This window comes from Notothenia rossii (genome assembly GCF_949606895.1).
Source record: "Notothenia rossii genome assembly, chromosome: 3".
Classification (NCBI taxonomy): Eukaryota; Metazoa; Chordata; class Actinopteri; order Perciformes; family Nototheniidae; genus Notothenia; species Notothenia rossii.
In genome coordinates this window covers 69,547,669-69,683,411 of record NC_136901.1, presented here as the reverse complement: position 1 = coordinate 69,683,411, position 135,743 = coordinate 69,547,669, and the positions used below count along the sequence as shown (strand labels likewise).

Here is a 135,743-nt window from a genome sequence, read left to right as displayed (position 1 = left end):
AATGCAACACACCATGAATTTAAAATGTCAATGAAAATATTTATTTAATTATAAAAGTGCATCGCAGCAATTAGGTTTCTCACCATAACAACCTTCCCTTTGAGCTTGCCCAGAAGAAATAAGGATCAAAGCAGAAAGACGAAACATGGGACGTGCAGTCAAGTATATACAGTACAAATCAAAATTATACAATTATCAAAAGTGCAATATTAAGTTTGTCGCTAGCTCAAAAACTATGTACACACCATTTTCAACTATTTTAAATAAACAAAGAACAAACATGTTGTAAACAGAAAGGGACAAAACACTAACTGAAGTGCAGTCAAGTGTATACAGTACATCACAGGTGAAACCACATTTAAATTATAAGAAGTGCAACATTACGTTTGTCACTAGATCAAAAACTATGTACACACATTTTTTAAACACTTTTAAATGAAGAGAGCTGTTTTAAAACACTCTGAGAGACGAAGAAACTCCAACACTTGGCAACTGATTCACTTTTTTTGTGGAGGCTGACTTGATATGATGCCCTCATGTAAATAAAATGCCCTCTGAAAATAAAAGAGAAGATATTATCATTAACATTGCTGGGTTATTGGGAGATTTTTAATACCAGCCGGCGTACGCTGTATACCCAATGTGGACCTGGCAACCGCATTTATAGCGCATTACATTACATGTTACTTGTTAGACGCTTTTATCCAAAGCGACATACATACTCAATACCGTGGGGAATCCCCACAGAGGGATTTTGACAGGGTTGTTGCACAAAAGATCCAAGCGCGCACAGAATAAATCTGAGAGCAAACATTTCACGAGCGCACAGAAACAGCCTGAGTGCAAGGAGAAGGTTTTAAACTGGAACATAGGAAACAAGCGCAGCAATATATCTGAGTGCAAGCGTACAGTTTGAGCAGAAGCAGAGCAAATCTAAGCACAAGCAGGCACTATTTGAGTGTGAGGACAGGGTTTGAGGGAAAGAAATACATATTCTGAACGTGAAATCAATAAAGTATGCTCTCAAATTTAAAGACCACGCTCTTGAATAAAGATAGGGAATAACCCCCATATGTATTCCTATGTGCATCACACTGCAGCAGTCACGTCCGTGCGGCTGTTACTTTCTCTCGCTTTCCTTCTCATACTGCCTGTCACTTTCCCTCTAATCTTCCTGTGGTTATTGTTTCTGTTTTTCTCCCGGCCGTTTTAAAAACATTTTAGGCTAGTGAAAGTTGAAACACCGCTCTATTCCGCTGCAGAATGAAGTGGACTCGCGAGAGCGCGCAGTTGGCGGTCCGCTCCGGGGCTCAGTCTGCATTTCATCCAACTCTGCATTAACGAAACAATTTCACAACAGACCCTGAAAAACTCACAAACACACAAAACAAATGATTAAAATGATTGACTTAAAAACAAAACACTGCTTCTTGAAAGACTCTTCTTTGCAGATGAAAAAATCCTTCGATTTGTCCCGACGCAGAGGATGTTTTGTTTGGAGATGCCGGTCCAATTTATTCATTCTCAAGCTTTCGTTACTGAGCACCTCTCCACATAAAACACACTGAGGCCGCTCCTCTCCATTTCTAACAGCTTTTGTGAAGCCAACGTTTAAAAACTCCTCTTTGCATCGTCTTTTTGCCATCATGTACGATTGGGATTAATCAACAGACAATAAACAGACAGCGCGAAAACTTTCGCGGGGGACGCGTCAGAGCTGATACAAATACAATCTTTTATTTTTAGTTTATTTGTATTTAGAAAATTAAATCATTCAATATACAATGCTATATTGCATAATTTCATTTTCAAAATAAAAAATTTAAATACAAAGATTATAAAAAAATTGTATTTGCAACGCAGCCATCAGCTCTGACGCTGTGTGTGTGTAGCAATGCATTTAACTGGCGACCCAATCAAAACGGGTCCGCGACCCATTTTGGGTCGCGACCCTGAGTTTGGGAAAGGCTGGTTTAGGGTATAGGAAACACTCAAATTGAAAACATATAATTAATAAATGGGTGAAAATTGCTTGTGCATAATGGGCAGCATTAATAAATACCCACATGACAGCTAAGGCCAGAAGAGCTTTATTTGACAGAGCATGTTTGTGACCCCTCCTGTTGTTAATTGATTACATTACATTAATTGATAAGCCTGAAACATGCACTTGTCAAGGTTCAGGGGCACATTTTGCAAATATGGCAGTAGCCATCGATCATCTTAAGATAAGATATACTTTATTGATCCCAAGTTGGAAACATTTGCGTTACATCAGCATGTGTAACAGTTGTATGCAGTGGTGTTTATTTGTAAATCATTTAGTATAATCACACAAATTCTGTGTTTTATATTTAATAATTCTGTGTTCTTTATTTATTGATTGTTCAATACCTGACAAGGCCGGACATTAAAAACTTGGGTCGCAGGTTCCTCAACAGTGCATCACAAGACATCTATCAATATTTGTGTATACCTCCACCATTAAACTGTCATATTCTGCACATTTCTTATACTATCTACATCTATCTACTCTTATATAAGAGTATAATACATATGTATAATATCAGTTAAAATAAGTGCTTCAACATAGTTAACATTGCAGGAGGTATACACAAAGTTTTTCATTCATTGCATAACTACACCGTTTGTGTATATATGTCAATACACCTTAGAAGATCTTGAAATCTTGAAAGGGATGTGCAAAATAGTCATTATATACAGTCTTTAATTAACTATTAGTAGAGAATAACGAGTAATGAATATACTTTATAGCAGTGGTCACCAACCTTTTTAAGCCCAAGATCACCGACCTCGGCCTAGGTGAAAGGCGAGATCTACCTATTGCAGAATTGAGTGAAAAAGACGGCCCAGACAGTGCTTCCAATTTGAGGCCTTTTATAGAGGCTAATTGCATCTGAATTACTGTTACAATGAAGGCTCCATAATCAGCTCACAGCATATAGGCAGGGGTAAAGTGCTATGACCGAGTGGGGGGCGGACCTCACCTCCCCTAGGTCCTCACCTCCTCCAGGGGGGCCTGGGGGGATGCTCCCCCGGGAAGATTTGTTTTTGAAGATGAAAGCATCAATCTGGTGCACTTTGAGAGCAACATGAAGAGATCTATGGATTCATCTCTCAGCACCCATATGAGACAGAACTGTAAACAGATTTTCTTTTTCTTTATGGATATTTTACAAATCATTCCCTTTTTAAACTGTATTCTTGTTTTACTATAGTATTTCATACCTGTTTTTCATTTATTCTCTTATTGTTTGTATAACTATAATGATCATATGAAGGTGTACCACGGAAATAATCTTTTGAATAATTTGTGACAAAACCGTTCTAATCTAAACACTCAGAGTCCTTTAGCTCACCTGAGCCCCTCAGTCTGACAGGGGAAAACTCCTCCAGCTTGTTGTGGAAACAGCTCCTTATGTCCGTTAGTGCAGCTAGCTAACCAGATGCTAACATCACGGTCCCCGCTAGCACCGGTCCCTCTCTCTCCCTCTCGCCCTCTCTCTCTATCACACTAAATGCGCTATTGCCACACACACACACACACACACACACACACACACACACACCCCCCCTACACACACACACACACACACATGCACACACACACACACACACCCACACACACACACACACACACACACACACACACACACACACACACACACACACACACACACACACGCACACACACACAGAGAGAGCCGAGCTTGAATGACACAAGCACACATGTATTTCCATGCAACTCTCTGATTGGTCTGGTGACTTGCCTCTGTTGCATTCACTGAACACGGGAAATTGCAGTCCTGCCGTTCTCTCTTGTGTCATGATGAGGTTCACATAAAGCACGGTTAATGTATTATATTATTGAGGTGTCTCAAATATACGTCAATCAAGTGGCACCTGCTAACGGGGTGGTGGATGATATGTTTACATCTAAAAACATATTTTCCAAACATTATTACTTTTATTTTATTTTTCTTTCTTTTGTTACTTTTTTTGTTAACGGTCCGCGATCTACCCGCACCACACTCGCGATCGACCGGTCGATCGCGATCGACTGGTTGGTGACCACTGCTTTATAGGGATCCTATTAATATCTAATAATAAAAATAATGAAATTCAATAACATGCTTTAACCACTAGGTGTCCCTTTATATCAGGAGTGCACGTTTATGGTGTAAATACAGCCTATCTACCAATTGGATCAAATATAAAAGTCAGCCGAATTAGTGTTGATACTGTAAGGAGATGTATTGTGTGAAAATAAGTGTAAGATGTTGTTTAATTGCTGATATATTTATGATCCACGTCACGTTTTCAGTTTTGGTGGCAGTTCCTCATGTTTGTCTTGAAGTCTTCTCATCAGGGCTCTATAAATAGAGAATTACAGCAGATATGTAACATTTAATGCAGCCGAACCGTGTATTACAATGCCGTTATGTGATGACCTCCAAAGAGAAAAGCAAGCACACCATGAAGCACACTCGGAATAAAGTGTTTTCGGTCTGTTTCCGGTATTTGTTTATGACGATGTGATGTGACATGTGAGACTGGAATTGCACAGGGGAAAATAACGTATCTATGGCACCATTTTAGATGCGGATTTTGTTAAACTAATACGTTTGCGCTGTGGAACAACACTATACATTGACGGGGAAGGGGGTAATAATAAAGATAACACCATTAAACAGTTACACAACATAACAGAAATAATATCGATAGCAGCGTCCCTAGCAACCACCTTGGTAACAATGAAAACGTTGTATAGACATAATTTCCTGAAGTAATCTTCGTAATAACTAGCTAACTAAAGATCATGTACATCCACTGCACACATAGTCTGAAATAACAACTCATATTTCTCGCATCAAATGACATCAAAACGCATTTTAAGGGCCAAACTAACTTTAAAATAGGCATTTTCCACCAAGAATAAAACGAAGTTCGGCCATGTTTTTTTTTTCTGCAGGGAGAAATGTGAAGATCACGTGACATAGACGCCAGCCATTGGAATGAATGGTGAAAAAAAACGTAGGGATCTTACCATTTGAGAGGCGTTTTTGTAGAAATACTACGTCCTACGTTGTGGACCAACGTAGTTATTACACGTTTTTTTATGAGGCTGGGTTGGATTGGCTCAACTTGACCCGACGACAGAAAGCTAAATAAACGACAACTTGACTCACATTATCAATTTTAAATGATTTTATTGACTTAAAGATGAGCGTATTGCTTCCTGTAAGAAACAAATATCTGTTCCACTGAGTACCAACGTTTTTAAATATGAATAAGATGCATGAAGAAATATGATTCAAATTAGGCTATAAATTATATGAACATAACCTTTAGAATAAAGATGTAAAATATACCGAGATGAATAGATTATAATTATTTATTGATTTTAATTGATTGAATCAGCTACAATATTTTTGTATTGAATGAATGTGCATACTGTTAATGCTTAATAAAGTATTCTTAACAATACCATTATCATTAATATTCTTCTTCTTTAAATGTTCCTAATTTTCATGATTTTGTCCTCGAGACATTTGTCTCTGATTGCTTTTATTGTTCATTTTAAGAAATGTACGATTTTTTTTTATTGTAATCAATGTGGGGAAATTGGAGCAACCCCGCCTCTATTTTGAACGGAAAAATACCCCAGGACATTTGTTCCTTCAAAATGGCTGTCCACTCTTAGAGTTTTTTTTACTTGATTTCAGGAATCAGTTGGGAAAACCGAAGCACATTTTTCACTCGGAGGAAACCCGTGTGGATTTAGAAGGACAAAGACCCATGGAGATCTACCCTTAATATCCCCCTAAATATTGCACGCTACAGGTTTTTCATTTGCAGTTAAATGCGGGAAAACGTGGAGGAACCCTGCGGCACAGTTCACTTACTGAACGCTCCTCCATATGTTGGAGAAGGCTTTTCCAACAGACAGGGCCGGCTCTAGACAATTTGCAGCCCTAGGCGAGATTTGAGTTGGCGCCACAGCTAGAGAATCTTACAATAGAAAAGATAAAGATCAATAGAGTATCCAAGGAATACACAATAGAATGGGGGGTGGACGTCAAATGCTCTAGGGGGGTCCGGAGGTATCCACCCCCGGGGAGATTTTTTTAACATTTTAAATGTCACATGTCATGCTTTTCCGGTTATTACCCGTCCCCTTGTGTGTTATGAAGGTTTTTCTGCATGTAAACGGTGTGCAGAGTCAAAACCCTCAAAGTACACCCTGTAGCGAGTAAAACTCTAAAACAGAAAATACCTCCCCAAAACGCCTCGTTGGTGAAACGTCATCATGACGTCATCATCCATTTGATTCTTCCGGGTACGTGCTTACGAAAGCACGTACCCGGAACTAAATGGGCCAATCCGTGGATTAAAAGGGTGTTACATTTACTTAATTATGAATGTTGTTACATCAAGGCCGAAAATTAGGATGAGCACCAACGGTCAAAAATGTTTTTCTACCAGCGCAGCGCCTCCCCAGATCTGGCGCCCTAGGCGAACATCTATAGTGGCAGTGCTACGGGCCGGCCCTGCCAACAGACCTAAAGAATGTGCAGATGGTTCTATTTTTCTGAGGTGGGTTGAGCAGGCGATCATCGACGGACCAGACTAGACAAGCTCCAAGTCCTGGGTCCTTTAAAATCAAACGGGCCAGGACCATATCTCGAGAGATCTTGCACAAGCAATAAATGGTACTGGAAGGCAGGGCTGGTTCTACCCCCCTCCCTAACTTACTGACATAGATATACATCAAAAAGGCTTCAAATGTATTCAGTATTAACATGCTTGAATTGTGGGATGGACATCACATCCTTTAGGGCAGGGGTGTCAAACTCAAATACACAGTGGGCCAAAATAAAAAAGTCGGTACTAGTCGAGGGCCGGACTGGTTCAATGGCAGTGACGTGCGGTGAGGTTCATGGCTGGTGAGGCACTGACTCTTTCAGAGTCAGATTTACAAATATTATATTTTGACCTTAATCGAAATATTCGGCTATTTTCAAAAGCTTTTTTAGTCTGATGCTTCAATTCATTTTAAACAGACCGTTGTGGTGACCACCTATTTATACACTGGGTTCATAATTCCAACTGGGAAATACAGTTGTGGCTATTGTTCCCGCACGGACATTTTATTTGTTGCCTATATATGGTGTGTTCCCTCTTGGCTCTTTCTCTTGTCGACCCGGGCTGCGACCAGACAACATGTCCTATTCTGTTCTCTATTAAAGTACCCTTTCACATCTCCATTGCACCGCCTCCGACTCCATGTCCTCGGCACTACACTGGTGACCCCGATGCGTCTTGGGAAGTTTCCTGGACGGAGCCGAACACGGCAAAAGGAACTTGAGTTCCTTTCTCGAAATGCCGGGGTTTGATTGGAGACGTCCGTGGCTGCCACCGGCCCGCGGACTGAGGCTCGGTGCGTGCTCCGCGGAAGGCTGGAGACGTTGCTCGCCGTTCCCGCATCGGCTTTCTATCCAACGGGGGGACGATGCACAACCTGCTGGGTCGACCAGCAACCCCATTGCTACCTCGTGGGTTTGTTCTTCGGGGCGTGCGGCTGTACATCCCAGCTGCTAACCACGTGGGGCTAACGACGGCTAGCAGCCACCCATGGCTGCCAGCTAGCGGCTAACCACGTGGGGCTAACGACGGCTAGCAGCTACCCATGGCTGCTAGCTAGCGGCTGATGGCTAGTGCTAACGGCTAATGCTAACAGCTATTGTTAACGGCTAGTGCTAACGGCTAATGCTAACGGCTAATGCTAACGGCTATTGCTAACGGCTAGTGCTAACGGCTATCGGCCCTTTTGAGTTTTCTGGTGCCGGAGAGGAGGTTCGACCAGCCGGTTGACCTCATGTGGACACTCTCACCTTTTTCACCACATCGACGGCGGTTCCAGACGCCACTCACGTTTTCATCGAGGCCTGGGTGGTGCACTCCTGGACCCCGTCTCGCCTCGACAGTTCCAGACGTCGCCCATGCTCCATCGGCCCATGGGTGGCACGCTCCGGGACCCTGTCTGGCCTCTCCTGCTTCCCGGGGATTTCATGCCCGCCGCCCCGGCACGTCTGCCTGCGGCCGGGTTGCTCTCCTGCTTCCCGGGGACGCGTCATCGCCTGCTGAGGACTTCATGCCCGCCGCCGCGGCACGTCTGCCTGCAGCCGGGTTGCTCTCCTGCTTCGCGGGTACGCCTCAGCGCCTGCTGAGGACTTCATCCCCGCCGCCGCGGCAATTCTGCCTGCGGCCGGGTTGCTCTCCTGCTTCCCGGGGACGCCTCAGTGCCTGCTGAGGACTTCATGCCCGCCGCCGCGGCACGTCTGCCTGCGGCCGGGTTGCTCTCCTGCTTGCCGGGGACGCCTCAGCACCTGCTGAGGACTTTGTGCCCGCCGCCGCGGCACGTCTGCTTGCGGTCGGGTTGTTCTCCTGCTTTCTGGGGATACCTCAACGCCTGTTGAGGACTTCGTGCCCGCCGTCGTTGTGCGTCTGCCTGCAGCCGGGTTGCGCTTTTTCCTGTTGGGTTCTCCGCGACACTTACTGCGGCCCCCTTACGACGGCCCGTTCCGGCCCGCCCCCGGTGGGGGTGCCCTCGCCCTCGTTAGGGCCCCTACCCGCTCCTGCGGCCCCCTTTCGTGGCCCGTTCCATGGCCCGGTCCTCACCTGCGACCACACCCTCGTCGGCCCCTGTGGTGCTTCCTCCACGGGCGCAAGGATTTATTTTGCCCTGTTTGAATTCTGGGGGGGCTTGTGTGGTGACCACCTATTTATACACTGGGTTCATAATTCCAACTGGGAACTACAGTTGCGGCTATTGTTCCCTCACGGACATTTTATGTGTTGCCTATATGGTGTGTGCCCTCTTGGCTCTTTCTCTTGTCGACCCGGGCTGCGACCCGACAACATGTCCTATTCTGTTCTCTATTAAAGTACCCTTTCACATCTCCATTGCACCGCCTCCGACTCCATGTCCTCGACACTACACCGTTCAACAAAAGGATACCCAACATCTAAATATTGGATTTTTCTTTCTTAGTAAGATCCCATTTTCATTACAATTGTGGTCTTACCTTGACTTGAAGATGAAGTCCATGCTATCCTTCTGGACAACAATCTCTATTACTTTTTTGTAAAAGTCCTCCTTATCTTCCTGTAATTTGAAAAGTCTAGCTTGTTGTTTGTGTCTACCGTCTCTGCGTAGAATAACAGTAGCAACAAGAACCTGTAGGCGCATGTGCGCCCCCTTCAGTGCGGCAGAGGTTATGGCTGCCTCCCCTGGTGCTTTTTTCATTGCCGTTGTATGATGAGACCAGCGAGCCTAAATATCATATATACGTGAAATAAGTTATTTAGAGACTATGGATGGCGAGGACAAATGTAATAAAGGGATCTACAAACATTACATTGGTGACATACAGTGAGATGGTAACAGGCATGCGCTTAGTGCCCGTGCTCCAGCCAGTTTCTGTGGGGTGACGCATTCTGAAGTGAGGCAGAGCTCATCTGTGTCTCACCTCACCCCACAGTAACTGGCTTGAGCACGCTCACAAAATAAGTGCCCGCGTTAAATTAGTGGCCGCGCTCCAGCAAATTACTATGGGCTTACGAGAGGCAGAGCTCGTCCTTGCCTCACTTCTCATCGCTACCCGTAGTTGTAGCGGAGCTCGGCGAATTTGCTGATTTTGACTTTAAAAAGCGATTGGAATCATACATAAAGCACATTTACAACACAGATCAGTGGAGACATTTTATTATTATTATTAATATTTAGTTTTTCTTTAGTTGTTTTTCCGTTACATTGGAGTATGACAGGTGAGGCTCTGCCTCCCCTGCCTCCCCTGACCGCACGTCGCTGTTCAATGTTTTTTGCAAAACATATTGAAATGAACTTATTGCACATATTAAACCTGGAACTAACAAAGCTTAAATTATTTCCTATAAAAATCAACATTAAACCTTAAACAATCAGTTGCCTTCATTTCTTAGGGCTCTCTCTCATTTCTTATGATTACATTTTTCCACAGGCCAACAACAGCTTCAAAAAAACTATTTCCCTCAACAACAAAAAACAATATGCCCTGTTGTCGCAAGAAAAAAAGTGCAGAAGGAAATTTAATCTCAGTTTGCTGCTCGGTGATCTAGTTCAAGCCAGATACTTGGCATCTCATCTTGGGTGCAAGTTCATCAATGTATGGGCTCAGGCTCTGAGCTGAGGAAATCCTCAGGATTGAGTGAAGGTGTGTGTGCAATATACCTGCGGGTCAGATCTAATAGTAATTAAAAATTATCCTGCGGGCCGAAATTAAATCCACCAAGGGCCTGATTTGGCCCCCGGGCCTTGAGTTTGACACATGTGCTCTAGGGGGTCTGGGGTACGCTCCCCCGGGAAGAAATGTTTGAACATTTTAGAGTAAAATGCTTCAATCTTGCACTTTGAGCACACAATTACTAGAGACTAGATCTAGGGGGTACAACTCTAAAAACCCCATGAAAAAGATCGGTTTACATTTTAATAATCAAATAAGTATGTGAACATAACCAATAACCTACCATAGCCAATAACAAATAAATGTAACTTATTTTATTTTTGTTGTTCATTCATATCTTATTTTACCATAGTTAACATTTATTTATTTATGCATATTTGTTTATCTCTCCAGTTTTAAATGATATTTTTGGTTTACTGTCCTATAGTATACATTGAAATGATTTCAAACCTGTTTATCCCAATAATTATAAAGGAGTGCCTTGGAAATATTTATTTACATAAATTGTGATCAAAATGTTTGAGACCCAGTGAGATAACTAATGTTAACTATCTGAACACTCAGAGTCCTTTACCTCACTGAGCCTCTCAGTCTGACAGGAAAGAGCTCTCCTCCACCCTTGTTATAGAAACATCTTCTTCTTATATCCGTTAGCGCAGCTAGCACCAGATGCTAATAACAACAGCGCCCGGTACCGGTGCGCCCTCTCTCTCTCCCTCGCTCGCTCCCACTCTCAATCGCTCTTTGGATGTGAGCTGTGGGCGCCTGATAAGCCAACATCCCCCACTTTCATCACTTACAGCGCCCATCGTACAGGGCAAATGAAAAGTGTAACCGGGATGAAAAGGGTGTTACATTTACTTAATTATGAATGTTGTGAAGGCCAAAAAATTAGGATGAGCACCAACGGTCAAACATTTTTTTTTCCCTCCCAGGTTTACCAGCGCAGCACCCCCCCGGAGCTGGCGCCCTAGGCGACCGCCTATGTCGCCTGTGCCAAAAACCGGCCCTGCTGAAAGGAATAAACCAGATGAATATACGTAATATATATACAGTATACATATATATATATATATATACCTATAGCACTATGATGAATGTTGAGCTGCATGGTGCGAGCAACCAAGTTAAATACTGGATACGGGAAAGCTAGCCTGGCCCTGTCAGAAGGTAACACAATCCACTCATTCACAAACGACTTATGGTTTGTTAAAGTAGGCTTACAATAATACAAGTGAAGTCTGCCAAGAAACAGTATAGGTCAAATAACTCATTGAATTGACATGTTTTACTGTTATGCAGATTATTTGGTAACTTAATACCAATTTTTAATTGGTATTAATTAAAAATATAATTGTAAAATGTAAGTCTCCCGCTCTTGTCACCGTTTAGGCTTTGCGTTTGAACTCCTATGGTCGCGGACTTGAAGGGAACGACTTCCTGGCCTTCCTGACATCCAGGAAAAAGGTGAGATTCTAAACCATTTCAAGGCCAAAAGCAAGTTATTGTTTGTCCTCCTGTGTTGTCTTATTTCCTTATCTTTCTTTCAGGTGTAACATCTACCAATCTACCAACCAGCCAACCATTCCAGACTAATATCTACTGGCTGGTCAGGCTGGTAAATGTAGCTTGTCAGGCTGGTTGACCATTTTTCATAGTCTTATAATGTCAACAGTTTTACAACAAACTGTGACTTTTTTTTACATGGAAATGTTTTTTTAAGATTGACAAACATCATATGTGTAATTCATGGCACAATTCAAACGGGATCGAAAGATACGTTTTCTCTCGCCATTGACTTCGATGCATAATTTTTCCGAAATAAGGTCCTATGAGTTCCACCGGAAAGGGAGGGACTTCGCCTCTCCATAGAGAGGCGAAGTCCCTCCCTTTCCGGGGGAGCTCATGGGACCCCGGAAGCGGAAAATTATACATTGAATTCAATGGAGAGAGAACACGTATCTTTTGATCCCGTTTGAATTGTGCCACGAATGACACATATGATGTTTGTCAATTTAAAAGAAAATTTTGCAAGTCAAAAAAATTAAAATGTGTCGTAAAACTGTGAAGTAACACATTTTTTTGTGTTAAGCCGCTCAGTGAACTACATGTCTCTGGTCCCGCACAATACGCGTCACCAACACAAAGATGACCGTCACATTGGCACATTTCACCTCATTCTTTCAGAATGAGAATAAAAGTATAAAACGAGGTGAAAATTACTACAAGTCTGGGCACGTTGAGAGCTGTACATACACGAAAGGGGAGTTAGTCGGTTCTGTAAGAGCCAGCATGCAGGACCGGCTTTACAAGGTTTCGGTGAGTAATATGAGTGCAATGTTTAACGTTAATGTCAGTCAATAAGGAGGAGAATGAAAAAGAAGATGATGAACCACAGACCCGGCATATAATGACTGCAGTGTGCAGGGCTGTGTTAATTTATGTTACTGTTATCAATAGCATTAGTTGACTGAGAAAACCGTCAAGAAAAAAAGTTTAGCGATGTTACGAGTCGACTAGCATAATATGAACCACGGCTGTGATTGACAACCTGGACAGCCAGTCAGAAGCTAGAATGCCAACATAGAGAGCCAATCAGAACCTAGAACGGGTGTACTGTATACGGGTGTGTATGCTGTGGATAACATTAGTGTTCACAAGAACAAGGTACACTCCCGTGTTTTGTTTTAGTTGCTCTTCAGATTGAAGCGGCCAGTTTTATATCGACTATATGTGTGATCTCCTTTCTACATCTCGTTGTGTCATTTGAGTTTATTTGCTGTGTGTAGATTCAAGGATTTTGGTTATCTTGTCAATTTGTTTGGTTATCTAGGCACAGCTGTTTGTGACTCCCTCTGGTACACTGGTATGTGTTTTCCTAATGTAGAGAGCATTGATTAATTCATAAACTACACACTGAGTCTAGGTCCTGACCAAATCCTTTTTTGTTGATCAAATGTTTTTCAAAAATGTAATACACATTTAAAAAAATACAATGTACAATCACAACCAATAAAACACAAATTACAAAAAATTCAGAAAAAACAAACAACAACAATCAGACAAGAGGACAAAACTATGGAAAAATAAACCCTCCCACCCCCAGATCTGGACCATCCTTGTATTGCTCATTCAATCTATTATAGCATGTTAACAAACATGGTACTTACTTTATTTGTACAGATCTACATGGGAGAGGATGGCGCGATGCAGAGCGCTGTCTGTGGTTGTGCACGGGGGATGTACAAATGCAGCCACGCTGCAGCATTGGCAATATTTGCCATGTGGCAGATCAGCTCCACAGAAGTTGAGTGCCAGTGGAGGAAGCCTGGCACTTCAAAAGTAGTCCAGCCGGTGTCTCAACTCTACCAACAGCAAGAGGAGACATACAACCCACTGGCCAGAGACATCGCCACTGAGGAAGTAGACTGGTTCAGGTCTGCACTGAGGGGCGCAGCGTGGCATGGCATGGCTTTTGTCACCTGAGCCAGAGCTGCAGCCTCAACATCAGGCCATTTTCAACGTGCCGGAGCTGGTGAAGGAGCATGGGGGTCATGGGCTTGAGGCAATTCTTGCCTCAATGCGACTGAGCAGAGACCAGCAAGCTGCCATCCAGACAGCCACCGTAGGACAGCAGACAAATCCTCAGTGGCAGTTACACAGGCAGGGCAGGTTGACAGCCAGCAATTTTGGTGCTGTGCTGAGGTCGGGACTTTCATCCACTCCATGCGCGTCCCTCATGAAGAGGGTGCTTGGAGGGTACAATTTAGACGGGAGTCATGGCTGTCAACTGGGGAGTTGTAAACGAGGTGTGTTTGGCCAGTGTGTTTGGCCTTTTAAGTGTGACACAAATGTAGTGATAAATGCTTCACCTGACCACTGTTCCTAAATAAAAAAAGTTTTCTGCATCGTCAGTCATTTTTTCCAAATAATTACCAATATTTCACAAATTCTTCATGTCAACTTAAGAGCACAGCTTTGTGTCAGCTTTGCTTGGTTCATCTTACTGGGGGGCAGCTACATGGATGTCGGTGCAGTCCACAATCATTTTGCAGTTGAAGGCAGAATTAATTTATTATTGACTCAGAATGAAGCACAACTTCATGTCATACAATACATTGACTTTATTTGTAATTGTGTAAAAAGATATGAGCATTTATTAGCAAGCAGGACCTGCAGGAACAGAGAACGGTGATGGATGGAGCTGGGAAGAGAGAAGAATAAAGAAAACAGATCAACTTTATTATCGGATATTAAAAATTCAATTTCAAAACAAGTTGCCGCTCCTACAGTTTTATAGTATGTAAAGATGATTTCACATGACCTATGCAAAATATCACTCAATACATGTGTCTCTCTGGGGGGTGCATTGTGCCTTTGATGTATATAAATAATATACCATAACCAAATACTATTACGTACAGTGGAAATCAGGTTGCCAGAGCAGGTCAGTCCAGTGTGCATGTTCCTCAGGGTCTCAGCAGTTACAGGTGAGGTAAAGAAAATAAGAGAAAAAGGTCAGTAACAACACTTTAAAGTAACAACACTGAATAATTATCTCTTTTAATAATTTTCTCTCAGTAATCACTCAACTACTGTCTTTCCAACAAACAGATTGACTCACCCTCACTGTCATCACAATGACACATGTCCAGAAGAATGTCATGCAAAGCTCCCTGCCTGCCTGCCTTCCTTCGACTCTCCCTGAACTGCTTCCTTAGCACCCGGTGGAGGGCGCAGTAGGCTACTCTTCAAATGTTTCACGAAATACTTACCATGATGACTACTCTTACTGTTTAACATTTTGGTGTACTTCATGTAATAAAATAATAACTTCATGGTAAGGCTACTAAAAATGACAAGGCTAAGTAATGTAATGCTAACTAACATGCTCGCTACTCGTCGCTACTAGCTAGGTAGCTAACTTGACTATGTTCCATGCACAACATGTATGATATTACCTGATATGTCTGATCCAGCGACTCCTGGTCCTTTCATCAGACGGGAAGCGATAGAACGAGCAAGTGGTATGATCACTTTTGTGATTACAACATGGTACAAAGCACACGGGCATCTTGTAAAAGTGAATGTATTGGAGCAATCTCTTATATTTATTGGAGGGAATAAATCAGTTATGAAATCTTCTTCTTCGCTTTAATTACGAGTCGCAACCACTTGGAGCATTATCGCCTGTGACATCACATGCGCGACCCAGAATGGGATTTGGGATTTGTAGTCTTTGTAGTCGCGTATTTTTCATAGTCTTATATTTCAACAGTTTTATGACAAAATGTGACTTTTTTGACATGGAAATGATTGTTTAAGATTGACAAACATCATATGTGTAGTTCGTGGCACAATTCAAACGGGATCAAAAGATACGTTTTCTCTCTCCATTAAATTCAATGTATAATTTTTCGCTTCCGGGGTCCCATGGACCGGAAGTAGATGGGCGTGACTTCGCCTCTCTATTGAAGCTCCCTGCAGCAGCTGACGCTAGGCACTAGGACCCAGCAGAGCAGCGAGCTGTAGTGTATCTCCTGTATCTGTCAGCGTAGCCTCTGCACGCCTTCACTCACTCATGGGCCTGAATTATATTTCAACAACTCTCTCATGGACAGCATCAGCAGCGGAATGGAAACAAACGGCACCAAATGTAAGTTTAATTTTCAACCTGAAACTCTGTTGCAAGACTTACTGTTAGTGGGAGTTGTGCCGCTGTTTCTGCAGTCTGCAAAGGTAGATGTATATGTGCATGTTTGTTTTATGTGTTAATTGATCATTTGTGGCTGTCAACACTGTGAGATAATCGTATCTCAAAACCACTGCTTGTGTTTCCTTCCTCCCACACCTCCTACTGCACCACCCTCACTGAGGCTTCCACTTAACTGGTTTACTGGGGACATATGGGAGAAAACATACTTAAACACAGTTATATATCTCTAAGGTTGTGCTGTCATTTAATTTAATTTGCTATCATTATATATTACAGATTATATTCACTTTGTGTAGAACCAGGAACCAATGGTCTAAGACACTTCCTTTTCCCTGTAATTCCCCCTCCTGTTGTTCATCTAAAACACAATGGTAGTGCACATTGAACATATAAATAATGTTGCTTTGGTCTCTCCTCCAGCTGCTTGGAGAGGCAGAGAACCAAGCACTCATCTAAAGTTTGATTGTTGTTATAGAAAGTGGACCTCACTCATCCTGAGTCAAGTCAAATATCTGGATGTGGTGAGATATTTTGAGATTAAGCAGTAATCATTGTTTGATATCGGACACCACCAGCAGATAATTCTTCATACATGTCTCTGGAGAACTTGTGTTTTCTGTTGAAGTGGCAAGAAATACAAAAACATTTTTCCTCACCATGTGTTTTTCTCTAGGAGGGGTGCAGTTGCCCCCCTGCACAGTATAACATTGTTCCACATTGTAACTGAAAACAAATACAATTGGACAAGGCTAGAAGTAACAAAATAAACACATAGGCCTACCCTATGTGTGACCCAACCCAGCATTTCAGACATTTCAAGTGATTTTAAGTTTGATGTGTTTTTACAATTCAACTGATGTTGCGGTATCATGTTACTGCTTTGAAAGCTGCAGAAACTTGAGTGCTTTACATAGACTTGTTGCCAGCTGCCAGGTAAACATGTGAGAGTGATTATAACATCCAACTTAATGGACATTTTTTAACCTAGCTGACTAGAGGTGAAAGGAAATGGGAAAGTACTTTAATTTTTTTTCCAGCAGCTTTTAACAACTTTTTTTCAATTCAATACAATTATCCATGATATACTCATTTGCCATCATTTATCACCTTGTCACTATATGTGGATGTTAGCAGTCTATTTGGTGTGTTTGCAAAGTCTAAAGAAGGAAGTCTTGTTGGGAGAAATCCTCTCCTGTCACTCCCATCTCTCTCAACACACACATTCTGTATAAACACAGGAATTTAGCTTGACTGACTTTCAATCAGAGCTTTGTGTTTGTGTAAACACGGCAGGAGAAAACATAGGGTGTCGGCTGGTGATCCCAGGGGAGCACCTTACAATTTACACAGTCTGTAATTCCCTGACAGGCTGCTGCTAAATCACTTTCTCCTTGATTTTGTTGTTGTATGTTTTTTATCCATTAATTAATTTAGTCTACAAATGTCAGAAAATCACGACAAATGCTATTCACAACCAGACAGATCTCAAAATGAGACCTTTCAAAAATCATATTCTTTCGGAAGAACTACTTTTTCAAACCATCTGCAGACATGCAACATCATAGGCCTTTTGTTCGAGTGTCCACTTTTTGACTGTAAGTCTTTAGCAGATAAATATTCCACTATGTTCAACATCTAAATGCTACCTTTATACGTTAACTGGGTTTTCAGAGATTTTATTTCTGCTCCTTGAAGTCAAATTAAGTTAACCAAAGAGCAAAGTTGATGGCCATAATATCAAAACAATTTGCTAACATTTGTTAAAAACATAGCTCCCAAGTGTTTAAGGAAGTCGGATAATAACTTCATGATTTATTCATTTAGAGTCACTGCTAAAACATTCACGTTTATAAGTAATTTGATCCATTGTTAACATTAAACAATGATTCGAGTGGAGGTTGACATTTCTTAGCTAATCGTCTCAAAAGTTATCCGTGTTTATTTTCTGTCCATCACAGCTTGCTTTGTAGAGTTAAACAAGTTCAGCTATCAATGTTGCGCAGGTTGATGAGAGGCAGGTATGAGCCTGTTAGCAGCTTCTTGATATGCACTATCCAGTCCAGCTGGAGCGACAGTGTAATACAAGTTTTGTTTCCACGATGGGAAGCAGAGCACCAGGTGGGTGTGAGAGGGGAGAGGCTGCCCCATAGAGATGCATTGCAGTGGTGGGATTGTCTGTGTTGAGCTCAGCAGATATGATGAATCAATTGTGGCTATTGTCAGGATGTTTTGGAGCATATGAAAGAACTTGTGGACAAAACAGTGATCGGCTATATAGGCTCCACAATCATGCATACATGTAACATTCTGCTCATGTAAGCACAAGTCTGTAGCATGTGCATTAAACCCCGGCTCGATGCTCGTCTTTCCTTTAATGAGAGGCTCGACATTCCACTGGAATATCTATGAAAAGAGAACCTGTTTGTACGCCTATGGGATTTCCCCCCCTTATATGTTATTCATCTACAAATCAACCATGGGTCTGAGAAACAATACATTTGTCAGGCTTGTGGGGAAAGTGTGAGAATAAACAAGGATTCAAGTTGTCAACAGTTGAGTGTAATTGTGGTTTAAATGGGTATGTGTTCATGGGGCAAAAGAGCAACATTAAAATGCAGTCTGCTGTCGTCATCTCGCCAGTTGTCTCTGACCTCACTGATTGTGCATTTATGCCACGCACCACTTTTCATTTCATATTCAGTTATCTGAATTTACACATAGCTAAACAGAGGTGACAGAGAAACACAGAGCTCTATGTATACAATTTTGACGAAATGCTCCATTATTTCACAATCAAGGACTTAACTGTTGTAGCTTTAGCTCATTTAACTAAAATATAACGCTGTCAAATCCTCAATTGAAAGCTGCTTTTGAATGTAGTCCAATGGGGCCACGGATACTCACAGTTTGTCTTTTGGTTCAGTTTAGTGTCACTGCTACTTTTAGTCCTATATATATTGTTTGGGAAATCACTTCTTTAGATGCAACTGTTAAATAATCTGTTGTAAAGTTTCCAATGAAGACATCCTGTCTATTCTCTCAGCCGTGCTTGGTACCAAATACCTTATTATTCTAACTAAATGACCAGCTAGAATAATAAGGAGATATAAGGAAAGAAAATCCCCATCCTATATTTTAATTGTATATGAAAGGTTCACAAGTTCCTTTGTTTTGTTTGCTCTACCAGACTTTATCAAGAGTTTTGGAGACATCGTATCAATGTGCAGACTTGCTGACGCTCATATATACATTATATTACATATATATGCCCCATCATGCATGAGCTGTAAATCATGGATGATTTTGGACCAGCCCTATAAGAAGTGGAATTCCCCTTTTTAACCCTCGTGAGATGAGAAGATGACTATGATTCATGTCTGAGATACATGTTAAGGTTATTGTGTGTAAGTGAACACATATTGTGCATGTGCCAATAGGCAAGAGTCATTCATTGCACAGCTGTTTATATTGGGGGGGTTTCCATGGCAATTCATGGCACAACATTACAGCCGTTGCATGACACTTTGCAGAGGTTGAAAAGTGACTCTGCCTGGGCTTTGCATGCATAAAGGTACAAGCCCTATACTCCCAGGGCAATTTCAGATTTATTTGACTGACTTGGCAGAATATAAAAGAGTCTTGGATAGAAGACTTGCCATACCTGTCCTCACTAAGGTTTACTATCTGTAGTTTGTCATCAGCCATAATATAGCACTAAAATATGATTGATGTTAATATGCAAGTATAGAATTGTAATATTTAGCATGAGGTACACATGCAGTTAAACAGAGCAGGGTAGAGAAAGTGCAGACAAAATATGGTTCTGACGTTCTCTCAGAAAACATGCTGGAAAAGCATTTACAGTGTGCTATTTGTTGTTGTATCATTTAGTACAATGTTAAAATGAAAAAAAGGCCTAGTTCATGCTACATTTAACCTTTAGCAACTACATTAGCAGTGGCCATTCATTAGTGATTTAGTAATGATACAAAAAGTGTTGCAAAACTGTAACTAATGTCCTGCAGGTCACCCTTGAAAAAGAGATCTTTTGATCTCAAGGGGCTTTCACCTGGTTAAATAAAGGCTACAAACAAACAAACAAACAAACAAATGTCATGTCTATAAAGTAGAATGATATACTAATAAAAACAAACTAAACTTTAATTTGGCATAATACAAGGAGACGGCAGTTCAGATCATCCACATAGGAAGTAATGCTCTCCATGATGGCTAGGTCCAGACAACAGCAAGAAGTCACTGAGAGTGTGTCCTTGTCCTCTGGTGAACAACTGAACTGGTTGTGTACAGGCGTGCATGTATATTCAGTGTATATTACCCTTGTCTGTGCACCATCAGAAAGGCAGAGCTTCCACTTGCAGAATAGCATCTTTCTCAGTGTGAGTCCTTTTCTGTGAGAGAGACATAGCATGGTGATGATCTCATGGACCCGGGGAAGATAGGGCTCTGAATAATACCCAGTGCACTGTAGGGCCTTTGTCTGGCAGCAGCAGGCTGAGTCAACCTCTGTGCCATCTCAGAACTGAATAAATCAGAGAGCAGCGTGAAAAATGAGGTTTAGCACACAGACATCCTCTACATCATGGTCAGTTGGTGACCTTTGATCTTTGACCTGCGACCATATTGAGAAATTCCCAGATGCACTGTTGCAACCTGGCCATGGCTACTATTATATGACATGTACCCATCTGTCCACTGTTTAAACATTCTTCTTTCTAGAGTTACTGGGGAGATCAGCCTTTCCAATAATGCATTGGAAAAACAATACATTAAAAGGAAGGACTAAATGAAGGATTATTTTATTTTGTCTTGTTTTTAGTTTCCTTTTTCACTGGAGCATTGGCAATGACCTGCTGCTTATTTTGCAGAACCATCTGCCTTTTATTGCATAACGGTAGTAGATGGAAACAACCATTAATTTGCAGTTCTTTTGCTGACTTTTTGCTGAAATGTTGTCAAGATTTGCCATAGATCTACATGAAACCATGGCACTGTGGAATATTTATATTTGTTGTTTTCCTCCATTTCACCTTATACACAATGGAAGTATTTCTGTGGCACAGTACTTATTTGTTTGTGATGCCTAACATCTGTCAGATTTGGCTACAGAAAACATGTAATTTGATCCCTGATTTATTCTCACTAAGACAAGGCATGAACATTGTGTGTGTGTGTGTGTGTGTGTGTGTGTGTGTGTGTGTGTGTGTGTGTGTGTGTGTGTGTGTGTGTGTGTGTGTGTGTGTGTGTGTGTGTGTGTGTGTGTGTGTGTGTGTGTGTGTGTGTGTGTGTGTGTGTGTGTGTGTGTGTGTGTGTGTGTGTGTGTGTGTGTGTGTGTGTGTGTGTGTGTGTGTGTGTGTGTGTGTGTGTGTGTGTGTGTGTGTGTGTGTGTGTGAAAACATCAAAGGCTTCTGTGCTGCATTGCTGGCCTTCAACAGCTGGTTAATGTTTAAACAGGTGAGTGGGAGCTCACAAACTCACAATTCTCCCACTCCATCACCATGGAGACGTCCCAGTGGCTTAAGAGGCCTAATGACTTTGAGAAGATTTCTGTCGCTGCAACAAACTAATTATTGCGACCTAATTAGAAGGAGTGAAACACAGCTAGAAAAAGACCCCAGTTAAATTATATCTACGAGTATTTGCAAGTCGGGGGATTTAACCTAAACTGCTTTACTCTAGGCAGATGTAATCTAAGGTGCAAGGCTGGGAAGTAATTGTGCTGTGGAATGTGTGCTGCCAACTCTTAAGGCTTTGCCTAATTTAAGATTATAAAACTGTGTTTTCAAGTAAGCAATCACAATGTTGTTCAATGTACCAGGGAATTATTCCTGAAGTAAAAAAAACTAGGGTAGAATCTTCCCATATGTAACACATGGATTTAAAGCGTGTATTTTCCTGGACTGTTTCCATCGACAGTGTATTTATTGTATTTGTGTGTTCACTTGTGGAGTGAAGGATGTGATTCTTTCTGTATTTAATGATAACCTGAAGCACCTCCTCGGCCGTGTACAATAAAAACAGTGGGGAAAACATGTTTTTTCCCCTTTCCCCTTAATTTGTATAACTTTACGGCTCCTCAAACAAATAAGCTTTTCCACATGCTCCCCTCACCTGCTGCTAAACCTCAGATTGTTTTGCATTGTGCATTCAGTTTGTATGTTTACCATTGTATGTGTGTCGAAAATGTCCGTCCACATAATAAATGACCATATCAACGCCATGAGAAAGCACTTCACGCTCTAATTGAGACTACCTGCAGCAGCTAAATAAAGGTTTTTAAATATAGCACATTCAAAAGCTCCATTATATTGTCATCTCCTGAAATATGGTTGTAGAAGCAGGCATGTTCTAACTATATCTAGCCAAAGATCTAGACACTGCATTGAGAAAGGGGTCACTAGAGACTGTACAGTAAAATTGGGAGTGCGTCAGCTGACAGGAAGAGGAAACAGAAGGCCGGAGGTGATAGGTGATGTCATCAGTAGAGGCAGGAAGCCCATCTCTATAGGGGGCATTTGGGGCATCCCCATAAAGATGGTCAGCCCATTTACTAATGTGGGACAGGAAAAGTGCTTTGTTGGTAGAAGGCAGAGTAAAATCAAATCCATCTCCAAGGTTCCTCAGTAGTTGGCTAAGAGAGTTAGTAAGCATGATCTTTAAAAGCTGCTTTTATGATTTACATTTTAATATGATGCTTTAGTCTGATAATCTGAAGTAATGCGTCGCCAGCAACGAACGCTTTTTGACGCATACAATTGATGTTTGTTCAAGGAAATGTTTTGACTTGTGAATTAATCAAACACAAAAGAATGAATCACACGCAAGAAATCTGAGTCAAAATTGCATTTGAATCCTGCTGTGTTTATCCACCTCAAATCCTTAAATGATGACTATACTGGCCAAACATTAGTAAGAAGACAGTTAGGTCACAGTTGCATTCATCTTACTCATCTGCCCATCATCCAATACAGTCTTTGTTTACCTATCGTGGTCTCCGGGGATATCAGTTTGTGAATGTCCAGGCATGTTTAGCGCTTTGGCAGAGCAGAAGCATCAGACCTGGAAAATGTGTGGAATCTGAGGAGTAGAGTGGGAGGAGATCTCATCATGATAGGGCACAGGCTGGTGAGAGATGGCATTGTTGGCACCGCTCTTACTGTAATTAAAGACCTCCAGCACATCTGGTTATCTGGTTTACCTCACCTGTGTTGGTATGTGTTGGCTACACACAGCCTGCTGATGTACACAGGGCAAAGAGGGGTGATAAAGTGGATGTTTTTTAGATCTTCATACTGTATGTGGCATACATTTTTTCATCTGTCTTCTAAATGTTATGATTCAGCCTTTTTCTTTGACCCAGCTTTGATGACCGAGTTGGATGGTGGTATTTAGATAAACTTCACACGGCATGAAGATAACATTTACCCAGCTGACTCCTTACTGAAAACCCTCTCTTGTGACTCACTTAACATGAGATAAGATTGTGCTTTTCCACATACAAAGACAATGTTTTTCATTTCCTTTCAAAAGTCACTGGGGCATATTGTTCAGCCGGCCTCATTGATGACACAACGTGAGACAACCACACTTTGTGTGTGTGGACACCTCAAAGCCTTCAACCTGCAGCGCTCTTTCATGTCCGATCAGGTTGGGAAACTGCTGTATATTCAACATGTCCAAAGACAATAAGGAAGGGGGACTTCCAAGAAAAGCACAGCAGTTTTCATTAGATACTGATCTCTTGTGGAGTTGCAGATGGTCGTTTGAGATTATCTCAGCCACTTTTAGTTATAACTATGTTTTTTATTGTGGACATAATAAACCTAACTCTAACCTTAAAGGTCACCTATTATGCAAAATCCACTTTTTCACGTCTTCTATACATAGACATGTGTCCCCTCTGTGTAAAGAGATTCTTAAAGTGTCATGGAAAAAGATTAGCTGACTTTTTGTCCTGATCCATTTATGAAAATGATCTGAAAATGAGCTGATCAGATTTTGGCCAATTTATGATGTCATAACGATGTTTTGTCTTGTGTAACCATTAGCCAATCACCAACCAAGGTGATCGGCTAATGACCCCCCCCCCCCCACCTTATCACCTGAATCTCCTCCTAGAGCACCATTGTGTTCTTTCTAACCAAATATCTCTCAGAGGGGCTCCTTATTTTCATCTAAAGTAAAAGACAGAGAATCAGCACTTTGTAAACAGGGCTGAAGCAGAGGGAATTACGAGATGCTGCAATGATCTGTTTGGTATTTCAGCCAAACACTTCAGAGACATGTTTTGCATATATCTGAGACCTATAATATGTTGATGAAAAACAGGTTAATAGGGGACCTTTTAATCAATTTTTTAACAGTCTGTTAGTCTGTAATCGCCAGTCCTGAACACGTTAGTTTTACTTAAACATCTGGGGGTAATTGTACCCAATGTGAAGAAAAGTGATGTATTTTTACAACATGGCGTGCTTCCCATCCCTACTCTGGCATCCATGGTCCTGTGTGAGTTCACATCTTTACTGGGAAGGTCAGAGGTCACATTTAGTCATAGTGAGGAGTGGTTTGTCAGGCCACAACCAAGTCTAGCAGGGTGTGTCTGTGGCATTTGTCACAGTTAGAGAGGATATCGGAAAAGTTGGGAAAGACTAGAAATGCCTCAGGGTATCTGGCCTGTGTGTGTGTGTGTGTGTGTGTGTGTGTGTGTGTGTGTGTGTGTGTGTGTGTGTGTGTGTGTGTGTGTGTGTGTGTGTGTGTGTGTGTGTGTGTGTGTGTGTGTGTGTGTGTGTGTGTGTGTGTGTGTGTGTGTGTGTGTGTGTGTGTGTGTGTGTGTGTGTGTGTGTGTGTGTGTGTGTGTGTGTGTGTGTGTGTGTGTGTGTGTGTGTGTGTGTGTGTGTGTGTGTGTGTGTGTGTGTGTGTGTGTGTGTGTGTGTGTGTGTGTGTGTGTGTGTGTGTGTGTAATTAGATGGAAGGAGAACTTCCTGCCTACATTATCAAGCAATTAATCATACATTTTTCTACACCGACATCCTTGGAATTTTTTATTTTGAATCCTTTTTATATGCGCAAGTCTGACTTGTTTGTCTACTATTTAATTGCTAGTGGTATTTCGGCATTGTTTTTCACCAAGATCAACTTAAACTGTCTTCTCTTGACATTTTTGAAGGTTTAGTTGGGCCCCTTGGGCGTCTATCCTCAATTATTTTTGCCGCTGACAAAAATGTATATGATGCCCTAATTATCATTATTTTGAAGTACCAAATGTTAAAAATGAATGCCTTTTTTAAAAAGCATTTTTAAAATCCGATTTGAATCATAAGTTTGCAAGTTATACTATTTGAAGTGTTTTGCTTACGTGCTAACAACATTTAGCATTTGAGAATGTTAGCCTTTCTTGTCAAATAAATAAAACAAGTTTAGTAGCAAAACCTTTTTTTATATACAGTAGTTTTACATTTATAAATTGATCAAAAAAGGTATTGTTTGGTATTACTAAGGGTAATTACTAATCGTTTTTGTACAGTAAGACTGATGCTGCTGTTTGTGTTTGCTTAAGCAGCAGTGACCGTTATTTGAACATTAAAGATCACCTATCATGCTATTTTTAGGCAATAGCATACTGTAGGTCTCAGATATATAAAAATATATAAAAAACATGTCTATGAAGTGTTTTGCTGAAAATACCGAACAGATCACCCATTCTAGCCATGTCTCATATCCCTCTATTTCACTTCCTGTTTCAAAAGTGCTGATTTGGGGTATAAAGCTTGAAAAAAAAAGAAAGAATTGATTGAAAAAAAAGGAGGGGGCTGAGCTCATGCGGGACCCGGCAGCTACTGTCTAAACTAAATACTGCCATGATGAAACGCCATATCTTGGATTATCAAGGATTATTTCTGAAACAGTATGGAGCTCAAAGGCTTTCTCTCTTGCCGGTTATACCACAAGGTGAGTTCCTTTTTATTTCCTGCTTCTTCACACACATGCTCTCCAGTACAGGTTGGCTCTGAGTGTTAGCGATGCTAATGTATACACAGCCATTTTATGCCCAAAACAGTAGGGCATTGTTTCTAATAGCAACGTTCTGATAGTGCCGTGGGTCCACATTTCCGATATTACGTCATATCGGACGGAAATCTGGATCAGCTCCGTTGTACCGCCGTTTTTAGAGATTTGGGTACGGAGGATAAGAGAGAGGGTTTTATTTTCTGACGCTGCGTGAGTTTTTATATATATTTATGCATAAAAGACATTAAAAAAGTGTATTTTGCATGATAGGTCCCCTTTAAGACTAGCATCAAAACACATTGTATCGCTTTCTTTCATTAGTTTTTTATTGGAGAGAAAAAAAGGCCTCTGTTTTTCCACTTTTGATTAAATAAAAATATCACCGTGGATTTTGTTACCATCTTCTTCTTTCTACCAACATCTTCCTATTTTCCATACAGATATGAAATCTTAAATTTAATTTTTGTAGCTCTCTGCAGGAAAATGTTCTAATTTCACAATGTATTACTAACTAAAGTGCATTCAATAGTTCATATCAAAAAGGGTTAAATGGTCACTCCAGGACACAAACAGGACATCTTATATTTTGCATTTCTCATATAGCTTTGTAGTGGCATCCAAGGTTTCCTTTTGCCACTATAGAGCGGGGTTGACGACACGCAATCCAAAGCAACATTTTTTTATTTATTAACAAAGAATTATTGGCTTAAATTGTCTCAAAATAATATCTAAATCAATATTTCGGCGATATACTTTCTTATATCAATTATACTTTGCAGTCGAATTTGCAACACTAATTACTGTTTAGAATTTGCGGTCGAAAAACTGTTCCGCCCCCCGTCTCATCAGGTCTCATACAAAGCGGCTGTCCTAAATTGCCTCACTTAAATAAACACCGGAAGGTATAAGAAAACAGATCATATTTGCGATTTCAAATAAACAACCATTTTATCAAAAGATATTCACCATGGCAATATAAATCATTTTCCATCATTGATTCATTTGTCAAATTATGAATCTAAATAAAAACGTTGAGTTCATTGTGGCTCTAACACACCAGGACACAAACAGGTGATCTTATATTTTGCATTTCTCATATAGCTCACAGTTATTATTGTGTAGTATTGTGCAGCCACCTGACACTGATTTCATCCTGCAACTGATACACTAAAAGCCTACACTTATGAGAAACAGTGCTGTGTTGTGTCAGTGTTTGTGTGTGTTAGTTGATTTATTGCTGAGCTTGTGTACTGTCAGTGAGTGCCTGTGGGTTTGTTTGTGCAGCGTTGTACCCTTGTGATTGAAAGGTAGCATGTCACATCGTGTTGGGCCTCATGAGTCTGCCTCAAGGCAACAAGTCATCCACGTGTAACTCTGAAAGGTCTCAACATGCCTCTACCTCCACTCCAAAGCCTTTACCCCAAACCCTTTATATTCTCAAAACACCCTCACTGGGAAAATGTTACTGGTATCAGAAAGTAGTTATGTGGTACTACAATGCCTTACTGTATGTGGTGTGTCAGTGGGTTAGCTGGCATCCTCTTTTATGTGTCACTAGTTAAAGGTTAGACTCTGAAAGAATAAAGAATGTGAGTTAGCTATTAGTCGACATGTGTGTGTTTACACAGCTATAGCCTTTCCCAGGTGCTATACGATCCCTAGGATTACAGCAGAGGGGCTTACACACACACACACACACACACACACACACACACACACACACACACACACACACACACACACACACACACACACACACACACACACACACACACACACACACACACACACACACACACAGAGAGAGAGCACCTCCACAACCACAAACCCTACCCCCCAAAAAGGAAGAGAGGAGGGGAGACAGAGTGGGAGGGGAAGTATAGGGAGATAACAGAGGAAGGGAGGGAGAGGTGAGTGTGAATTCAGCAGCAGGCAGACTGCAGCTCACCTCCGCTGCAAGGACTTCACAGGACGCAGCACACAGGGAGGCTTTGATTTTGGAATATCTCCTAAAGTATCCGCTTGGGTCTGAATGAACTGCTTTCTCCTAACTAACCTTGGAAAATGGTGGGACTCTCATCCACTGCTTCTGTTGAGGGTAAGTGTGGAAGCCTTTGCAGATTGTCAAGATATTAACGCAGCAGGTATCTGAAGCTTAAGAAGGATTTGTTAATACATTCAGAACAATGGAAAGACACACAGGCTGGGGAGGTGTTGTAAACAGGAATCGGGTGATGGTTACTTTTTTGCAAGCTTGCTGAAACGATAACAAAGATGTAATTGTTGAGAAAGCAGCAACTTGAGTCAAATATTGAAACACTGTAATTTTTAAAGTCACCAGAGAGTCTCTGTGGGATGCAAATCCGTATTTGATTAGCTTGGAATGTCTGCCTGCAACAGTATTGTGAAATTGTGTCACTTTCCTCATACTGGGGAGCTGTTCCTCTGTGTGTGATGTGTGGCAACACAAGTAAACCCACCATGAAGAAAACTTTTAGAATGAAAAGGAGGAGGCGGAAAAACCCTGCACACCCGATTCAGGTCACATTAATCTTCATATCAAGGTTTGTTGGACATGTTGGCACAGGTGCTCTCTGACATTACTCACCCCCCCCCCCCTCTCCCCAACTCCATCAGGTTGTACAGACGTTCCGCTAACGCAAGCCTCTTTTAAAAGGTCTGAGTCCGCACTGTTTAACAACTTCTCTCTATTGATGCGCACAAACACACTTTGCAGAGTCTTGCACTATTAACAAGGTGAGGAATGTGTCCAGTGTTTAACAGCAATTGTCATACGAGTGAGAGGAGGTAAATGTTTGAGCTCTGAATGGCTACACATTCCTGCATGGTGCACCGGCTGCACCCGTCTTTGAGCTCTATTGGTGTCTTCTCTGATGCACTGAAAGGTTATCTGGATGTAGACTCTTGATTTGGGTTGTCCTTCGACCGTATTTCAATGTTTTTATTTCCCAAGATTCTGTTGAGGTTTTCAAATTAACTTTGTCTGTCGTTATTATTTATGATGTCATCCCCTTAAGAAATCCCTTTCCTGTAGTGTGTTGTGTTGTATAGGATTTTGTTCATCTAAATCATCTGCAAAAGCAAAAATCCTGGAGAGGGAGTTTCTCTCTCACACACTCCCCCCCCCCCCCCCCCCACCCTCCCCCCCCCCCCCCCCCCGCCTGAAACGCCTCCATTAGACTCCTTTGTTTACTTCCATAACATAGTGACAACACTATGTAACACTCACGCTTGAACACATTGAACGTGAAAGGCTAAAGGGCGGGTCATCTCTAAGCGGTTGACCAATCACAACAGAGCCGGCCAGCTTATCAATCAGAGCAGACTGGGCTCTGGTTTCAGACAGAGGGTGAAAAGAGGTGCTGCAGAACAGGCAGTATGATACAAATAAAGAGCTTTTTGAACATTATAGCATGGAGACATGTCACAGTTGAAGCACAAAATAAAAGTATTTTTTTTGTAATTCAAAACTATTTTTATTGATTCATTCAATTCAATTTTGATTTAGAATTGAAATATCAATATATAAATACAGTAAAGCTTAAAGCTTCAAAATGTTCAGTACAGCCCTGGTTTTCCTTCTTGTAGCTGCAAATGTTGTAATTTCCCCCCGGGTCTGCCTCAAAGCACATCCAACCTGTTTTCATGCAGCTTTATAATCTTATGCTCATGTGTAGTTTCCCTCAGGTGTTCACAGGCTCACAATCTGTTTTATCTGGCTTTTAAAGACATCAAAGACCAACATCGCCCGCACACAAACGCACACAAAATTGCAGCAGAGATTTAAAAGATCATGTGCTGTTTTCAAAGTTTGTGAGTAGTGTGGTGTTGCTTATAAAGTCATAGCTGGAGATTTAAGGGTGGTTTTAAGGGCTTCACGTGCCAAAAATGACGTATTAACTCGCACAATAACACTGTCATCGTCGAATCAGATAACGCGCTTTTTAGAACGCCGATCCAAGTGTAATTGTGAAAAAGCTTTATCACCCCGTTGACACCAAATCCTCGAAAGCTACGCCTTGATTTCTTAGTTGTATTCGATTTAATGCTGACTGGTGTGAATGTCAGCCTCTCTGCTGTGAATGAGTCACGCTAGGGATACAGTTCTGCTTTCTGCTCGGTTAGGGGAAGTCCGGTGGTGCGCTACAGCCAGAATATAAACAGCTGGGACCTCTGGCAGAGAGGCAGCGCTCAGCAGGCCAAAACATCCCCCTCACATGAGTTTCCTCTCTCTCCCCTGACCCCCACGTCCTTATTTCCCTCGGGTGAATCGGATCTTAATGAGCAGACATTCCAGGTCCCGGCACAGATTAATTCCTCATGCCCTCTTCTCAGAGTGCGAGCGGGCTTTTATTACAATAGAAGGAAACCGCAGTCGTAAAGAAGTGGTTGAACAGACGCAGGCCAGCGCACACCTACTGTAGCCTTGGCAGAGCAGTGGGAAGCCCATAGGAAGACCCACCTCAGGAAAGTATGTCTGTCTTTAAGGAGTGGGAGCAGTCTGAAATGTAGAACAAATACCACATTCATCTCCCAGATTATCAAGGCTTTTTTCTTGTCAGTGGTGATTACATACAAGATTGTGCTGTCAGAGTGAAATATCTAAGAGTCCAACTTTCTGCCTAAAGTCATATATGCTCCTCAAACACAAGCACACAACAGGCGGATTGTTGACAGGTGCACCAAAGTTTGCTTCAAACACGTCCCACTAAATCCACAACATACAAGCAATCCTGCGCTACTTCTCGGATGGCTCCCACAGGATTGTTGCTATCCACCTGGGCTCATCTTCTTATTATAGACACATGCATTTCCAAAAATGTGGTCTACCTATGTTGTAAATGTATTATCTTTTCAATTTACACACGGCATCTATTGCACGTCTGTCCATCCTGGGAGAGGGATCCCACCTCTCTTGCTCTCCCTGAGGTTTCTCCCATGTTCCCCTTTAAACTGTGGGGTTTTTCTTTGGAAGTTTTTCCTTGTACGATGTGAGGGTCTAAGGACAGAGGGTGTCGTATTGTCATACTGATATTCTATACAAACTGGGAAGTCCACTGAAACAAATGTAACATTTGTGATATTGGGCTATATAAATAAACATTGATTGATTGATTGATTGATTGATTGAGGTGTGCATGTTTTTCATAACATGTCGATTCTGGATAAATCGATATACTGAAACATTGAAAACACATAAGATGGATAGATTTGTTTTATCTCATTTAAGTTCACTCAATGTTTTCTGTGTGTTTCTATGTCATTTTGAATACATACCTTGATATTGGAAAGGGTTTCAAGTCTCATTTCTCATAATGTTACATTGGCAATACATGATTGCTCATTTTTCTTTCTTCCACTTTATTTCCTTTTGCATGTCTGACAATCTCAGTGGATTTTGAATGTCTACCACCTCAAAAATAATAAGGTTTTAATGTTAAAATTATCGGTTTATGGTACATGGTTACTAAGATGCTGTAAGATGTTCTTTTGTTGTTCTGTTTATGTTTTTATGTTTCATGTGGAACCTACTTGAGCAGGTCTCCCTTGAAAAAGAGATCAATGATCTCAATGGGATACACCTGGATAAATAAAGGTTTGAAATGAAATGAACTACTGTCATTCCTGGTGTTTTTCCCAACTAGCTAAAATAGGAAAATGTGCTGTACAATACATTTTGTTATATTCATCTTTAATTTTAAATGGTATGGAAAAGTTTGGTGTAGAACATGGAGTCGTAGATTGACACTGGTCTCGGTGTTGTATTGAAGTATTTTGAGTATTGTGGCAACACGGGTTGTGTAGGTGTGTTTGTTTACCTGTTGCCATATGATCGCCCCCCGAATAAAGACTTTTCTGGCTCAGCGGTTGTCCCGCGGCTGACCCCAGAAAAATGCACGGTTCAGAAGGTTTAATGTAGCTGGACTGTGAAAATGTTTGCACGGGAGAGGGGGGCTGAGAGTAAGAGATGGAGGGAGAGAGGGGGGTGAGGCAGACAAGTGTGCCAGCAGTGACTCAGCCGGTTGTCAGGGTTTTTCTGGGGATTTTCAGGATTATAGAGGTAGATAAATGGGTATTAGAACAGCATGTTTTAACAATACAGAGTGTAGAATACAATGCAGCTATGAAATGAGCAGACAGAGTCGAGAGGCTTTGCTTGTGTCTGGAGGAAAATCTGATAAAAGTGGAATCCAAAAACAGAGGCAGGTTGCAGAACTGTTCTCAGGATGTCCAGCAGCTGGGTGAAGGACACTGTTTATTTAAGTTCTGCTCTGAAAACAGGGAGTGGACCAGATCAACATGATGTGTGGATCATGTTCCTATAAGCCGGGTCCTCAATGTGTTGCACGACATGGAAAGCCGAGTGTTGCAGGAGGTCTGCCGTGTGAGCCAGACTTTAAAATCTCTCCACTGTGAGATAAGGATCAGGTGCTCGCCTTGCTGCTACATTTGGCTCGCTCTGGGTTCTGTAAAGTGGGAATTCAGTTGTTCCTGTCAGAACCCTTTAACATCTTTACAGTTTCTTGAAGAACAGTTAACCTTCTTTGCAGTGAGATCGACAGTTGATTGACATTTTGGATTGGTGCCCATCAGTCTGAGCCAGCAACATTTCAGAGCCGCTGCAGAAAGAACACTGTTTTTTTTCTTGTTGTTCTTGAAAGACTGTTCTCTGCAGGGCGACAACTAATTAAATATTTGTATTAGCGATTAATCTGCTGATTATTTTCCAGATTAATTCAGAAATCATGTCCATGCTGGTTTTCTCAAAGTCTTATGTGATATCTTTAAATGTTTTGTTTTGTCAGTCTGAAACTCTTAAGATATTCCGGGAGTAATGCGATAAACATCCATTATTTGAGAAGCTGAAAAAGCATTTCTGCCATTTTTCATGAAGATTAAACGATTAATGAATTATGAAGTAGTTACAATGTGCTAATTGTTGCAGCTATAGTTCCTTTTTTGTGTTCTATGCAAAGAGGTGTGATTTTTGGTAGCTTCACTTACACTTTTTCTTGAGGTTAATGAGCAATTAGCAAATCTGTTTCCTGTCACACCATCTTTATGTGGTTGTTGAGTCTGGCTAGTATCAGAGAGAGGAGAGGAGGAGGCTGCGTGAGATTGACATTGACAAACTGTGAAGTAAAGTGTTAGAAAAAGAAAGAAAGACACGGAAAGCAAAGCAGAAAGAGGCTGTCTGACATACAGCCCTTTGGTTTGTTTAGACCTGACCTTTGCCCTCTTTGCTGATAAACTGAACCTGCACCCCCCTGACCTTTGCGCCCCCGTCCCGTCCCGTCTGTGCAGCGATGGAGGTGTTGGTGAGTGAGCTGGGCGTCCTGCTTAAGATGCTGGACCAGGAGAACCTCAGCTCAACCACGCAGGAGAAAAAGACCTCCGTGTGGAACCTCCTGAAGCAAATACAGCCATCGGGTCAGTAAGAGGAGGATAAAAGTCCTAGTTTGTTTCATTTAAACTCTACACATACAAACACGCACTACACTCGTCATTTTAAAGCGTCTCTGTCCTTGCCTCCAGTTTCAGGAACAGACTACATCTACATGAATTCAGCTGTGTTCAGAAACGGCACCAGCTTCGTAGAGTCCCTCTTTGAGACCTTTGGTGAGTCTTTGTTGCTGTAAAATGTGCTCCATATAAATACTCTGCAGACATCATGTTCTCTTTATATATAAGTGTCAGTTTAAATATACATTATTGTGTCTTGCAGACTGCCAGCTTGGGGACCTAAAGGATGTGACAGACGATCTGAAAGAAGACAACAACACACAAGCTGACACTTTAAAACAGGTAAGTGGCAAATATATAGTGACTGATCCTTTCCCAGAAATCTACATTACATGTGTGGGACGCGTCGTTTCAGCACTCACCATCCAAATTCAACATTGCAGATGACCATTACACCTCTAGATGACTTGTGGAGGAAAAGCGAAGAAAAACAGAGATTGTATTCCATGTTGTGGGGCTTTCTCATGCACACATGTTCATCACTCTGCAAGCTGTTGAAGGAGTTAAGATGTAGGGACCCGCCCAGAGCCCATGTGTCTAATTTATGGATATCATTTAAAGGGTTTTTCTTTGTATCGCTTTGACGATGTAGTTCTGAGGCTGTGAAATAAAAATTCTTTCTTGGTTATGAGTGAAATTTGAGAGTTGTGTTTGTGTGTTTCGTTTCGTAGGACTGTGCAGACTCCCCTGCCCCGCACTCCGCTGACTCCCCTCCCCCTCTGCCCACGACGCCTCCCCCCGAGGAGTATTACGAGGAGGCCGTGCCCCTCAGTCCTGGCACGTTGCCCGAGTACATCATCACACGAGGTCAGCATCTTCCCGCTCTGTTGCACTCAGTGCTCTTAGTGTCATGTTGCTGTTAAAACCCTTTAGACAGTAATTACAAAGTACAAGTTGTATTCAAATACATCACGGAACTTAAGGAGTAATTAGTGATTTTTTTCCTTCCCTTTACAGTCAGGCCTAGCCCTCCCAACTCTATCGAAGATGGTTATGAAGACGCCGAAAGCAACTACCCCACTACGTGCATCAACACACACCGCAAAAACTCATGTAAGTTGAAAAGAAAGTGAACAATATAACACCAAAAAAACTGTCTTTTTCAACAAATAAAACACTTTTCCTTCTCTGTAATTTCCCCATCAGACAATGACTCTGATGCTCTGAGCAGTTCCTACGAGTCCTACGAGGAGGATGAGGAGGAGAGGAGCCCCAGCGTCAGACTCACTCATCAGTGGCCCTCGGAGGAGAGCTCCATGCCCCCCGCCCGGGACTGTCGCATCTGTGCCTTCCTGCTGCGCAAGAAACGCTTCGGCCAGTGGGCCAAACAGCTCACTGTCATACGTGATAACAGACTACAGGTGAGAAGTTGTTAAACTAAGTAAAAGCCCTGACACCAAGCTGATTATCGTCCGTCTGTCAAGCTGGAGACATCGATGTACGTCTGTCCGCCATGTTTTTGTGGTGTTTCCTGCACTTTTAGCATTTTTTTATGCAGATCCCAACATACTCCAATGCCTTTATTACTTGCTGAATTGACAGCGGAAGGGGATGACTCTTATTGGCTGTTCAGCTCAGGCTGATCAGTGCACATTAAGAGAAACGGATGCGAGGATAAATAACAAAACACTCAAATCAAGAGGGAATACATAGACTTTCATCTTCATCTTATCAAATCATCCTGATACACAGCTCTTTTTGAAACAATATCACCAGAGTGAAAATGGGTGTGAAATGCTGCTTTGTTTAAATGTTTGTAACATAATAACAGCTTGTATATAAATATACTGCTGGATGTTTTGGGATTTCCATTTTAGAATGATGATCATGCAGACACGAACGTATGTGATTGATGGCTGTTGTCTTTGTTGTGTCTTCAAGTGCTATTTTTTTGGCGAAAACAAAGGCATCGCGAGTGCAACAGTTGACTCTTACGCAACGTGTTTGTTGACCTTGGCTTAGTGTTTCAGGGCCTTATTCTTCAGCATGCATTTAGGAAACCATAAACAACCTCTTCTTCAACTTCTACAACTTTATTATGTGTGCGCCTTTGTGCAGTGCTATAAGAGCTCTAAGGACACATCCCCCTGTGTGGACATGCTGCTGCCCCAGTGCACTGTGGTCTACGCACCCAAAGACAGCAAGAGGAAGCACCATGAACTCCGCTTCACTCTGCCCAATGGAGATGCACTGGTGCTGGCCGTACAAAGCAAGGAGCAGGCTCACAGATGGCTTAGGGTGAGCTACACTTTGAAATTACAGTCCTGCATGTAATACACACCAATACGGCCATCAATCATGTCGAACACTCACTGGAAGTGGGTTTGACGATGTGGAAAAACAAACCTCAGAGAGTCGAGAGTGACACGTGTGAAATATCTCCCCGCAGGTTGTTAGAGAGGTGAGCGGTCAGTGCGTTGGGCCGGACGAATCTGCGTCCCCCATCATTCCAAGAAAAACTGAACTTGACAAGGTAAGTGCATAAGAGAGGATGTTTGTGTCTGTTGGTTATTTCCAAGACATCATTTGTCTTTACAGCTGAGGTGAGGAAAAGTTGCTGGCAAGCAGCAATTGTGTTGTCACCGTCAATTTTCTTAAATAATTGTTTGGCTCAACGCAGTGCACAGTGAAACCTGTATTTGGCCCGCAGAACACGGAGCGGATATGTAGCTTAATTGGGTGTTAAGGCAGCAATGACAGGGGTGTTGGATCAGGCACATCCTCTTTACCTGTCAGAACACACACCGCAAAAATCTCTTTTATGAAAGAAAGCATAGAATGCAAAGAGAAAAAGAAAAAGGATGATTCTTAATATGTAATTATGTAAGATAATGAAATAATACATGGAATGGCAGGCAGACTGATCCTGTGAAGGACTGCTTTTGTAAGTCTAAACCAGTGTTGGTATGCTTCTTCCTCAGAGGCTTTCTGCAGAGAGGAACACCTCAGACTCAGACAGTGTGGGTGTGTCGACTGGAGAGCACTGCAGAGAGAATGGTGAGACAGAGACACACACAGCCTCAAATCAATACAGCACACAGAAACATGTTGACTCAAAGTCCACTCAGTAGGTTTACAACTGCTTCTTTGCTCTATTGTTTTCACATCACTTATTATCAATAGTCCATAGTCTAGTGAAATGTATGTTGCCACATCTTATCTGTATATCTTGAATTACAGTTTCCAGACACCAAAGATACATTTGGACAACGGACAACTCTTTAATCCTTTTGTTTTTGATGTAGGCAAGGTGAAACGGGGAGCTTTCGCTGCAGGCCGTAAAATCACTCGTATCATCAGCTTCTCAAAGAAGAAGCCCCCTCGTCCAGGTGACCCCCGGACCTCATACAGCGACCCTCGGCAAGGTCAGACTCTACTTCACTTAACCTGTCTACATATCCTAAGGTCTTTAAGCCTCTTAAATCTTCAGACACAGCATTTGTAAGCCTCTGGATACCATTGACATCTGACAGCCAGAGGCATAATGTTTTTCAGTTGGCTGTCCATCATATTCTTGTCAACGTCATATATCAGTTATGACTTGAGGAACATTTTATTTGGTCTTTAAATTTGGCAAAAAAACTTCCACTTGGACTGAAGGTTTACATTATCTGTATTTGATGGTCAATGGTCACTTAAAAAAAAAAATGTGCTTGTTATTTCAATTTCATACATTTCTTTTAGGATAAAATGATGACATTTCAGACAGGCATGGATTTGAACTTAAACTTAACTAGTTTGTAGAGTCGATAATTCTAAACACTCATCCATCTTTTCCCTCCTTACCATGCAGGCTATGTGTCGGTGCTGGTGCATCAGGTGTGGCGGGAACAGTGGTGCCGTGTGTGCAAAGGCTCCCTGCACTTTTACAATGACAAAGGAGACTCTCGGACGTCCCTGCCTTCACTTCCTCTCCACGGCTGTGAAGTGCTCCCGGGACTTGGACCCAAACATCCCTTTGCCTTCCGAATCCTGCGGAACCACACAGCGGTGGCTGCTCTGGAGGTAAAAAACGGACCGTTTGTTCCTCATTTAAAGTGGCTCTGCACTAATCAATACTTTTATTAACAGGTCTAAAATGTGTTCAAAGGGGTTACTCTATTTGAAGAACACACCATCCCTTGATACCACACTCACACATTTTGCTGTATTTTAGTGTCTTTCAGCTATTTGTTTTTTAGTAACTTCCAAATTAAAAGCTTATTTGTTGGTCTCTTTTTAGGCTAGTAGCTCTGAGGAACTTGGACGGTGGCTTGGAGTCCTCTTGGCAGAGACAGGCTCTTTGACAGATCCAGAGTCTCTGCATTACGACTATGTTGACGTGGAAACCATCGCTAACATCCGTGACGCTGCACGGCATTCCTTCCTGTGAGTGAGACAAAGAGGGGGGAAGTGGGAATTTCAGGACAAGGTCAAAGCAAGGCCAGTGACCAACGCAAAGATGTTGAGACCAAATAAAGATTAATATCTCCTTTTCTCTATTCCTAGGTGGGCCACATCTTCCGTCAGTAACTCTACAGACTGCAGAACATATGATGAGGTCCCTAATGAGGACATGCAGGTAGGATACGTGTGCTTACATGTTTTTTTAAGTTTAGTTAAACATAGGTGTAATTCTTTACTTTGATGTGAAGATTAGCGGCTGCATGTCTGTGTGTGTGCAGCTGTTTGGGACTCTCCCTGTCTGAATATGACACTCCATATCAGTCACTGGAACAGACAGACAGTTCTCTGTTACGCGCCTATCAATGACTGCTTTTTGTAAGCCAGAGAAAAAGCAGTGTGTGGGCATGGGAGAGGGGGGGAAAGACAAAGAAAAAGAAAAAGCGATCTAACTGGTGACAGGAAGGCAAGAGGTCATGGAAGTTTTATAGCCTGTAAACTCCTTTCCTAACCCCACTGACATGCACTTAAACACTTCACCACCTAAAGCCACAAACATACACACCTCAGTGGTCTCATACCAATAAATCTGAACATTAGTATATTGCTTAGCCTAATATACAAACTTTGCCGTCTTTGTCCTCCTCCGTCCTCATCCTTTTTTCTGCATCCTCCCACATCTGTCATGTCCCCCCACCCCCTCTCTACTCCACCCAGTCAGGAGAGAACCGCAGGCTGCAGTCTGGGAATCAAGGGAAGAGGCGCTCAAGTTTCTCCAGCAGTGACTCTGACAGAACCAAGCCTTTAGTCTCCCTCAAACGAACAGGCTCAAGTAAGTGTGTTTAGTTGGTTTTCCAAAATACCATATAACCTATATTAAGTTATCAAGGATTATTTGTTTGAATCAAGTCTTTGTATAGAATCTAATGCCTATAGGTTGTGTATATATATTTTGTGAAGAATAGAGGACCCAAAATGTATCCCTGTGGAACCCTTTTATTAGAGTTGACCGTACAAAACTTCAGTAACATATCGTGATCCATTACAGCATTATGTCAGATAAATTAACAAAGCTGCACAAATATCATTTTTATCCAAAGTATTCAAATTATCATTCACAACCAACCAAAAAGCTAATATCCTATATAAGCACAGCCGGACCAAATATTTGTAGAAGCTTCCCTTTTTATTAGCTTTAAGCCCCTCTCCCTCTTAGTAGGAGCAGTCTGCTTCCCTTCAAGGGAACAAGAATAATACAGATGGCACTTCTTAATATACTGTAGTTGTGTTTCTCACAGGAGTTAGATTGCAAAGCTCTACTTTTACTGTAGCATACTCTCTTCATAGATTCCTCGTAACATTTGAGCTTTTATAAGGCTCAATATTCCCCTTTTCCCTCTCCTCTTAATCATCTTCTCACTTTCCATCTATAATCTCTTCCCTCTTCACTTACATCTACAATTTGTTTCCCCGTGTCAGTTGGCCTCCACCATGCAGAAAGGAATTGGGCTTCCTTAGTTTAGGAACGTGATATTGGCGTGGTCGGCTGTTTCTCTGCTCCTCTCAGTGTTGTTTCACAGGCCTTCACTGTGACGTTCTGACACATCAAAGAGCAAGCGCTCTCCACGGCTGAGAGCTTCCGGATGTAACCTGAGATTTACTGGACACTCACATTAGATCCGCTGTCTTGCCTCCTGACCTCTCACTCTGCAGGAGAGCATTTGTCTGTTTACCTTTTATTCATGCATCGTATCTTTGTGTCCTCCCCAAAATTCTTCTTTGAATTATGAAAGAGGTCGAATGTGTGTGCTTTTCTCTCACGTGGAAGATGCGTCATACTCCTTATGTGAAGAGATTTATTTAGGACAGGCAAAAGAAATCGCTGATAATGTTCTGTCTCCTTCCCATAACCCCTGCCCATTTAACCCCTCACCTTTGCTCTCTTCTGACATTTTCACATAGATGAAAACCAATATGGCAGGTATGGGAAAACGCGAGCGGATGAGGATGCAAAAAGTTACCTGAAAGAGAAGGAGGAGCTGGAAAGAGAGAGGGATGGGATACGAAATGCACTTGTGACCCTCCGTAAGGAGAAGAGAGAGCTGAAGGAAGAGCTGAAGACCGCCTCTGGTAAAGAGACACAAAGCAAATCAGACATCAGTTGAATTTCTTCTCAGTCATTACTGCTTCAATAAAAGTCTGCAGCCTTTCAGTGTCCAGATACTGATATTTGTTACTGTAAGCATCATAGCTATTATCTAATACCATAGACAATTAGAGGCACCAAGTCTCCAAAGCAAAATGGTTTGTTTGTAAGTTATATTTTTCTTATTTATCTGCACTTCAAATCAGAAGGCTTGAATATTAATTAGACATTCCTTGTCCTGTCTCTGCCCCCGTAGTCTGACCTCTTTTATTAGAGGGCCATGTGAGTAGACAAATTCGCTACAGGGACGACTAAAACAACTAATTGCTTTTGATAATTAAACCAAAAACATGGCTGTGAAATCTTTTTCGAATCAAATTTAATTTCCTGTATTTCCACATAGCATGTTGAAGAAATATTCAGATCTTAAATCTGAAAAAAGTAGCACACTACATGCTAAATAATTACCTTTAAGGAAAAAGTAGAAAAGGCAGAAATAGTCATTAAGAAAAGAGCCATCATCCAACTAAAAATAACATTTTAAAGGATAAGGTTTTTGTTTCTTTGAGGGGTTAAATATTCTTCCAGTTTATAAAATGTTTGTGTAAAATGTTTAATCTGAGATGTAACTAGTATATTTAGCTGTAGTGAAGTATAGAAGTACAATATCACTCAATTCAAGTAAAAATACCCAAACCTGTATTTACAACCACTTTGTTTGGTTGACGATAATTGCTTTTCTGATCATTGTTTGTCTCATCGTGTTGCTGTGTTGATATGTTGCAGAGAGGAGGATGTCCTCCCTGAACAAGCGTGTGTCCCAGCTGGAGGACACCTGTCGAACCAAAGAGGCAGAGAGGGTGGACCTGGAGCTGCGGCTGACTCAGGTCACAGAGAACCTGAAGAAGAGTCTTGCTGGGGGAGCTCTGGGTGCGCCTGTTGAGGCTAAACCCCCACTTAAGGTATATATCTTGCTTCATGTGTAAGGACGCACAAACACATGTTAAACGTGGTATATTTAATTATTTTCCTTTTAATTTCTGTGCAGGCCTCCAGCAAAAAGAAACAGAATATCTACAGTGATGCTTTACCAGTAAACTGTGCCTCAGAGATGCGTCGGAGACCTCCATCTGTTTACGCTTCTTCTGGAACTGTCATGCAGAAAGCAAAGGTAGCTGCTCAGTAACTCTCACTGTGACTCTCGTGAACAATACCCAAGCCTGTCATTAAGGGCAGGTTTCTCTCAGGATTCTAGGGTCACAACAGCGTGTGTCATCGTCTAATGGGTTTTCACGGTTCAGATAGAAAGCCACTTTGGATATTCACGATTAAGTGCCGGAATTGTACTTTAAGGGGTTATCCATAAAAATGATTCTATACATAATTGTGAAGCCATTTCTTAAAGGCTAACACTTTTAAAGATAATTTGTTTTAACAATATTGTTTACTTCAACTATTTGTTGTGTATGACCTTTGTTTGTTGGCATTTTCTATTTTTTATGACTATAAAAACCAAAGTTCTCCAAGCCTGTTTTTCAGGTCTCAGGCTTGAAAATGACATTCCCAGAACAAATGACCATATTTTCCCTTCTAAAATGGTTAAATTAGTAATATTTTTTCTCAAAGCAAGGTTACATCTCTGAGTTGGATGTAGAAGTGTCAGAATCAATATAGATGTTTTTATTTTAAAGTAAATTCAGATCGAACACAGTAAAAGAAATTAAATTATAGTGTCCGTCCAAAAATAAATAAATAACTTTTAGTGAAAACCACCCTTGAATGATGGGATGGTAGACTAAAAGCTTTAGGAATCCAAACATCACAACATATAATAAGTACCTTGTATCAAGATTGATGCAAAACAAGTGAAATGTGACCTTTTTAGAGAGATTTAGCACAAAAAACAAACTTCTGGGGTCATTTGGGTGGATTTTCCATATCTCTGACCCCCCTTGGTCGATTTTGATGATTGACATCTCTTTCTAACCGTCAGAGCTAATGGAATCAAGGGGAACTCCCACATACACACACACATTACCAAATAAGGAGTGAGAGTGACGCATAGTCAAAACCGGAATCTGCGATAACTCTGGTGGCTACCATTAGCAGCTAACTTTTACTCTCCGATTTTTACATAAAAATGGAATTATGGATTACAAATATTTTTTTTCAAAGTGACAGACACATTCAATTAACCTATGGATTAACCCTCAGCCCCGTTCTTTCTCGCTTTAATGCCATTGAACATGACTTTTGATCAGAATAACAGCTAAGGTGAGACGATGTCCCGTTTTTCCTCCGTAATGCTACGTGTTGTGATGTCTGTGTTTGTTTCCCCTGTTGCGAGTTCTGATCGCTCAGTGATCATACTATACCTATATAATCTGTGGAGTCTCAGCTTTAATCGGATATCTTGTGTGTGCAGTTACGATAAGTAATAAGGGTATCTTTATCTTGAGTTCTGTGGCAAATTGCGTTTTTGCTCAGGGGTCATTTAGATGCTTCTTATGAGACTTGTGTTTTGTTTTGGTAAAAATTGTTTGTATCGTCAGTTAGCTGAGATTATTCCCGTTAATCTGGTATAACACATTAATAGGTTTTTAAATATTAAGATGCCCTGAGACACAGTGTCGTGAAAAAAAAAAAGACCCGCCGAAGCGGTCTTTGGGGCTTAACAGGTGCTCTATTTATTTTTGCTGTTTCTTTGTTTACATGTACGTTTCAGCTTCACCTGCTTTCGTGTTGTTACTGAATCTCCTACATGTGTTTACCTTTACAGGAATGGGAGTCAAAGAAAGCAACCTAAGAGCAGCATTATGGAGAGGACTGGAAAAGAGAGATCATGGATGTCAGGATGTTGTTACTGTGAAATTCAATCTCTCTAAGGATATCCTTCCATCTCCAGCCGAAAGCAAATACTTTTCAGAGGAATACAACTGTAATGACAGAAATTGCCAGCAGGTGGAGGTACATCTCTCTGAATATTTACTCTTCTGTCTACCTTAAAGATATTTTCTAAATTTGAGAATCCAAGGACACTTGCAAGTCTTCGTCCAAGTGATTTCATTGTATTTTGTGAAAATGTGGCAAACAGGAATGAGGGTTTATGGCAGAAAGACTCAAGAGAAGTGAATTGTGTTGTAAAGAAGGGTTAACACAGGATTATGTTCTAATCTTGGTGTTAAATGAGGTGAAAATTGTGAAGTTGGTTTGAGAAATGACGAGGGAGGCGATTAAAGCCACAATATGTCTTCTTAAATAATCAACTTTTTTTATTTGCCTGTACAGAGTGAGACATGACCATTGTTTTGTATTTTGTTTTACTTTTTTTAAACATTGTTCAAGGATTCATTTCTCATTTTCATTATCATCATAACTACCTTTAAGAGATATTCAGTAAATAATGTGTGAATTATATATTTTATACACTTATTAGCTTCTTCTCCTGAATTGAAGCTGTGCCAAACATCAAACCATCTGTTGAACAATGCAACATATTCCTTTTCTTGGCAGATAAATACACCATCATTTAGTGACTAACAAATTGTTGCTATTGTTGATCAAATAAATCATTTGCAGAGTGGTAGAATCCCCACTTTTATGTAATTTAACAACTTTTCTGTTGAACCTGTGGTTGACTTTTGCACTTTACTGTTCTCCTACCTGGATAAGGGAATAATAAATGTACGCATTCTCAGTCTCACTTTTATTATATTAATTAACATGGTATGAAGTAATTGTACACTTTACGGTCTCAAACAATGTATGAAAGTCAAAATAAAGACACTAATGCATCATCAGTCACTTAATAAAGGCAATTCAATGCAACACAGTATAGTGTGATGCAGCTCAGGCAGCCTACCGTTTGACTAGTTTTACTAGTTTCTTTTGGACTAGACTTGTCAGGAAATAGACAAAGACAGGCTTTATTTGTATGTTAAGATGTTAGTAGCCGTCCATTTAGAAATGATTAATAAAGCTTTCAAAACGGTAAAATGCAAAGAAGAATTTCCAATGCCGAATGATGAATAGGAGTTTCTAATTCATCATTGTCTAGCCCTGTTTGAGGGACAAAAAGGTAATAAATTATGCGATACAAAAAAGCATGTATGATCAGTTTAGATCCAGTGGCAAATGGTATTGGGTCTCAAATGAGGAGATGGAGCAGCATCAAGGATGGTGAAATGAACAATGCAGCAGCTCAGAGGAACAGATAGTAAAGCCAGTAGAGGATATTGACACAGAGGAACGCCATGGGGAAAGCGGTGCGAGAGTGGCGATCGATGTTGTGTGGATTTTCCACCGTGAAGGCGGCCGCGGCTCTGCGTGAAGCGCTCCTCACTGAGGACAGACCGCAGCCCTGATCCGACAGCTTCGCTGTCGCAGTCCGCTGCCTGCTCCAGGGGCTCCTCTGCAGTGGAGCTCATCTGCAGTGTGTTTCGGCTGGGTGGAGCGGAAGATGGGGATGGAGCCGTTTCCGTTGGATTCATTGAAATCCCTCAGAAGCTCCTGATAGAGACAATAACAGTGTTGTTGTTATCCAACATCCTTTAAGGGTGGGTGAGTAAAGTTAATTTGAACACATAGAAATCACTTTGAAGCTTACCATGTTGATGACTTCAAATAAGACAATTATTTTTCGTAAACAAGTTTTCTGAAATGTAATGTTAAAGGTCCCATGTCATGGCCATTTCTACTGATCATAATTCCATTGTTGAGGTATACAAAAATAGATTAATACTGTGCAATTTTCCAAACTCACATTGGTTTCTCAGTATGTGTATTCACCGGTATTCACTCTCTGTCCTAAACGGCTTGTTGGAGCTCCTTTTTCTTTCAAATCTAGGATACCTAACCGCCGATGAACACAAATCTGTCAGCATTGTGCACATTTACTTTTCTGCTTTTAAATTTTAAATAGCACCACTATAACATTTGACTATATTGTGTTGTAATATGTTTTCTCTGCTTTGGTCATATCTGTCTGACCATATATAAAGTCTATAAAAGTGATTCAATATATGAAGAATTTATGCACTTAGGCTCTTAACTCCATGATACTTTGACCTTTAGATAAACCCAGTTAGATATCCAGTACTGACCGATGTATGTCCTGGCTGGGACAGAGGACTGGCTGATCCAGAATGAGACCCAGGAGAGGACCACCAGCAGGATGGAGGGGACGTATGTCTCCAGGATAAAGAACAACACGTTTCTACACAGTGCGCAATGCAACACCAGCTTAGGGTATTGTCCTGTAAAAAAGACAAGGTACATATTGTAATGATGTATCATTTGTGCTCTCATATATAGGCTACCCATTTGTTAGAAGGGGCTTCTGGGAGTTGAAGTATCCTACCTGTCTCATACACAGACAAGAGCCAAAAAACAAATAGTTAACTAAGGTGGTGGCTAATGGATAAGTTAGCTCAAGGTTTAGCTATGGCAATTTATCATGGGCGTAGGCTAATGTTTTCCTACAGGGACGACTAAAACAACTAATTGCTTTTGATAATTAAACCAAAAACATGGCTGTGAAATATTTTTCGAATCAAATTAATTTCCTGTATTTCCACATAGCATGTTGAAGAAATATTCAGATATTAAATCTGAAAAAGGTAGCACACTACATGCAAAATAATTACCTTTTAAGGAAAAAGTACAAAAGTAGAAAAAGCAGAAATAGTCATTAAGAAAAGAGGCGGAGAGGGTGGACCTGGAGCTGCGGCTGACTCGGGTCACAGAGAACCTGAAGAAGAGCCTTGCTGGGGGAGCTCTGGGTGCGCCTGTTGAGGCTAAACCCCCACTTAAGGTATATATCTTGCTTCATGTGTAAGGACGCACAACACACATGTTAAACGTGGTATATAGTTGCCTTTACTTTATGTGCAGGCCTCCAGCAAAAAGAAACAGAATATCTGCAGTGATGCTTTAACAGTAAACTGTGCCTCAGAGATGCGTCGGAGCAACCTGGTCTCACCAGAATACGTGACTCCACCACGACTCCTTAACGGCGCAGTGCATGAGGCTCCTTTGTCGTGGTGCACACACGCATTTCTAAAACGTCCCGCAATGATCTTTTATTCTATGAAACGTTTTTAAAATCTACTTTATAGCAAATGCCATGTCCATCGTCCACAAAATTGACGAACTGGAGGTACTACTAGCTGCTAACATGAACGTACGCGACTGCTGTGTGATAATCATAACAGAATCTTGGCTACACCTGCGGATTCCGGACGCAGCAGTGCAGCTATCAGGCCGCTCTACCCACCGCTACGACAGGAACAGCGCTTCCGGTAAGAGCCGAGGGGGTGGTCTGTGTGTTTACATCCACAATGACTGGTGCATGGACAGCAGGGTTACACATACACATTGCTCTCCCGACCTGGAAGTAATGTCTATCATGTGCAGACCCTTTTACCTGCCCAGAAAGCTGACGGTGGTGATAATTAACACCGTTTATATCCAACCTGATGCTAATGCCAGCATTGCACTTGACCACCTCCAGAGCTTAGTAAATAAACAACAGAGGTCCCATCCGGACGGAGTTCATATTGTAGCTGGAGACTTCAATCCTGCATGTCTAAAAAATGTGCTTCCCAAATGTGTACAATATGTACGATGTACCGCCAGAGGAAAGAACACACTGGACCGGGTATATACTAACCTGAAGCATGCTTACAGAGCGGTCCCACTCCCCCATTTAGGACTATCTGACCACCTCTCACTGCTTCTCATCCCAGCTTACACCCCCCTCAGAAGTAACACCAAGCCGGTGGTCAAATATATCAGAACCTGGCCCGAGGGGGCACTCTCACAACTGCAAGACTGCTTCGAACACACAGCGTGGGACATATTTGAACAGACAGACTTGGAGGAACACACAGAGGCTGTCTTATCCTACATCAAGTTCTGCACAGACACTGTAACTGTGGAAAAACGCATCGGGGTCTACCCAAACCAAAAACCATGGATGAAAAGAGCGGTGCGGTCTCTCCTGAGTTCCCGTGACACAGCCTTCACGTCGGGGGACGCAGCCCAGTACAGCTTGGCAAGGGCAAATCTGAGGAGAGGCATCAAGGCTGCAAAGGAGGACTACAAGGGAAAAGTGGAGGAGAATCTCGCTCATAACAACACAGGGTGCGTTTGGCAGGGCCTTCAACAGCTAACCAACTATAAGGGCAAAACATCTGGCACTACTAGAGCTGACGCCCACCTTGCAGAGGAACTAAACCACTTCTTTGCCCGCTTTGAGGCTAGCAGAACCTCCCACTTTTCTACTCTGCCTCTGTCCCTGCAAACTACCAGCTCCATACCACCTCCCACTCTCAAAGAACATCAGGTGAAGCAGACGCTGAGGTCTGTGAATCCTGGAAAAGCCGCAGGACCCGATGGAGTAGTCAGAAAAGTACTCAAAGCTTGTGCTGACCAGCTTTCAGGGGTCCTGACCAGGATATTCAACCTGTCCCTGTCACAAGCTTGCATTCCATCCTGCCTGAAAACGGCTACCATCATTCCTGTCCCCAAAAAGACACCAGTCAGAGAGCTCAACGGCTACAGGCCCATAGCCCTAACATCGGCGGTGATGAAATGTTTCGAAAGACTGATGGCCGACTACATGAAAAGCCAGCCTCCCACCCTCCCTCGACCCTCATCAGTTTGCCTATAGAGCCAACAGATCCACGGATGATGCCATCGCCACGGTCCTTCACACAGCTGTGAGCCACCTAGAAGGCCCAGGCAACTATATAAGGATGCTGTTTGTCGATTTTAGCTCAGCTTTTAACACCATCATACCTGACATACTAGTGGAAAAACTGTCAAGCCTAGGTTTCCCCTCCATCTTATGCGCCTGGATTAATAATTTCCTTACAGACAGTGAAAATAGGCCCTTATTGCTCCTCCACCCGCACCCTCAGCACTGGCTCCCCGCAGGGCTGCGTGCTGAGCCCTCTACTCTAAACTCCCTACACACACGATTCTCCCATTCACCCCTCCAACTCCATTATCAAATTTGCAGATGACACCACTGTTGTCGGCCAAATACATAAGGGAGACGACGAGTCGGCATACAGAGACGAGATCCTAGTGATTCTGTTGATTATTACCTGTCTGTATAATGTTGCAGCTCAGCTGATTTTGGATTGATGGCAAAGGGAGAGGGACTTAAGTGAGAGTGAAAACACAAGGTAAGTTTAATACTACTGTTTTATATAAGTAAGCATACTAAACATGTATTCTATCTAGGCCTGTCGCGATAATCGATAAATTGACTTATCGTACGATAAGTAAAAATGGACTCGATAACTTTTCTGAGCTCGATAAATTGCCGTTTACATAAAGATGTCACCAGCATTTTAGCCTGGAGCGCTGTGGCTGCCAGGAGCGCTGTGTTACAGAATGGTTTAGGCTAGGTTGCAGCTCCACCCTGTGGACGTATTGTGCCTGTGTTATATATATATCTGCCTCACGTGACTCTACCTCAGTTGTATGATTACCTGCTTAATGTGAATACACGGCGTTGAGACACAGCCTGATTTGCCTTGTTTATTAATGCACCTACATCTACAAACATGGTGTCAGAAGCTCAAATAGGACCCAGCTGTGGATTGCATGCTACTGTCCGTCGCTGAGACGGCGTGCATTTATTTGTTTTGGTGAGGTTTAGCAGTTTCAGTTAGCCTGTTAGCATTAGCGTCACGTTGGAACAATGGCATCCAGCATCCCACCTCCGGAGCCTATGAAGATGGCGGGGGACATCCACGGCAACTGGGTGAGCTTTCGAGCAGAATTTGAGGATTATCTGCTTGCGACCGGGCTCAGCGAGAAAGAAAAGCCGGTACAAGCAGCTGCGCTAAGGAGAATAATGGGGAACGACTGCCGCCATGTTTACAAACACAACCTGGGACTCACCGCGGACCAACAAAAGGATGCGGGTGATATACTGGTGGCACTGGAGCAATACTTCACGCCCGCAAAGAACGTAATCTTTGAGAGGTACGTTTTTGGCAACCTTAAACAAGAGGATGGAGAGCTCTTGGATGCGTTTGCTACCAGGCTGAAGGAAAAGGCTGCCTCTTGTGAATATGGAGCTTTAAAAGATGAACTCATAAGGGACAGGCTTGTTCTCGGGATAACTGACGAGGGTGCTAGACGTCGTTTACTAAGGGAAAAGGACCTTAAATTGGACGAGGCCATTAAAATTTGCCGTGCAGCCGAGGTCATGGACAGCAAGTTAAAAACCATGTCACTGGGCAGCTCTGGACCTGGAGACAGCGTTAATGCCACACAAGGACAGCGATATGGACGGAGGTCTGCCAGCAGGCCATCCGAGTCCACCAACACATCTGCACAACCACAGAGCATGAGAGACGCTGGCGAATGCAAGTACTGTGGCACACGGCACAAGCGTGGGCGGGACCTGTGCCCTGCTTTTGGTAAATCGTGCCGCTCGTGTGGCACTGCTAACCATTTTGCAAAAGTATGCATGAAAAGAGGCCAGCAGGCACGCCAGTTGAATGCTGTGGATGACCCGTTGCCAGGGGAACTGGAGGACAGCGATGAGAGAGACGTGTACACAGCGGAGAGCGTAGGGGCTGTGAACACTCAAGGTAAAAAGTGGTTTGTCAACCTGCCACTGCAAAGTGGGGTTCAGAGGTGCCAGCTCGACTCTGGAGCCACTTGCAATGTGATGAGCATCAAGGACAAGACGAGACTGGCGTCTAGAACGCCTCTTCTGAAGAGTCTCACCAGATTAAAACTATACAACAGTGAGTGGATGAGCTCATTAGGTGTGTACAGCACACAATGCGTCATTAGGGGTAAGACGCACAGACTGGACTTTGAGATCGTGCATACTGGCCAGAGGCCCTTGCTTTCGGGTGAGACATGTGAGAGACTTGGTCTGATACGCTTCACCATTCCTGAGGAGCTGAATAAGGTGGAGCACTGCAGGAAGGGAGACCTGACCAAGGAGTGTCTTGTCAGCACCTACCAAGACGTGTTCACCAGCCCTGTTGAGTCTCTGCTTGGTGATATTCACTTTGAGCTGGACAGCACTGTGACACCGGTGCAGTGTGCTCCCAGGAACGTTCCAGTGGCCCTCAAGGCAGCTGTTAAGGCTCAGCTTGATCGATATGAAGAGGAGGGACACTTGACCACAGTCACTCAACCCACGGACTGGATTAGCAATCTAGTCATAGTAAAAAAGCCAGACAAATTGAGACTATGCATTGACCCGAAGCATCTCAACCGTGCTCTGAAACGGTCCCACTACCTTATGCCCACTTTAGATGACGTGTTGTATAAGCTGCCAAAGGCACGTATATTCACCCTGGTGGATGCACGTGATGCATTCCTGCAGTGCCGCTTGGATGAAGAAAGCAGCCTGATGACAACATTCTGGACACCGTGGGGTAGGAAACGCTGGCTGAAACTTCCTTTCAGTGTGTCAGTTGCCCCGGAGCTGTATCAAAGGAAGCAGCATGAGCTGCTGGCTGGCTTGACAGGGATTGAGCCCATAGCTGATGACATCCTTGTAGTCGGCTGTGGGGACACAGAGGATGAGGCCAATCGCGACCATGACACAAACCTCATCGCTCTGATGGACAGATGCAGGGAAGTAAAGCTGAGACTGGGCCTGAAAAAGCTGCAGTTCCGAGTGAAGGAGGTCCGCTTCCACGGCCACATACTGTCCGCGGAGGGCCTCAAGGCTGACCCTGACAAAGTCAGGGCGGTGCTGGACATGCCAAACCCCACAGACGCAAAAGGGGTCCAGCGGTGTGTCGGATTTGTGAACTATCTGTCCAGATTCATGCCACGCTTGTCAGCGGTATGTGAGCCGCTGAGGAGACTGCTGGACAAGGATGTGATGTGGCACTGGCTGCCCAAACATGATGCCGCCATGAAGGAAATCAAGGCACTGGTCACGGCGGTGCCAGTCCTAAGGTACTATGACATCCGCAAGCCAGTCACCGTACAGAGCGACTCCAGTCAGGCGGGTCTGGGCTGCTGCTTGCTTCAAGGGGGACAGCCTGTCGCATTCGCCTCCCGGGCATTGACCCAAACAGAGCAAAATTATGCACAGATTGAAAAGGAGTGCCTGAGCATCGTATTCGCCTGCCAACGCTTCCACTACTATCTATATGGGAGGGGTGATGTGACTGCAGAGACCGACCACCGCCCGCTGGTGTCCATCTTCACCAAGCCCCTCCTCAGTGCGCCAAAGCGCCTTCAGAGCATGCTCCTCACACTTCAGAATTACTGCCTTGCGGTGGTATACAAGCCAGGCCCTGAGATGTACATAAGTGACACGCTCAGCAGAGCCACCACCCCGCCACAGAGAACAGACACACTGTACCAACGTGAAATGGTCTGCAGCATGCAGCAGGAGCAGTGTGACACGGCGGCCATTCAGCAGGCAGACTATTTAAATGTCAGCAGCCAACGCCTGGCACAGATTCGGACACACACTGAGGAGGATGTGTGTCTTCAAACACTTAAGTCTGTCGTGCTGGAGGGATGGCCAGGACACAAAGAGGAGACCCCTGTAGCCGTCAGGGACTACTGGGCCGTCAGAGATGAGATAAGTGCACAGGATGGCGTGCTCTTCAGGAGTCAGCGCGTCATCATTCCAAAAGCTATGCGCCCGGAAATGCTGAGACGGATCCACTACAACCACGTGGGGGGCGAGGCGTGCTACAGGCAGGCCCGTGATACACTTTACTGGCCCGGTATTCAAGGGGAAGTCAAGGATTATGTGCAAAAGTGCTCTGTGTGCAATGAGTATGCACACGAACAACAGAAAGAGACTATGATGTCACACCCGCTCCCCACACGTCCCTGGCAGCTAGTAAGCATGGATCTGTACAGCTACGCAGCACAGAACTTCTTGCTCGTGGTGGACCATTATTCTGACTTTTGGGAGATCGACCTGCTCCCTGACCTATCAGCGGACACCACGATACGTAGATGCAAGGCACAGTTTGCACGCTACGGTGTCCCAGACAGGGCCATTTCTGATGGTGGAGGCCAGTTTGCCGGTGGAGAGTTCCGGGCGTTTGCGAGAGAGTGGGGTTTTGAGCATGTCATGTCCTCACCGAGGCACCCAAAGGCTAATGGCAAAGCGGAGTCAGCAGTGAAAATTGTAAAGAGCCTGTGCAGAAGGGCAGACCGTGCCAAAGAGGACCCCTGGAGGGCCATATTGCATTGGAGAAATACGCCCACTGAGGGTATGCATTGCAGCCCAGCACAGCGGCTTATGTCGCGGAGACTGAGAACCCTTCTCCCTGTGGCCGACCAGCTACTGGTGCCTCAGGTCGTCACGGGTGTTCCTGACAAGCTGAAAGTGAAACATCAAGCAGCAAAGCTGACATATGACAGATCTGCCAAGGATCTGCCGGAGCTGAACGTCGGCCAGCCCATACGGATGAAGCCGCTCCCAGGAGACAGGACGGGCCGATGGAAGAGAGGTGTGTGCCTTCAGCAGTTGGGACTCCGGTCCTATCTGGTCGGTGTGGAGGGGACCACGTATCGGCGCAACAGGGTTGATCTTCGACCAGCAGAGGCGGCCCTTCTCCAGCCGTCAGTTCTCCCAGAATCGGCCCCGGAGCAGCCTGCGAGTGGGGGGAGCGCCAGAGAGGTCGTCTAAGTCCCCGAGGAGTCTCCAAGGCCATCACCCCCGAGGTCGTCGCGGTCTTCCCCGCAGACTGGGGGTACACCATGCCGTGAGTTACAGGGCCGGGCCTTCTCCCGGAGCGGACGGCTGATTAGACCTCCTGACAGACTTGACCTCTAGGACACACACACGCACTCACACACACACACTTGGACTGTGCGCACTCAAACACACATGGACGATAAAGATTTAAAAAAAAAAAAAAAAAAGGAAGTGGAGAGATTGTAAAACAAATGTGATTGATTGTTCTGAGTTTATTGCTGATGTGTTCTGATCCAGCTATTATTGAAGTGTCTTTGCTAGGTGCACTATTTGTTGTTGAAATCATTTGATTAATGTTCTGTTTAAAGGTCAACAGTTTAATGGCAGTATTGATCCTGTGTTGTTTCTTAACAAAAGGAAGGGAGATGTTACAGAATGGTTTAGGCTAGGTTGCAGCTCCACCCTGTGGACGTATTGTGCCTGTGTTATATATATATCTGCCTCACGTGACTCTACCTCAGTTGTATGATTACCTGCTTAATGTGAATACACGGCGTTGAGACACAGCCTGATTTGCCTTGTTTATTAATGCACCTACATCTACAAACACGCTGTGGCTGCCAGGGGCGCTGTGAGGGGCGGGGCTGACACACAGCCAGGTCAGGACACTCCGCGTGCACGTGCAGCAGCGTAGCAGCCAAATTAATAATATAGCGACAAGCGGGAGACAACGTGTGACTTACTCGCGGGGAATTTAAAGTGAAATGGAATTGGTTACAAAACCTAACTACACATCTCGATTCTCCGGTGTGGCAGTATTTTGGATTCAAACCAAATCAACGAGGCGAACCTACGGACTTGAATGAGCCGGGCGGTGTGTCGCATTGGTTTAAAAAAGGTAGCGACAAAAGCAGGCAATACCACGCATTTTAAACCACCTAAAACACAACCACCCCATTCCGTTTTTCCAGCTGGGAGCAAACACGGCAGCTGGAGATGGAGAGCCCCGCCCGACAATGCAAACATGTTGGTGTTCCTTGCTCGAAAACTTAGAAAAACAGATTTGGATATGGCCTGTTGAGGCATCTGGGTCTTTGACAGTGGACTGTACATTTGACTGTTGTTTTAAGGAGGGTTTTTTTGCTTGTGAGATAATGTGTGCTCATATTTATTTATTTATTTATTATTATATTATTTATTATTATTATATTATTTATTATATATATATATATATATATATATATATATATATATATATATATATATATGAGAGAGAGAGCTCTGTTTTCCAGCCTGACTATTTAATTTATTGTTTTGGTTGTGTGATTTAATTAATTTATTATAATTTAATTAATTTGTTTTATTTATTATATATAATTTATATATTTTAATATTATTTCACATTTCATTTGCAATGTTGAATGTTCAATAAAAAGTTATGTTTGAAAGGCTGTACTTGAATTATTATTATATATTATCATTATGTCTAAAATGGTGCCGACAATATTATCGTTTATCGCAATAATTTCCAGAAAAATGTATCGTCCAACAAAATTAATTATCGTGACAGGCCTAATTCTATCACTGTATTATATAAGTAATCTTGTTAGTAACCTACTGTATGGCAGGTGGAGGGGCAGTGATGTTACAGGTGGAGGAGCAAAACTGCAAGACTGCAAACTCACAAGACAGAGAAATCAAAGTTTGTTCTCCAGAGAAGAGGTTGATTTCACTTCATTTATTTCATATGTTCTAAAGATGTGGAAATGGCAACAAAAAAAAACTTGAGAGCTGCAACCAAGACAACTGTAACAACATGAGTAGAGAGCCACCAAGGTTTTTCAAGTCCCTCTCTTACTCCATTTTGCCAACCCAAACTTCCAGGTACATGACGGGACACCTTGCTTGTTTTTGTTGTTTGCGCTCCTCTGGCTGGGTGCTGGCAGGTGGAGGGCAGTGATGTTGGCAGGTGGAGGGGCAGTGATGTTACGGGTGGAGGGGCATTGATGTTAGCTGTTACACACCAGGCTCAAACTTAACACATTGCAGACTTCTTTGCAGTGTCCTTATTCCTGGAAGGGGAATCTGCAATTCCTGCAGAGTTTTGTAACCCGTTGGTCCGCACGCAAAGCACATTTTTAAAGCCTTCTTAATTGTCTCATTGCTCCATTTCATCCCCTTTGTGGTGAGTCTGCCTAATGCCTTAAGTTGGTCTTTTGAAAACGTTTTCTTATGTTTGTTGTCCCTAATTTTTCATTGATCTTGAGAGCTGCATTTTCCTTCCTGATTTTTCTTAGTGCAGACTTTGCTTTTTTGGTGATTCCTTCTTGGCTCTTTAATTTTCTCTTTATTTTTTTTAATAGATCTGTTTGACTGGCTGCTGGTTCCCTCGTATGCTGACTGGCTGCTGGTTCCCTCGTATGCTGACTGGCTGCTGGTTCCCTCGTATGCTGACTGGCTGCTGGTTCCCTCGTATGCTGACTGGCTGCTGGTTCCCTCGTATGCTGACTGGCTGCTGGCTGAGTGGGTGGTGTCCACCCTCCCTGTCTCTCCTCACTAGCCATGTTCTCTCTTTCTTCACCCTCACTTTCCTTTCTCTCAGTCTCCTCATCCCTTCTTCCCTCAATCTTTGAGACTAATGTAAGTAGAAGACATGGCACTGTAGATTTTCGAACATTTAAAATATTATACCACTTAAAAATAAGAAATATGACTTTTGTTACTAAGAGATCATACTTATTATACCTGTGTCACCTTTCACACTATAGCTGTGATCATGAGCTATGGGCTTTGTAGATACAGGTCCCGGGGTGAATCGTGGTGCAGGGGCCCTTCTCTTTTTGACCACAGGGCGATGCACGAAGATGGTGGGTATAGCCTCTGCTCTCAGCCTAGTCTTGCCCTTTTTTGTCTTGACAAACTGGTCTGCATCAAAATGTGCCTGCGGAGTGACTTGAGGTTACTTCACACACAGAACAACTCAGTTTTGTCTGCCCACATACATATTCCATAGTGGTTGAATACACAGTATTAGGAAACACTTTATACTTACTGGACATGTTATACTCATTATCACTGTATATAAAATATGACCAAGAATGTGAGACAACTTTATAGAAATGCATATCACATCTGTTACTGATGCCATTTGTCATACTTTGTTAAACTCACAAATAATAAAGTTCCATAACTTCAGTTGGGAACAAAGACCACACCTTATCTCCCCAAGGCAATTTCCCATCCAATAGGTGTGCTATATAGGTGTGTATAACCCTTTCTCCTGTCTGTTACTCCCTCTTTCAGCACAAGAACCAGAGGGGGATTCAATGGAGCCTGAATACCTGCACTGAGACCCTAACCCTGCACCCTGAGTCTCAACTCTCTGTGTTTTTCAAGCCTTTCCCTGTTTTTTTGTATTAAACAAAACATTAAGCTTTCCCAATGGTGTGGTTTTCGTTTTGTGAAAAGTGCAAATGCAAATGCAGTGTTGGTATATAATATCCTCACATATTTTTTTGCTGTTGGTCGTGAAATTGCTCCTGCTGACTTGAGCCAGCCATTTTTTCCTCCGCTCTGTGTCAGTGGGGAAGCCGTACATTCGTACTCCTTTCTCTGAGCGATTTGAGCATCCCCAGGCAGCACAGCAAACCATGGTCGCGACTAGGAGGCAGCACAGCAAACCAGGACAACACGGAGGAAAAGGCACAGACAAACTGCATGATATGCTATTCAATGTTTATTGAATTCCATGTATTTGCAATGGATGGTCCTAAAACAACACATTTAACATCATCATCATCATCATCATCATCATCATCATCATGCTGCTGCTGCCGCTGCTAGTCCTTTGATAGTCACCTGTCGGTCTCCTGTCCTTTATGAAAGCCATAAAGATGACATTAGTCATTTAGATAACTTGTGTCCTCAATTACCATGGGATTACTGAAACTACCATGAATTTAAGAAAATGGTAGAAATTGATCTAATCTGAATTTTGAAGCATTCCTTTAGATCCCCTCCCTCTAAATATATCAATAAACATTAGAAAGTGATGCTCCTGACTACCATACAAGTTTAAGAAGATACTATTGGTTTTAAAGAATTCAAAGCTATAAATAAACAGCAACAGGCTCTTTAACCAAGGCACTGTTAGCCTAACATGTAAACTAGTTGTTCACACTAATCCTAATATTATCACTTAATATTAGCAAATTTTATTTTTTAAAACATATTGATGTAAATACATACACATATCGATTTGTTGTATAAATATTGCAAATCAAAACCTTTATTCACTAATAATTAACAAAATATCGTAGTTCTATCTCCTCTTATCAATGCATTCACATTGCCTGCCATGAACTTCCGGGGAACGATCCTCGTCTACATGAACCACGTGACGATAACCGTTTTTGGACTTCCGCTGTCGTAACTCTTCTATCTATCACCTCCCACCCATTTTTTTTACAACGTCTCATGAGTAATGTGCAGTACCGGAGTCCAACAGAGAGGCAGCAGCTGCGGGCCAGTAGACTGCGTACTGCGTAACCTTCCCTGCCTTGAAGAAGAACTGATCCTTCGTTGTGAAGAGTCTGGTTAATGCGCTCCGCACCACAGCAGTAGCCCAGCTGCGACAGAGTCCAACAGAGAGGCAGCAGCTGCGGGACAGCAGCCTAGAAGCAGGGTTGGGTTGTAACGGAATACATGTAACGGAGTTACGAAATCAGAATACAACAATAGGCTAACTGTATTCAGCTGGCATTACATTTAAAAAACGAGTAATCTGATTACAGTTACTTTCGTAAACCTGAAGTGAATACATTTTGGAATACTTATTGGAATCATTGGTGGAAAAGTTTCCTCACAAAATGTAATATTCATTACCGGCAGAACTGTGCACACTGCACAGCGCTGCAGCATGTCTGACCCAGCGCCGTATAGATAGAAGAGTTACGACAGCGGAAGTCCAAAAACGGTTATCGTCACGTGGTTCATGCAGACGAGAATCGTTCCCCGGAAGTTCATGGCGGGCAATGTGAATGCATTGATAACAGGAGATAGAACTTCGACTTTTGGTAATTATTAGTGAATAAAGGTTTTGATTTGCAAAATTTATACAACAAATCGATATGTGTATGTATTTACATCAATATGTTTTAAAAAATAAAATAGAATTTGATAATATTAAGTGATAATATTAGGATTAGTGTGAACAACTAGTTTACATGTTAGGCTAACAGTGCCTTGGTTAAAGAGCCTGTTGCTGTTTATTTATAGCTTTCAATTCTTTCAAACCAATATTATCTTCTTAAACTTGTATAGTAGTCAGGAGCATCACTTTCTAATGTTTATTGATATATGTAGAGGGAGGGGATCTAAAGGAATGCTTCAAAATTCAGATTAGATTAATTTCTACCATTTTCTTAAATTCATGGTAGTTTCAGTAATCCCATGGTAATTGAGGACACAAGTTATCTAAATGACTAATGTCATCTTTATGGCTTTCAGAAAGGACAGGAGACCGACAGGTGACTATCAAAGGACTAGCAGCAGCAGCAGCAGCAGCAGCATGATGATGATGATGATGTTACATGTGTTGTTTTAGGAACATCCATTGCAAATACATGGAATTCAATAAACATTGAATAGCATATCATGGAGTTTGTCTGTGCCTTTTCCTCCGTGTTGTCCTGGTTTGCTGTGCTGCCTCCTAGTCGCCACCATGGTTTGCTTTGCTGCCTGGGGATGCTCAAATCGCTCTGAGAAAGGAGTACGAATGTACGGCTTCCCCACTGACACAGAGCGGAGGAAAAAATGGCTGGCACAAGTCAGCAGGAGCAATTTCATGACCAACAGCAAAAAAATATGTGAGGTTAGGTTATTGTATACAAACACTGCATTTGCACTTTTTCACAAAACGAAAACCACACCATTGGGAAAGCTTAATGTTTTTGTTTAATACAAAAAAACAGGGAAAGGCTTGAAAAACACTGAGAGTTGAGACTCAGGGTGCAGGGTTAGGGTCTCAGTGCAGGTATTCAGGCTCCATTGAATCCCCCTCTGGTTCTTGTGCTGAAAGAGGGAGTAACAGACAGGAGAAAGGGTTATACACACCTATATAGCACACCTATTGGATGGGAAATTGCCTTGGGGAGATAAGGTGTGGTCTTTGTTCCCAACTGAAGTTATGGAACTTTATTATTTGTGAGTATTACAAAGTATGACAAATGGCATCAGTAACAGATGTGATATGAATTTCTATAAAGTTGTCTCACATTCTTGGTCATATTTTATATACAGTATGTAATGAGTATAACATGTCCAGTAAGTATAAAGTGTTTCCTAATACTGTGTATTCAACCACTATGGTATAGTGTATGGTACTATGGTATGGTATCCTAGCTTAATCTGTTATCTGTAAACGTTCCCTAAATCTACTAATTTAGGGATAATCCACTGACATCCTTTAATACACATGTTAATTTGAATCAGATGTACTGATAATATCCGCAATATAAATCTTTAAGCTTCTTCTTACCTTTAAAAGTCCGTCACGAACGATCTATTATGCTGCAACTCTACAGCTCTGCTAGCTTTGGCGCTAACTTCCGGGGAACGATTGAGAGGCTCCACGATCCGCCATTGCTGTAAAAAAGTGGTCCATTGGAGTGAACGGAGATGACATAACTCTCAGTCTATACACAAGTTATTGAGCCGTTTCCGCTCTACATCCTGAACTCCTCCCTTCGATGCAATGCACTTCCGTTTTGGCGGACTGGGTTTGTTTTGCTAGCTAGCTCCGTTGTGCCGACAAAGCACTGATATCGCAGAGACAAAGAGGATATAACAATTACAACATGAAGAAAAGTGGTTCGGGAACTACGTGTGCGGTAGTTGGTTGCAATCACTCGAGAAAGCACCTGAACGAGTGGTTAGATAGAGAGTGCTACGACCACAAACCAGCACCCAGCACCCAGCCATGTTGTTCATTAAATACAGATAAACACAACAAATACTGCATGCATTGTATTTTTTAATATTATATATGAATATTTTCATAGTGATGTAATTGTGTGGGCTGCTTTTATATTTTAATTTGTAATACCTGTTAGGATTAAACATGTGATCTTTCTTGTTGAAGCCATTTCTTTAGTTTCCTCTCAACAATTAATTCATTCAGTGTTATTTATGTACAGTATGAGCTTAATATGAATGATGAACTGTGTTAAAAGAAATTGTAGCACTCTAAGGAACATATGAAATGCAATAATGCAATAACAGTGCAATAATGAAATGAAATTACATCAAACTTTATTTTCACTCAAACAGTACAGGCACATATGATATATTGCACAGCATAAAGAGATCATGTAAATTGTGCATTATGTAAACAACAGACAACTGTTGGCTCCTGTGGGCATGACCTAAATAAGTTTTAAAATGCTGAGATATTTACTGCAGAACTGTAACCTTCCCTCAACAAAATCGTCAACAATTTTCGGGAGCATGTGGGCAAAGTAGAATGTGCGCAGCCTTATGATATGCCTTCAGACTGTCCATTGCTTTTCCATCTATTGCCATGGATTGAACGAAGTAGGAGCAAATTTTGCTGTACGTTATGCTGGGCCACGTCGTCAGGTTATCCTCCCAGTTTTGCACTGAATTCGGGTGGGGGAGAGTAACGCCATCTCCAGTCAAAGAAGTAGAATCGTGTTCCCAAGCTAGCATCACTGTTAGCATCGAAATCGCTGTGTTTACACCAGTGCCCGTCTGACTGTTTACACCGGTTTACACCGACAGACGCTGTGCAAAAGACTTCCGGCAGAAATGAAGTGCATTTGTGTAGGGTTATGGCGCTACCCGTGGTTTGGCGCGTAAACTTGTCTATACGGCGCTGGTCTGACCGAGAGAGAGATGCAGCGTGTATGTGAGGCCCCGCCCCCGCACGCAGATGAGAGAGAGTGATCTCTTTTAAAATATATTGAAAGTTAGAAACGTAGATGGTTAGATAACATGTGCAAGATAACGTTTATGTAGCATTTCTTTATTGTCGAAATCATGACATTTCATAACGGGATCAAATCAAAGTGAAAGGCCTGCTGCTGCTGAATGCATGGGGAAAGTGACTGGAAACAGTTTTAAAAGTTATTACATGGTTTCAGATAATAAATAATAATGATAATTCAAGGCCTATTTAGGGGCACCTTTCAAAGCACCCAAGGACACCTTACAATACACAACATATTCCAAGGAAAGGTTTTAAGACAGGACAAAGAATGCAGTCCGGGTGATGTTTTTTATGTGGGGTGCAGATGAGAGGGAGCTGTCCAGAATGACACCAAGATGTTTTGTTTGAGTTCTTGATAAGCCATTAAAACAGTAAAATAAGTGTCCCCTGTTCACCAAAACATACTCATCTGTTATGGAAAAAGAAAGTATTCCAAAAGTATTCTAAAAGTAATACGTTACATTTTTAAGTCACGTAACTGTAACTGTATTCTGATTACTTTCAGAGCATGTATTCAGTATTCAGTAACTGATTACATTTACAAAGTAACCCTCCCAACCCTGCCTAGAAGTGATCCTTCGTTAGCGTGAAGAGGCTGCTAAGCTTCATGCGGTCCGCAGTACCTGAGCGTGCTCCACTAGCACCCCCTCCCCCAACTTCAAAATTCTGGGCAATATAAAAATCGCTGGCCCGCGATAGTGTCTATTGGATACATTTTGGCCCTTGAACAAATGTAGTTGGTGATCCCTGGTATAGAACATTAACCAACGGTGTTTTGGTGAGTCAAACCTTTTCATATAAAAGTTTTGTATGAGTGATTTAATGTTAGCTTAATTGTTAGCATTTCATGTTGTTGAACTGTAAGGGAAGCCATGAACATGGCTTGCAATGTCATGTATTTGTTATTTTGTTTGGCTGAAACTACACGGCTTTAATGTGTATTTTACAAGGGGAAATATGTGTTATTTTGTGTGAACAGGATAAATGACACGTGTAGAGGAGAGTAAAGCTGCCATTTTGAGCCCCATTATAAGCTGTATTGACAAAAGAGCTAAGTTTGCAGTAGTTTTGAAAATGTAATTATATAATTGATATTGTTATATTATATTTATATTCTTTCATGACCTGTCGTACAGGTCAGGTTTTTTGGACTGGATAAGAAAGTTGATTGCGAGTGAGAGGACAACACACACACGCGCTCTGATCATACTTGTCAACCCTCCCGATTTTTGCGGGAGACTCCCGATTTCATTGCCCTCTCCCGGTTTCCTCCCGGGCTGATATTTCTCCCGCATTTCTCCCGATTTCTGACAAAATCAGATTTAAACACGACTGTTTCCACTCGGACTTTAATACAGCTACACCATTGTTTGGTTTCCATGGTAACACGTCTCTTTAGTAGCGCGCGCAACTCAAAGTCTGAGAGGGTGAGGCAGATATTCACAGAAAACAGAACAAGAATCGACAACTACTCTCCTCTTTGCTCACTCCTTTCCTGTAAAATACAGGTCCAGCCCACACATATGCTCCATCAAGGACGGTGCTACAGGCTGCAAGGTAGCGATTCATTTCAGACAGTTTGAAACGCGAGGGCCGTGATTGGTACGTGATCTGCCTTCGCTCAAGGGAAAACCTCCAGCTTGACTTGAGACCGCCCCCGTGATAGATTAATGTAATTATAATGAAGCCAGCCGCAATGGATCATTGATCCACCAGGGGGTGCAGTGGGGTTCCACACTGGAGCTCATGTGAAATAAAGTCAGATACAGTACGCTGGATGTACAGCGGAACTTTGTTAAGATCCATATGTCACGGATATCATACTACTGTGCTAAATAAGAGACATGTAATCATTTACAAAACATCACCATGTTGTTATTTAACAAAATAATGTTGTTATTCGAAAAAAACGAACGGGAGGAAATGCAGCCCGGCTCTCGATTTTTAATCCTAATTTAATCATCATCTTCACCACGATCATTTATGTTTATGTTCGCCGAATTCACATGAAATTAATGACACATATGAATATACTGTATTCAACTTAATTAAAACGTTATTAACGTGCCTAAACTCAGTAATTCAGCAAAAATATGTATATTTTAAATGGAGCTTCGTCGGTCGATCAGGATCCCAAAGCGTAGCGGAGGGATCCTCATCTGGATGAAGGGTGTTATTTTCCCCATAAGGAACAAGTCGCTGCAAATTATCCCGCTTATTACACGGCCACATTCTCAACAAAGTAACGACATGACTCCCAATATTAATTGAAATGCTTTTATGAATTTAGAAAATGTTTTTATTGATTTAAAAAATAGTTATATGTATTGATTTAAAAAATAGTTGTATGTATTGATTTAAATTGACATGCATCCGCTAAGAAAAATAGTCCGTTGTTACAGTTTTTTAAACCGTCTGAATGAAACGGCAGCTCTCAGCTGTGTATTTACACAACTAATGGCCCATCAACCACAGCTCTCTCCCCCCCCCCCCTCCCCCCTTGATCTTTCTTCTCTAGCAGCAAAATTAACGGTAGGTTACTCTGAGTGACAAGCTTACAGTTAGACACAACACTGTAATTGCAAGTGACCCTCAGTTAGTTGACTTTTATGTTCAACTGCTAAATCCGTTACTGATAAAAAAGGGCTTCTACTGTACCTAATTACCTTAACACTAGAGGTCTTTGTATAGGCCTACCTAAACCCGTCAAATCCCGCTATTAGAATGCAATTTTTAACAACATAGAGTGCTACATAACACACTTTCAGGAAAAGTCACGGACTGGGAGACTTTAATATTTTATTGAAAAAAAGTTACATTGCACACACACAACACACATCACACAAATTGACCCGATTGGCAGTTCTAGTGTTAAATAAACTCACTAATTAATGAAACCAGTTCAATACGCATTATTCTTATTCTTATCATTCTTTATGAGCGCAGAAATAGTCTTACAATCAGATCTGTTTTTTAAATGAAATCTGACGGCAGGCAGTTAGCTCTGATCACCTATGATAAATGCACCGCACCTAATCGCTGGCCATTCAGCCACAGACACTGTTCGAAATGGGGGGGAGCTAGGGGGAGCTTGGCTCCCCCGAAGAGGGAGGGAGCTCCCCTGAAGGCTGACTTTGAGATAAATAGGGGGAGCCCAAAACAATCGTGCATATTTGTGTCACACAGATTAGAAATGTTGAGTTTCTGTAAATAACAGTTCTTGAAATAAATAATAGTTATTGTTCATTACAGTTTCTGAATATTTGTTTTATATTTGTGAATATGTCTGGGTGTTGCCATCTGTACGTGGCGGCGCTGCATTCTTACTTACGTTGCTATGGTTATGGCGGTGATGCCGGCGCGGTATTTGAAATGTTCATATTGATATTTTTTTAACTCTGGCTGTGTAATAAAAAAATATGGCAAAACGAAAACAGCCAAGCGTCACAGCTTTTGGATTCACAAGCAAAGAAGCGAAGGAGTCTAAAAATGACAACGTGAACGGAAAACAACTTTTAGTTGGCCGGCTGTAAGCGGCGTTAGGGTCGAGCTTGACAGCTCCACACCGAGGGAGAGGCCTGCCGATGCGGAGCCTGAAGAGGCTTCAACAACGGCCACATCCGCCGGCATAGTGACACCGTCTGTATTAGTAAAAGAGTGTTTTTATAGCAATTGATCGCATCCGCGCTGCTGCGCCAGTCAACAGAGCGTGCGTGTGACATATTTAGTAGCAGGATGTGCTCTGAAAAATAGGGCTCCCCGAAAGCAAATGGGTAATTCGAAAACTGACAGAGCTCCCTCTATACAAATCAAACTGTAGACGGTGTGAAAGCACCTATTGTTTTAAATAATGGTCGGAATGTGACCTGTGAGCCTTCTGAATTACCGTGGGACAGCACATTCTAAACTAAAATGTCCAATCAATAAAGTAACATCTTATCTTATCTTAATAATATCTTCATATTAATAATAAATCATACAGTATGTGTCCGAAAGGGAGCAGGAGGAAGCAAACACAAAAATATACTGCATATTAAAGCAAACGATTGTAAAGGTTAAAGTATGAGCATAACAAATAAAGAAGCGTAATGTAAACATTTACATTATGATTATTTAATATATAAAGACTATATATTATTGAATTACAAGATTAGATACACTTTAGTTGATCTAAAATATTGATGTGTTCAAATGCTCTTCAAAACACAACTGAAAGTCCATGAAACTTGTCTTTCTGTATTTGTGAATGAAGCGCCATCTCCTGGTTAAAACCTGAAATTGAAAATCTGGCAACGCCCTCTTGGAAAATAGTGGGAGGGCTTAACATTCCTCTATACTGGTATTTGGCAGGTAGTAGGCAGGAAGCTGTAAGCTGGAGTCCGAAATTCAGTGCTACATCTGTACGTTATTTAGAAAACAATAACAAATTAGAAGGAAAAAAAGATTTTAAAAAATACAGATTTCATTATTTTAAGGCTCTGAGCCCCATTTCTTTTACTCACAGATGGCAAAAAAAGTCAGACATTATACGATTTAAAATAAAAACAATAATCGTGGCTTGATATTGAGTAAGAACCGGTAAGAACATTATTTTATGAACCACACAGCTTCCGGGCTACCAAGACCCGACCGGACAAAACGTGGCGTATTATATGCACGCAAAACTCGGCCCCAGAACTCAATGGGAATGGTTAGCGTATCATACTGTACAGTATGCACGCAAAATCGGACTTCTGCGTATCTATTGCACGCATTTCCAATGTGTAAAGTCGTGTCATTTGTACGCAGACTGAAGAGAGTGAGTTGAGTACAACGCATTCTCAGTCTCAATTTTATTTTATTAATTAACATGGTATGAAGTAATTGTACACTTTACGGTCTCAAACAATGTATGAAAGTCAAAATAAAGACACTAATGCATCATCAGTCACTTAATAAAGGCAATTCAATGCAACACAGTATAGTGTGATGCAGCTCAGGCAGCCTATCGTTTATAACTAGTTTTACGATTTACCATGCTGGGAGACGTGAAGATGTCACGATTTTGTCCCTTCAAACGTGACAGTTACACGGTATTGTTAACATGGCCCAACCAGTGGAGATATACCCGGAAATGCCAAGCACAGGAGCTCACTCATCATCATCATCATCATCATCATCATCATCATCATCATCATCATCATCATCATCATCATCATCATCATCATCATCATCATCATCATCATCATCATGTTCTCTGTAGCTCTGCTGCTGCTGGCAGCTGGAAGTGAGTCTCTCTCTGCACGAGTCAACACTTACAACATACTTTATACTGCTGTTTAACAGGATAATCCATCATATACCATTTTTTTTAATTTGTACAAGTGTGGACAGTTGACACAGCCAGCCTCTGTGACTGTGCAGCCAGGTCAACGTCTGACCATCACCTGCCAGGTCTCTTATTCTGTTAATAATAATAATAATAATAATAATAATAAAATTCAATAACGTGCTTTAACCACTAGGTGTCCCTTTATATCAGCTGTGCACCGTTGTGGTGTAAATACAGCCTATCTACCAATTGGAACAAATATAAAAGTCAGCCGAATTAGTGTTGATACTGCAAAGAGACGTATTGTGTGAAAAGAAATGTAAGATGTTGTTTAATTGCTGATATATTTATGTTCCACGTCACGTTTTCAGTTTTGGCGGCAGTTCTTCCTGTTTGTCTAGAAGTCTTCTCATCAGGGCTCTATAAATAGAGAACTACGGCAGATATGTAATATTTAATGCAGCCAAACCTGTATTACAATGCCGTTATGTGATGACTTCCAAAGAGAAAAGAAAGCACACTCGGAATAAAGTTTTTTTTTTTTTTTTTTTTTAAATCGGATTTCACATCGCATTAACACCATTTCCCAACGTGCATTGCGGCTAAACCATCGAATCACCGAGCTGAAGACCTTGCCTACGTCTGTTTCCGGTATTTTTTATGACGGAGGTATTTTGTATACACACATTCCTTCACATTTAAATTTAAATGTACTTTAAAGTATTTCGTGAGGCCTTCTAAAATGTTTTTAAATATGACTACGGTTCTAGTTGAAGAGTTTGTAAATTAACATGAACCGAAGCTGTTGCCTGGCAACGCAATCGCACATCGTCACGTCCGTTAATTCCACATCCACACACATGGATTAAAATCGATTTAATACATGAATGTAGCCTTTGTTTCTGCTAAAAGAGGTGTCGACCAGCTGGGGCAACAAGAAAATCGGCGAAATCGAGTATGACTATAAAAAAAAAAATCATTATTAGATTAATATTGACAATAACAACCGACCGTCGGGTAGCATTTGCTTGGCATTTCCTGGTAGGCCTATATCTCCACTGGTTGGGCCATGTTAACAATACCGTGTAACTGTCACGTTTGAAGGGACAAAATCGTGACATCTTCACGTCTCCCAGCATGGTAAATCGTCACATGTTCACGTCTTGCCGTGATACCGGGTTGAATACATTATGTGACGCAAAAAAGCATGTATGATCAGTTTAGATCCAGTGGCAAATGGTATTGGGTCTCAAATGAGGAGATGGAGCAGCATCAAGGATGGTGAAATGAACAATGCAGCAGCTCAGAGGAACAGATAGTAAAGCCAGTAGAGGATATTGACACAGAGGAACGCCATGGGGAAAGCGGTGCGAGAGTGGCGATCGATGTTGTGTGGATTTTCCACCGTGAAGGCGGCCGCGGCTCTGCGTGAAGCTCTCCTCACTGAGGACAGACCGCAGCCCTGATCCGACAGCTTCTCTCTGGCCCCAGCATGGTTCCTCGTGTCGCAGTCCGCTGCCTGCTCCAGGGGCTCCTCTGCAGTGGAGCTCATCTGCACAGTGTGTTTCGGCTGGGTGGAGCGGAAGATGGGGATGGAGCCGTTTCCGTTGGATTCATTGAAATCCCTCAGAAGCTCCTGATAGAGAGACAATAACAGTGTTGTTGTTATCCAACATGCTTTAACCTCTTCTACACCACATCCCCGATACCACAACTCAGCCTCATGGTATTTCGTGTTATAGTCACGACATTTAATCTATTGATTCGTGTTCACCAACACGATTTCCCCCTTTTTTTCCCCTGTCACACAGAACGATGTTAAAAGCAATGTATTTCTATTGGTAGTATGTTTCGTGCCTGCAGCACGTCTTTTTGTCCGTTCGAGTCTTGGAAGACCGGAAGCTGTGGGGTTCATAAAAACATGTTTTACTCAATATCAAGCCACGATTATTGTTTTTATTTTAAATCGTATAATGTCGGACTTTTTTAGTTTTTTGAACTGATTACCCAAGATCCTCAGCTATGGTTTAAGCTCGCTGATTGGATGTTTTAGCCGCTATGCATGTAAGGATATGGTGTTAATGCGATATGAAATAGGATGGCCGAAGGCACTACACTACCCATAATCCCCAGCTATCGTTTAGGACTACTGTCCCCGTGATTAATCTTCAAGCTCTAGGATTGGATGTTGGAGTGGCAGTGTGCCAAGGTTATGCCAAGCGTCAAACAGCTGTTTGAAATTGAACAAAACCACGCCAGACTATCCAAAACTGGAATCGAACGACCCCCCAGAACTACTCATGCTGGCTATTGTGTTTCGCAAAATGTTCTATGGGACGTCTCTACTGAACGTTTTCGTTTTTCCCACAATTAGAAGTTGCCAGTAGTAAACACATTGGTGTTATCAAATGTAAAATATGTAATTACTAAATGGGTGAAAATCGCTTGTGTCCATAATGCTAAAGCTATTAACAAGAACAGACATCAAAACATGTGGCGCAAGGTAGCTAAAACCGGCAACATGGCCTACCTTGGTCGTTGTCTGGTCAAAAGTGGTCTTCAATGGCATTAAAACGATAAAAACGTTGCTGAAGTTAATCCATAGGTTAATCCAATGTGTCTGTGTCCCTTTGAAATGATTTCTGATAATCCATAAGCAATAAACCTGCTTTTCCGTTTCCAGATGTCAGAGCGAGAGATAGGGTCACTCTGATGCAAACCTGCATGTGCAAAGCCCCCACCTTTTTTGTTTACCATGCGTGTGTATGGGGAAATTCCCCTTTCATTATATTGGCTCTAACGGTCAAAAAGAGATGTCAATCACCAAAATCGACCAATGGGTTCCAGAGAAACGGTAAAAATGGCCATTTCCACCCAAATCAACTCAGAGGTGGAGTTGTTTTTGCTAAACCTCTCTAAAAAGGTCAAATGTCACTTGTTTTGCATCAATATTGATACAGGGTACTTATTATATATTGTACTTTGTGTTCCTAAAGCTTTTAGTCTACCTTGCCATCATCCAAGGGTAGTTTTCACTATAAGTAAAAAATAATATTTGGACAGACACTATAATTTACAGTTTTTTACGATGTTCAATCTGAATTTTCTTTAAAATAAAAAACATCTGTATTGATTCTGACTTTTGTACATCCAACTCACAGGTTTATCATTACTTTGAGATAAAAGATTATTAATTTAACCCTTTCAGAAGGGAAGATATGGTCATTTGTTCTGGGAATGTCATTTTCGAGCCTGAGACCTGAAAAACAGGCTCAGGGCTTAGCAGGTTATGGGTGGGTGAATAAAGTTCATTTTAACACATAGAAATCAGTTTGAAGCTTACCATGTTGATGACTTCAAATAAGACAATTATTTTTCGTAAACAAGTCTTCTGTAATGTAATGTTAAAAAACACGAAAAGGCATTCTTCGATTTAATTTGTGGGAATTTGCCGACATTCCCACATTAGAAATCTGAACAATGGATAAATCAGGTTAAAATTATTGTTTAATTTTGCTGACGAGTTGGAGTCAAAAGTTTCAAGATGGATCTCTCGGGATATGTGTTTTTGTCAATAAATCTGAAAATACTGTCAAAAGTAATCAAAGGTTTTAAATACTGTATATAGTAATTAAATGTAATATAAATCGTACTTTGAATGATTTATGACCAAACCCCTCTGAAAAATCCTTAAATATTTATTTGCTTATGTAAGAGCTACTGAAGTGAAAATCTCCCTTTCAGAAAAAGAGAAAAATATTTGGAGAAAACGGCCTTAAGGATACGTTTTGTAAAATGTAACATTTTGCTAGACACTACAGGTGAATATTTAATAGATTTAAGCCAATATGTATTACCATAAAACTTCCCCAGTTGATTAGGTTTATCTTACATGCTATGTATAAATATGCAAATTAGGTATTATCTTATGCCTACTTTCTGAGAAATCTAAAGATGCCACTTGACACAGTTTAGTATAATAAACACTTAAAGGTATATTCTGGATTTTTCGTTCCACTATAGTTGTTCACCTCATATTTAAATATGAACATTTCCTCACCCTGTGTAATTCCTCTATAGTCTGGTTCTGCATGGTATAGAAGTGTGCACAGGCGTACTCCACCAGAGCACCAAAGATGAAGGTGAAGCAGATGCCCAGGTACACATCGATGGCCTTGATGAAGCAGTTGGCATTGGGCAGGGATGTGCGGGCGCCCATCATCAGTGTGGTCATGGTCAGGACTGTTGTCACTCCTGGGAAAAAAATCACATTGTTGTTTCCATGATGTAAGATAGTGGATGAAACTTTTCTTTAAGTGTCATTTTTTTGTAATTGGCTTTTTCTATGCTCTTTTATCTAAATGGCTACTGGTGTAAGTAAACCATTTAAGGATAAAGTTGTTCCTTTAGCTGTAGCCACAGTGATGATGATGTATTTATACTATCCTTATGAATGCAGGACAGTTATAATGCTTTAAGGAAATTGGTGCAATCCACTTTGTCTATTTCCTACATGTTGGATCACCATGTAAAGCCAACATGTGTATATTGTGTTTATGCTATTTTTATCCACCTACAAAACTCTTAAAGATGAATACAGTTGTGTTCAATTAGAATGATTGTAATTGTAGGTATTGATAGTCCTATCATCTACAATATTTAAAATGTTTGCCACAATGGAGTGTGTTTTAACCCTTGTGTTGTGTTCAAAAGCTGTTACCGTTCATGGTGTTCACGTGTCAATTTTGACCCATGATTTATTTCTGTCCAAAACACACACAAAAAATATTATCATCCAATATTGTTTTAACTTCATCATAACTAACTTATAATGCATTCATAACTGTACCATCCTGTTGTAATTTAATGTTATGGCCCAGAACACATTACACCACATATTGCAAACGTGCATGTGTGTGTTCAGGTTCAAGTGTTAGTGTACATATTCTTTGAGAAAGGTGGAGTTCCCATGGGGGGAGGGGGGCAGAGGGAGGGGAGACCAGGTGCATGTTGCGAAAAATTATTGTTACAGTTGATGAAGGGGGTGGGGTGTCTAAAGTCAAAGATGAATCTTGATTGGGTCAAATTTGACCTCGAGTCACCCAAAACAATGCTGCTGGGTCTCCCCAGACCCGAACACCAAATTATACACTTTTTTTTTAGAGACCTTCAGACTTGTCAAAATCAGTTTTGTAGTGTTCATACAGTATACAGTAGCTGTTGTGGAGGATATCATGAAGCCTTGTTCCGATAAAAAAAAAAACTAGAGCGTAGTTATTATATAATTTTAACTTGAAACGGGTCACAGGAGACCCGAACACAACATAAGGGTTAAATGAGTGTATATTTGTCATTTTTCTTTCAAATCTAGGATACCTAACCGCAGATGAACACACATCTGTCAGCATTGTGCACATTTACTTTTCTGCTTTTATATTTTAAATAGCACCACAATAACATTTGACTATATTGTGTTATAATATTTTTTCTCTGCTTTGGTCATATCTGTCTGACCATATATAAAGTCTATAAAAGTGATTCAATATATGAAGAATTTATGCACTTAGGCTCTTAACTCCATGATACTTTGACCTTTAGATAAACCCAGTTAGATATCCAGTACTGACCGATGCAGGTCCTGGCTGGGACAGAGGACTGGCTGATCCAGAATGAGACCCAGGAGAGGACCACCAGCAGGATGGAGGGGACGTACGTCTCCAGGATAAAGAACAGCACGTTTCTACGCAGTGCGAAATGCAACACCAGCTTAGGGTATTGTCCTGTAAAAAAGACAAGGTACATATTGTCATGATGTATCATTTGTGCTCTCATATATAGGCTACCCATTTGTTAGAAGGGGCTTCTGGGGGTTGAAGTATGCTACCTGTTTCATACACAGCCTCGGACACTGAGGTATAGTAGCTCTCTACGCTGTACTGAGCTAGCCTCAGTATGTCGAGACCCTTCACCGAATCATTCCCTCTAGTCCAATAGAACACCACGTCCTGCAGGTTGTAGCCCCCTGGAAACACACACATACAAAATGTCTGATAAGTTAGTGGTCCAGGAATGAGTACTACATCTGGAAATGAGTTAGCATTTTGGCACGTTGGGGTTCCCTCGTCCCAATGTCAATGTTTTTGGTCCTGAAATACGGACTGTGGTTAACACTACTTAATATATTTGTATATTGTGCTCTATGAAATAAAACACTTAATTAAATATGCCACAAACGGTTGCTAACAAGGGACTAAATGAGACAACTAAACTTCATAGCGTGTTGTTTATAGACTGACGCTAGCTATTTACTTTAGCTATTTCATTTACTATTACAACAGTGGTCTTAATATGTTACGGAGCCCCTAAAGGGACATGGAAGAAGAAGAAAAAAAGAGAGAGAGAGAAAAAAAAAAAAGTCGGAATAACGGTCGTGTCATGCCCACGAGAAAGCATCTTGTGAAAAAAAAGATACAAAAAAGAAGAGTCAGGATAACGGTTTAAGAGACAGAAAAAAAAATATGAGAAAAAAAATAAAGTCAGGAAAACGGATTAGTTTCTCGTGCGCACGAGAAACTAATCCGTTATCCCGACTTCATATTGCTAGCTTACCATAAAAGGCCAATTTGACCGATTGGTTGAGCATATTTTCAAAAAATAAAAAACTTTTTTTGTGCATCAAGTTATCTAATTATGTTCAGTCAGTGCCCTGCCACTAAAATATGTCAAAAATGATATGGTTACCTTACAAAAGTTGACCAAAAAGAGTGATTTCTTATGCAGTGATTTTTAGCATTGCCAACTTTCTCAGTTGAAGCTAGCTGAAGGGCATCCTTTTTGAACCACAGTTTCTTTTTTTCAACAAGATATCAAGACGCAAAATATGCTCTACCAAATGCTGGTGCTGGCAGTTAAAGGGTTAAAGGGAAAGAAACACTCAGAACACATGCACACGGAGCACAAACAGATTCACATCAATCATGCACCCTGGTGACCGGACATATCCTTCATAAAACTAATAAAAGGGCGAGTAATCGGGCAGTTCGATGTAGAGGTGTGTGTGTGTGTGTGTGTGTGTGTGTGTGTGTGTGTGTGTGTGTGTGTGTGTGTGTGTGTGTGTGTGTGTGTGTGTGTGTGTGTGTGTGTGTGTGTGTGTGTGTGTGTGTGTGTGTGTGTGTGTGTGTGTGTGTGTGTGTGTGTGTGTGTGTGTGTGTGTGTGTGTGTGTGTGTGTGTGTGTGTGTGTGTGCACAGGTGTGTGCACAGGTGTGAGTGCGTGTCCGCCAGTATGAGTATGTGAAAAATAAAGACAGTGGGAGAGAAAGCCTGGAGCTTACCCAGCTTACATAGGTGTCAGACCTTGCAGCTTTAGAACGAGTGTTGACATAAACTACACTGATATTATTGTGTGAACTGCACACACTATAGTCTCTCAGAGTGAGTCTAGTGATGGATTGCTGCATACAATGGAAAAACCTTTGATATGAAATGCAGTTTTGTTGAGCTTAATGCTGAAATCGATAACGCTTTTGAATGAAAAGAAAGAAGAACGAAAAAAAACTTTCTCGTGCGCACAAGATACTTACCCGTTATCTTGACTTTCTTTTTTTCTCTCTCTCTCTTTTTTTTTTTTCCATGTCCCTAAAGTTTAGGTGCTCCGTAATATGTGGACACTTTCTGAACATAATGTGCAATCATCATAGATTTGTGTTGGCCACAGATATAACTTTATAAAAAAATCGGAAATCCAATGAAAAGAATCCCATTGCTTTTTGCTAACTTCAGCCATAAAAAGAAACACCACTATGACAATATTATTGCACAACTTTACAGTTTTAATTACCTGCTACAAATAACATTTCTGTGTGGTGCTCACAACCCAGATGTTGTCGTTCGATGATGATGATGATGATGATGATGGTGATGTTGATGAGTTCTCAGATACTCACAGCTCTCCAGCTGTAGGGTGCACACCTGTCTGTCCATGGGGTACTTGGTCAGGTCCATGTTGCAGGCGATGGTAGCTGTGATGCTGTTGTATATTCATACAGTGGCAAGATCATTAGAACAACTCCCCTGAATCACTGGTACTCCTTTGATGTACGACAGGGAGGTTAATAACTGAAATCAAAGAACTATCCCCTTTATGCATCGATCTAAAGAACAAAGTCTCGTATCTGAAGTGTCAGATTATTATGTATCCCATCCCATGCATTAATTAATCATAAATTGCTGACTTGGTATGTTGAAAATCTCCTGTTGATATATTGCTAACCTAAAGATACTATAGTGTTCTCAGTCTGTATAGTCAGATCTACTAATTGCGTCAGAAAACATTGTAGATTTGTAATTGGTAGACATGGACATGGACAATATTGATCTGAAGTACAATGCAACTATAAATACACAGCTTAATCAGCTTCAAATAAACACATTTAATTAAAACAGTTTAATCAAAATGTGTTCTTCTATTCAAAAAGAGTAAGGAATGTTCTTGCATTTCTGTGCTCAGTAAAGCTGCATGAAATCCTCTATGAGTCTGACATGTCTGATAAGATGTCAGAATGAATTTGGACTGTGGCTAAAGGGGAATCTTCCCTAACACAATTTGTCTAGTTTGAAGAGCTTTCAAAATACAGATATTCAGGGAGATTGAGGGTGATATGACTTGTAAGTGATGATAAATAAGTGTGTTTTGTTGCTTTTTCTTGTAGAACCCGGTTGATTACCACGGCAAACAACATGAAATTGTTTGTGTGTGCCTTCCCTTCATTTCCTGCTCTTTTCTGTAAGTGTCCCCCTTTCATTTTTCTCTCAGGTCATTTGTACACATACTGGCTCTGCAGAATGTGTATTTTGTGACACATGTGGGAGTAAGAAATGTCACTAAATGTCAAATCAATGAACTTAAACCTGTACCGTAGGGCGTAGAGAACGGTCCCGTTGCTGAAGATGCGGATGAGGCGGTTTTCCACTGTGACGTCATGCAGGAAGGAGCGCTTGGAGTCGGGGATGAAGGTGTCAGGGATCCACAGCAGGGACACGAGGCGCCCGTCCACGCTGACGCTCTCATTCCCCGGGAACACCAGGCGGGAGTCACGCCAGCGCTGACGGAGGAAGATGGTTGCAGTGTAGTCCTACAAAAATATGTAAGGAATACTTATTCATTCATATCTTCATTCAACTACTGACAAAACTAAGTAATAGTGATGTACCATGTTGATTTCAGAGATGGCGTCAATGCTGGCGATGTCTAGACTCATTCCAATTTCCACAGGACCCTCTATCAAAGACCGACACACAGGAATTGAAAATCATCAGGCTTTTTTTCGGGGATACACAAGCATCCAAATTGAAACAATCAAACTCAAATAAATCAAACAATCACGCTCATCCCTACCATTGAAATTAGGCCTGAGGTAGCGGTTGTATCCTTTCATCAGCTTCTGAATTGTCGGCTGCAGCTGAGAGTCGCTCCATTCGCCCCAGTGATTGCCAGAGTACGTACAACCACTGACAGCAATCAAGAGATAAATGAGACACGAGATGGATCATAACATTGGGGACTAAGCTAAGAAATTGCATTTTCAACCGATACGAATATCTTTGACAGCACGTGTTGTTAACCCTATACATGAGTGTTCGGCCTTTGGACTCTCACCCCTGTGTGAAGGTCAGGCAGAGGGTCAGTAGCGTGTGCATCAGGGCGGACATTGTGGATTGACAGGCCAGAGGTCAGCGGCTGTGCCCGGGGAAACAAAAACAGATCACAAGTCATTCTTCTGCATGTCATGGAATAGCATTGTTTCACCATAGGGTGGCAGCACATGATCAAATCTGATCCCACAGCTAAGGGAAACATGTTTTAAACAGCAGCCATCCTCAGGCTTTGATGTTATAAAACTTTGTCCTCTTACTTAAAAAAAAGGTGGAAACTTCCTGGTCAATGAGTTAATTTGTTGCGGCTTGAAAATAAAGAGCGATGAAGCCCATCCTACTTATTTACATGTTCGTTTATGCGTCTTTCTTGCAGGTAAATGTAGCCTGTCACATGCTGATTTATGTGGCTGCAACCTCATGGTTTATTCATCACCTCTCTTACAACTAATCCTGTCTCTCACTCATCAAAGCCTCCCATTGTCTAGTTTTCACATGCCACGCTCCTCTTCTTAAATCTAACTGGCAGTAATAGACTTCAGCCCTCCTTAAGTCTTACTTTTATACACACTATATAAAACCATCATTCATGTGTTTGTGTTTCCTATTTTTCCAATTATAGTGTCACCTCAGCATAGCATTAAATATTTAGGTTTTCATTCACACAGCCCTGCAGTTATAAATCATGATGCATGTGAACACGACTGTTTCCTTTTCTAACGGCCATAATGAAAGTTAAAGAGCCATAAATGGTATTAAGCTGTTTATTTTACATAAGCCAGTTGATGATTAAATCATGCCAAAATATTTTCATTCATTTTCTTGTTTATTGTTTGTAGCTTATAGGCTTAAATCTTTTTTTCTCTAAATTCTCTAAAATACTATTTATGTCGGGTTATGCGTGCTCCTTTTTTCAATTTCTTTAAACTAACACTTCTTATTATCTATTTCCCTTCTGCCATGTATCGACTTACTACAGAATAATATATATATTGAATTTGTTGCTCAGCCTGTTACTGCACATCCATATAAATAATTTCTTCCTTAACATTTGATCTTTTTGTACAAAGAAAACAATTTAACAATTTTTATTTTGTACAGACTTCTTATCATGTCTCCATCTTTTTCTTACCTGTTGCAGTCTTCTGGGGTCCTTTTTCCACCTCAGGTCACTTTCTCTCTTTGGTTCCTCCCCCACTCTTCTCTCTTCCTCCGTCCCAAGTGTTGTGAGAGTCTGAGATTTCCTTCCTTCCTTAATGAAGATATCTTTGAATCTCTTCCATCTAAATACAAACCCCGGTCTCTCCTATCGTTTGGTCCTGATGCGTGGGCTGGTGTTGGTTGTTTTGTTGTTTGTGCATCTCCCCATCTCTACACAGCTGTATTCATCTCCCCCAGAGCCTTTGTGCACCCCCCTCCCTCCCTCTCTCTCTCCCTCTTATGCCATTCACCCTCTCATTTGCACTGCATCTCTCCCCTGTTTCCTTCACAGCCCCCACACATAAGCACATACATGTACTTTACGTAAACACATTGACATCCTAATTCTCCTCCTACATGTTGTTTTTCTCTTTGCCCTTAATCTGTATCTTCTACCCTTCCCTTCCAATTTACACTGACACCACACGTCCTTCTGGGCTTCGAAGTACTCCTCTGTCTCCTTCCTCTTTGCCGTCTCCTCACCTCAAGCTCTGCTACCTTGCATCAGTGTCATCACCCAAATAACTTTCCTCCTTATCTTCACTTTCATAAAATATTCCATGTTGACAATGCAGTATCTAATTTCTTTAGTAGGCAAGAAGGGTTTCAGGCTATTGGATCCTCCAACTATTTTTACATGGTTCACTTGAGACCTAAGTTGAGGTAAAGCTGTTGGTAGTATGATTGTTCATTCATAGCATAGCAACATAGCTATGTATAGGCTCCCCTATAAGATGAAAAGACTATGTGAGACTCATTTTTTGTTTATGCTGCTCCTAAAACTTCCCTCCTGCAGCCTCCAACCCCGTCTACAAAAAGCTTCTGTCCACATTCTGCTTAATGATAATGTTAAACCCTAATGATGGTAGTGATGGTGATGACATATCCACACACAGCAGTCGACAACTGGGCTCCAGTCTCGCTGTGATCAATCTAAATTTGCTCTCCGAGATACAGCTCTTATTATATATCCTGACCTCCGAGGGCCCTTTGGTAGGAGTTCCAGCATGTGGGAGAAAGCCTTCAGGGCAGCCTAATAACGCCTAATGAGATTTCAGCGCATGCGATCGACCTGCTGCAGCCTATTGCTTTCCCAGCCTGCTCCCCCCAGTACTGCTATCGATGTTAACTGGTCGCTAACAAGCTTACATGTCCCTGTCATGGACTACTTTGCGCATCAGTAACTCACTGCAGACGTAAAGCTCTCTTATTCTTAATTTAATGCTCCGGTGTTGCTGTATTCTTGGATAAACAGCCTTTTTTTACATGGTGTTGATTGTATTTGAATGAACAGAGGATGATCTAATTTGCATCTACTTTGTGAATCAAAGTACACACACCAGTAGCATTTGCTGACAGTGAAAGAGACAAATGGAGACATTTTTGAAGCACCTGAGGGGGGTTATGTCAGATGTGTGTGTTAGGGGGCTAATGAATAATTCTAGTCAAACCAGCGATGTCAGACAACTCAGTTTAAGTCAGCGTCCACCTGGCTGCCTCTGTCTATACCTGCCTGCATATATCTGTGTGTGACTGACTGTTTTTCTTTGTACTTCACCACTTAAAGGCTCCCTGTTTATCCATATTCGTACGCTTGTCCATTTCTCTATTGCTTTTATTATCGTTCCCACTTTTCATATTTCCTTGCATCCCCCCAAGATTTATCGGCCACTTTAATGTTCCTGTATGGCTGCCTCTCTTGGTGAATTCAACTTTAATGTCTTCACAGATGCGTCATATACTCAAATGTCCATTATATTTTATTTGAACGTTTATAGGGCATAGCACACCAATGTGCTTATTCTCCTGGGTATGCATTCTTTTCATGTATTATTCACACCATTTATTTTTGTAATTTTGTTCCACAACACTCTTTGATTACCTTAGTGAATGGATATAGATGTGTTAGTCAACACATCAAATTCGTATGTCCCGTGTCCTCAGGGTTATTATCTTATTCACTTTATGTCCATGTCAACCATGTCCTGAACTGAAACCAAATCAATAAAATCTTTACCTGGTTAAATTGAGTAAAGTATCATGGCTTGGCTGAGAATTAAGTGCAATGTTATGTCGAAAAGGTAACCTACGGAAGTTAAAATGAGCCAATATTGAATTGTGTTTCATATAGGACACAAACATCGGTCATCTGTGTGAAGGTTACGTTTTAATTTGACCCATCCGTCTACTCCAATATTCTCCTCTATACAGATTTACAGGGTCAATGATAAGTAACATATTTGTGTTGAGTCAAAACTAACTTGGGGGAGAAAATACAACATATGTACACCTTAATATGATACAAACAGAAAAGCAGGAATGCTCCGCATTTGTAAAGCTGAAAACTGCTTTTCACCTATCTGTGCTTGAAAAATATTTTTGAAGGATCAATCGACTGGTTGTTTTTCTGTTGATCAGCTAATTCATTGGTTGACAAATCCTTGTTTGTCTATAATGGTACAACCTAATCCGCAGGACTAGATGTGTGTCTATGTATTTGCTGTGTGTTAAATTATACTGTGCTGGGCAATAGCCTTCCAGTCACAGCCTCATTAATTTAATAACTGGTCCCTTTTGACCAACCCCTTATTTCAATTTCCATATAAAACGCAATCAGTTATCCTTGGTTTACAACTCCCCATAGTAAGTAGACCTTCTAGTTGTGAGTCACTCTTCTTCTTGCTCCTCCCACATCTAATCCCATCTAAAGCACCCAGTTGTTGACCTACCCTCCCATCAATCCATCAATCCAGTTTCTCCTAAGAAATCCAATGTGTTCAGGCAACAACGCATTATGCTGCACATTGGTTTCATTCCCATCAGTCCCCTGTTGCATAACCAACTTTCTCAGAATATTTTCTCGTCTCTCTGCTTCAATTTGATTTCTATTACACTGTCTGCATCTTTCTCTGTTTCCTTATCACAATAAATAACCATTTCTATGACACCATGATTCAAGTTATGTTCACGTCCACAGTGGCACCAGAAAATGAAAACGTCACAACGGCCCACGCATCTGCCCGGTGATTTGCTGTCATGTGACGAATGGAAATGTCAAAGGACTCCTCATAAGACAGACGGTGATAAATCTCTCCTAAATGACTGTGACGGCTGCCATGTCCCGGAGGAACATATGAGTTAATATGACGTAGACCGTTTGCCCTGCGGCGAGGCTAGTCACTACTCTGAGCCAACCGCCACGTCACCCCGTGAATTTTGTGTGCACTAGAAGTAGATATAGTATTTGCCGTTGTTTCAGAAGAAAAGTGGACATGAAGTTGCAAATTAAAAATTCCTCTTAATAGTCTAGTTTTCCCAAAGGCTCTACTCTCTCAGGCTCTGCTGTCTCGTAAGCTTTATCCGAGGAAGAGCTTGAGGCAGTCCTCGTAAGGCAGTTGTATCTGTTCTCAGCCTTGTTCCTGTCATTCCACTTGTTGATCCCTGAGTATCAACTGTTTTAAATTCTTTTTATTTCTTTCAAACTTTAGAAATGTAGAGTTTTAAGTTACTGTCAGGCACATTTATTATAGCCCCCTCCACGTCATTCCTCTTTTCATCTCTTTGTAGTCAAAGTTTTGGTGAATACTTTTTCTCCCATCCCTGCATATGATCAAATGAATGTCATTAGCAGCCTTGTCCCTCAAGAACAACATATTCACAAAAGTATAATTAAAATGCTGTGAAGACAATGTTCACAGAGCATGCCACAGCATTCTGTTTGGGACTGGGAGCAGGAATCCACCTGCAGGTCTACTAACCACAACTGCACTTGGTGCACCAGGGACATAAAGTACCTTATTAAAAGTACAAACCCTTAGGGGAATTAGAAACAACAAACAAATAGTCTGCTCTAGACGTCGCCTGGTGGTTTGAATTGATAAATCCACATTATTAGAGAAACAATAAACTAGCATTGTCTACAATTTAGCACAAGATTACATTTTTTAATCAATACAGGTAAGTATGGATCTCCATTACTCCAGTTCAGGAAATAAATAACATGTTTGAAGTTGGCTCTCTGTCTTTTTTAACCCTTGAAACGTATGTTTGTTTGTGGACTGGTTTGTGATTAAGGACCAGTTATGTGAGATGTCCCAATAAATAAGAGCTTGTCAATATATTTTTGAAGTATTTTAAAGAGTTTCCCCTTAGAGAACAATCTAAATTAACTTGCTAACAAAGCAGATGCGATATTACACAACAAATTCAGTTTATTCTTTTTTAAATCAGACATCATTAGTACAAATGTTAGTATGTTAAACTCTAGGCTCATCCCCTAAAGAGGACTTGACAAAGCATATTGTATGTTAAGGTGTCTGTTGAAAATGTAAATCCTCTGATTGGCCCACCGAGAACAAATACCAGAGCTCAGCCTCTGAATTAATTATTGAAAGGTCACCTAATTTTTTTTCTCTTGTTCGCCATTAATTCATTATCAGTTAATTGTGCACTGTTTTATTAATAGCATTGACAATACACTGAAGAGTTTGGTATTCAGAGAGATCCAAAGCTCTAAAGAGAGTATAAAATGTCCTGTTGGGACAACTGTTTTGGCAGCCAGAGCCACACTACCATCCTCATGGATTCCCTAAAAGAGCAGCTGCTTCACAGCTTTCCCTTGAGGACTTTGGGGGCTGTACCCAAACCCAAAGGGGGTGAAAACATAAGAATCCTTCGAGAAATAAGCAGCTTACGATGTTAACATATCATTTTTCTGTTTAGGCCATCTGCCGCTTAAAAGGGCCGGCAGGTTTATTCAAAACCCTTGGATCCCCCAAATATAAAAACCTCAAGGCTGAAGTATTGAAAACAACGTACTTTTGGTAGTGTAACCAATGATAATTATCTTCAGAAAAGGCTTACTCCAGAGTAAGTAAGTTAGTCATTGACTCTTTGATCTGGGATATAGCTGGTAGGGCTCAGAGAATTTGCATGATGTTAACAGACTGTTCATCTTAGTCTCAACATAATAACACCCAATTACCCCATCTGCCTCCAATCCTTTCCTTTATCAAACTAACATTGAACCCTTTATCCTCAGGGATTAATTTACACATTGTGTTATAGGCTAATTTAGTTTTGATACTATAATATAGTAATTTGGGCCAAGTGAATATTCAGGATAAGTAAAAACGTAAGAGCCACATTCTCCTTGCCATGTATCTCTTGCCTTGTTTGCCCTCGGGTCCACTCAGTCTCCTATTAGAGCTGTCAGCTGCAGAGAAGACTGAGAGCTTCTCTAGGAATAGGATACATATACCTAGGAAGGAAAGGTTTCCTATCATATCAGAAATTCAATTTGTACCTTCCACTAGCTGGGGGATTAGATATTTGCCTCAGCTGTCAAACTAGCCAACCACTTGGGAATCCATTTCAGCACCAATTACAGTTTGCAATCTTTCATTTAATAAACTTTTTTCTGCAAACATGGGATACTGGTATAATGTAATATAGATGGGTTTTTATATTAGCAGGGAAGTGTTTTAAATGCACATGTGAATGTTAAGTAAGGCACCAGTGGGAGTTAACTGCCTGTAGATGCAGTACGGAAAGAGAGGTAGACAGTGTAAGATAGTATGAGCATAAACTCCAAGGAATGGAGCGCCTATCGGAGAACTGCCTGATCAGAGACTGGGGCTTCAGAAAAACAAACATTTACATCATGTTTTGCCATGGTGGGGATCATTCATGTTCTTTATATTCCAAAGTCCTTATGTATTTTGATAGGCGTACTACTAACATAGTGAGAGATTGGAAGGGGCTTTCTTCGCTGTTCAAAAAACTGAAAGGAGGATGTTTCAATGGGTTTGAATGGTGAAAATGGGTTCAGCTATTGTGAAGATATCCATGTCTAAAGGGAAAGTTTGGAGCAGTAAAATGTAATTAGGCTATAAGCTGTGGGTGGTTTCAATATAGATCGTTGACCAAGGGAAAACATAGCTAAGAACCCTTTGAATGTCTGGTTATGTGTCATATGAGGAAGATATTAAACTAGGAAAACATAGGACACTGATGATGATACAGTCCCATGCTGAGTATTCTTGGTCATTAACAACATTGGTTTCCTCTGACTTCATTGATCGTAATTCTATTTTTCTTCCTGTTTTCTTCTATTTTTAATTTGTTAGCACTGTTGTGGTCTTCTAACAGGCTTTATAGTCTGCCCTTTTTCCCAACATTGCTATGAAATCCAATGTGACAACCCTCTTAAAAAGGTTAATCGAATAGGTTTAGACTATTAGCTAATCTTCTTGCTTTATTTAGATGAGAAGACTCCGATTAGTTTAGGATTAGCTTAGGCTAAAGTGTCCCTTTCCAAATGTAATACAATTTACCTACAAGCACCTCTGAAAGTAATTTAACAGAGGTATAACACATTCTAATAGTGTTGTGTTTGTTATTTTCTGACAGAAACAGGCTAGCCGTTTCCCCTTTTTCTTCTCTATTCTTTTTAGCGCCAAGCTAACAAACTGCTAGCAATAGCTTCACATAGTCATAGTGTATCTGCCTCTTTTTAAAGCTTCCAATCTCCCTCCTTCTCTCACTGTTCCTCTCTTAGTTGTCTCAATCTATCAGTCAGATGGATTGATACCTTTTTTTATTCCACTGGTCTGTCTTTATTGATTAGCTAAAAGTTTAAATGCATCAAGTAGCCATCCTCCCAAGAGCTCATGAAGATCCAGGTAATTTAATCAGCCATAACTTTGAAAAAATTGGGATAAAGGAAGTAAAAAGTCCCAGTTTGTGCTTCAAATAACTCCAATGGTGGTGTTTATGTCTGCTTATTGTAATACCTTTATGTTAATTACGTTTTGACTCGTTATGATTCACTTCATACCTTTATATTTTCAATCTACTGACCCATGGTGTCACCGTTCAGAATAGCCCAGGCTCCCCCCGGAGCAAGTCTTGTCATGCCTTCGACTTGAAATTCAGATGAGTGCAGTGTCAGTAATAGTTATCGTCTGGACCTGGGGTAGCATCTCATTCAATTCCACTGGAGGAAGGAGAGGTGGACAGGGAATTTGTTCCCTTGTCACCTTCAGCCTTTCAGCTATGACAGGCCAAAAGTCCTGTGAAGAAGGATAACATGACAATCAGGTCACTGTATTCTATCTTTGTGTGATTTATGAAAACGTAGACAAGCTAACTCTGCTGCCTTGCTTATTGATTTAGTTTCAACTAAATGTTAAATAAACTGTAACATTATTGTTTCGATTTTTTATAATTTAACTATCAAGAGTTTTTGGGGAATTTGGTGATTCACAAAAACATTATCATTGTTAAGATGAAATTGCAACAACAATGTCTCTGTTGTATCAGTGCATTCTCTTTTTATTTATCAACTCAAATCAATACAAATCAAAATTTCTCTCTTAAGAAAAGTTCATATCTTACGTATTCCAAGTTGATTTGCAAACATATCTGATGATGTCATTTGAGTTTCGATCTAGCCACTCACAAAATACAGCTGTTGGCACAAATAATAGCTTGATTTTATTTTATAAGTGGTATACATCCAACTGACAATTAAGGATCATTTCTGGGTTATTGCATGTGGCGCCCTGAGGAGACAGAAAATGTCTTCAACAACAGCTGCCTTTTGTTATTGGCTTTAAACACAATGCAAGCGATGAAAGAGAGTTGGAAGACACTCGTAGTGGGTAGATTTTGTTAGGAAATGGAGAAAAGCCCATTGGGAAAATGAAGGTTCATAATTCTGAGGCTCTGCGACTTGCCTGTGCAAACATTACAGTTACATTGCAGTAAGAGTGATCAGCACACAGTTGTTTCCTGGGTGTGTAATGACATTTGAGGGAATTCCAACCACATAGCCAATTACTGGGTAATGAGCATTAAAGCTTGCGGTCGCTGTTGTGGCTCCGTCCTCTTTATGGCCACAATCCCTTTTCATGAAGATCAAGTGGTTCAGATGTACAGAGCACATTTTCATTTTTCTGCTGCATCAATGTGCCTAATATGTAAATGCCATGTCATGCACTTGATGCATTAACCCATATGTGGACAACGTGCTAGCTTTTCAGGGATTAACCTGGACAGTTTTTTTTTCGTAATCATTTTTTTTCTCAGGATTTTTCCATTGGGAAACACTATTTTCTCTCTGCAATTGAAATATTTAGGTAGTTTCATTACATTTATTAGACTTGTCTCAAGATGTACAAGGTTCTCATTCATAACACTCCGTTCGATGTCTCACTATGGGATGCGCCTCAACGCGTATGCAAACAGAAGCATCAATCTCATTACGCCAATCCTGATTGGCTGGTGATCTTGACGTCTACGTCAGGGAATCCACCCACCCTTTAAGTAGCTTGCGCTACGTCGCAGCGTCATTCAAACACCTCTTCTCGCTTCAGAGCACATCTCGAATATCAGTAGCCGGGCTAGCTTAACGGTCCACAGACTGAACCCAAGCTAACATTCGGTCGACGGGCGCTTGCCGGTTACTTTTTTGCTTTGCAGAAGAATTGAACAAATATTAACACACATTAACACAATATTAATATTGTAATCTATTTTTTCTTTCGAAATAACGGTAAGGTTTGATTTTTTTCTTCAAACAGTAACATACCTGTTGCTAGTTTATCCCTCCGCGCCGACCCCACGGCGAGCAAGGACGGACTCTTCTCTCCCTCACACCAGAGGAGACGGAGATAAGAAAGATATTAACACACCAGTTAATATTTTTTAAAGAAAAATCTACCCCGTCGTTTTTTCCTTTCGGAATAACGATAAGGTTGGATTCTTTTTGGTAACATACCTGTTACTAGCTTGTCCCTCCGCGCTGACAACCCGGCAAACGACGATGGACCCTTCTCTCCCTCACACCAGAGGAGTCGGAGGCTCTGCGGCTCGGCTCTGCGGCTCTGCGGATCTCGGGCACGGACTCACACCAGGTCTGCTCGTCCTGCCTTGGGCTGGAACACGCCCAGGAAGCTATCGATACCCCCGGTTTGTGGGGGCATTGTGCCCGCTTCACCATCAAGAGCCTCCGCCGACGGCTAGCGCGCCAAGCTAGCCTGTCGGGACAGGACCCCTTCATGTCCATTGATTCGCCGGCCGGCAATCAAGACATGGTGGCGACCACCGCGGAGATTGAGCCCCGCGCTGTGTCAGGCTGGGGCTCAACAACGGCGGTAGCCGCGGAATCGGAGCCCCGCGCCGTGTCAGGCTGGGGCCCGGTGGCGGCAAGAGCCGTGAGAGCGGAGCCCCGCACTGTGTCAGGCTGGGGCTCCCAACTGGACCTCACCGTGGTTCCACCCGCGGAGGATGTCCTAGAGCTGGATTATATGGAGGAGGAGGAAGAGGATGCCTCTGAGTTCCTCTTATCCGACTCGGATGAACACGAAGATGACATCTTCGTTTCATCTGCCCAGGCTGCCAATCCGGAGGCGAAAGCACACCAGCTTCGCCCTGCCTCAATATGGACTTGCACACGGCCGTGTGCGTCCAGGCTGGACATCCCCTGGCCTGAAGTGGCCAAGGAGACCTCCAGATCTCGCTATGAGGGGAAGAACTTGCCCCAAGCAGCGAGGATGAAGAGGAAGCTTCTCCCAGTCTTTCCAGAGATGATGGACGAGGTGTCGGTCTCGTGGAGGGACCGCCCTTTCAGCAACAAGGCCCCAATCCAGGGTGCCTCCTCTTTGGACTGTGCCGGCATGGAGAAGCTCGGCCTGCTCCGCATGCCTCCCATGGAGCCGCTGGTGGCATCCCACCTCCAACCGCGGCTGGCTTTGGCACCGAGCAGGAACCCCAAGCTACCGGCAAAGGCAGACCGCTTCCAGTCAGCAATGACCGAACGAGCCTATAAAGCCGCAGCTTTGTCCGCCAGGGTGCTCAACTTCTCCTCGCTGCTGACCGCCTACCAGGCGGAGCTCTGCGAGGACATGACGAACAAACCTGAGCCTGCCGTGTGGGACGAAATTGCAGCGATCACGGACATTTCCCTCCGTGTGCAGTGCTGTGCAGTGCAAGCCACAGGCAAAGCACTGGGGACAATGGTGGTACAGGAGAGAGCCATGTGGCTTAACCTGACGAACCTTCCAGACCGGGAAAAAGAGGACGTCTTGGACATGCCTATTGTTCCCGAGGGCTTATTTGGCTCCGCTCTAGCTTCGATGCAGCAGCGGTGTGAATCCAAAAAGAAGGAGGATGAGGCTCTCCAGCTTTGTCTTCCCCGAAGGGTCCAGCCGCCGCCTTCAACGGCCCCGCGGCAGTCCTTCGCTCAGGCTGCCTCACGTCCTGCCCGTTTCAAGATCCCGAAACAGCAGAGGCCACAGCCCGCCCCGGGTCTCCAGCCCAGACACGAGGCGAGGACGAGCTGGCCAAGAAAGTCTCCGGTTCCGGCAGCAGCTGCTCAGGCACAGCCGGTCCAGACTTTCAGCCACCAGACGAGGAAGAAGAAAAGGGCGGCCTGACAGCCTCCTCTCCTCTCCTCGATAAAAGAGCTGGAAGTTCCCTGTTCCCCAGCTCCAGAACACGTTCCAGTGTTAGATGCTCATGTGTTTCCGGGGTGCAACCATGCCCCCATCTTCCCGCCGCCTCGAGTGATGTCAGAACGTCATCCTCAAGTTCGCGCCATGAGGGAAATGGACTTAACATCAAAGACAGCAAGCTCCGCTGCTCGTTTAAGTCACACAAACACATGTCATTACTATTGTTTCTTAATAAATCATTTTCCACTGTCGTTTCCAGGCTTAAAGCCAAGGGCGCAGTCAATAAAAATGAAAAGAAAAACAATAAACAGTCTGACGTCTACCCCCCTTCTAAGAGTGGCTGCTGCCTCTCTCAGAAGGCGGACGACGGACGGGGCTGTGAAGGCATCACCGCCACGCGCATGCGCAGTGTCGACCGGGGTTGTCAACCTGGGGTACCACCGTGTTCAGACACTAGAGGGCCCCATAACACAACAAATAAAGACACAGGGAAGACGACAGGGATGTGACATCTCCACTCGCTTTGAGAAGCGAAAAGTGGGGGATGCTCGCAGATTCTGCTTGGGTTTTCAAGACAATAGCACAGGCTTACAGACTCCAATTCGCTGTCACCCCCCCTCACTTTTCGGGCATTCTGCATTCGCAAGCCCGGGGAGAGTCGGCCCGTATTCTGGAGCAAGAGATTCTCTCGCTACTAGAAAAAAAGGCTGTATCTATAATACCCTCCGAACAGAGTCAGAGCGGCTTTTATTCCAAGTATTTCCTTGTTCCCAAATGGGGAGCGAACGGAATTCGGCCTATACTAGATTTGAAGGCTCTGAACAAATATCTCAAAAGATACAAATTCAGAATGCTTACTCACACATCTCTGTTGCGTCTCGTGCGACAAAACGATTGGTTCACATCAGTCGACCTGAAAGACGCGTATTTCCACATCCCAGTATATTATCCACACAGGAAATATCTGAGGTTCGCCTTTCAGGGTGTCTGTTACGAGTACAGAGTACTTCCCTTCGGTCTGTCTCTCAGCCCACGAGTGTTTGTACGGTGGACGGAAGCCGCGATAGCCCCGTTAAGACAACAGGGTATTCGCCTGGCAACTTATCTGGACGATTGGCTCCTTCTCGCAAAGTCGGAGCAAGAGGCTATTACGCAGACGAATGTCCTCGTAAAACACCGGCTCGATCTGGGTTTCGTAATAAACACAGAAAAGAGCATGTTGTCCCCAGCCCAGACTGTACTCTTCCTGGGCCTACGCCTGAATTCGGTGCCCTTTGCAGCCCGCCTGTCAGCAGAGAGAGTGAAAGCCTTCAGGGCTTGCCTCCCTCATTTCCAGCCACGCAAATATGTCCTCTTCAGATCATGTCTGCGGTTACTGGGGCTCATGGCGTCAGCCATCCTGGTGGTACGACTGGGACGCTTACACATGAGGGAGTTTCAGCGCTGGGTAGCTGCCCTCAGACTGGACCCCGTGCGTCATTGCGCGAGGAGAGTGATGGTCAGTATCAAATAGGGGTTTCACAACTACCAATATTTACTAGTCGACACGTTTTTCAAAATAGCAGTCGACTAGTCGTTACGTCATAATAAAGACACACAAAGAGAGGTGTACAACTGTATTTTATATTGGAACTCATACAGTAACATTAAACACTGCATTTTAATTTGTGTTACATGGCTGAGTAAATAACAAACAGTAACTGGACTCACCAAAATTGACAGCAAAAAACTCTTGTTTACATAAATGCCACGTAAATCCAGTGCGCAACAGCACATTGCGCAACACTTTATTCGCTGTCCTCCACGATAACGTCCACCTTTCCATATTTTTGGTTTGGTTTGAACACCAACGCATCGACATGTGAGGGAAGGAGGCTTGACCGCTTTCGGGTGACAGTGTTGCCTGCCAGGGAAAAAACCCTCTCACTCGGGGTGCTTGTGGCTGGAATAGCCAGGTAGCTCCTCGAAAGCGGGGGAAGCGGTGCACGTTTTCTGCCCACCACTCCAGTGGATTATCCATTGTGGGGATATGCGGTGTCCGCTGTTAGTAATCCCGTAGCTCATCATCAGCATCACTGTTGACCCGTGTTTTCTTGCTGTTCGTTTGCCTCTGTTCAGTGCTGACGCCGGTCCGTTGCTCACTGGTGCTAGGATTACTGCTAGTGCTAGCTGTCGGCAGCGGGTGTCTCATCTTCAGATGGTTGCGCATAGCAGATGCATTTGTATTGTACTTCAGTATAGCTGTACACAACTGACACTTCACTGTGGACGTGTGAATGTCGGACGTGTTTTGGAGCATTTTGCAGCACCTCGTTTACCTCCATTTTTTTCACGACCAGTTGACTAGGGCCTACAGTGCCGACTAGTGGTAAAGGTAGTCGACTAGTCGACTAGTCGATTAGTTGGTGAAACCCCTACTATGAAATGCGTAATGACACTGCGCCACTGGCTGCACCCGACTTTTCTAGTACGGGGCGTGCCTATGGGTGCTGTCCTATCGTGGAAGGTGGTCACCAGAGACGCATGACTGACGGGCTGGGGGGGTATATACGAAGGTCGACCTGTGGAGGGGTCTCTGGAGCAGAGACCTCCAACGGTAACACATAAATTATCTGGAGCTTTTAGTGGTGTTTCTCACCCTGAAACGCGATCTGCCTTTTCTCAGAGGACATCATGTCCTCGTGAGGACAGACAACACGAGCACAATATCGTATATAAACCGCCAAGGGGGTTTGCGTTCTCTCCAGTTACACATGCTGGCACGCAAACTGATCTTATGGAGCTGCGGACGTCTCCTCTCTCTGAGAGCGACGCACGTACCAGGAGTGATGAACCTCGTGGCAGACCTGCTGTCCAGAGGTGCACCACTATATGCAGACTGGACTCTACATCCAATAATTGTGAGTCAGCTGTGGGTGCGTTACGGCCGGGCCGCTGTTCTTTTCAATGCGCGATTTAAACGCACCGTTAGGCGTGGACGCGCTCGCGCACGTTTGGCCTCCGGTCATTCTGTACGCATTCCCACCCCTGGCTCTGATACCCCCAACTCTGGCCAGAGTGAGAGAACAGCGCCACACACTGATCCTAATAGCTCCACACTGGCCTGCAATGTACTGGCTGGCGGAGATATATCAGCTGCTGTGCGGGCAGCCGTGGCAGCTCCCGCTACGCAGGGACATACTGTCTCAGGCCGGGGGGACGATTTTTCACCCACACCCAGAGCGCTTGGCACTATGGGCCTGGCCCGTGAGTGGTATAACCTGAATACAGTGGGACTCCCTCAGAAGGTGATAAACACTATTCAGAGTGCAAGAGCTTCCTCCACCATGTCCCTCTATGACTGTAAGTGGAGGGTGTTTGAGGACTGAGAGTGGTGCCTTCAAAAGGGACACATCTCATTTCAATGTCCTGTCGGGGTGATTCTATCATTTCTACAGGACCTGATTGATAAACACAGAGCTTTCTCTACGATCAAAGTGTACCTGGCTGCTATTGCTGCATGCCATGTGGGTTTTGAGGGAAAGACGACCACCATCCCTTGGTCTGCCGTTTTATGAAAGGGGCTCGCAGGCTCCTCCCTGTTTCCAGGTCACTGGTGCCCTTGTGGGACTTGGCAGTGGTTTTGGATGGGCTCACTCGACCTCCATTTGAACCCCTGGAAGAAGCTGACATGAAACACCTGTCACTGAAGACAGTGTTGTTACTGGCTCTGGCATCTGCCAAGCGAGTCAGTGACATTCATGCGCTCTCTGTACATCCTTCATGCACTCAGTTTGCCCCGGGGCAAACACGAGTGTTGCTGAAGCCCAACCTTGCCTTTGTACCTAAGGTGGTTGGCTCATGTACCCACATTGACATTGAGGCATTTCCTCCGCCACTGTGTTCCTCTGAGGAACAGCGGCCGAATTTGCTGTGCCCAGTCCGTGCTTTACGCACCTATATGGACAGGTCAAAAGAGTTTCGATGCAATGACCAACTCTTTGTATCCTGGGCTAACCCTCATAAGGGCAAGCCCGTTACCAGGCAACGGCTCTCCCACTGGATTGTGGAAACGATTGCTCTGGCTTATAAGAGTCAGGGTTTGCAGGCACCAACGGGCCTGCATGCTCATTCTACTCGTGGACTGGCTACATCCTGGGCTTTGTTCAAGGGTGTTTCCATCCAAGACATTTGTGCAGCAGCGAGCTGGTCCTCACCGCTCACTTTTGTTCGCTTTTACAGGCTAGATGTCTCTGCTCCAAGTGTGGCACGCGCAGTGCTGGGCCCCGTGTTGAGACAGGGTTCTACCTGTTAAGTTCTGGTTGTTTTGGTGATTTTCAAGATAAGCATGTCTAGCAATACGGGAGTTTCAATATCCCATAGTGAGACATCGAACGGAGTGTTATGAATGAGAACTATAGGTTACTTACGTAACCCCAGTTCTCAGAGTAACATGAAGTGAGATGTCTCACCAGACGGCCCTTCTTGCTAAGGCGAAGCGAGAAGAGGTGCTTATTTGGAATGACGCTGCGACGTAGCGCAAGCTACTTATAGGGTGGGTGGATTCCCTGACGTAGACGTCAAGATCACTAGCCAATCAGGATTGGCGTAATGAGATTGATGCTTCTGTTTGCATACGCGTTGAGGCGCATCCCATAGTGAGACATCTCACTTCATGTTACTCTGAGAACTGGGGTTACGTAAGTAACCTATAGTTTTGGGATAGTGTTTCAAAATATTCTGTGAGGAATATTATATATGCAATTCCTTTTGTCGGAACAATATGATAGAAGGCTTGTACAGAGTTTCTTGCATATAACTAAGCCCATATAAATAAGCAACATGTGTGAATACTTCCTCAAGTGTATTGGCTGAATATAAAGATGTTAGGCTTGGTAGCCTAGGCAGAACGTACAAAAGTTAGCGCTGAGCTTCTGCCTGCAATGTTCAAAAGAACAGATAAAGCCAGAAATCTAGGTGTAGTCATGGACTCTGACCTAAGTTTCAACAGTCACATTAAAACAGTTACTAAATCAGCTTACTATCACCTAAAGAACATATCTAGGATTAAAAGGCTAATGTCACAGCAGGATTTGGAAAAACTTGCCCATGCTTTTATCTTCAGTAGACTCGACAACTGTAATGGTGTCTTTACAGGTCTCACTAAAAAATCCATTAGAAAGCTTCAGCTGATTCAGAACACCGCTGCTCGAGTCCTCACTAACACTAAGAAAGTGGATCACATCACTCCTGTTCTGAACTCTTTACACTGGCTTCCTGTCTGTCAAAGAATAGGTTTTAAAATACTGCTGCTGGTTTATAAAGCACTGAATGGTTTAGGCCCAAAATACATTTCTGATCTACTGCTAAATTATGAACCATCCAGATCCCTAGAGATTTAGTCAGCGTTCAGTTATTATGCTCCAAACATCTGGAACAAACTCCCAGAAACATGCAGGTCCGCTGCAACTCTGACTATTTTTAAATCCAGGCTGAAGACTTATCTTTTTGTCGCTGCTTTTAATTGAAACTGAGCGGTTGTGTTTCGTTTTTGGTTCATGAACATTTGGGGCTATAACCCCAGGGAATCAGTATCTGGAGACTCTGTCCTGGCTGGTTTTCTCTGTGTATGCTACTCGGGACGTATGTGCCATACAAGCGTACACAGCTCATGTTCGGAGAAACCTTAAAAAAAGGCATCAGTAAAATGGAACTTCTGTGTGAACTATGCATATCTTAAACTGCACTGTAACTTTGTATTCATGTACTTTTTCTTAAATTGTTTCTTTTATTATCTTTTATTTTTAATGACTGTTTTTAAATGCCTTTGTCTGAATGTCTTTCATTTTTGTAAAGCACCTTGAATTGCCTTGTGTTGAAAGGTGCTATATAAATAAACTTGCCTTGCCTTGGTAAATAACACTTTTGGGCGTCAGTGTGCTATTCAAACATGATATTGGCTGGCATTCTACTCAGGACTAGCGTGTTGGGAAGAATAAATTATGTTCTAATGATTGTTATGTGGAAAGTAAATTCATTTATTCCTGCTTTGGGATCTTCTCGTGCCCCTGGTGTTTTCTGAGTGTGGTCACACTTCAATGGCTTTTTTTTCTAAATACAAATTCCCTTGGTTTCATATTTGTCTTTCATTTTCTGTTGCCCCCTATATCCAGCATTTTATTAGACTTTTGTGAATAATTCACTCATTCCTCCACCAACTTGCTTGTTATTTCTCCAGCCTCCTCTTCCTGTTGCCTTTCCATCCCCTTCACCTCCACTCTAGTGTGTCTCATTTATATGGAAATGAGTCAATATGAAAGGGTGAAGATGGTAATAGCAATATACAGCTGTGTGATTCTTATTTGGGCTAACCATCCAGAGACAAGCTTTGCGAAATGAATCGATTTTAAATTATTCAAATCAATAAGCGTACCCGAAAAGTACGATCTTACATCTCCAGTCAAGAAAGTTGCAATTCATTATTTAATCCTGCAGTGAGGCACTGTACCAATACACCGAATAAAAGCACATAAAATCTCAGAAATGGCGCTGTATGGATCATATATTCTTCATCACGCACAGTAAATCATATATACAATATGAACCAGGCTTGCATTTGTTCTGTGTTCCGCCTTTTGATGAATGGTCACCATATAAGGGGTCCAGTCTTCCAGTTGATTGATTATCCTCCCTGATGCTCACAAATCTCAAAACAGGCAATTCATTTGCCATCGATCGTCCCCCTAACCCCCAGAGGTCTGCAAAGTATGACAAGAGGCAGCTGAGGGTGTAATGGCTTTTGTGTCTTCATTAATAGACCTATAGAATTAAAGCACAACCACACAAACATGCACGCACCACTGCATGTGTATACACCAATAAAGAGACTCTTATAGGATTCCTGTTACTGCTTGTCACACTCGGTCAGGTTGCTCCACACCCTTGGAAAGATAAGTAGTTTGGATGTGCTATATCCTCACTGTCTGCTACTGTTTGGTAACATCTACATCCTAAACTGAGTTAAAAACAAACCACTGCAGGTGTATAACATGTATACTGGCAACCAGAGGCTAACTGCATTTAATAGTGAAATTATAAATCAAATCAAGCTTTATTTATATAGCACCTTTCATACATAGTGGTAACACAAAGTGCTTCACGAAAACCAAAGAAAATTCACAAATAGAAACAATAATATCCTCCTCTTCCCGGAATAATAATAAATGTAACACATAGCTTTTCGATTTAAAAACTAAAATATATACATGTATCTGTATATATGCATACATACTCTATGTACATACATAAATACATAAATAAATGCATACATACATACTTACATACATACACAATAAAAATGAGAAGAGTGGGTTGAGTTTGCTCTTAAAAATATGAATGCTCTCTGCTGCCCTAAGGCTGTTCCACAGTCGTGGGCCGTAATAATAGAGACTGCTCACCGTGGGTCCTGAGGGTTCTAGAGGGCTCATAGGTTAAAAGCAAATCCGATAAATTTAGCCTTCTATATGACTTTGTTGTGTCAGTTGAGGTCAAAGGCCAGTTCCTCTTTAAGCGTTTTTGTTTTGTTCGTTTCATTAATTTCTTTAACTAAAACTTTGCAACTCATATACACATATTAAATATTAGATATACAACAGTAATTAGTCATTTCTTTTAAAAAATAGTGACAAACCAAAGCAAATATATATTGAGAGAAAATGTGTAAGCTGACACCTTCGCTTATTGGCTTTTTTACACACATTCTTTTGTAAAAATCTCATTAAAATGTATAGACTAATGAGAAAGAAAATCAAATATATGCATATCATAGTTTTCAAAAAAGTCCTAGTCTAAAATTCATTGACACACTAGAGTTTATGCCTCCGTTTTCTATTTTTTTAAATCGTCATCTTTTATTTTAGATATTGTTTGAAATAGTAATACATGTTAATTTCATTATTTTTAAACTATTTCACAACATTTCAAAGGAATCAACAAGGAATATTTACGTTATCATCCTCTTCACCATTTCAATAAATGTTCGTTCTCTCAGAAATTCTTTCTTAGACTAACTCATTTTTGGAAAATGTATAAATCATATTTCGTTCACAATAAGTAAAACCAACACGCTCATGAAACAATGTACATAATCAGTTACAACAACATATACAACATCTGGAGTTATATGGAAAACTACTCATCTGACAAGATTTAGATCCGGTTTATTAGCGTTGTTTTTTATTTAAAGACACTAAATAGTTGTGAGAATCCCCTATCAGTAGGGATCTAACCAGTGGAGTCAGGAACCTTGTTTTTGTCGTCAGAGTCACAGCAGTGTGTCACAACACAGAGCTTATGAGGGTTTGTTATGAGGGACTGTTTCATCAGGACGTTTACTGTTGCTCACACAGGAGGTGCTGCATCTGATCCAGCTGAGGTGACCTCCAGGCCCCGACTATAATAGATCGTCTTCAGACTGAAAGCTGTATGATCGTTAGTGACGCCCTCTGTCTGAGCTGTATTGTCTCCGACACATACTCACTTGTTCTGGCTTCTTAAATCTGAATACGTAAGACAGGTTTTGTGACGGTTATTCTGTTGTTTTGACATTTCTTAAAAAATGTAATTGGAACTTATAGACTTACACAGTAGGTGGAAAATAACTTAGTACAGGGGTTCCCAAACTCCAGTCCGCCCCTGAAAAATGTCTATGCACACGTTATTATTAATAATAATTTAAAAAAAGTAATATCATTTTTTTGTTTTCTATTTTTTATTTGTAATCATCTCGCGACCCCCACTGTGGGAATGGGAACCGCTGACTTAGTATATTTACTCATGTTCTGTATTTAAGTACACATTTCAGGTACTTGGACTTTATCAGAGTATATTTTTCTGTGCCACTGTATACTACTCCAAGGGACACATTTTACTTTTTAATTTACTACGTTTACTTTTAAGCTTTATTTACTAGTTACATTATAGATTCAGAACACAACACACAAATACAAAGAAGCAATTTTAAATTATGATGTTTTTGATATAGATTAACCTAAAGTCACTTAAAAAATGTGTGAAAGGCAGGAAATTGGCAGCAATTTAGCAAATCATAAGTATTTTTTTGCAAAAAAAAACATTCACAATTCCAGCTCCTCACAAGTGAAGATGTGGTGCTTTTTCTCTCAAATATTTCAATTTATATTTTAATAAAGTATGATTTTACTAAGTAAAGTACTTTAAGTACATTTTTTACCATCACACTACTTACGTAACATTGTCAATGCAATACTTTTTTAATGGAGAGGACTTACAGTTTAGTATAAGTACTTTTACTTAAGTAAAGAATCTCAATACTTTTTCCACCACTACATGTACTCCATGTACACAACTATAAAGGCTTCTGAGAGATTCCCCAGAGCTGGTATGGATGTCTATGCTGCTAAGAGCTTCCCCACGTGTTTACATCTTAATGGTGTCAATCTCTTCTTGTGACCTATTGAGTCGGCACACTTTGGTCCGGCGTTCGATTTTTGGAGTACCTGTCCCAATGCTGCTTCCCCAGTCAATAATGGTTCAGCATGCAAATATATACAACTGGAATAGTTAGCAGCAGAGGTGGAAGAAGTACTCAGACCTTGAACTAAAGTAAAAGTAGAACAACCTTAGTGTTTGAATACTCTGTTCCAAGTTAAAGTTGTGCCTTCAAAAACGGTACTCAAGTAAAAGTACCAAAGTATTATTTAGCATCAAAATATATGCAAAGTACCAAAACTAAATGTACTCATTATGCAGATTAGCCCATTTCAGAATAATATGATATGTTTTGATTATAATTATTGATGCATGAAAGTGTTTATCAAAGCTAGTTATAATTCATTTGTATACTACAGGAAAGCTTGTGAATTTACTCAAGGTGTAACTAAAGGTTGATTTAAGTGTTGATTATATTTCACATCATTAATGCAAAGTAACTGAAAGTTTTAAATAAATGTAGAGAAGTAAAAGTACATGATTTACTTGTAGTTACATGTTCAAGAAAATACAGCTTTAGTTCATGTCTATATTCCAAATTCAATACTTTTATAATAAGCATGGCCATTCTTACGCTGACATCTGCCTGGGGCGAGATTACTGGTGTCTAAAGGTTAATGAACACATTTGTTAACTGGAAACCAAGCCATTGTAGTTTATTATCCTTCCTTTATTTGGTTTGGCTTTCTGGTAAGCAATTTGTCTTCTGTTTGGATAGCATTCATGCTTTCTGGTCAGGTTTCAAAGCCGGCTAATGGAAATTAATGCTTACTGAACAGAAGCAGTCCCCTCCTTGCATACTAAAACCCAACCTCGTAAAGTCTGAGGGATTCAGCTGGCATGTACACGACCCAAATGGATTCAGATGGGCGTCATGTTCAGAAAGTTGGTTTATTCCTTGTTCCATCCAGAAGGAACATTAGATACAAAAGCAATAATAATGACGCTTGCTATATTACATTTCTTCTTCGCCTTTATCAGCTTTGCCATTTTTTTCCGGGGAGCTATCAGAGGCAGTTACTTAAAATATAACCAGAAGGAAGACTTTCCCTTACTGTATCATTCCCAAGCATGTTCCTTCATGATTTATCTTTTTAATCTGTTGAATTATTTTAGTCTGTACTTAAGTGGTTGACCTACATCAGAGTGTCCCTGAAAAAAATGAATGTATGGACCTTAAATCTTCACTGTGGATGTCTGTTTCCAGCACAGCATGCCTTTATCAACCCAATGTTTTTATTCTCAGTGTACTATTAGTCAAAAAAGACAGAATAACATTACACAAAGCCTCTAATTTCTTAGATCACCTGTAGATAGAGGACACATTCTCCCCTTCTCCCTCCCTCTGCAGAGCCCTGTCCATATCGCCATGTTTACTGCATGTTGACATGAAAAATATTTTAGGGTGAAATAGCAATGATTCATATATACACACTGTCTCACTGCACTCTGTGTTTGTCTTTAAACTTCACTTTTCCCCATATCCTGTATATAAGCCATGTTTAGGAAGGGATGATCACTCGCTGCCCTATTCTCTGGAGTCTGGGACACCTGGAAGCACCTAGTTTTTCCAAGAAGGAGCCGCTGTATTTGCATGCTTTTTATTGGAGATTGTTAATCCCCCCTTGGGCAAACTGGGACTTCTACTTTTTCTTAACTGGGAGTAGGCTGCGGGACGTTGGTGATGGCAATGGCATATTTAGGCAATCTTGTTAAGAGTTTTATTGTCAGGCAATGTTTCTGGAATCCAATTTTGCAAAAAGAATTTCAGGACAAATTGAGAATTTTCCAAGTAAGAGCATTTTCTGCCATCAGCAGTTGGATACAAGATGTGGTGGAAATTGTACGGATTCTTGGTTTTCCATTGACCTTTAACGGGCACAAAAAACGAAAGGTTATTCAAGGACTTCAAGATAAAGGGCAAGTAGATAAAGGCTTCTTTCATCACCTGTATGCGTGTGTCTGGAGTGTGTGGATGTTTATACTAAACACAAGCAGCTAATGCAGAGCTGAGGCACTGGGCATGACGACATGTCTCCAGGCTTCACGTTCTCTGCTACCGTTTACCAAACAGCCTCGATAGGACGGGACTGTTTTAGTAAATACAGAAGGTGCGTGTGTGTGTCCTTGTGTGTGTTTTGGGTTGACTTGGTACCAGGACAGTTAGATTTCTGCAGGTAGCAGTTATACAAAAATCTCCTCACTTTTGAGGGAATGAAGTTGAGGAGATTTATGAGCTGTCAGACTTTCAACACCCTTTATCCACCGTGCTGTGAGGTGTGGAATCTTTCTTTCTGCGAAATAATCAGGACAGTTCTTACACACACAAATCTCTCATCTCTCGCAGCAGCTCACAGTGTAATCATTCTTTGTCTTGAGTTTATATTATAAACATCACAAACTCGCACTGCAAGGACACGTACACACACGCACACACACGCACACACACATCAACAGTGAGGGTGAGGGGGTGTGCGTTCCGTTATTCGACAGGTGTGTGGAAGACACGAGCCAGGAAACAGGGCAGCAGGTGTAGATGAGGATTTATAGATTTTAATCGTATAACTCTGTTGAGCAATACTTCTACTGCTTGAGGCAAGGAAGGTCCATAGCTACAGTAACATGTGATGGATGCTGTGTTGGGAATCCCTGCACCTAGAGAAACTGTGACAAATTCCATTTCTAGTTGCTTGTGCACCAATGCTTCATAGTTTTGGTTTGGATACAGGTTGCTATACAATGCAATATTTATTTAAGTCAAAGGCCTTGTTATAATTTAATTAAGATCATCATTTATTTTCTTTCTTTCTCTTGTATCTTATTTTTTATATTTTAGGTCAAACTATATTGCCTTAACCTTTAAATGTTTTACTCATTTTATTTGTACTGCTCTGACTTCTCTGTACAGCACATTCAAATTCCATCTGCATAAAGGATGCTTATTAAATAAAACTGCCTTGCCTATTTGGAAAGAAAGCAGAAAAACCAGCAGCTGATTTTTTTTCGGCTAGAAAGGAAAGAGAAACTGCCAGGAGGAAAACAGTATAATAACTGAATGTTGTTCCAAGTTAAGCAAGTGTGTAATCTGAGTTTCAAGCTTACTGTCCAAAATGAAAAATTTGCAAGAACCAGACAAAGGATGTTATGTATCAACAAGTATTAGTATTGTGAGATTTGATAAAGGCGAGTTGACTTTAGTTTCATCAAGTCGTTAAGGTAAATCCCTCAGGTTTCTCCGTTTCTTATCTGGGCAGCTTCATCTGGAACACTGCCTTCTCCCTCTGACCCTGTCATCCCCATTCTTGGTGTGATTAACGGCTACACATTTGCATCGGTTGTTATTGAAGTCTCTTAAACAAAAGCCTGATATTTGTCTTATTTTAAAAAAAGTGCCACCAAAGTGCTTGATGCCACATCATTCAACTGCCAGCCCGGAGTCTGAACACGCTAAAGAACAAGCTAATTGTGTCCACCAGCTATCCATGCGCTAAGACATTTTGGGATAGAAGTGTGGCATGTTGGGACAGTGATATACTAATATTTACTGCACTTTTAGTTACACCCAGAACGCTCATGATCCCCTCTGTAAGCTACCAATCTGCAGGAAGAGATCATCTATTTGCATATGAATTTGGCACAGCCAAGTTTCTCCGAATGAGGTCTACGGCTTAGTGTGAGGCAGGACATTTCACACGTTTTAAATCAGATATGCCTTAAAGTCTTGAAACAGCTAATAAACTGAACTTTATGATCCTTCCAAATGGAACCTCAGCCTTTTAAAATCAGTTATGCAAATGTTGACAGGTTGACCGTCTAACCTCCAACCACTTACCACTTACACACTTTGCCAATTGCGCCAGGATGTTAAATTCCACTGTTTCTCGGTTAGAAGTGTGGGTGTCTTTCTTTCTGTGTTTAGTATAAATGACTGTCATGCTGCCTGTGTTTCGGGGTAAATAAAGGCCTAAGGCTGACACCGATCAAAGGGTTTATATTTATTTTAATAACAAGGGTGCAGGACAACTAGAGAACAGGAATACAACTGGTAAAATGATTCTATTTGTCACAGTTTATCAACTATAAAATTAATAATATTGTATTTAATGATTATGTAAAGCCAAAATTAACATTTTGCTGAGGGAACCAAAGACTCATAGAGTATAATATGTTTGAAATGTAAAATGTATAATATCCTATTATATTAGTGTTTAAATTACAGTGTGTTGTATCATACATATAACCGATATTAACATATTAGCAATTGTACGTTTATTATTACTGTTTTGTACTCTACATTAAGAGCAATAATCTGTTTTTCATCATTAATGTATGTATTAATACTTATACACCACTATATGTTGTAATTTACACAATTGTACATGTTAATTGGTGTGGAATATTTAAGCACATTTGCACTGCTTTACTTAACTTCTTATGTTAATATAAATATTTATATTCAATTTTATTTTGTCCTGAAATTGCACAGTTGTACTTTGACTTCTGATGTTCAAGACTATATTCTATTTTACTTTATTTTCTGTTTGTATTCCTTCCAAACTGTCACACTACTCCCGTGATAAATACATTATTCTTTATATTACTACATGTGTTATGTATACCACACATTGCTGTATGTATATTTTTAGTACCTTTCCATGAATATGAGTCACTGGAGAAACTTACCTGAATGTCTTTGTACAGCACTCACCTCTTTCTTTGTGAATACATCTCCTAACTTTGACTTGATACACACAAGAGGTTCTTGATTTACTTTCATAAGACTCTCAACTATATGTGATGATCGTAGTTTTAATACTGCAATTGTTATGTTGAGTGACAGTGTTTATTTAGCCGTTAATTCACGCCTCAGCATCTCTACAGCTTTTTACAGTTGGTCCCTCTCCACAGATAGAGCTGCTTGCATCCAGTCAGCATTATCTGTAGATGGTGTGACTGACTTTTCAGTGTTTGGTGTAGCAAAGAGGGACAGCATGGGAATGTGGATTTTCACCGTTTACTAGAATCAGTTAACAATCCATCACACAAAGATCGGGTTTCACCGACATGCAGGTTCTACTCTACTGGTCACCACTTTTTTGACAGTTTTCTGTCAGTGAACGCTTACTTCCTTTCCTAACTTTCTTTTTGAATGGGTTTGATGTTTGAGAGAAATGTTATGGCTCCTTCATTTGAATAAAATATCAATCTTTCATGAACACAAAATGAGAAATAATGTGTAGAGTGTATTCCTTTTATTCATATCAAAAACACAACATAGATAGCATACCATACATTAGGATTGATTTTTTTTTTTACAATAACCAACAAACCAACAATAAAAATGCACAAAATTACATAACACATTGTCATATTTACAAGATAAAATTACATTTTCAGACTCCAGGACTCTAACTTCATCAGATGTTAAGCTAGGCCTACGAAAAAAACATGAAAGAAATTCTACCTTTAGTTAATTCCTACACAGACTTAGTAGACAATGGTGTAATTCAACTACTACTCTAAATGTGCTGCCTGAGCGCTGTATGGGTGATACCATCAAAGAATCTCAGATAGCAGTGTGGAATGGCCTGATGTCAGCAGATAGGATCCAGGATCTGTTAGTAATGAGTCAGATCTGATAGAGACTTGCTTTACTTCGAATAAAAGCTGACTGAGGATCTGATATAGAGGCTGACTGCGGTTTTAAGGGAGGGACACTTCTAGTCCATTGCTACTGACTCAGCTGTTTCTGTGGGAATCAAAGCCTTTTTACTCTGATGTCACACGCTATAGTGATCTTCAACTGCCTCAGTCAGCGCAAACTCTGTGTTTTTCACAACCGAACAAACTGAAGTGACCAGACAGGTAACACTTCCTGTGGAAAGTCTTTACCAGAAACCAAACACCCCTCCCCCCCCCCAACCCCCCTTTAATGTCTTATTAAACTTCTGTGCCCTCACGATGATAGATGATTCCTGTCGAGCCAAGTGTTGGGTAGAAATGCCCACTGGACGCACTGTACTGGCTGAGGATGGGGCTGGTGTAGCCTAGGGAAGAGTGGGTGGGTGAAGAGGAGAGCACAGTGGGAGCTGATACTTGGGGTCCCCACTCTTGTCCGCCTGAGTTGGGTGAATAGTTGCTAAAGGTTCCAGGTCTATGAGGCCCATCTAGGTTGATCTGCAGTGGCCGACTTAACCCATCACTCCCCACCTCATTAGCTACTGTCACTCCAGACATCTCGGATAAGAAGCTGCTGAGGCAAGGAGCGGGGCCCGACGATGAAGGGGAGGGGATCCGGTCTGCCGTGGGAGACATGTTGAGGGCAGTTGAGTGTTTGGGGCTTCCCCTTTCGCTGTCTCCTGACTCCGGAGCCCCTGAGCCATCTCCACCGGAGAGGGAATCAGACTTCCTCTTCCTTTTGCGGCGGAAGTTTCCATTGTCGAACATCTTCTCACAGTTTGGGTCGAGTGTCCAGTAGTTGCCCTTGCCTGTGATGTAAGAATGCAGAATTAGTGAGGTTCAATTTGAATTGAAAAAAAAGCTTTATACAACACACCAATAAAACACGATGGTACATACAACATATGCCCTTGTTGGGGTGAAATTAAAAAATAGAGTCATAAGGAAATCAAAAGCAAATATTACCTGGGTCATCCTCATCTCTTGGTACTTTTTTGAAGCAGTCGTTGAGTGACAGGTTGTGTCGGATTGAATTCTGCCATCCAGCTTTACTTTTATTGTAGAAGGGGAAATTGTCAGCCACGTACTGATAAATCTGGCTCAATGTCAGCCTCCTGTCAGGTGCTCCGTGGATAGCCATGGCGATGAGAGCGGAGTACGAGTAGGGAGGTCTGACCAGCTTCATCAGGTCTTCTTGTGAGGGGAGGGAGAACCAGCTCAGCTCCCCTCCTGGGCCCCCAGCTCCAGCAGGACCCAGGTAGGGCCTCTGCATGCCGTAGTGCTGGGGGACAAAGGGGGGGCCTGGATTACCAGGTGGGCCCGTTGTAGCCAAGTATGGCGGTGTGTTGATCCCGGTGCCGTTGAACCAGAGGTAAGGGTTTGGGGTGGAGGTGTAGTCGCTCAGGTCGTAGGAAGTCGGAGCGGTGCGCTGAGGACTCGGCAGTGAGGGAGGGGGGTAGTAACAGTCACTGTACATGCTGAGCTCAGGGGGCTCCTGACCCAGGCTGGGGAACTGCGGGCCACACCGAGGTGGAGACTGGCCCTGGGTCTCAAATGAAGACATATTAAATGTATTCTCACCTCTTTAAATCTCCTTTTGCCTTTCTCCTTTCTGTGCCAATGTTCTTTGTGGAGCGGTATTGTCAGCTCCCAAAGTCCTTTTCTTCTTTAGACGTTGGCAGGTATTTGAATGTGAGTTGATCCAAATGATGGTGTCTACACTTCAAAGTCGTAGGCTCTTATCCACTCTCTTCTTGTCTGTTGGCCCCTCCTCACCTGCCTTACCTGCTTTATCTGTTTCCCTGCCTCATGTGATTGGTTATTTTCTCAGGTGAGACCTTTATCCTGTTTCCTCCCACTTTTTTTTCATACTGTCAGCTTGTTGGTCTCCAGGTTTTTTTTTTAACCTCAATTAAATATTTTTCCACTCAAGCTGCTACTGCAACATTGATTAAGTTCACTCCTCTGTAACTTTTTGATGATAATGATGAAAATGTAAATTGACTTAAAAATGTGCCCTATTTAAATTATACATTTTAATAAGCATTTCTTGAGTAAACACTGAACAGAGTAGTTATTATGAAGATAAACTACCATCCCGAAGACAATTTTGTGACTATGTTCTTGTTCTATATAGATAGTATTTAATTATATATTATAAAGTATTTGCATTAACTGTTTGTTGATTGACCACACTCTGAAAATTGTGATATAGCAAGAGCAATCATAAATGATGATAAGTAGACCATGAAAGCATCAACTATTACTAGTAACTAGTAACAGTGTTAGAATATCGGTAGCGATATATAGTTTAGTTTTGAATACATAGTATTTTGATATCATTTAAAGGAATACGAAATTCTAGGGGACATTGCCCATATCCTCCCGTAATCTAGAATTTCACAAATTAAATGATCACTTTTTATAATTGGCCACAGTGTTGGTGTTAAATGGCATGTTATCATTATATCATGATTTTGCGTTTTTTATTTCTTCTCGTCTCCCTATTAAATTGGGAGCAAGCAGACATTAAGCAGGTCATGTCCATTCTTACACAGTTTAGTCTACAAATGCAAACATGTAAAAAAGTATATAAAATAATTATATGAAAAGGGAACCTTAACATTAGCAATAAACATATACATATAAAACATATAAACATATATATACAAATATATATCCTACGATTTCGGATAACGTAGGAAGTTACGTCATCATGTTTTCAAATGGAAAGGCGCACTGCGTCGTTTTTTTGCCGCGAGACCTTTGTTTTGAGCTCAAACCAACTTGCCGAGGAACAGCACTCAATCGTAAGTTTTTGCATTTATAAACTAGTTAGTACACCTTCAACCCATACACTGATAGAATAAAACTTAAGCTGATATTTGTAAGTGTTTGTGTTGCTGTTGACAGTTGGAAATATGTCAAACCTAACTTACTTAAGAACCTACGATGCTAACTTGACCTTACTAACTGGTTAGTGAGATAGCTAGCTCTAAACATATTAGCTACCATAAACAAACATTAGTTACGATTAGCAAACATTAGCTAACATGAACTAAAATTAGGCTTTTCAGCCGGGACAAGCTAGCGTTTTAATCCGTTTTATTTGCGGAGGTAGTGTATTGTTACTGTTTAATAAACCGACAGCTGATACAGTTCGTATGCCGGTTTATTATTCAGATGGCCGATTCATCTGCGCTGCCCGAGCTTCCACAAGAAAGCATCAACGACGCCTTGCAGGTGAACAAGGATTTGGAGAGAGTTATAGAAGCCGTGGAAGATATATCCGGTAAGTTACTTTGTCCGCTTACAGACACAGTAATTGATCGTTTGTTGTGGAGCTGTGTTAGCTAACATACATGTACTTTTTCTGTGAAACCTACAGTGCAGTTGACCTGGATGGGTTATGACATGGTGGCACTGCGGACCAGTCCCGAGCTGGGGACTTCTATGCAGAAACTGGAAGAAGCATATAATAAATGCAGAGCTATTATCTGTGGAGACCGACAAGAGCCCGAGTCAGAAAGTAGCATTTGACCTGAGCCCACCACCATAGCACCTACTCAGATGTTATATCAGAGTTGTTAGTTGACAAGATTACACTGAGACTAAGTGGAACGCTTGTAAAAGTCGTTTTTATACGTTGCTATGGAGAATGTGTATTTGGACCGATGGTTCTGCCTTTTTGTCTTTAAAACAGGATTTCGTATTCACTAATGCTCATACTGAGCTCTTTGAGTGTGTTTTTATTGTTGCATGGCCTGTACAATTTGCATGTTTTGGTGGTGATGGAGTGTTCTGTTTCTCCTGAGTTGAACAATAAAAAAAGAAAAAGAAAATAAGTTCTCCTGTGTTTTTTTAATAGACATAGACAGACATGCCTGGCACCTACTTTTGTATTGCATTGCTTTCATTATAGCTTTGTTTTAGTTGTGATGTAACACCAGCAATGAGAATTACATTTCAAATGTGTAAGATCTTGTGTATGGTATGTATTAATACCTTACACATTAAATGAATACCATACTGACAAATCTTGTTTCGTTGTCATGCAATTGTTTTTCAGATGGATAACGCAGACACAAACCCAGAGCAAGCTCCCTCAACTGCCTGCATCGATCTGGTAAACATACTGAAAGGGCTGGACTCCTTATCTTACTGCATAGATCAACTGGCATGTAAGTCTGACAGTTTTCCCTCAATCTGCTCCTTTTACACAAAATAATAATTGAGGCTTGCTGACGGCAAGTACGATGACCTTGATGATCGATTTGCAAATATGCAAAGCGCTTCATGTAACTGTTATCCTAGATCTGAAATGTGATAGCAAGAATTGGATTATTGTACTCCAACTGCTGCTCAAATTTGCCTTGCTTTGCTTGTGAATGTCAGTGGTGCAAAGTTACACAATGTGACATGACGTCTGTCAGATCGCTCTCTGCTGATTGGTAGATATGAGTAACGGATGGAATTCACACACATGGTTGTCTATGCTATTTGATGATAGGCATGATGTTTGAGTTTATTTTTTCTGCAAAGAGTAAAGGCAGTCAAAGTTCTCTGCTTACTGTGTTATTAGGGACATATATTCTTACTTTAATACCTTTTTTAATGCCTGCAAACAAGTGTCAGAGGTTGTGTTTCTTTGAATAAAAACATTGTTCTGGCTTTAAAGCAATACATGAACACACCAGTTTGTACTAAAGAAAGGGAATTATGAAAGATAACCGTTTTAAAATAGAAAACCTACTTAACCTAAAAAACTGAATTATTTTGAGCAACGATGAAATGCTCATGTAGTTTGTCTGTGCTGTTTCACCCAGAAATAGCTTTGATTGTTCCAGCTGTGAGTTGCTCCTCTATTTTCATTGTCAATCGTACAATAATTCTGCTTATCACTCAGATATCCACCTAATTTAGTATGCACACTTTTAATTCAGTGTGATAACATAATCAAAACCCGGTAACGATTTGCATGCTGAAAAGATGTGATATGTCAAGCAATTGAATGATGAGTAATGTATCTTTGTGTCGGTACAGTGAATACCAGAACTGACTAATAATACGATGACAAAGTAGAGAGGAATATATGCTATTTTATCTCTCAGGCATCTCCCTTTTATGTTCTTCCAACTTCCTTGGTGTAGAACTTTCTATATTGAAACGTGACTTTTGTACCATCTAAGAACTGTGTTGACCCGAGGCTCTTCTTCTAAAAGGAGGTATCTGTTTTCCTCCTGCAGTGCAGACCCAGCTGAGGCAATGTGATCTGATCGTGTGTGTTGGCCACCCTGACAAGAAACCTCCTCTGAGAATCCACGAGGCGCTGAAGCAGCAGCAGCCCCCAGCATGACAACTTGAAACATGAAGAACAGAGGGGATGCTGTGTGTCTGGGAAAACATGGTTTAATAAAATATACAAACCACCAGCCATGTTGAAATATTCCCTTTTTCCCCGTTCTGCTTAGTCAAAATGCTAAACAAGTTACAAAAGAGGAATTGCATAACAATGACCTTGGTGATTGTGAAAATGGTGACATTTGTTTTGGGTTGTTGATTCATGTGCTCACATCAGCATACAGAAACCAAGGTAAACAGCCCCATTAGGTTGGTGGTGGTGCTGGTCCGAGTCCCGCAGGGTGCAGCAGACAGCACTGGTTCTGTGCTTCAGAGCTCCGGTCTGTGGCATCGATGAGCAGCAGAGGGGTGTGTGTGTGATGGGCAATCATCTCCTTCACCCCGGGGAAACTCTACAGCACAGCGGCACACAAGAAAAGATGACAGGGACCTAATGACGCAGCGCAGCACGAGTCAGCATCAAACACACCCCGAGGCCTGCCACAAGATGGGGACACTTTTCGGACTGGCATTTTCTCTCTCATTCTAACAACATCACTCTCAGTTTACCTTGGTGATTTTGAGGCCGGTGCCCAGGGAGTAGGAGTTGCCTTGGTTACGGATCATAATGTTGTAAACCTTGCCTTGTTTCAGCATCATCAGGGTGTAAGGCTGCTCAAGTGCGCCCTGTGAGCTGTCCCTCACCACAAACGCTCCGTCCTAATAACACAAATGTGGACAAATGCACTCTGGAGTATACTTTCAGTCAGTATAACATGATTTGTGTGTGTGTGTGTGTGTGTGTGTGTGTGTGTGAGCGTGCGTGCGTGCGTGTGTGCGTGTGTGTGTGTGTGTGTGTGTGTGTGTGTGTGTGTGTGTGTGTGTGTGTGTGTGTGTGTGTGTTCAAGAAAGAGGAGGATGAGATATGTGAGAGGCAGCCCCTGACCTTGTTCATCGCTCTGAGAGCAGCTTCAGCTTCACGTCTGGTCACCTTCCCTCCATACCAACTGGGATCCAAACCCTCAATACACTATACAAAGACAATCAGGGCTTTATAAATCGTTTCCTCTTCTTTCTCTTTTTGCAGTGACAAACATGTGTTGGACATTATTGTTGTTGAAGCACAAATGTAACAGATATTTCCATGTACCCAAGCTTTTGAATTAAATGCAAGTCTGTAGAGTTCAGCAGGCATAAGGGTTGCACCGTTGTGTTCCTTTTTACAACAGCGCCATCTGCTGGTCGAGTTCCCAAAGTACTGTGGTGTTCTAAAGCTTGGCTCGTGTTTGATTCCACTTTGATTCTCACCTGTGTTGGTTCTTGAATTGATTCAACCGGAGCAGGCTGTGTGGGCGCCGAAGGAACTTGATAGCGTTTACTTATTCTGGGAGGGGAAAGGTTATAAGGAACATCAATGACAAAACAACAATAGCTCATTACCCAGAGCATACACTTTTAGTTGTTTGGCAGACAATGACCCCTAACAATACAATTCATTCAAGGGACCCCTCATGTATGCCCCTGTGGATAATTTGATATAGCCGTTTTTTACATGTATATGTCAATTATGTTTAACAACACAAGATCAATGTATTCAAAAGATTATTAGACATGTATACAAATATGTGCGCCATTAACACGTAATACCTATAAAACAAGGCAACTGACATCAATCGGAATAAAGCCCAAATTCGGATTAGGCTGTTTAAAGTCATTCACTATTAGTTCAATTATACTTGGCGTCCTGATGATTGAAATGAATGAATCTGAAAAGTACCTGTTGAACACATCTGTATCTCTGGGGATTCTGGGTTTTGGGATCCTGCCTGTGAATGAGCCGGGAGCCTTGACAGCACTGCCCTCTACTGGACATGAGTGATAGTGCAACACAGAGAAGTGTAGTATTGTCACACGATGACCACATGTTGCCGTTTAACTTTTACATAGTAATCAGTACATACTTGATTTTGCAACGTCGGTCTGGGAGGGCTTCCTGCTCCTGTCCACATGTAGATTGGGTTGGGGGGCTGGGGTTCAGAAAAGGGAGACATATTTTTAAAGAATAATTGGAGCATCATAATCGATATGTCCGGTGATCGTGGAGTTTTTAAATGTACACTTACGTAGCGCAGGTCTTTGAGGAATAAGGCTGTTGCTTGTGGTCCGAGGGTGTGCAGCCTTTGACTTCCTTTCAGCAGGGATCGGCTCTGGAACAGCATCTGCTCGCATGCAGTCATGGAAGAAGTACTCTTTATTTTTAGCAATAGTGTTCAAAGTGCAAAATCATACTCGAGTAAAACGTTTTCATATATCAAGGTACCAAAACATTAAACTGTCCCATTTAAAAATAACCTTTACTATTGTATTATATTTCTGCTATTTCTAGTGTGTTCATTTTAATTGCATATATACTGCTGGGTAGTTTAATCTATCATTTTATATATATATATATATATATATATATATATATATATTTTTTTCATCTTTCGATGTAATCACAATCTATAAAGTTTTAGATGAACATAAGTGGAGTAAGTAAGTAAAAAGTACACATTTTGACTGAGATGTATACAGTGTGTACAATATAATGGAAATACTCAACTAAAGGATACATACCTAACATTCTACCTATACAGTAGAGCAATGCTTGACAAAATTAACTTTGTCACATTCAACCACTCACACATTTTTACTTTAAAAGTAAATATAATTTGAAACCAATTTGACTTTAAAAGCAGAAAATCTCAAAGCTAGCTCGATATGTTTTCACGTCTGATGCCTTTCTTTGTGCACAGTGCTTGTCAGGATGCTTTCTGTTACCTGTGTTGTGACTGTGCTGCACTCTGGGAGGTGGGGGGGGCTTCAGTGGGTTTGCAGAGGGCGGCGTCTCGTAGCTCTCGTACGTCTCGTCTGCTTCTTGAGGCTCACTCTGAGCACAGATGTAGCCGTCCTCCTCCTGGACACCGCCTCCATTGTCAGGATCACTGTCATAGTCCTGACCCCGGCCCAGACATGTAGTGAGCACATGTGCACTGTTCTGTGTACTTTAACTTGTTACATACTACAGTAGCTGTTGGTAAATGTATCACTTAACAGGGGTTAGAGGAGAGAAGGACACAATGAAGACCCTGACATTTTTATCTTTTAAAGTGGCTTAACTTATAAACTAGTGATCTCATAGCTTGTTACTCACAAACTCATCGGAGTCCCAAACTTCTTCCTGTTGTGCAGGTAAGACTGAAGATAAAGAAAAAAGTATAGCATCAAGCATTATATTGGTCTACCTTTATGATATCTGTGGAATAGGTGAATCCATGTGTTATTTACCTTGCTTTGGGTACTTTTGTGCTTTTGATCTGTGCAAAAAATAAATAAATATGAAAGTTATGAATTGTTTTTCAGTTTCACATTCAGCAAAAGTTATAAACTCAAATCTGTTTCCTTACTTTTGACCAAAAGCCCTCTTCTGCTCCCCCTTGTTGATGTCACTCTGGATCTTAGTTATTATTCTATGAAGACACAAAACCATTTTTTATTCCATAGGAAACTGCTTGGTGTCCATCAAGTTATATTTTGAAGTCTGACTCACGGGACATACAGCTTGGGGAACACTTGGAGCTCACACGATGCCATTTGCTGTATGATATAGGGTAGATATGTAAAAGAATTAGTATTTCAGAATAGTAAAACACGTGTAAAGGCCTCCAGAGATATAGACATACTTACCAGGAAATGTGCTCCAGTCATGTTGCTCCTCATCACTAATTTGTCACAGCCAGATAACTTGAGCTGATAAGAAATAACACACATTTTTTAAATGGAACAGTCTTTCAATGTCAGATGTAAAGTTTAGTGTTATAGCATATAAATATATAGGAATAATGAAACAAACTGTAAACATTGAACTATTTTATACATTACTCAAGTCACTTGCATTGTTTTATAGTGTTTACCTAGTTTACATGTATCTGATACATTCCTTCCCATATCACAGACAAGGAACTGCACTTCTTACTGTTATTGAAAATACTAAAACACTTGTATTGCTTCTCGTTGATACTCACCTTCCTCATGTAGTCAGCGAGACTCTGCTGGTTCCATCCCATCACGTCCACTTTAGAGGGCACGTTGTTACAACTCATCCTCGTCTCTTTTATTAATCACATCCACTTACAAATAAACACTTTAATCACAACCAGAGCTCCATGTGTTGCAGCGGCTTCACAAACTGGTTTCATTTAAAGTCTTGAACAAACTCCACCTACCTATAAAAGGACATTCGAAAAGGACCTCTCTTCCAGTAAATTGCTTTTGTTATGTCTTTAGACTTTCTGTCTTCTCGTGTAAAAGTAGCTCTCCGTGGTTTGAAAGCACTCAAACGTATCACTATGCACACACTGCAGCGTGTCTCACTCTAAACTTAGAACCTGCTGGTTTCCTTTCACACATCTAAGTACGCCACCACAAGTTTGCAGCTTATCCTTTTAGTTTCTTTAACTAATGTGTCAGATTTTTCACATAAACATCATTGTGAGATGCAGATTCTGTAAACATTTTTGAAATATGGTGAGATCTAAACAGCCTCTGTTATGGTTTCTGTTCACATGTTCTTCTAGCTTCCTTTAAAGGCGCTGATTCAAGTTGCTGTGAAGAGATATCAGCTGAGTCCTGTTGTATCCCAGCCACAGGCCTCATGGTATCTCACACCCAGGTGAGAGAGGAGGGCAGCAGAGAGAGGGGATGATCAATCACGCTCAGACCCCCAGGCTTGTCTGGGTGAATACATGAGTCCTCCTGGGGGGTCCCTGCGGGAGATCACCTCCCCTGTTTTCCTCCTCTGTCCTGATTGGGAGACATACCCCCCCAATGAAAGACATGACACTGCCAATGTGGAGGAGGCATGTAACGGGGTATAACTATAAAGCAAGCGGGCAAAACCTTCAGATGTATTGGTCATATGCACAATAGCAAAGTGTTATCAAGGGAAACTTTAGATTTTAGACTCTTCCAACAATGCAACATACTTAACATAGAAACTAAAATACATGAAATAGGGCAAACAAATAGTACAGTAGACACAATAGTGCAAAGTAAGACAAATACATACATAAAAGATCGAATAAGATCATTGCACACGTAATGTAAATAATATCCTGCTTTATATTGGGTTAACTGAAGGTTGTTGTTATTTTGTCAGATGGTTTATGGATTTTTTTTATCTTCACAGTCTCTTTTATATTATCTATTCCCTATACTCTCAAATGCCAGTTTATTTCTATTTTGAGATGTTTCTATTTTATAATTGTTTATCTCATTTGTAATTATGTGCAATTATGCTGCTGCAATGAAACATTTCCTAATTTGGGATCAATAAAGTACTTCTTATCTTATGCTGCTCCCTATTTTCATATTCATATTGTAGGATGAGTCACTGACCCCTATAAAGGACACCGTTAAGGGACTTTACCAGTAGTTTGTCAATCACTATCGAGCAACAGCAATCGTATGGGAACAACATGGAAGCAATAATGTCCTCAGCGGAGAGCAGAGAGGAGAGGCGGGTTGATGAGGGCCTCCAGTGGGGCGAAACCTTCATTAACGCACAGCAGGGCATCATGGGAAATACAGGACATCCCCAGTAGCAAAACAGACAAATGGGAAGGATGGGAGGGAGTGTTACTTTCCCTCTGGTTGTTTCTGTCCATATGCTTCAATTACGTTTTGCCCTAAAAAGGTATGTTTGCAATTATGCTACGTTATTTTATCAGTGCCTACGGGCTTATTCGTCTAATTTTCACAAACTGTGTGTACTTTCTGACTCCAATGAGAGTGGAGAGATCAATATAAGGGATTTGGCAATATAGGACTGGTTCAGGGTTTGCAATATAAACCCAATAAGTTATTAGTGTTGAATTTCAAATATCAGATCTGTGGCGATTTGCTTTCAAATTTGAGTCCGATTTATAAAAGAAATACTAGAGTTATCATGAGTGTAATAACAGACTTGCATAATGTTGCTTTTAAAAAATGGTATTAATCGTTTTACCAGTGGGACCTTATGATTTATGATTGTGCTATACAAGATTTGTTTTTCGTTTGATTAAAAGGTGTGTCTTAACTGTGATTCAGTAAAGAATATTTAACCCTCAACTAAATTTAGTGTTTCCAGTATGTTTGAGTGACATTCAAAGCATATTATCAGGATAACAAAGGGAGTCACATTACCTTTTTTCCGGATAATCTTAAAATGAAATATTCATATCGTCTCAGCCTAACCCTAACTGACACCAGTTGATCAACTGTAAGCTATATGCAATGCTAATCCTGTAACTTCTCAGTTATCTCCTCACTAACTGCCTGAAACAGCCTCGTCCCCCTCTCTTGTCCCCCAGGCATGGACCCCACCCCCCCCCATTCAGGTAATATCCATGCCATCACTCATTGAGCTGACACAGTGGCAGATTTATGACGTGTCCAGCTGGGAGGAAGATTTTGGGAGATGCAGGGGGTAGAGGAGAGGAGGAGGTGGATGAATGGCTCTTCAGACACAGATAGGCCAGGGGGCGGAGACCAGGCTTCTCTTAGAACTAATTACTTGCAAATTAAAGGATTATAAATGATTTTTTTCAATGTGGGATTGATTCAGTGCAATATCTGGAACCCAATTTGCTTCAACAGTAAAGTTGGGTCGCATTTGCTGTTACACTGTCCTCTCTTTGATGCATTGTGATTCATTTGCATTGCCTGTGGGATGTTACAAAAGACTAGTTAGCACAGGCTGTAGTGTCCTGGATTATCAACCCTAAAAGTAATTTATAGTGGTGGAAATGCTTCCTGTAATTTCTCTTACAAAGCATTGCTGCTCTTTGAGTGAAATCAATACACGTTGACATCAAAGTGGCAGTGGATCAACGCTGGATCAACATCTTGGCTATAGGTGCGAGCTGCACCATGTTATCCATGTAATCCTCGGCTGAGTGTATTCGCCACATTCTTATTCTAATAGATACTTGTGTGACCTCACTTAAAATCCAATGACCCTGGGATGTAGGTGAAACATTCTAATGTTTATTGACCGAAATGAAACCACATTCAGAGGTATTTTAAACTTTTTTATTTTATTTTAAGAAAATATTTATAAATAGACATGTACGTTTTTATACAAGGATACAAAAAAGTGCAAAGAGACATTTAACATGCTCATGGGCCATTTTTTAAAACAGATTTGACCACGAGGCCATTTTTTTTCACTTGGGTCCACGGTACCTCCGTCTATAGCCGTGCCCATCAGCCGCTTCCCTCCTGGCGCACACGTGTTTGACTATCACCTGAGAACAGTCCTCGCAGTTCACCGTGCAGCACCATTGGAATTTGCAGTTGCAGCTACTTACTACATCCGTGCGCCTCTCCTCCACCTTCAGGCCGCATTCATGACACAACCTGCGGCAGCTGCGCCTCTCCCACTGGGTCAGCCCCTCCCCGTGCTGCAGGCACTCCCGGCCCTCGGTGCCATACAGCCCCACGCTGGTGTTCCTCCTGCAGTAGTCCGGGGAGTCCTCCAGGTAGATGAGCTCAGTCTGGGCCACGCTGCCGAACGCGTCCACGATGGCTCCTCGGTTGTCCGCGCTGTTGCCAGCACGCATGCGCTTCTTGTTGATGTCCAGTTTCTGCGCTTGGCTGTGCTTCAACTTCAGGTAGTTGCCGATGTCTCTGAGATCTGACAGCTGCGTCCAGCAGGTTTGGACACTGCAGCTCTCAGACATGCCGTGACATCTACAGATGCGCCTCATTGTTGCCTTCACTGCCTGTTGGAAACATGGGAAAGTTACAAACCACTCATAATGATTTAATTTCAGATACATGTTTGTCATGGGAGAAGCACTCACCAGACGCCCAGCCGCGTTGTTGTGCAGGTTGACTGCAGCCCTGGAGTCCTGACCTGTCTCCTGCGCGTCCACGTACTGTTTGGAAATCCTCTCTCCGAAATCCACGTTATCACTACAGCCACCCCACAGCCAGCCACTACCACCTGCACACAACACAACAATTATATATAATTCGTTTTGTGTGCATGTCATAATAAAACAATGATTATATTTTGGTGCAAACCTTACCAATTTTACCGTTTTTGGAGACATCACAGCCGCAGTTTTCGAGGTCTCCCAGACTACAGTTCCTGGTCAGAGTGTACATGACCCCCGCTGCACTGATGGCATGGACGAAAGAGGTCTCTCTGGTGGCTGAAAATAGGATAACGTGAGCATTGCGTAATCAATAATAATACAAACAATACTTGGTCACTATAACTTGTTATATTAAAACAATCGATTGGGCTGATAAGGCATAATTAAAACCAATGCAACTTGTGTAACTATAAGACCAGCATTCGTATTTATTTATGGGCCCCTACATATTTCTTCAATAATTGTTTAACTCTTAACACATATGCCTGTACGTTTTTTTCGTTTAGAATCCTACACACAACTTGTATTTTACAGGAATTGCATTTACAATCTCGACCTACCTCGTCTCAGTCCTTTAAACTGAGTTGCGCTTTCGGGGCAGTTCCATCTGTCCCACGCAAACTGGTGTCTACACTCCTCAATCCCACTCATTGCGCCCTCCTGCACGCTTCTTGAATAGGTGAGATATGTCTGCAGAAGAGGCAACATCAATTATATTTAGCCTGATTCACATTTTTGAAATGTTATCCTAAACTTAATGTTATCTTTTGTATTTACCTTGGGTCCCGTCATAAGAAAGTTACTCGCCACCCTGAGAACAAGATAGAGGATAAACAATTAGATCAATAAAGCCTATCTTAGGTCTTCACAAATTGAAACGATGCAGGCAAAGTAGAAAAACGTTTCTTACCAAGCATGTCCCGGACACATTTTGTGTAAAAGAGTCAGGAGCCAAAATAATAAGTGCACCATTTTCTCCTGCACCTTTCAGCCCTCAACGTAGAAACCTCGATATTTTGGCCCTGTGTGCTGCCACTTTCTCTCTTAAATGAATGAATAAAAAATGAGACTCTTGTTCTTTGTCCCCCAGGTCAGAGAAAGCTGATTGGATGACGAGTTAAGGAAACGCCTATATGCGCACTTCAAAGGATGGCATTAGGAGACAGTTTATTTTCTTGCCCAAGGCTGTTTGACACCAGGGCACAAATATACAAGAGACTGCCAGTGACAAATTGGATTGAGACATGCGTATTGTAGAAAAATATTTATTATAATTTCAATTAAGAATACATATAAAATACAAGACAATTTACAGACGCAACAAACCAGTTATCCCTGAAACCCAACACAAACGAGTGAGCATGAATGGAGAGTTTTGTCAAAATCAAATCAAAAGAACAAGTGCATTAAAAGGTGTCAGTTGATATGTCAAGTTGAAAATTAAAGTTGCATTCTTGTAATACTGAATAATGTTTGTTAATGTCCATAATAGAAATAGAGATCCAATGCAACAAATAGTAGTCAGTGGCGTTGCGCACGGTTCCTGCGCTTGGCTTTATTATGTGGCTTCCTGTCACCTTGTTTACGCGCGCAGTAATATTTCGTAACAACTTGCGTACATTTGTCACACTTGACCGTGCAGCACCAGTGGAATTTGCAGTTGCAGCTGCTGACGACCTCAATGCGCTTCTCCACCACTTTGAGGCCGCATTCATAGCACAGCCTGCGGCAGCTCTTTCTCTCCCACAGGGACATGTTCTTGTTTCCCTTCAGACATTCCCGCCCCTCGAGGCCCTGGAATCCCAAGCTCCGGTTCTTGACGCAGTAATCCGGGGAATCCTCCAGGTAGACGAGCTCAGTGCGAGCGATGCTCCTAAAAGCTAGTGCAATGGCTGCTCGGTTGTCCGCGCTGTTCCCAGACCTTGTCGGCTTCTTGTCCATCTCCAGCTTCTTTGCGTGTTCGTATTTCATCTTAAGGTAGTTCCCCACCTCTCTGAAGTCGGCCAGCTGCATCCAGCAGGTTTGGATGCTGCAGCTCCCGGACACCCCGTGGCACTTACAGGCTCTCCTCATGGTAGCTTTGATTGCCTGCAAAGAGAAGGACCGTGTTAGTTGGTTATTTATTCACAACACATGCACTACTTCCTCCTCCTTGGATTGCATCCCACGCGTACATTTCCCCCAAAAACATCAATTTTCCTCCCCTGGCCTCAGTTTATTGCTCATATTGGAATTTAGATAGTCCATAAATAGTGGTATTGTATAATAAAGTACATTTACTAGTAAGTACTACTACTTACTACTTACTTGCACTACTTTACTATACTTTACTACAACAAATGCTACTTTATACTTAACTCCACTACATTTATATAAAGAATTGAGTTACTATGTAGTTCACATATAGAGATTATTAACGAATACAGGTCATAAATAAACGATATGTTTTTCGGTTGCAGTATATGAAGTTATTAAAATGAGTTCCACATATATGAATCTGGAATGCCGATTACGCACAAACGGTACTTTTTCATTTACTTGTGCCAGAGGGCTTTTTCAATGTAGAATTGCTACTTTTACTCAGGTTAAAAGTCAGAACACTTCTTCCACTGTCCATAACAATTGATAATAAAATCTAGTGAGTAATGAAAAATCATATCTTACCAGTCGGCCTGCCTCGTTGTTATGCAGGTTGATTGCTGCGCGTGAGTCCTGCCCACCTTCCAGCGCGTCCACGAACTGTTTTGAGATATTCTCTCCAAACGCCACGTTATCACTGCAGCCTCCCCAAATCCACCCTCTACCACCTGGTGAATCAAATACACACATTGTTTTAGTTATCATAATGATAAAACAAATATTACGTAATTAATCTAATGGTAACCTAAATAGATTATGCATAAAATAGATATTTACCTGTTTGTCCAATTCTGGAGTCGTCACAGCCGCAGTTGTCAAAGTCTCCCATACTGCAGTTCTTGGTGAGCGTGTACATCACACCGGCAGCGCTGATGCCATGGACAAAAGACGTTTGTCTTGTTGCTATAACAAGTGAAATAGAGTCGATTAGTTTTTATTCCAATTGGGAACGATAAATGAGCAATGGCTGCAGTTTACTACTGTGCGTAAAATGTGCGTAAACCGTGCGTAAAGGCATGTTGTTGTGCGTAAGGGTGCAATACTGTGGTGCATGTATGGTGTTTCATTGCTGTGGTCCCAGTAATTTATTTATACTTTGGATTTGTGTCTCTTCTCAATGGAGGTCATACAACATAATCCCCTCGTGTTGAAGAATTCACTTTGTGCAAAAGAACAATTGTTGGAGTTGAACTCCCCACAACTCCACCACTTATGCAAGTCATGCAAGGATATGAATATGGACCTACATGTCTTACCACTGCGGAGGCCGTTGTGTGTGGATAATTGGAGCGTGTTTGCTGGGCAGTTCCAGCGCTCCCACGCGAACTGGTGTTTACACTCGTGTATTCCACTCTGTGTGCCCACTTGCACACTACCGGCATATGTCAGAAAAGCCTAGGGAGAGAAAAATAAAATGTAAAGTTAGTCATTGTTGCATTCAATCCTTCAGAATAGGTTTTTAAAAAAAAAATTTAATCGGCTAACATATTTGCGTTTTCGGGAGTGTTTTAACGCAAAAACATGCCCAGAAAGTTGGATCAACATGTATTTACCTTAGGTCCAGTCATGAGGAAATTATTCACCGTCCTATAGAAAGAAAACAAGAAAGCCATGTTAGTCCCTTGCCACTTTACCACCAGTAAACACATATACACTGTAGTATGTTGTACACGTATTAATCCAAAAGTAGGTCACATACCAAGCCAATGCAAGATGAGCATGACAGCACATGGATAGAACCATGGCTAGGAAATAAAAAGGTCCCATAACAGCTGTATTCCAAACGGAGAACTTTTTTTTGTTAATCCCAGATGTTATTGCCGAGAGAGAGGAGAGGCAATTGATGATTTAGCTCAATCCATGCTGATGATATTTATATGGTCCGGCCCCTTGACAGATTTTTCCTGCAGGTAACGGTCGACTGTGAAAATGTGTCCACGACGACATTGATTGCCCATTCCTTTTGACAAATAGGGGCCTTCGGTGCATAAGTGCCCTTCAAAGAAGTCAGCCCCCTCGCTCTCTCACCTATTCATTCACCTGTCGTTCTCAGGCTATAATCCCTAAACACTTTTCTTGACGAGTGGACGCATATCCAGTATGATTGGACACATTGAACCAAATATCAATAATATAGTTAATTGATTATATGTTCACAATAATATAAGTCAAGTGGGGGATATTGAAATGATGTGAGAAGACGAATCGTCGAAACATATGTAAGGTCACTGTAAAACTATCTTGACACATAATCCATTGGAATTCAAGGATTTATTGTTTTTAATGGAGGCTGACTGTTGCACGGAGGCCTGCCACATTTCATAATCAACTTTGTTAGACATTAAGACATTACATATGCCTCCAGTTATACGTTAAGGAAAAACAGGACAAAATGCCGTCCTGAGGCTTAAATGTGTAGCCGGCTTGGAAACGTGTGGGAAATGGCACCAGTTCCCCAGGGAGAAAGACTGCGACTACAAAGTCATAAAGTCTTTCAGGAGCTGATGGTATATAGTCATGTAAATACTCCCTCACACATCGGCGACATTGACATCGTCCTGATAATAGGATAATAGATGTTTTCCTGGAAAACAACTCGGTGTGAAAACAGTCTGGAATTTACAAGAGTATAAACAAATAACAGCTTTAATGTCCTCCTAACCATAAAATTGTAAATGATTGCATGTTACATCTTTTTTGTTGTTGCTGATTTGTAGTTTTAAATTTAAAGATCGATGAAGTTGATCATTCATTAATTAAATCCAGGATTATCCAGTCTCATTAGATTGCATTTAGCTGATCATCCTTGATTTAGTCAAAAGTCATCATACCAGTTTCTGTCATTCCATACTCATACCGTGATTTAATGCGAGACGAGTTATTGGTTAACATTACAGTTTTTACATTTAATCGCTTACTTTTCAAATCCCCTCTAAACCACTCAAAATCCCCTAAAACAACAATACACTGCGCATCGGGCAATATGCAGAGGACTGGGCGAGCTCCTCTGCACAATAGCGAGGAGGTGTAGGTGAGGATAATCCCTACTAATTAGATATGGCCCACATTCATACTGCAATAAGATGGAAACCTGGAGCCCCTCATCACCTGGTTGGGAAATAATACCGAGCGATACAAAATCAATCTGTGATGCATCACAATGTGTCCCTAACCGAAGGCTCATTTAGGGATTTGAATGGGCAAACAATAGTAATCTATCCAGATGGGCGTGTTGCAGCGTGGGTGCGAAACTTTCAAGGACAAATCACGCGAATTAAGTGTCATTAAAATACATATATTTAATGAATGTGCTATTAATACATTATAATCCGACTTTTTGGCAGCTGTCAAATGTACAATTTGGTAGCCTAACTATGTCAATACAATTTATTCAACGGTGTTTTACTATTAATCAAACAAAACAATACTATTTGAATAATAGCACCTTAAGAGCTCCCTATTCATTTCGGAATGTATTTCAACGCATATTTGTGTATTCCAGCTCAAGAGGGAGACGGAAGGGTCAGGACCTTTTTAAATTACGCCATGCTTGGAATAACATCAAGTAAAAATGCGCACTAATTAAATTGTTCTAACAGACATTTCAGACACATTAAGCCTTCAACGGAGTGTTGACGGGAGATTTACGGCAGTGCAAAGTGAGAGAAATCGAGCAATAAAGGCTCAGGAGGTGACGGGCTTCACAGGCCGAGGGAGGGTGGCAGGACTGCTGACGCCAGCCAGAGACTTCAGTCAGGGCACAGATCGGGCTGTAGATTAACATTGTAGCAGGAGGGTGTTACGGGAAACAAAATAAAAATGTAATAAATAAACTAGGCGGCATTAACAACATATCAAATCATAACTGCAAAAAGGTTTAGTAAAAATCCCTTATAGTGAGAAACATAATAATTTGTTTTGAAATCAGAATACTTCATTTATCACAGGGGGAAATTCGATATGTGTCAGTAATATAAAAAGATAACATATAATTAAAAGATTTATATTGAGTAAAAATGTGCAAATAGAAGATTACATAAAATGAAATCCACCTATTTACATTTACATATTAAGTTAAGAAACAACGTGCATGTTCTACTACAATACATTTAAACAAAATGTGTATACAAATATATACAGGGGTGTATAAGTCATGCAAATAATGCACATCAGATTGTTGATAAAAATATACATTGTACAGTAATAATCCTAAATGTTATTGCACAGTTTAATAATGGCACAGGTTATACCTACTGAGATTGGTATTAGCCTACTGCACAGTTTGAGATGGTGTAAACTGTTGATTGGTGAAGTAAATCCAACCGTCTGTTGACTGAATGAAATATCTTTCGTTCTGCAGTAATTCCTATTCAGATTTAATGATTGATATATGATCTTAAATAGCCCTTTCCAAACGTCCATGCAGAGTGGTATTTGTACACTGCTGCGTTTGTTTATGGTGTCCGTCTCTATGACAATATTGTTGTCACCAATCCCCTCCTTCCTCTCTTTTTAATCAACCATAATCCAGCCTATCAGAGGAATGCAACTACTGCTAGCTAACAAGCTAGCTCCTGCTAGCTACACCATCAAGCAGCACTGCTTTTGGAGTGTCTTTATGATCTTGCTGTAAAACACTGAATGATAACAAGTAGGGCAGGAACTCATGTCATCTTTCATATACATTTAATCTAAATGTGTTTTTATTAATTCATCATTTGCACATTCATAATTTGGTCGATATCAAATATTTAAAAGATAGGCCCAGAGCCTAGGGTGCGGTCTTCAAATAGTTTTCTTGGTACATTCAAAAGTCTAAAACCTTTTAAATGTATGTCATAGAAGGGTAAGGCAACACAAAAAACACATTTGAGAAGGCAGAATTATTAAGCTTTTAGTTAGCTGATTATCAGAATGTTTGGAGTTTTTTTTGTCCATTAATCAATTTATAATGCTAAAATAGCTTGCAATGTCCCCAGGCTGGCTGCCTTATTGTTGCCAGTTAAAAAGAGATGATATACGGAGTTCTGTTTAAATAATTTATTCATTCATATTAGAGTTTTGTAGTTAATTTATTTTGTTTATTTAATGTTCTGTTCAAATGCATACGAGTGTGTGTTTAGCTAGGAGGCGATTATTAGGATTATTATTATTATTATTTGTATATTAGTATAGCCAACACTGATTCTTAAATTATTAACAGTGCAATATGTTTTGTCCCTTTTTGTACAAAGAACTCAACATAATGTAGTTGTCAAATATCATGACTTTAATATGGCTCTGTATATACTCACATGGTGTGAATCATAATATAATTGTATACTTAAATATAAAGTACTGATCAATCCGTAATCTAGATAACTCATTTTTATTAGTGTATTTATTCCATGTCTGAGCACTCGGGTGTGTGTGTTACACAGACATAAAGGAGACAGCAATAGGCACAGGACTGACTGGTTTCACGTCTTCATATTTATTTCATAAATAAAAGTAAAAAGTTGAATAAGAAAACATCCCACATGATTCGACTCCGATTGCTCCCATCTTTAGACATCCCCCCCCTCTCTCTCCCTCCAACTAGCATGGATGCCTGCCTCTCTCTCTGTGCTACATTACTACACCACTCCCCAGTTTGGCAATATTGGAGACATGTTAGCAATAGGCTAACAGTGCAAGACAGGCACCCAAGCTAACAACCACAGAACCCCCAATGAGGGGATGCCTTAAACACTTTACGGCACCCCGAGATGCTCAAAAGCAACCTTTTCTGAAGACAAAGCAAGAGATTGAAATACTGTGATGATAAAAAAAAAGTGCTTTTTGCTGTGGCATCTCAGCATCTTTTCTTCATGTGCTCGAAGTCAAGGTGTGGCATCGCCTTTCCTCTCTTGCTCGATGGCTGGAGGAGGAAAAAAGAAGATAGTTTAGGTCAGCAGGCTTGTGTTTAGTGAATATGTAACAGGGAGAGTGAGTATGGGGTATTAGCTGTATATGAATGATGTGCTGATGTTGCAGCAAATGGTTTTTCTTCCGCTTTGCTTGCTAAGCGTGTAGTCTTCTGACAGCAGTGAAAGTGATAAGTGGCTTCTGCCAGGAAAATTGTTGCAGGGGAAACAAGGCTTCTGCCCAGAAACACACACCCACACAGACACACACCCACACAGACACACACACACACACACACACACACACACACACACACACACACACACACACACACACACACACACACACACACACACACACACACACACACACACACACACACACACACACACACACACACACACACACACACACACACACACACACACACACACACACACACACACACACACACACACACACACACACACACACACACACACACACAAGGGGCACTCACTTTCTTTGGTGGGCAGAGGATTTTTCTCTTGTGTTTCTGTCTTCTTCAGCTTTGCCTTGTCGAAACGGGCAATCTCCGTCATATCAGGCTTGTCAGACATATTGGCTGTGAAAGAGGAGATAGAAAGAAAAACACCTGAGCACAGAGATTTCCCCTTTTCCTGTCAGTCATCATACTGACAATGCAGCAGCACATTGTCTTAGATCTATTCTGTAATGTAAGAGCAATTACAAGTCATCACAATAGCTGTCAAAAATCTAAATGCCTTTGTCTGATGTTGAAGGTAATGTTCTGTAACTGACTGAGTAGCACGTGTCGTAGCCACACCTTTCTGTGCAGACATGGCTGCCAGTGAGCGGGGGCAGTCTAGCACATGCTCTCTCTTGATATTCCACAATACCTTTTTGGCGAACATGGGTCCTTTTTTGTTTTACCTAGCTCTCTGCTCCTTTCTTTGTCTTTGTTTTCCTCCTCTCAGAGCCAGATGTCTTTGTCCTCTTTCCTCCACATCCTCTCTTTCTTTCTTCCTCTCTCACTCTGCCTCTGCATCCACCCCTGCAGCGTGGTGGATTCAGGCAATCCTCCACTGCAGTCATATTCCTGACCTAGCCGCAGGTCTGACTAATCTATTTTCCACAGTCTGCTCAGAATCTGCTGCTGAAGTGTGACACATTAGCCTGCAGCCATTTGCAAACCTAGCTACTGTAAAATCACTAGTCTGTATTCAGAAGAGGAGGCCTAATACAATCCCTTGGACATAGAAAAAGACATACTGGAAACAAGGCCACGATTTGAATTATTTCTTGAAACAATCTTTTCTGGATTACCCTCTAGCAACACATTGTTTCTTAATCTTACCAACAGCCGCAACAGTCCTAATCTCACTGTTCTTCAATTCAATCAGTAAACCTAACGATTCAAACATTATCTCCATTGTTCCCTCGTCATCCTCCAACATCCCTGTTTTCACATCATTTCCAATAGCCCCTGCTCATCCAGCCACACCCCGGTCCTTTGTTTGTCTCTAAAACAGAAGCAGAAAAAGACACAGCGACACAGACACATTGAGAAACACACTGAAGCAGGGATGATTCGTTCTTACCGGTGTTTGTCAGAAGTGGGCTAGAAATCCACCAGTGAAGGGATAGAGGCAGCAGAGATGGAGAGAAGGGAGAGCGATGCGGAAGCTGAGTCAATCTGCCGGTGTGTGCACGCCTGCCTGCATCAAGGGTGTGGGTTTAAGAGGGAGGGAGGGAGGGAGGGGGAGAGATGGTGGAGAGAGAGAGTGACTGAGAGCTTGGTCAGCCTTCCTCCTCGTCACCATGTCCTTTAGGGAAAAGACAAGAGGACTGATAGGGAACAGCTGTGGATGCTTATCTGGGATAGATTATGATACATTATTTATGTATTACATTGTGTGTATTATGGATTTTATGATACAGTTCCCTGAGTAGGTCAGGGACACACTGCGATTGTGGAAAGAGGATTTGCTGCTACCAGTGTGTACTCTGAACACTTCTATACTATTCATGTCATGCTGAGCGTGATGAGTATTTATAAGATGGCAAGTCATGCTATAAAATGAACCAGTGCCGCATAGTATTTATAGCTGAAGCTAGTTTGCAAGACCTGTCCATAGATAGTCCTTGTTTAAATACACAAAGAACCAGACCAAAAAACATTTAAAAAGCACAAAACACTTAAAATCATATATTACATTTGCCATACAACTCTGGTTAATCATAATGGTCCATGTTCTCTTACAATTCTTGTATACAAAATAATTATATATTGAGAGTTATTAGTATTAATAGGATTATGAACATATGACCATGCCGATTAGTTCACACTGCCAAACTAAGGCCCTTTAAAAAGCCATATTTATATATTTATTGTTTATATTTATAGGCAGACGTTGTGGACCAGTGTCACACAGAATTTATAGACCAAGCTAATTTAAAATAACCATCCTTAAAAGGACTTTTATACAAATACAGAAAATCAACATAAAAATATACAGAGAAGTGTGAAATACTAAACAATAATGCAATAAAATGACCATAAAACGCAATGACAAACGGCAGATTATTCCTGACTATATCCCCCACCCAATTAGAGCTGATTGACAGAAAATGAATCGGCAACTATTTAGATAATAATCAATATAAGTTACAGTAAAGTAAAATCTCAAATGTAAATACTTCTAGTTTTATTAATGCCCTTATAGTTAACTATATATTTACATTTTACAGTGTTGTTCAAAAAACTAAAAATGTTAAGTCGTCACTTTAGCCTTAAAGGGGAACAGAAATTCTCTTATTTTTGTGTTTACCACAATATGCTTAATGTTTCATTTCTGAAATGTAAAAATATCCCATATAATCACAAACATTGAGCTCTCACATCTTTCCAAATTCATTGTCTTTAGATACTTTATACATGATGACATCATACATTTGAGGTTTAGCACTCTAGTTTTAGATTTGAGGGACTATTTTTAGTAGTCCAAGACCATATGAATAACATTAATTTTGAAAACGGCCGTTTTCCCCTTTATGGAAATTAATATGGCTATTTTCGTTTTTATTCACTACTCTATGACATTTGAAAGACAAACTCATTAATTCATAAACAAACAGTAAACAATGACAAAAGTAATCCTTAATTTCCCCCATACATACTCATTATATGAACACACTGTCAGTAACTCATCTCACTACCAAATTCCATTTTATGATACAACATTGTTTTTAACTGGTTATGGCCTACAGCAGACCGCTTATTAGCATATCTGAACGCATTATTTCAGCATTTCTTGTCACATGCTTTATTTGGTGACCAAACACACAAATCAAACAGCTCATGATTACATCAGGCTCTAACAAGGCCATGACGTTCAGAGCTCATGGCCCTTTGCTGACATCATGAAAGCTGCTGGTCCTTAATCCTGCCAGAGCTACAGTTACAGAGAGGGCATCTCTCTCCGAGCAGACGTCTCAACTCAGAATAGCATCGCCATGATGAGTCAACATGATCTCAACCTTATGAAATGATACGATGAGCCAGGCCTTGAGATCTGGGGAGCATAATGTGTGACATCATGTTCCTGGATGACTCTGGGCTTTACTGGATCACAATGAGGTCATACATACTGTACATACCTATGGGGGCTTTGTTAGGAGGCTGTGCCACCATCTACTGGCTGATGTGTGGAACTGCTTCATTTAACAAGAGTCATTAAATCACAATTCTTGGAAGGAGGAGGAGGAGGTTGTTAAAGCACAGCCTTCAAATGCTGAACAAAAAAAACCCTGGAATGAATGTCAAAATGGCCGACTTCCTGTTGGGTTTATGGTATACCTCTCAAGACTTTTCTGTACGTCTCCACATGTGACATACCTACCACATTTCCATACAAGTAGGATCAATACATGTCAGGGACAGCTCTATTTGTGAAGCTGTTGGGCCATTATTCCCCACTCATGCACAAGACCAATATTTTTGCATGAATATTCAACATGGCTGATATTTGAGTGATGATTAACCACATTTCTAAGCAATTTAAGGCTCTCAAAAATACAATTTGTTGGAGAAAATAATAATTAAATTCCAATAGGTTCATTTGACAAAGATGTTGTCAGCGTGCAGACCCTAGTAACATGCTTGTTACACTTCCCCTCTCTATTAATTGCTGAATACAACAAACAATGCCTCATAATCCATAACCTATGTGATAGCCCTGTGGAGCTAATTATACGTCAGTGCTCTTCAAAACACGTACTGGTTTAGCCTTTCAGATGTTTGTTCATAATGAGTTGTTTGCTGCTTTAGGACACTGAGGGACAGTGTGAGAGGGGAAGATCTTTGACCTTCTCTAAATATGCCCGAGCCCTCATATTAACCTTTCTGTTTGAAATGTTATCCTATTTGAAGCTTGGAGATGCGAGGCCAACTGACAAAGGTCAGACTTGGCAGCCAAATGACCTGTCAGAACAGTAAGGGCGTCTCTGCCTGTTGTCTGGCTGACTTACAGGGTAATAGACCAGCAAACCTTTCCTGGGATCAAGTCTGTCTCGGCCCTGTTTGTCAAATATCAGATATCAGAGTGGAACTCGTAGAAAGAGCCAGAAGGAAAGCAACCACATGCAACTTAAGATGGTTCAGTGTATGGATAGCTGTAATGAATTGAATATCTATCTATTTATTTAGCAATATTCAAAAACTAGAGGAATGATTTGCTTATGCACAGTAACCAATGATGTCATATATGGTGTGAACACAGGATGGCAGCACAGGACACTTTAAGATCTTTGCGATGCACCGAGATGAAGAGTCTATGATGGCCCAACAGGGTGCACTTATCCCTCAGCTCTGAGCAGCATAACAGCTTGTAGCAGCTTGAATCCTAATGACACTGATGTGATAAAAGAAAAAACTCTTTACGCTTTTCCAAACAGTCTTTTCCACACTTGCTTTAAGCCAGATAGCTCAGTGGTTTTGCATCACACTCAGAGAGAACAGGAGATGATTCAACTGATTGGAAAAGGAGAAATTATTGTCAATGCAGCAGTCAAGCATTTACTTTAATGAACATTGCAAACAAGCAAATAAGGCATAATCCAATGCAGTTCTATTTTGTGGGGATTTGTTGTGTTTGTTTTCTGTGACTTTCAGGTAACGGGGGTTAAGATGCAATGCAGTCGTCAACATATCGAAGTGAGTTAGTGGGTTTACATCGGGGCTATGCAAGCAGTCTGTATGATCTGTGTTTACTGTACAGTTTGGCATAGCAACTAGAACACCGCTTTTGTTTAGTTTAGAAATCATATCATACGCATGTTTTAACATGTTAGCATTGTCGTTGGGAGCTTCCAGAGTGCTGCAGTTATGACGTATTTTTGTCTGATAACCATCAAGTTAGCATTGCAAGGGCTGCCTTGAACAATTCTAATCATAATTTTCCACTTGGATTTGAGCAGAACATAATGCTATGTGGCTAACAAGCAATTAGGATTCTTAGATATTTTGATCAGCATGATAACATATTAACAACACTTTTATAAAAATCAAAGCGTAAATTGAATCACCAGAAGTAAATAGCTAACCTTGGGCTTTGAACAAACTATAACATGGTCACATGACTTTACGTTACCATCGCTAAGCTAAAGCCGGCTAATGTTTGCCATCTAACCAAAAAACATTATTCACAAACCATTGACTGTGAGAAGAGCCAAAATGCTAAGGCATCTTCAGGTTTATGGATGGTATGCTGACATTAGCATTTAGCTAAAGCACCACAAAGCTGTTAGCATGTCTGTAGACTTTTGTTTGTTACATTTCACTCTCATCCTTCTACCAACAGACTCCTCATCCTTCTTACCTCCTGGTTGATTTACTTGTGGTCCTGTTCATATATTGGCCAGCTACATTTGTGCTCTCTAAAGCTTAGGTAAAGTAGTGGATTGTGGTTTCTCAGCACTCAATGTTAACAAGAACAGAAAACAGACATTCCTGTTCTCACACAGGTCAAGTTACTTTTATCATCCCAGTTAGATGAGAGATGAGATTAAGTATAAGCAATGAATAAAATATAATTATCAACCACATTCACACAAATGTAATGCTGCCATGGCGTTTCTTTTATCAGCGCTATTGAGCCAACGGAATGACTTTAACTTAGATATGCAGATCTTCTTATTACTTTGTCAGTCCTTGTACGAGTTATCTCTGAAACAAATCGGATTACTCCACACTTAAAGAGGAATTAACTAAATCGAGCTGCAGCCACACCAGACTGGGGTGTGTTTCAACAGAGTTGTGGGATGCATTAGGATCAGAAAGGACAGATAAGCACACTGCCTCAGCTCATGATCTCCACGACTAATGATGCAGCGTCTGATTGGTGCCCTGTGTTCCATCACCCGACCAATGAGCTGAGAGTATCTTGGTGTGGAGGAGTTATCTCACCTAGCCAGCTGGAGGACAGAGACAGAGATGACAAGAGGAGAAGGAATATAGCAGAGAGAGGAGAGGAGAAAGGGATGAGAGATGAGGAACCAAGAGAGAGGAAGAGATAGATGAAAGATTCTGCTATAAAAAAAAAACATGTAGGTATTGTATCAGGAACAAAGAAGTGATGGCTGTGAATGTGAGGCCCATTATGGTCAGCGTGTGTTCACGGTGTTGTTAGCAGTGTTTGTGTAACATCACTCTTCATGAAATATCTACACATTTAGGGTGAGCTTGTGCTTTGTTTGTGAAGACATCAAACTAAATATCCTCTATGCATCTTTCAACATCCCTCCCTCCTCTACTTTCTCTCAGGGATACATGCATTACATTAAAGCATGCCAGGCCCGGCTTCAGGATGAAATTACTGAGGGGGCTTTTAAAAAATCCGATGGGGCAATGATACTGGCAATGTAATGAATTGACACACCAAGCTTTTTTCCTTCTCACTGCTCTACAATCTCTTTGCTTCTTTATTTGTTTTCCGGATTGACCCCTATTGTTCTGTTCTTTTCCTCTGATCTTTAATAATAGATAGTAGATAGTTGATAGATAGATGGCTGCACTTTGGTTAACTGACCAAACCAAATTGATTTCCTCAATTTATAAATGGACAGGCTCTGTAATTATACCATAACCTTTTCTCCTCTATCCCTTAACTCGTCTTCCTATGCAGATTTACTTACCTCTAGTCAGGTCAGGTCAGGTTCAAAAGACCTCATGAAAGACGACACACGAAGTGAGGATACCCGGCCCGGAGGAAGCCCGGGGTCCCCTTCTGGAGCCAGGCCCAGAAGGAGGACTCGTCGGCGAGCGTCTGGTGGCCGGGCTTGCCACGGAGCCCGGCCGGGCACAGTCCGAAAAGGCAACGTGGGCAACACCTCCGCTTCTCCGTCCCGCGGGCCCACCACCTACGGGAAACAGCAATGGGGTCGGGTGCGCTGCCAGAAGGGTGGCAGTGAAGGCAGAGGGTCTCGACGGACCAGACCCGGGCGACAGAAGCTGGCTTTGGGGACGTGGAACGTCACCTCTCTGGGGGGGAAGGAGTCGGAGCTTGTGCGGGAGGTGGAGCGTTACCAGTTGGATCTGGTTGGGCTCACCTCTACGCACAGCGTCGGCTCTGGAACCTTACTTCTGGATAGGGGTTGGACTCTATTCTTCTCCGGAGTTGCTCAAGGTGTGAGGCGCCGGGCGGGTGTGGGGATACTCACAAGTCCCCGGTTGGGTGCTTCGTTGTTGGAGTCTACCCCAGTGGACGAGAGGGTTGCCTCCCTACGCCTGCGGGTTATGGGGGGGAAAACTCTGACTGTTGTGTGTGCTTATGCACCCAACAGCAGTTCAGAGTATACGGCCTTCTTGGAGACCCTGGAAAGAGTCCTGTATGGGGCTCCTGAAGGGGACTCTTTAATCTTGCTGGGAGACTTCAACGCACATGTGGGCAATGATGGAGACACTTGGAGGGGAGTGATTGGGAGGAACGGCCCCCCTGATCTGAACCGGAGTGGTGGTTTGTTACTGGACTTCTGTGCTAGTCATGGATTGGCCATAACAAACACCATGTTCGAACATAAGGATGCTCATAAGTGTACGTGGTACCAGAGCACCCTAGGCAGAAGGTCCATGATCGATTTGGTTATCGTATCATCGGACCTGAGGCCGTATGTTTTGGACACTCGGGTAAAGAGAGGGGCGGAGTTGTCAACTGATCACCATCTGGTGGTGAGTTGGGTCGAGTGGCGGGGGAAGCCTTTGGATAGACCTGGTAAGCCCAAACGTGTAGTTCGGGTGAACTGGGAACGTCTGGAGGAGGCCCAAGTTCAGGAGGCCTTCAACTCACACCTCCGGCGGAGCTTTTCGGGCATTCCTGTGGAGGTTGGGGACATTGAACCAGAGTGGTCGGTGTTCAAAGCCTCTATTGCCGAAGCCGCGGCGGTGAGCTGTGGTCTCAAGGTCCTAGGTGCCTCAAGGGGCGGTAACCCTCGAACCTCCTGGTGGACACCGGTGGTCAGGGAAGCCGTCCGACTGAAGAAGGAGGCCTTCAGGGATTTGTTATCCCGGGGGACTCCCGAGGCAGTTGCAAGGTACCGAAGGCCCGAAGGGCAGCAGCCTCAGCCGTGGCCGAGGCAAAGCAGCGGGTGTGGGAGAAGTTCGGAGAAGACATGGAAAAAGACTTTCGGGCGGCACCAAAGTTGTTCTGGAAAACTGTCCGACACCTCAGGAGGGGGAAGCAGGGAACCATCCAAGCTGTGTACAGTAAGGATGGGACGTTGTTGACCTCAACTGATGGAGTGTTAGGGCGTTGGAAGGAGCACTTTGAGGAACTCCTGAACCCGACAACTCCGCCCTCTATGTTAGAGGCAGAGCTGGAGTATGAAGGGGGATCGACACCAATCTCCCGGGGGGAGGTCACTGAGGTCGTTGAACAACTTCACAGTGGCAAAGCCCCGGGGGTGGATGAGATCCGCCCAGAAATGCTGAAGGCTCTGGGTGTTGAGGGACTGTCATGGTTGACACGTCTCATCAACGTTGCGTGGAAGTCGGAAACAGTACCGAAGGAGTGGCAGACCGGAGTGGTGGTTCCCCTTTTCAAAAAGGGGGATCAGAGGGTGTGTGCCAATTACCGAGGCATCACACTACTCAGCCTCCCCGGGAAAGTTTACTCTAAGGTACTCGAAAGGAAGGTCAGGCCGATTGTCGAACCTCAGATTGAGGAGGAACAATGCGGATTCCGTCCTGGTCGTGGAACGACGGATCAGCTTTTTACTCTCGCAAGGATCCTGGAGGGTGCCTGGGAGTATGCTTATCCAGTCTACATGTGTTTTGTAGACTTGGAGAAGGCATATGACCGGGTTCCAAGGGAGTCACTGTGGGAGGTGCTGCGGGAGTATGGGGTGAGGGGGTCTCTACTCAGGGCCATCCAATCTCTGTACTCCCAAAGCGAGAGCTGTGTCCGGGTCCTCGGCAGTAAGTCGGACCCATTTCAGGTGAGGGTTGGCCTCCGCCAGGGCTGCGCTTTGTCACCAATCCTGTTTGTAATATACATGGATCGGATTTCGAGGCGTAGTCGTGGGGGAGGGGGTCTGCAGTTCGGTGGACTAAGGATTGCACCACTGCTTTTTGCAGATGATGTGGTTCTGATGGCTTCATCGGTCTGCGACCTTCAGCACTCACTGGATCGGTTCGCAACCGAGTGTGAAGCGGCTGGGATGAGGATCAGCACCTCCAAATCTGAGGCCATGGTTCTCAGCAGGAAACCGATGGACTGTCCACTCCAAGTAGGGAATGAGTCCTTACCCCAAGTGAAGGAGTTCAAGTATCTCGGGGTCTTGTTCTCGAGTGAGGGAACAATGGAGCGTGAGATGGGTCGGAGAATCGGAGCAGCGGGAGCGGTACTGCAGTCTCTTTACCGCACCGTTGTGACGAAAAGGGAGCTGAGCCAAAAGGCAAAGCTCTCTGTCTACCGGGCCATTTTCGTTCCTACCCTCACCTATGGTCATGAAGGATGGGTCATGACCGAAAGAACGAGATCGCGGGTACAAGCGGCCGAGATGGGTTTTCTCCGCAGGGTGGCTGGTGTCTCCCTTAGGGATAAGGTGAGAAGTTCGGTCATCCGGGAGGGACTCGGAGTTGAACCGCTCCTCCTTCGCGTCGAAAGGAGCCAGTTGAGGTGGTTCGGGCACCTAGTTAGGATGCCACCTGGGCGCCTCCCTAGGGAGGTGTTCCAGGCACGTCCAGCTGGGAAGAGACCAAGGGGTAGACCTAGAACCAGATGGAGGGATTATATCTCTTCTCTGGCCTGGGAGCGCCTTGGGATCCCCCAGTCAGAGCTGGTTGATGTGGCCAGGGAAAAGAAAGTTTGGGGCTCTCTGCTGGAACTGCTACCTCCGCGACCCGACCACGGATAAGCGGGAGAAGATGGATGGATGGATAGTCAGGTCAGGATTACAGAAACATTAATCTGGTTGAGTTTTTATTTTCAGGATTGAATGTTCAAATCAAGGCCTAAAACCTGGCATTTCATAAGAAAGTGACTAATATATAAACCAAATGTAATATTGGATCAAATACTACACCAAATGGACAGACACAGATTACAAATAAAAATAAAGTCCCTTGGTTTGTCTCTAGAGTCTAACTGCCATGAGGAAATCAAATCAATGTTCCACAATCCGTCACTAGATGTCGCTCATTGTACCAATATGGTTGATATAATACATAACATATTATTATTATTATAGTAAAAGGGCTCGCTTTGGCAAAAACCTGATCCATACAGGCAGCGCTAAATAATAACAAGTAACCATCATGTGTGGTGCCGTCTGTAGTTGTCTGTCTTATTTTTTGTTGATGTCATATTGTTTTCACCAGGGCCGGCCCTTGGCATAGGCAGTATAGGCGAATGCTAAGGGTGCATCAACCAATTGGGGGCGCCGAAAATTGGGGAGAAAAATTACATCATGTATTTTTTAGCTGCCCGAGACAAAGCAGACAAAGACTCACTCTGAAAACTGCAATGCAACAACATAACATTAAGGACATGGATTTCAAGTCAATATACGAAAGTAAATCAAGAAATGAAGTAAACAAGCTGATCTTCAAGTTCCTCAAAAACACTGGTCTGAGTACAAGGATTTAATATAAACATTTAATAAATCAACAGTAGGTGGCGTTATATGCTCCAAGTGGAAGCGATTCGCCATTAAAGAAAAAAGAAAAAGTAGTAGAAGAAGAAATACGCTAACGCTACAAACAGGCACAACACTGCTACTCTGTTTTTACTGACATATAACATTTGATTTCACCTTGCTCTATTTTCTTTAAACGCACGTTCAAAAACGGGAACATTTTCGGGAGTTTCAACCGGGTACCAGCCACCGAAAACGGGGACTCTGCCCGGAAAACGGGGACGTTTTGGTCACCCATCCGACTGTGTTTACAGCTAAGCACACACGCTAACATTAAGACTACAAGTTCACTTGGTGTTGAGGCTTTTTTACACTTTGCTTGACTTCCTGCCCACATATCTGATCTAAACATAGTAACGTGTATTGGGGAAAATAATTATTTAAAGTTATTTAATAATTGTGACATTTATTGTACTTTTTGATGGATGAATGATGCTCAATCTGAGGGGGCAAAGAATACAACTGAGGGGGCAATGCCCCCTTTTGCCCCCTCGTGGCGCACACAACTCAAGGCTTGAATGGATTAAACCTAATTATCAATCAGTGAATTAAATAAACAAATGAAGTGACAGCACAATATACTCATTTGTTAAAAGTAAAAGCTGGGCAGTTTTATCTCTTGC

General features: G+C 41.9%; 7 protein-coding genes and 6 long non-coding RNA genes across 18 annotated transcripts; 4 read left to right on the top strand and 9 right to left on the bottom strand.

The window, feature by feature from the left end:
• Window positions 1-14,411: 14,411 nt before the first annotated feature.
• On the bottom strand, window positions 14,412-15,765 carry LOC307033183. The gene is made up of 2 exons (XR_013806408.1): window positions 14,730-15,765; window positions 14,412-14,511 (listed from the first exon to the last, which is right to left on the bottom strand). It is a non-coding gene; the product is annotated as an uncharacterized lncRNA (long non-coding RNA).
• Window positions 15,766-15,803: 38 nt separating this feature from the next.
• afap1l1a (actin filament associated protein 1-like 1a) lies at window positions 15,804-43,820 on the top strand. 2 transcript variants are annotated; one of them, XM_079671544.1, is made up of 19 exons: window positions 15,804-15,963; window positions 33,376-33,501; window positions 33,607-33,690; window positions 33,797-33,876; window positions 34,266-34,401; window positions 34,552-34,647; window positions 34,741-34,955; window positions 35,653-35,832; window positions 35,984-36,067; window positions 36,516-36,591; window positions 36,840-36,959; window positions 37,388-37,599; window positions 37,817-37,962; window positions 38,083-38,155; window positions 38,695-38,809; window positions 39,940-40,107; window positions 40,910-41,085; window positions 41,172-41,294; window positions 42,903-43,820. In XM_079671544.1, exons 1-19 carry the CDS (start codon window positions 15,921-15,923, stop codon window positions 42,927-42,929), a joined length of 2,280 nt encoding a protein of 759 aa, XP_079527670.1. In that variant the 5' UTR covers window positions 15,804-15,920; the 3' UTR covers window positions 42,930-43,820. The 2 variants fall into 2 exon arrangements, with proteins under 2 accessions (XP_079527670.1, XP_079527671.1); XM_079671545.1 differs by lacking the exon at window positions 15,804-15,963 and adding an exon at window positions 27,955-28,147.
• LOC307033186 lies at window positions 43,460-45,903 on the bottom strand. Its single transcript, XR_013806411.1, has 3 exons — window positions 45,769-45,903; window positions 45,226-45,378; window positions 43,460-44,632 (listed from the first exon to the last, which is right to left on the bottom strand). It is a non-coding gene; the product is annotated as an uncharacterized lncRNA (long non-coding RNA).
• An 8,166-nt stretch (window positions 45,904-54,069) lies between these two features.
• LOC307033185 lies at window positions 54,070-58,532 on the top strand. Of its 2 annotated transcripts, XR_013806409.1 has the most exons (5): window positions 54,070-54,506; window positions 54,846-54,969; window positions 55,148-55,651; window positions 56,088-57,859; window positions 58,293-58,532. It is a non-coding gene; the product is annotated as an uncharacterized lncRNA (long non-coding RNA). The 2 variants fall into 2 exon arrangements; XR_013806410.1 differs by having other exon boundaries at window positions 55,148-57,859.
• Window positions 58,533-58,721: 189 nt separating this feature from the next.
• On the bottom strand, window positions 58,722-60,666 carry LOC307033187. Its single transcript, XR_013806412.1, has 2 exons — window positions 59,323-60,666; window positions 58,722-58,856 (listed from the first exon to the last, which is right to left on the bottom strand). It is a non-coding gene; the product is annotated as an uncharacterized lncRNA (long non-coding RNA).
• Window positions 60,667-61,406: 740 nt separating this feature from the next.
• LOC307032623 lies at window positions 61,407-80,867 on the top strand. 2 transcript variants are annotated; one of them, XR_013806325.1, is made up of 5 exons: window positions 61,407-61,570; window positions 71,702-71,899; window positions 74,813-74,886; window positions 75,023-75,247; window positions 79,933-80,867. It is a non-coding gene; the product is annotated as an uncharacterized lncRNA (long non-coding RNA). The 2 variants fall into 2 exon arrangements; XR_013806326.1 differs by lacking the exon at window positions 79,933-80,867 and adding an exon at window positions 75,328-75,814.
• On the bottom strand, window positions 67,329-75,844 carry gabrp (gamma-aminobutyric acid type A receptor subunit pi). Its single transcript, XM_079670730.1, has 9 exons — window positions 75,760-75,844; window positions 75,499-75,611; window positions 75,314-75,381; window positions 75,018-75,235; window positions 74,048-74,130; window positions 71,988-72,125; window positions 71,731-71,883; window positions 70,164-70,357; window positions 67,329-67,739 (listed from the first exon to the last, which is right to left on the bottom strand). Exons 1-9 carry the CDS (start codon window positions 75,810-75,812, stop codon window positions 67,407-67,409), a joined length of 1,353 nt encoding a protein of 450 aa, XP_079526856.1. The 5' UTR covers window positions 75,813-75,844; the 3' UTR covers window positions 67,329-67,406.
• Window positions 80,868-102,156: 21,289 nt separating the features above from the next.
• On the bottom strand, window positions 102,157-104,345 carry foxi3b (forkhead box I3b). The gene is made up of 2 exons (XM_079673259.1): window positions 103,565-104,345; window positions 102,157-103,407 (listed from the first exon to the last, which is right to left on the bottom strand). The coding sequence occupies exons 1-2, from the start codon at window positions 104,160-104,162 to the stop codon at window positions 102,860-102,862; spliced, it is 1,146 nt and encodes a 381-aa protein (XP_079529385.1). The 5' UTR covers window positions 104,163-104,345; the 3' UTR covers window positions 102,157-102,859.
• A 978-nt stretch (window positions 104,346-105,323) lies between these two features.
• LOC307032622 lies at window positions 105,324-108,030 on the top strand. Its single transcript, XR_013806324.1, has 3 exons — window positions 105,324-105,408; window positions 106,668-106,779; window positions 107,845-108,030. It is a non-coding gene; the product is annotated as an uncharacterized lncRNA (long non-coding RNA).
• lcp2b (lymphocyte cytosolic protein 2b) lies at window positions 107,990-112,181 on the bottom strand. 3 transcript variants are annotated; one of them, XM_079670727.1, is made up of 14 exons: window positions 112,003-112,181; window positions 111,665-111,727; window positions 111,528-111,574; window positions 111,385-111,447; window positions 111,266-111,294; window positions 111,132-111,175; window positions 110,759-110,933; window positions 110,062-110,157; window positions 109,900-109,965; window positions 109,716-109,803; window positions 109,247-109,322; window positions 108,885-108,968; window positions 108,509-108,658; window positions 107,990-108,351 (listed from the first exon to the last, which is right to left on the bottom strand). In XM_079670727.1, exons 1-14 carry the CDS (start codon window positions 112,078-112,080, stop codon window positions 108,205-108,207), a joined length of 1,206 nt encoding a protein of 401 aa, XP_079526853.1. In that variant the 5' UTR covers window positions 112,081-112,181; the 3' UTR covers window positions 107,990-108,204. The 3 variants fall into 3 exon arrangements, with proteins under 3 accessions (XP_079526853.1, XP_079526854.1, XP_079526855.1); XM_079670728.1 differs by having other exon boundaries at window positions 109,716-109,800; XM_079670729.1 differs by having other exon boundaries at window positions 111,537-111,574.
• A 2,912-nt stretch (window positions 112,182-115,093) lies between these two features.
• Window positions 115,094-116,832, bottom strand: LOC307033013 (protein Wnt-8a-like; the record flags this gene model as incomplete). Its single annotated transcript, XM_079671284.1, has 6 exons — window positions 115,094-115,743; window positions 115,825-115,967; window positions 116,053-116,178; window positions 116,463-116,592; window positions 116,680-116,713; window positions 116,813-116,832. 6 exons carry the CDS (start codon window positions 116,830-116,832, stop codon window positions 115,186-115,188), a joined length of 1,011 nt encoding a protein of 336 aa, XP_079527410.1. The 3' UTR covers window positions 115,094-115,185.
• A 439-nt stretch (window positions 116,833-117,271) lies between these two features.
• On the bottom strand, window positions 117,272-119,654 carry LOC307033012 (protein Wnt-8a-like; the record flags this gene model as incomplete). The annotated part of the gene is made up of 5 exons (XM_079671283.1): window positions 117,272-117,990; window positions 118,567-118,709; window positions 118,819-118,944; window positions 119,298-119,436; window positions 119,595-119,654. 5 exons carry the CDS (start codon window positions 119,652-119,654, stop codon window positions 117,424-117,426), a joined length of 1,035 nt encoding a protein of 344 aa, XP_079527409.1. The 3' UTR covers window positions 117,272-117,423.
• Window positions 119,655-123,491: 3,837 nt separating this feature from the next.
• Window positions 123,492-125,688, bottom strand: tmsb2 (thymosin beta 2). The gene is made up of 3 exons (XM_079672992.1): window positions 125,529-125,688; window positions 124,427-124,531; window positions 123,492-123,940 (listed from the first exon to the last, which is right to left on the bottom strand). Exons 2-3 carry the CDS (start codon window positions 124,524-124,526, stop codon window positions 123,903-123,905), a joined length of 138 nt encoding a protein of 45 aa, XP_079529118.1. The 5' UTR covers window positions 124,527-124,531; window positions 125,529-125,688; the 3' UTR covers window positions 123,492-123,902.
• Window positions 125,689-135,743: the final 10,055 nt, after the last annotated feature.

Coding starts and splice junctions, on each gene's coding strand:
- afap1l1a (XM_079671544.1), top strand. CDS start 15,921: ATGGACAGCATCAGCAGCGGAATGGAAACAAACGGCACCAAAT. Junction 37,600..37,816: donor CAGCGGTGGCTGCTCTGGAG/GTAAAAAACGGA, acceptor GTCTCTTTTTAG/GCTAGTAGCTCTGAGGAACT. Junction 38,810..39,939: donor CCTCAAACGAACAGGCTCAA/GTAAGTGTGTTT, acceptor ATTTTCACATAG/ATGAAAACCAATATGGCAGG.
- gabrp (XM_079670730.1), bottom strand. CDS start 75,812: ATGTCCGCCCTGATGCACACGCTACTGACCCTCTGCCTGACCTTCACA. Junction 75,612..75,759: donor TGCCTGACCTTCACACAGGG/GTGAGAGTCCAA, acceptor GATTGCTGTCAG/TGGTTGTACGTACTCTGGCA. Junction 71,884..71,987: donor CGAGGCTGTGTATGAAACAG/GTAGCATACTTC, acceptor TCTTTTTTACAG/GACAATACCCTAAGCTGGTG.
- foxi3b (XM_079673259.1), bottom strand. CDS start 104,162: ATGTCTTCATTTGAGACCCAGGGCCAGTCTCCACCTCGGTGTGGCCCG. Junction 103,408..103,564: donor AAGAGATGAGGATGACCCAG/GTAATATTTGCT, acceptor CTTACATCACAG/GCAAGGGCAACTACTGGACA.
- lcp2b (XM_079670727.1), bottom strand. CDS start 112,080: ATGAGTTGTAACAACGTGCCCTCTAAAGTGGACGTGATGGGATGGAAC. Junction 111,448..111,527: donor TTCCCCAAGCTGTATGTCCC/GTGAGTCAGACT, acceptor GTGTCTTCATAG/AATAATAACTAAGATCCAGA. Junction 108,969..109,246: donor CAATTCAAGAACCAACACAG/GTGAGAATCAAA, acceptor GTCTTTGTATAG/TGTATTGAGGGTTTGGATCC.
- tmsb2 (XM_079672992.1), bottom strand. CDS start 124,526: ATGTCTGACAAGCCTGATATGACGGAGATTGCCCGTTTCGACAAGGCA. Junction 123,941..124,426: donor TCCTCTGCCCACCAAAGAAA/GTGAGTGCCCCT, acceptor TTCCTCCTCCAG/CCATCGAGCAAGAGAGGAAA.